Source organism: Macaca thibetana, chromosome 1 (assembly GCF_024542745.1).
Source record: "Macaca thibetana thibetana isolate TM-01 chromosome 1, ASM2454274v1, whole genome shotgun sequence".
NCBI lineage: Eukaryota > Metazoa > Chordata > Mammalia > Primates > Cercopithecidae > Macaca > Macaca thibetana.
In genome coordinates this window covers 208104923-208237438 of record NC_065578.1, presented here as the reverse complement: position 1 = coordinate 208237438, position 132516 = coordinate 208104923, and the positions used below count along the sequence as shown (strand labels likewise).

The following is a 132516-nucleotide window of genomic DNA, read 5'->3' as shown; positions in this document are numbered from 1 at the left end:
TTGCACTTTTAGTAGAGACAGGGTTTTGCCATGTTGGCTAGGCTGGTCTCGAACTCCTGACCTCAGGTGATCTGCCTGCCTCGGCCTACCAAAGTGTTGGGATTACAGGCGTGAGCCACTGCTCCCGGACAACTTCTAAAAGTATGTAAGGTAACTTTTACACCTGGATGGCCAGTTGGTATTAAGGACCCAAATAGAAAGTTCTTATGAAAATTAAAACCATTCATTTGGATGTCGCACAAAAATGAAACAGTGACTGAAACCATTAAAATTAAATAATGTACATATTGCTTCAAATAAATATTTAATCACCCATTATTCATTTATTCTGTTTGTCAACCATCATTCATTTACATTGCAAAGTTAGTTCTGTAGTGTGTTAAATCTTGGATTTTTTTTAAATTAAGAACTCAACTGGGAGCAGTGGCTCACACCTGTAATGCCAGCACTTTGGGAGGCCAAGGTTGGAGGATTGTTTGAGCCCAGGAGTTCAAGATGAGGCTGGACAACATAGGGAGACCTCATTTTTAGAAACAATAAAAATAATTAGCCAGGTGTGGTGGCACGCACCTGTGGTCCTAGCTACTCAGGAGACTGAGGCGAGAGGATCACTTCAGTCTGGGAGGTCGAGGGTGCAGTGAGTCTCGATTGCACCACTGCACTCCAGCCTGGGTGACCCTGCCTCAAAAAAGAACTAACAAACAAACAGAAAAAAACTTAATTTCAAAGAAATTGAAATATGTGGCATTTTTCAGATTATCAAAATGTATAATAATGACAGCAGAGCTTCAGAAAATTCAATAAAACAAGGGTTTGTTGAGTGCCTAAAGTGAATAAGCACTATGTCAGGTGCTTTGGGGATAACAAGGATGTTCGAAATAGGATTCCTTCCCCAAAGAGGCTGCAATATATAGACCAAGAGTGGATATAAATGAGTAACACAGAACAGATCATAATAAATGAAATAGTGGAAATACAAATGAGAAGCTACTGACTAGAGAAAAGGAAGAAATTAATTCAAAATATGAAGTATTGAGAAGGATTCATGGAAGGAGACGGGTTTGAACTCTAATGCAAAAGGGAAAGAAGGAGAAGAGTATCCCTTAGTTGCAGTAATTTTTGAAGAAGGGCACATGCGTGACAGATGCTTTAAGCTCTACTACATATAAAAGGTCTTTCTACTGCTCATATACGTGAACAACTAGTTGGCTGTCTGTGAAATTCTTTTATTTTTAATTTATTTTTTGTAGAGATAGAGTCTGGCCGTGTCGAACTCCCAGCTTCAATCAATCCTACCTGCCTTAGCCTCTCAAAGTGCTGAGATTACAGGCGTGAGCCACCATGCCTGGCCCTTTTACATTCTTGAATGACAATCTTTTGCCTCTCAAAACTGATTGCTGTGTTATGATCACAACTTGTTCCCCTCAAAGCTTTTTTTAAAAACAGCTTTATGAAGATGTAATTAACATACTATGTAAAGTGTACAATGTATTGGGTTTTGTTACATTACATTATTATTTTTATCGTGGTAAATTATATGTAACATAAAATTTACCTTTTAACTATTGTCTAAATTTATTGTTATTTTTTCGAGACAGAGACTCTCAATGATTCCCAGGCTGGACTCAAACTCCTGGGCTCAAGTGATCCTCTTGCCTCAGCACCTTGAACAGCTGGGGCTACTATTTTTAAGTATGCAATTCAGTGACGTTAATTATATTCATTGTGCAACCATCGCTATTTAGTCCCCAAACTTTTTCACCACCCCAGACAGAAACTCTGTAAGAATAAAGCAATAACTCGTTACCCCCAATCCCTGGTAAATTGCTATTCTACTTTCTGTCTTTATGAATTTGCCTGTTCTAGGTACCTCATGTAAGTGGAATCCCACAATATTTGTCCTTTGGTGTCTGGCTTATTTCACTTAGCATAGCATAATGTTTTCAAGGTTCATGCATGTTGTGGGATACATCAGAACTTTATTTCTTTTTATGGACTTACCTTCTGTGAGTCTATTTCTGTACTTACCTTCTGTCTTCTAGTTCTATCAAATTAGTCAAAGTGGAGTATTGAAGTATCCAGCTATTATTGTAGAACTGTCTATTTTTCCCTCAATTCTGTTTATTTTTGCTTTATATATTTTAGGGCTCCTTTGTTAAGTATCTTTATGTTTATAATTGTCATATCTTGTTGCTGTATTGACACTTCTATCAATATATAATGTCCTTCTTTGTCTCTTACAAGCTTTTTAAACATAAAGTACATTTTGTCTGACAATAATAGAGCCATCCCAGCTCTTTTTTGGCTACTACTTGCATGAAACATCTTTTTCCATCCTCTTACTTTGAACCTCTTTGTGTCCTTATATCTAAAGTGAGTCTCTTGTAGATAGTATATACACAGATATACTATGTTTTTTTTACCCTATCCTTACTTACTTTCTTATTCTTTTCTTACCGTATCCTGTTTTCTTACTCAATCTACCAATCTGTCTTTTAATAGGAGAGCTTAATCCATTTATATTTAATACAATTACTGATAAGGAAGGAACAAATATTCCTGCCATTTAGCTATTTGTTTTTTGTGTGTCTTGTGTGTTTTTGTTCTTCAGTTCCTCCATTACTGTTTATTTTTGTATTTGGTTGCTTTTTGTGGTGTACCATTTTTATTCCCTTCTTTTCTTTTCTGTATATTTTTAGTTGCTTTTGTAGTGGTTACCTTGGTGGTTACAATTAACATCTTAAACTTATAACCATTTAGTTTGAACAATATCAACTTAGTTTCAATAGTATACACCCTGCTCCTGTACATCTTTGTCCCTTCTTTTTTATGTTGTTATTTTCAGAGATTACATCTTTATAGGTTGCGTGCCTACTAACATTTATAATTATTATTTGTATATCATTTGCCTTTTCAATCACCTAGGAAAAAGAGAAGCTACAAACCAAACCAAAAGTACAAAAATACAGGCATTTATACTTTATATATAATCTTTGAAGTTACCTGTCCTAGTGTTCTTTGATTTTTTTCTCATATCTTCAAGTTACTGTGTACTGTCCTTTCATTTCAGCCTGAAGGACTCCATTTAGTATTTCTTGTAGGGCATATATACTGATATTTGTTTATCTGGAACAATTTTATTTCCAGATAAACTTTCATTCTTTTTAATTTTTATTTATGTATGTATTTATTTATTTATTTATTTGAGACAGAGTCTCACTCTGTTGCCCAGGCTGGAGTGCAGTGGTGCAATCTCGGCTCACTGCAACCTCTTCCTCTTGGGTTCAAGTGATTCTCCTGCCTTAGCCTCCCAAGTAGCTGGGATTACAGGCATGCACCAGCACATCTGGCTAATTTTTGTATTTTCAATAGAGATGGGATTTCACCATGTTGGCCAGACTGATCTTGAACCAGGTGATCCACCTACCTTGGCCTCCCAAAGTGCTGGGATTATAGGTGTGAGCCACCTTGCCCAGCCTAAACTTGTATTCTTGAAGTATCATTTTGCCACATGTGGAATTCTTGGTTGACAGTTTTTTTCCTTCATGACTTTGTCATCCAACTGCCTCTGGCTCATATGGTTCCTGATGAGAAATCATCTGTTAATCATATTGAAGATTCTTTGTACTTGACTCTTAGTTTCTCTCTTGCTATTTGTGTTCAGGTTTCAACAATTTGACTATAATGTGTCTCACTGTGAATCCCTTAGAGTTTATCTTGCTCAGAATTTGTTGAGCTCCTCAGATGTGTATATTCATGTCTTTCATCAGATTGAGACCAATTTTGGCCATTATTTCATAAAATATTTTTTCTATCCTCTTTTGCCTTCTCCTTTAAAATTCCTATAATGTATATGTTGGCACACTTGATGCTGTCTGATGTGGTTAGGCTTTGTGTCCCCACCCAAACCTCATCTTGAATTGTAATCCCCAGGTGTCGAGGGAGGAACCTAGTGGGAGGTGATTGGATTATGGGGCAGTTTCCCCCATGCTGTTCTCATGATAGTGAGTGAGTTCTCATGAGATCTGATGGTTTTATAAGTGTTTGGCAAGTTCCTCCTTCGCTCACTCTTCTCTCTCCTGTCATCTTATGAAGAAGGTGACTGCTTCCTCTTCCACCATGATTGTAAGCTTCTAGAGGCCTCCCAAGCCATGCAGAACTGTGAGTCAATTAAACCTCTTTTCTTTATGAATTACCCAGTCTTGGGCAATTCTTTATAGCAGTGTGAGAACAAACTAATATGGTGTCCAACGGTCTCTCAGACGTGGTTCTTTTTTTTTTTTTTTTTGTAACTTTGTGCTCCTCCAACAGGGTAATGTCAAATTTCTTAAGTTCCAGTTTGCTGACCCTTTCTTCTGCCTGCTCAAATCTGTTGAGTCCTTGTAGTAACCTTTTAATATCAGTTATTATAACTTTCAGCTCCAGAATTTCTGGTTGGTTCCTTTTTGTAATTTCTATCTCTTTATTGATATTCTCATTTTATTGATATATTCATTGTCCATACATCACTTTTCTGATGTATGGACATTTGCCCATGGTTTCCATTAGCTCATTGAACATATTTAAGACACTTGATTTAACATCTTGGACTAATAATTCCAATGTCTAGATTTCTTCGGGGAAATCTTGACATTGGAATTATTCTGCAGGGGCACTGACCTCGCATGCAGTTGAAAATCTACATGTAACTTTTGACTCCCCCAAAACTTAACTGATAGTCTACTGTTGACCAGAAGCCTTACTGATAACATAAGCATCCAATTAACACATATAATACATATGTATTCTTACAATAAACTAAGCTAGAGAAAAGAAAATGTTATTAAGGAAATCATAAGGAAGATAAAATATATTTCCTATTTATTAAATGAGAGTGGATCATCATAATGGTCTTCATACTTGTCATGTTCACGTTGAATAGGTTGAGGAGGAGAGAAAGAGCAGGGGCTGGTCTTACTGTCTCAGGAGTGGCAAAAGTGGAAGAAAATCCCTGTATAAGTGGATCTACAGTTCAAATTTGTGTTGTTAAAGGGTCAACTGTAGTTGCTTCAGACAGCCTCTGCCAGTTGACTTCTTGCTTCGGTAGAGGGATAGATGCCTGGACTTTCCCATTCCACCATCTCCCCTGACATGTGTGTTGCCTTTTGGCATTTAATATGAAAGAAGAGAAGTATGAACCTAGAATGATTTGTATTCTTTCATGGATTATCTATTTTTCTCTTTCTCACTTTTTCTGCCTGGTTAATTGTAGATTTTTTCCTTCTTTACTTTTACAATTTTTTAAAAGGCAGCATGTATCTAGGTGTTTATTTTAATTCATTTTTTCTAGTTCATTGTGTGTCCGTTTGACTTGCATACTTAAATCTTTTATTCAGTTCAAGCAAGTCTTATTTAATAATATCTTCAATTACTGCTTCTGTTCCAACTATGCTCTTACTTCCTCTAAAATAATTATTTTGGGTTTTTAAAAATTTAGGTTAGCTCTCTGTTTCTTATTTCTATTTTTGCAAAACAATTTTTGTCTTTTAGAAAACCATTTCCAAATGCATATTTCAGTTTTGCTATTGCAACATTAGTTTCCTTTCATACCTATCCTTTTTTTATGTCAGTGCTTTGAAAAAAACCTTTCATCTTAATTATTTTCAACTCTTTATGATTCTTCCAAATGGCTTTCTTCTCCTCTTCCATGTATTTTTGTAGCCTAGGATAACTTTTTCTGTGGTTCCTATATTATTTTATTTCATTGAATTTAAGGCCCTTTGGTTTGTACTTTAAAAAAAAAAAAATACTAACAGGGCACAATTCCAGCACTTTGGGAGGCTGAGGTGGGCGAATCACGAGGTCAGGAGTTCAAGACCAGCCTGGCCAGCATGGTGAAACCCCGTTTCTACTAAAAATACAAAAAAATTTAGAAGTGCATGGTGGCACGCACCTATAGTCCCAGCTACTCGGGAGGCTGAGGCAGGAGAATCGCTTGAACCAGGGAGTCAAAGGTTGCAGTGAGCCAAGATTGTGCAACTGCACTCTAGCTTGGCAACAGAGCGAGACTCCATCTCAAAACAAAACAAAACAAAACAAAACTTACTGAAAGCTATCAACAGAAGATTTCACATAACTACGTGATGACTGACACCTGGCTAACAGCAATTTAAGACAGCATCAATTATAAGATGCATTCAGATTACAGAGATAGTAAAAATGGAAAAACCAAATTAAAATTGGATCATAGAATAGAAACAGTGTGTCTAATTTATTAGTGAGGGACACCATAGCATCAAAAGACCTCCCCTTTTGGAAATGGGCTCATGTGGGTTCAAATGAGAGCTCCGCTTCTTACTGTGTGACTAGACTAGTTTGGGTATAGGCTAGGCTGTTATGAAAAGAAACCCCAAAATATTGGGGTTTAGGTAAATCAGGAATTTTCTTTCTCATATAAGAGTCCAAAGGTGAGCAGTCCACTACTCATGGAGCAAGTCTGCCATCCTCAATGTCATAAGAATGTTTATATTGAGGTCCTTAATCCTGCTGGCCATCTAAGTATAAAAGCTACCTCAAATACTTTTTAAAGTATTTATAGTAAAAATATAAATACTTAACAACAAAATTAAGCATATGTTTTAATAAAAGATACATCGTTATCTATTGGGTAGCACAATCTATTGAGAGTTAGTTGAGATCAGCAGACGGAAAAATACATAACAGCATTACATGATGAGTGTCACCATGTGATTTATTTTGGGGTAAATCTACATACTCAAGAAATGAGTAATGTAATAATCATAGTTTTCTGTAATATAAAGAATCTTCAGCACACTCTGGCTGTCTCTCTAGGTCCCAAAGTACCCTTCAAGACAGGATGACTTTGAGTTCTCATTTACCAGCCATGCTGGCAACTACGTGCAGGATGCTTGAGAGGGAGATTGAGGTTGAGAATCCAGTAGGTGGTGCTCTCAACGGTTGGTACAGATTGACCCCAACAGGATTCCATTTGGGAGTGATACGGCTCAGCCTTCACTGTCCACGTCTCCTAATTCTTGACCCTCAGCAAGTGATAGTAGGCCCCAGTGAAAATGAGAAAGGTGCACTCAGAAATTTTTCATTTCAAGCTTAATATCAAAGTTCAGGGTGTCTTCTTTTTGTTTAATTCTGTTTCTCTATACGACTAAGGTATTCAGGAAAAGGCATGCTGAATGAAAAATACTGTTATTTCACAAATAGAGGTTTCAGCCAGGTTTATCAGAGTTCAGATAGGTATGAGGCACAAAAATTCTAATTGTGAAATGAAAAGCCTAACAAATAGCCTTTTTGTGTGTCAAGTGTGGGTGATAAGAAGAGAATTTAAGCCGGGCGCAGTGGTTCACACCTATAATCCTAGCACTTTAGGAGGCCGAAGCGGGCAGATTGCCTGAGCTCAGGAGTTTGAGACCAGCCTGGGCAACAAGGTGAAACCCTGTCTCTACTAAAATACAAAAAATTAGCCAGGTGAGGCGGCGTGTGCCTGTAGTCCCAGCTACTCAGGAGGCTGAGGTAGGAGCATTTCCTGAACCTGGGAAGCAGAGGTTGCAGTGAGCCGAGATTGCACCACTGCACTCCAGCCTGGGTGACAGAGCGAGACTCCATCTCCATTAAATTAAAAAAGAGAGAGAGAGAGAGAGAATTTTAAGCAGATAAGAGAGAGATCCAGTATTAGTTAATATCAACTTTCAAAAGGAGTCTATGTCAATCCAGTTCACTTTAGTCAAAGAAGATGAGACTAGTCAGGGACACTACATTTCCAATTAGGACTGGAAGAATAAGCCAAGGTCTCTTCTCTGTTCACTGTAGACCAGGCACTTATCTCAGATTTGGAATATTTCAGCAGCCTCCTCACTGACTTGTCAGCAGATCTTTGGATAATTGTTCTCACCATGCATGAAAGAATTCTGTGTTAAAACAGCCTTAGCACTCTGTGGGGGCGGAAGGTGGGTGCTGTTGGTGTTTCTCTGCGTCTCTCCTGGTCATTTCATCTGCCCACTGCTCACTGTCTAACCAGCCTTCCTATAACCCTTCTCATCAGGTACCTCCTTTATTCTCCAGTCAGCCCTCCTCCTTTCTGGCCACAATCTACCTTGAGGAAGTTGGCAGCGAGCTCAGCAGCATATATCGTGTCTGCTCCACCAGTGAGCTGACGTAGAGACAACTCATGCCCAGGAGCCGTGGTCTTTGGGAAGTTACTGGAGGCCTAAGCCCTGGAACAAAAAAAGGGCAAACAAGCTTTGGCTAGTGGTGGGCATTGGCATGAGGCAGGTGGAAGCACTAACTGAGGCCATGTGTCCTTTGCCAAAGAAAACATAAGTAGAGTAAGTTTAGATGTTATCATTCATTCAACAATGATTTATTGAGTACCTGCTGCTGTAAGCGTTGTGATAAGCAGTGAGGATTCATGGATATATAATGCATGATCCCTGTCCTTAAAGAACTTGCCATCTATCAGGGGTAGGGGACAAAGGAAACCTTCGCTTTTGCACACTGAATGTTAGCTGAAAACTGAAAAAAAGATTAATAGGAGAAAAAACCTTTTAAATTTTACTTTAATGTGCACTGCACAGGGGAATCACAGAATTATTACCCAGTAACCCAGTGGTTACTCCAGATGCTTCTTCATAGGGGAGGGAAGGGGAGATAAGGGAAATGTGGCAATTTGGGGGTAGTGATTTTTAGGGGGAAATGAATGGGCCAGGAAAACATAGAATGGCCTGGGACAAAGTCTGTTGGACCCTCAGAGCAGACAGTGGCTGGTAAATTATTCTTTTGGAAATGGGACCAAAATAGAAGGCTATGATTTGTGGCAAAAGTTTGTCCAGGTCTGTTGACAGAGTTCAGTCTTTCTTCCTGCGATGTAAGTTGATGAAAACTCAGGGAAGGAGCTAGATGTCATTGTTTTCTTCTTTGGCAGGTCCAGACATCAGGCAGATAAGGGAACTGCAGAGAACAGCTTCTTTCAGCCATCTGCTGGTCTCTAAGGGCCTTTCATTTAAAATAATCAGCATACCTACCAGGGTTCCATATTTTGGGTATCAGTTTCTGAGGCCAAACACAGGGATAAAATAACTTCCAGGCCAGGTGTGGTGGCTCACGCCTTTAATCTCAGCACTTTGGGAGGCAGAGGTGGGTGGATCACTTGAGGTCAGAAGTTCAAGACCAGCCTGGCCAACATGGCAAAACCCTGTCTCTACCAAAAATACAAAAACTAGCCCGGTGTGGTGGTGTGTGCCTGTAATCCCAGCTACTTGGGAGGCCGAGGTGGGAGAATCTCTTGAACCGGGGAGGTGGAGGTTGTGGGGAGGTGGAGGTTGCAGTGGGCCGAGATTGTGCCACTGTCCTTCAGCCTGCGTGACAGAGTGAGACTCTGTCTCAAAAAACAAAGAACTTCCCATTTAGTAATCTTGTTGGACGCTAGACTTTTAAGGAAAAACTAGTGGGTTGGTGGGTTGCATTATCTGAAAGACTTGGTTCGTCTCTGATGTCCAGGCCGTTAAGTAATCTGTTTCATTGTTAACTCTTATAATAACTCTCATAATAGTATTGAATGTGTACATGTGTCAGGACATAAATAGAATGTAAATTTAATGTTTAAATTTAAATTTAAAGCCAAAGGGCTTTCATACATCTGAAATAAACAGTCTACTTTTTATGTGTTTATTGCTTAAATGAATATTCCAACAGTCTAGAAATTCATTTGGTTTTGAAAATGTTATTTACATAGTATTTCCATTTAATTTTTTTCATGAAGTGGTAATTTTTTCTATCTATTTTTTTTCTATGCCATTAAATATGGAACATTCCATGCATAAAACAGAATTGGGTGATTGAGACACCAGGCCCTGTGGAAAAAAAACGTGGATTTTGGATATGTTGGAGGATGGCTCCCAGTCTACACTTGGGAGGGGAGTGGATGTGGCCTGTGTTTGGTTTCAGAATAAGACTCAGAATCACTTACATTTAAAATTCATCTTGGGATAATGGATAAGAACAGTCTTAGCTGGGCATGGTGGCTCACATATGTAATCTTAGCACTTTGAGCCTCTGAGGTGGGAGGGTCTCTTGAGCCCAGGAGGTCAAGGCTGCAGTGAGCCGTGTTCACACCACTGCACTCCAAGCCTGGGTGACAGAGCAAGAACTTGTCTCAAAAAAATAATTAAAAAAAAAAAAAAAAAGAATAGTCTTAGATGTCAGAGATGCACTTTCTTGTCCTGACTTTGTTGCCAACTAGCTGGGTGACCAGCACTTACCCATGACTGTCTCAGTTTTCTAATGAATAAGGATAATAATATTGAACAACGGGACTGCTGTGAGGAGCAACTGTGATAATGTGTGTCTCTTGTCTTTTCTGAGCCTCAGTTTATCAAATGATGGAATTTGGATGAGAATATCTCTGGGCCATAATTTCCTGAAATCTTGATAACACCTTTAAATAGGTATTTCCCCAAATGCAGTTCACAGGATTTTAGATACGTAGAAGATAATTTAATTATTAGTTATGGCAGACATGTGCTCAGGGTGTGTGTGCAAGGCCTGGAGTTGGATTTGCTCGGCCTCGCACAAACCCCGGCTGCCTGTGTACCGTATCCCACAGCTTTGCAGAACTACCCCAAAGAAGCAGGGCAATGAACAATTTTATGACAACTATTTGGGGGCTGTCAGATTTAGGAAAAGGCAATAAAGGTTGAATTGCATGGCAACTACTTAGAGCCCCCACAGCTCCCCACTGGAATTCAGACATGAGACTCACTCAGCACACGAGCTTCCATGAGAATGCTGAAGTAGACCTCTTAACAGAAGAGAGCTGTGTTCTGGTACCACTGTGTACACCTCCTGCTCCCACTGTGACACCCACTGCAGCAAGGAAGGAAGAGACAGTAGCCTTAACCCTTGTGGTCAGTTTCTCAGGCTCAGGGGCTGTTCCTTGGTAGGTTAAAGCTATGCAGTCTGAGACCAAGAATATTATGCAGCAGCAAAAGCACTGCAGCAAACAACGGGGAAAGGATACCACACAGGTAGGAGACACCTATGTATTTATTTTTATTATAGTTACCTTCTATTTATGGAAAAGTAACTTTGCTTTCCAACTTACAACAATGATACATTTTCTTTTCTTCTTTTTTTGAGACAGAGTCTCACTCTGTTGCCTAGGCTGGAATGCAGCGGCACCATCTTGGCCAGGCTGTTCTCAAACTCCTGGCCTCAAGTGATCCACCTGCCTCGGCCTCCCAATGTGCTGGGATTACAGGTGTGAGTCATTGCACCCAGCCAGATTTTCTGTTTTGATATAAGAAGTTAATTTAAAATAAAAATATTAAGAATACTGGGTAAAAAATTGTGGTAGTTTACCAGAATGATTGGAGTTTGGGAAACACTGACACATTGTCTGATTGGATTGAATATTACTTGGCAAATCTATTGAAGAGGAAAGGATCTTCAGGCAAATTCTGGAGATGGGAGAATGGGCAAAAACAACAAACAGGGCAAGTAGTCTAGTTTATGGAACACAAAGCCAAGGAGGAGGAATGCAGGAGAAAACGAATCTGTGACCACAGAAAGAAGCAGAAAGTGAGAGGTCAAAGGGAAAATCAAAGGCAGCTTTTTCACACTGTGAAGAACCAAGTAACTCAGGAACCTGGGGCAGCAAGCCTTGAGGCTGCCCAGATACTGACATCCAGCAAGAGGAGGGCTGATTGAGCTAGGGGACCTGGGGGGAAGAGAGTCTGGGTGTTATCTGAGAATGACGGAACAGGCAAGAAAACAATGAAACTGTGAAATGTGAAGCCATTTTTGTGTGTGTGTAATTGAAAACAAAAAAAAAATTACTACTGTTAAGCTGAGGAAAATTTATGAAACATGAGAAAATCCCCATTAGAACAGCCCTTAAGCCCCTAACACACTCCATACTCTAAAATGGCATTCTCTCTAATGCTCCCTTTAGTAGAAAGGAATTGACACATGTTCTTGTATCTCCACCAAGCTATGAGAACAGGTCTCAGTCTTTGTAAGCTGCCAGTTTTACTTTTCCAGCCTAAGGTCCAGAGTGCAGGGTGCCTCCAAGGGCATTTTCCATGGAGGATAAGGATAGTTTGATTCACCAGGGCTCTGCAATCGCAATTCCTTAGGCTAACATGCAGGCGAGAGTTACCAGGCTGCAGTACATTTGTCACAACATGCCAGTATAACCAGCATCTCAGACACACTGGGTTCCTGGGAATCAAAAACTAAAATGACAAGATGCGAGGCAGTGTTGGCCAGGACCCTCCCCGTTGATGTTATCTGTAAATCTCATAAGAAAGCATTGCAGGACGGGCATGGTGGCTCATGCCTGTAATCCCAGCACTTTGGGAGGCCAAGGCAGGTGGATTGCCTGAGGTCAGGAGTTCGAGACCAGCCTGGCCAACATGGTGAAACCCCGTCTCTACTAAAAATACAAAAAGTAGTCAGGTGTGGTGGTGCATGCCTGTAATCCAGCTACTCAGGAGGCTGAGGCAGGAGAATCGCCTGAACCTGGGAAACGGAGGTTGCAGTGAGCTGAGATCACACTAGCCTGGGTGACAGAGTGAGACTCCATCTCAAAAAAAAAAAAAAAAAAAAAAAAAAAAGGAAAAAGGAAAAAGAAAGAAAAGAAAGCATTGCAATGGAAGGTACAAGTGGGGGATAAGACATTTGGCATACTTGGTCTTTAAGACCCATACCATGTGTTGTCTCTTTCATTAAACAAAAAAAAGTTCATAAACTATGTTAAAGAGAACAAAAGGGTGTAGGTGGGGAAAGGGAAAGAATCTTGACCCCAGAGACACAGACACTCTTCAACAGCAAAACTGCTCACTTTGCTTTGATGGAAGAGTCAGATGGGTACTGAAGGAAAACTGTCTAGAAGAGAGAGGAATAAAGCATGTGAAGAGAAAACAAAGAGTGTCTTAAAATTGTGTTTAAAATCTGCAGTGCATGTAAAATGAATGAATGAGTTGAATTTAGTACAAAATGTCATTATCTTCCATGATGAAAATGCACATAAATATCCATTGAGAGGGGAAAAAAATGTGAAAATGTTAATAAAATCTAAAATATCATTAATGTAGCTAGACAGGCTATGCTAAGTACACAACCAGGTCAGGAAGCTGTTGAGGTTAATTCTGTATTATTTAGGGTACAGCTGAGCTACTGTGACAGAGACCCTGAGTAGAGTGGCTTAAAGAACGTAAAAGTTGGTTTCTCTTTCCACATGGCAGTGTTGGGGCGAGGCGGCAGGGGCCAGCTACTCCTCGCAGTCCAATAGGAACTTTTGTTTCTTCTGAGCTGTAGTGGTGCCATCTCCTCAGACCTATCAAGTGACCACTAATTACACCTGCTGTTTTTCTCTTAAGGACTCCTTGTTTAATCCAATATAATCAGGAAGAGTTGTGGGAAATTGTTCATTTCAATACATCTTTGCTGATACTTTAAAAAAATAAATAAAATGCTTTATATTATCATGTGGTTTAATTATATTTTCATCAAAACATTGGAGCTGCAGATGTAGATAACTGAAAAAATGGAAAATGTCCCCCATGTAGCCTAATTACCAGTCTGTCTAAACGATTAGCTAGATTAGCCTTACTTTCTGTCAGTAAAAAAAAAAAAAAAAAAAAAAAAAAAAAAAAAAAAAAACTGACTTCATTTTATGGTTGAAATAAGCAGCTAACACATTTTGAGGAATAGTATTAAAACCACTGAAAAATAAATAATGCAACAACTTTTATAAAAGCAGTCAAGTCCAGATTTAGTCATTTTATTTTTGTGCTAATATTATTAAACTTTTCATTATGTAAGTCTTTCTCATTTATTCATGAAATATATGTAGCTAATCCCAGCACTTTGGGAGGCCAAGGCAGGCAGATCATTTGAGGTCAGGAATTCAAGATCAGCCTCACGATGAAACCCCATCTCTACTGAAAATACAAAAATTAGCCACGTTGGGTGGTTCGTGCCTGTAATCCCACCTCCTTGGGAGGCTGAGGCATGAGAATCACTTGAACCCAGGAGACGAAGGTTGCATTGAGACGAGATTGCACCACCGCACTCCAACCTGGCCAACAGAGAGAGATTCCACTTTAACAACAACAACAAAAGGAAATATATGTAGCTACAATTTTAAGTTATTCATGAAGGAAGGAGGACGCTAAAAAGAATGGTATTCTTTTGGAACACAAGCACGCATATGTGTACTGAATGCTGGTGTTTAGGAATAATTAAAAATCTTGTATCAAATTCAGAAATAATTCCATTAGTTTTGTTGGACATACTGATAGAAACTTTTTCCAGTGTATTTGAGTGTAGACTGCTAAAAATTAATTGGCCTGGTATGTGGTAAAAGCTTTATTTTTGGCTAATATGAATTAGAAGATAGTACTTTAAAAGATGAAATAAATTCAAGATTGTAATTGGAATATTTTATGTGCTTTGATAAATATGTTTTGAGAAATTTCTTGTATAAGACATGCCAAATCTAAAATAAATCATGTAAAAAATTACCGCAGGTTTTGTTTGTTTTTTGAGACAGGCTTTCACTCCGTCACCCAGGTAGGTTGGAGTGCAGTGGCGTGGTCACGGCTCACTGCCACCTTGATCTCCCTGGGCTCAAGCAATCCTCCCACCCCAGCCTCCCGAGTAGCTGGGACTACAGGCATATGCTACCATGCCCAGCTAATCTTTTTGCATTTTTTGTACAGATGAAGTTTCACCATGTTGCCCAGGCGGGTCTCGAACTCCTGAACCCAAGCAATCCACCCAACTTGGCCTCCCAAAGTGCTGGGATTACAGGTGTGAGCCACTGTACCTGGCCACTGCAGGTTTTATCTATAAAAACCTGAACACTATGGTGGTCTCAGAGGCACACTAGCCTGTGCTGTTTGGTTGTCCAATGGTGATCTTCTAATCGAATAGCTGAAAAGAACTGCCTATGTTTAAATACATTTTTTAAAAGCCATTTTGATGGTTAATATTTCCTGCTGATGTTCTGGGATTTTCTGTTACTAATCTCCCCCATGAGCAATTCATGCTTGTGACAGTAACTGAGGGATAGAAAAGATGAAGCAAGCAAAACGTGGTATCACGGCCACTCCTAATCCTGTATAATACATATATCTGATTTCAGAACCATAATACCATTTCGTTGTTCATACTAAGTATGCATATAGTCTCCTTTTCCTTCCCTCTACAACTATTTACAGAATCTTTCTCCTCTGGTAGCTTGTCTTGCAAAGACTGTTAAACAAAGGTTAGCCTAAATCTGCCTCCTGACATATTTTAAGTTCAACCTAAAGGTTTCTCCATACACAGTGAACTGTAACCTCACTGGATATGTAAACAGATTGTAACCTACTTTTGTACCGATCACAAATGAAAGGCAGCCAACTGTTCAAACTCTGTTTACATAAGGCAGACACCAAGCTGTAACCAATCCAGCCGTTTCTGTGCCTCACTTTCCTCCCTCAGTCCCCAAGTCCTCTCATGCGGCGGCACCAGAGCTGCTCTGTACCTGTTCTGATTCAGGGGCTGCCCAAGCCACAAACTGTTCTTTGTTCAACTCAACTCTGTTAAATGTGTCTGAAGTTGTTCTTTTAACAAGACCATGGCGATTGGTTTTCCTCTATCTGATATACATCCAAGATGTAAGTATCTTATAAAAGATATATCTTAAAAGACATATGTAAGATATATATAAAATCTTATATATTTTATAAGATATATATCTTATATAAGATATCTCATATTGGTATTTTTATATCTGCCACTGTGGTTTCTTGTAAGTTCCCAGCCATGCAAAAGGATTTGCGAGTACGCCTTGGTGCACTCCCAGGCACTCCATCCATTTTACAACAGGGAGGTCTGCACTGCTAGGGAGCTAACTCCTAAAAGACTTAAATCCCACGGGGGCATTCATGGCCAGGGGTCACTGACAAATCGCAACTCCCAGCACCTTAAAAAGAAAGAATAACAGTCTGTCAGTTGCTTAAGGATTGAGTTATTAATGAAGGAATCTAAAAAGGAAAAACAATGCTGTCTTCTCTGCTGATTCCACCTGAAAGACGAAAATGCCTCAGAGCAGTATAATTATTGTGTAGGCTCCAGGGAATCTGAAAGAGCTCAAGGACACAGCGGGAACACTCTGTCTTCTTGTCAAATAATCCAGGGAAGCTGTGGGTGAATCTCTGCAACTTCTGAAAATACATGTTTCTGACTCCGTATCACTTAGCTTTATTTCCTTTCATATGAAGGCTGGAAAGAGCTCATTTCCAGCTTATCTCCATGAACATAGAAGAATCTGGTGTATAGCAGGAAAGAATACCAAGTCAAATGCTCTAATTTAAAACTCAGTATGGCAAGCGTTTCTTATCAACCAGATGGCACAAGGGTTTGCCTGGCCATTTGTATTGCTCAACTATTAACCCTGCCAGTAAGGTCTTCTCTAACCGTTTTAGACTTTTTTTCTTTTTTTTTTTTTTTTTTGAGATGGAGTCTTGCTCCGTCGCCCAGGCTGGAGTGCAGTGGCGCAATCTCGGCTCACCACAAACCTCCACCTCCTGGGTTCAAGTGATTCTCCTGCCTCAGCCTCCTGAGTAGCTGGGACTACAGGCGCCCGCCACCATGTAGGGCTAATTTTTGTATTTTTAGTAGAGACGGGGTTTCACCATGTTGGCCAGGATGTTCTCGATCTCTTGCCCTCGTGATCCGCCCGCCTTGTCCTCCCAATGTGCTGGGATTACAGGTGTGAGCCACTGCGCCCGGCCGTTTTAGACTTCCTGATTCCTAATGACCTTTCCTTTGCCTCTAATCCACGGGTTCTCAGTGGGGGGTTATTAGAACTTCCATGGAGTTTTAAAAAACTACAGATGTCCAAGTCTTAACCTAGACCTTCACAGCTTGACACTCTAGGATTAGGGCTGAGTATGCATACATTTTAGTAAATATTTACTGAGGATTCTGAAGTGATCTCTTGGTTAAAAATTCCTTCCTGGGGGGTGCGGAGGAAGATGGCCGAATAGGAGCAGCTCCAGTCTCCAACTCCCGGCGCGAGTGACACAGAAGACCGGTGATTTCTGCATTTTCAACTGAGGTACTGGGTTCATCTCACTGGGGAGTGCCGGACGATCGGTGCTGGTCAGCTGCTGCAGCCCGACCAGCGAGAGCTGAAGCAGGGCAAGGCATTGCCTCACCTGGGAAGCGCAAGGGGGAAGGGAGTCCCTTTTCCTAGCCAGGGGAACTGAGACACACAACACCTGGAAAATCGGGTAACTCCCACCCCAATACTGCACTTTAAGCAAACAGGCACACCAGGAGATCATATCCCACACCTGGCCGGGAGGGTCCCACACCCACGGAGCCTCCCTCATTGCTAGCACAGCAGTCTGTGATCTACCGGCAAGGCAGCAGCGAGGCTGGGGGAGAGGCGCCCGCCATTGCTGAGGCTTAAGTAGGTAAACAAAGCTGCTGGGAAGCTCGAACTGGGTGGAGCTCACAGCAGCTCAAGGAAACCTGCCTGTCTCTGTAGACTCCACCTCTGGGGACAGGGCACAGTAAACTAAACAAACGCAGCAGACACCTCTGCAGACGCAAACGACTCTGTCTGACAGCTTTGAAGAGAGCAGTGGATCTCCCAACACGGAGGTTGAGATCTGAGAAGGGACAGACTCCCTGCTCAAGTGGGTCCCTGACCCCTGAGTAGCCTAACTGGGAGACATCCCCCACTAGGGGCAGTCTGACACCCCACACCTCACAGGGAGGAGTACACCCCTGAGAGGAAGCTTCCAAAGCAAGAATCAGACAGGTACACTCGCTGTTCAGAAATATTCTATCTTCTGCAGCCTCTGCTGCTGATACCCAGGCAAACAGGGTCTGGAGTGGACCTCGAGCAATCTCCAACAGACCTACAGCTGAGGGTCCTGACTGTTAGAAGGAAAACTATCAAACAGGAAGGACACCTACACCAAAACCCCATCAGTACATCACCATCATCAAAGACCAGAGGCAGATAAAACCACAAAGATGGGGAAAAAGCAGGGCAGAAAAGCTGGAAATTCAAAAAATAAGAGCGCATCTCCCCCAGCAAAGGAGCGCAGCTCATCGCCAGCAACGGATCAAAGCTGGACGGAGAATGACTTTGACGAAATGAGAGAAGAAGGCTTCAGTCCATCAAATTTCTCAGAGCTAAAGGAGGAATTACGTACCCAGCGCAAAGAAACTAAAAATCTTGAAAAAAAAGTGGAAGAATTGATGGCTAGAGTAATTAATGCAGAGAAGGTCCTAAACGAAATGAAAGAGATGAAAACCATGACACGAGAAATACGTGACAAATGCACAAGCTTCAGTAACCGACTCGATCAACTGGAAGAAAGAGTATCAGCGATTGAGGATCAAATGAATGAAATGAAGCGAGAAGAGAAACCAAAAGAAAAAAGAAGAAAAAGAAATGAACAAAGCCTGCAAGAAGTATGGGATTATGTAAAAAGACCAAATCTACGTCTGATTGGGGTGCCTGAAAGTGAGGGGGAAAATGGAACCAAGTTGGAAAACACTCTTCAGGATATCATCCAGGAGAACTTCCTCAACCTAGTAGGGCAGGCCAACATTCAAATCCAGGAAATACAGAGAACGCCACAAAGATACTCCTCGAGAAAAGCAACTCCAAGACACATAATTGCCAGATTCACCAAAGTTGAAATGAAGGAAAAAATCTTAAGGGCAGCCAGAGAGAAAGGTCGGGTTACCCACAAAGGGAAGCCCATCAGACTAACAGCAGATCTCTCAGCAGAAACTCTACAAGCCAGAAGAGAGTGGGGGCCAATATTCAACGTTCTTAAAGAAAAGAATTTTAAACCCAGAATTTCATATCCAGCCAAACTAAGTGTCATAAGTGAAGGAGAAATAAAATCCTTTACAGATAAGCAAATGCTTAGAGATTTTGTCACCACTAGGCCTGCCTTACAAGAGACCCTGAAGGAAGCACTAAACATGGAAAGGAACAACCGGTACCAGCCATTGCAAAAACATGCCAAAATGTAAAGACCATTGAGGCTAGGAAGAAACTGCATCAACTAATGAGCAAAATAACCAGTTAATATCATAATGGCAGGATCAAGTTCACACATAACAATATTAACCTTAAATGTAAATGGACTAAATGCTCCAATTAAAAGACACAGACTGGCAAACTGGATAAAGAGTCAAGACCCATCAGTCTGCTGTATTCAGGAGACCCATCTCACACGCAGAGACATACATAGGCTCAAAATAAAGGGATGGAGGAAGATTTACCAAGCAAATGGAGAACAAAAAAAAGCAGGGGTTGCAATACTAGTCTCTGATAAAACAGACTTTAAACCATCAAAGATCAAAAGAGACAAAGAAGGCCATTACATAATGGTAAAGGGATCAATTCAACAGGAAGAGCTAACTATCCTAAATATATATGCACCCAATACAGGAGCACCCAGATTCATAAAGCAAGTCCTTAGAGACTTACAAAGAGACTTAGACTCCCATACAATAATAATGGGAGACTTCAACACTCCACTGTCAACATTAGACAGATCAACGAGACAGAAAGTTAACAAGGATATCCAGGAATTGAACTCCTCTGCAGCAAGCAGACCTAATAGACATCTATAGAACTCTCCACCCCAAATCAACAGAATATACATTCTTCTCAGCACCACATCATACTTACTCCAAAATTGACCACGTAATTGGAAGTAAAGCACTCCTCAGCAAATGTACAAGAACAGAAATTATAACAAACTGTCTCTCAGACCACAGTGCAATCAAACTAGAACTCAGGACTAAGAAACTCAATCAAAACCACTCAACTACATGGAAACTGAACAACCTGCTCCTGAATGACTACTGGGTACATAACGAAATGAAGGCAGAAATAAAGATGTTCTTTGAAACCAATGAGAACAAAGATACAACATACCAGAATCTCTGGGACACATTTAAAGCAGTGTGTAGAGGGAAATTTATAGCACTAAATGCCCACAAGAGAAAGCAGGAAAGATCTAAAATTGACACTCTAACATCGCAATTAAAAGAACTAGAGAAGCAAGAGCAAACACATTCGAAAGCTAGCAGAAGGCAAGAAATAACTAAGATCAGAGCAGAACTGAAGGAGATAGAGACACAAAAAAACCCTCCAAAAAATCAATGAATCCAGGAGTTGGTTTTTTGAAAAGATCAACAAAATTGACAGCCCACTAGCAAGACTAATAAAGAAGAAAAGAGAGAAGAATCAAATCGACGCAATTAAAAATGATAAAGGGGATATCACCACCGACCCCACAGAAATACAAACTACCATCAGAGAATACTATAAACACCTCTACGCAAATAAACTGGAAAATCTAGAAGAAATGGATAATTTCCTGGACACTTACACTCTTCCAAGACTAAACCAGGAAGAAGTTGAATCCCTGAATAGACCAATAGCAGGCTCTGAAATTGAGGCAACAATTAATAGCCTACCAACCAAAAAAAGTCCAGGACCAGATGGATTCACAGCTGAATTCTACCAGAGGTACAAGGAGGAGTTGGTACCATTCCTTCTGAAACTATTCTAATCAATAGAAAAAGAGGGAATCCTCCCTAACTCATTTTATGAGGCCAACATCATCCTGATACCAAAGCCTGGCAGAGACACAACAAAAAAAGAGGATTTTAGACCAATATCCCTGATGAACATCGATGCAAAAATCCTCAATAAAATACTGGCAAACCGGATTCAGCAACACATCAAAAAGCTTATCCACCATGATCAAGTGGGCTTCATCCCTGGGATGCAAGGCTGGTTCAACATTCGCAAATCAATAAACATAATCCAGCATATAAACAGAACCAAAGACAAGAACCACATGATTATCTCAATTGATGCAGAAAAGGCTTTTGACAAAATTCAACAGCCCTTCATGCTAAAAACGCTCAAAAAATTCGGTATTGATGGAACATACCTCAAAATAATAAGAGCTATTTATGACAAACCCACAGCCAATATCATACTGAATGGGCAAAAACTGGAAAAATTCCCTTTGAAAACTGGCACAAGACAGGGATGCCCTCTCTCACCACTCCTATTCAACATAGTGTTGGAAGTTCTGGCTAGGGCAATCAGGCAAGAGAAAGAAATCAAGGGTATTCAGTTAGGAAAAGAAGAAGTCAAATTGTCCCTGTTTGCAGATGACATGATTGTATATTTAGAAAACCCCATTGTCTCAGCCCAAAATCTCCTTAAGCTGATAAGCAACTTCAGCAAAGTCTCAGGATACAAAATTAATGTGCAAAAATCACAAGCATTCTTATACACCAGTAACAGACAAACAGAGAGCCAAATCAGGAATGAACTTCCATTCACAATTGCTTCAAAGAGAATCAAATACCTAGGAATCCAACTTACAAGGGATGTAAAGGACCTCTTCAAGGAGAACTACAAACCACTGCTCAGTGAAATCAAAGAGGACACAAACAAATGGAAGAACATACCATGCTCATGGATAGGAAGGATCAATATCGTGAAAATGGCCATACTGCCCAAGGTAATTTATAGATTCAATGCCATCCCCATCAAGCTACCAATGAGTTTCTTCACAGAATTGGAAAAAACTGCTTTAAAGTTCATATGGAACCAAAAAAGAGCCCGCATCTCCAAGACAATCCTAAGTCAAAAGAACAAAGCTGGAGGCATCACGCTACCTGACTTCAAACTATACTACAAGGCTACAGTAACCAAAACAGCATGGTACTGGTACCAAAACAGAGATATAGACCAATGGAACAGAACAGAGTCCTCAGAAATAATACCACACATCTACAGCCATTTGATCTTTGACAAACCTGAGAGAAACAAGAAATGGGGAAAGTATTCCCTATTTAATAAATGGTGCTGGGAAAATTGGCTAGCCATAAGTAGAAAGCTGAAACTGGATCCTTTCCTTACTCCTTATACGAAAATTAATTCAAGATGGATTCGAGACTTAAATGTTAGACCTAATACCATAAAAATCCTAGAGGAAAACCTAGGTAGTACCATTCAGGACATAGGCATGGGCAAAGACTTCATGTCTAAAACACCAAAAGCAACGGCAGCAAAAGCCAAAATTGACAAATGGGATCTCATTAAATTAAAGAGCTTCTGCACAGCAAAAGAAACTACCATCAGAGTGAACAGGCAACCTACAGAATGGGAGAAAATTTTTGCAATCTACTCATCTGACAAAGGGCTAATATCCAGAACCTACAAATAACTCAAACAAATTTATAAGAAAAAAACAAACAACCCCATCAAAAAGTGGGCAAAGGATATGAACAGACATTTCTCAAAAGAAGACATTCATACAGCCAACAGACACATGAAAAAATGCTCATCATCACTGGCCATCAGAGAAATGCAAATCAAAACCACAATGAGATACCATCTCACACCAGTTAGAATGGCAATCATTAAAAAGTCAGGAAACAACAGGTGCTGGAGAGGATGTGGAGAAATAGGAACACTTTTACACTGTTGGTGGGATTGTAAACTAGTTCAACCATTATGGAAAACAGTATGGCGATTCCTCAAGGATCTAGAACTAGATGTACCATATGACCCAGCCATCCCATTACTGGGTATATACCCAAAGGATTATAAATTATGCTGCTATAAAGACACATGCACACGTATGTTTATTGCAGCACTATTCACAATAGCAAAGACTTGGAATCAACCCAAATGTCCATCAGTGACAGATTGGATTAAGAAAATGTGGCACATATACACCATGGAATACTATGCAGCCATAAAAAAGGATGAGTTTGAGTCCTTTGTAGGGACTTGGATGCAGCTGGAATCCATCATTCTTAGCAAACTATCACAAGAACAGAAAACCAAACACCGCATGTTCTCACTCATAGGTGGGAACTGAACAATGAGATCACTCGGACTCAGGAAGGGGAACATCACACACCGGGGCCTATCATGGGGAGGGGGGAGGGGGGAGGGATTGCATTGGGAGTTATACCTGATGTAAATGACGAGTTGATGGGTGCAGCACAGCAACATGGCACAAGTATACATATGTAACAAACCTGCACGTTATGCACATGTACCCTACAACTTAAAGTATAATAATAATAAATTAATTAAAAAAAAAATTCCTTCCTAATCTATTCACCACTGAATTTTTTTTTTTTTTTTTTTTTTGAGATAGAGTTTCATGCTTGTCGCCCAGGCTGATAGTGCAATGGCTCCATCTCAGCTCACTGCAATCTCCACCTCTTGGGTTCAAGTGATTCTCCTGCCTCAGCTGCCAAGTAGCTGGGATTACAGGCACGTGACCAAACCCAGTTAATTTTTGTATTTTTAGTAGAGATGGGTTTTCGCCATGTTGGCCAGGCTGGTCTTGAACTCCTGACCTCAAGTGATCCACCCACGTTGGCCTCCCAAAGTACTGGGATTACAGACGTGTGTCACCATGCCCGGGCCATCCATCATTCACTTCTAAATGGTTCATTGTTAATTCTCCATCTTATGTTCACCCTCCACCCAATAAGCCAGTCTCTAATTCTTTAAGGGAGGCAAATGCTAATCCAATGACTGTTTTTAATTCTCATGGAACCTTTAAGTGAGGAATTTTGTTTGTAGTTAACCAAAGTAATGGTTATTTTTTGAAATAACAAAAATAGGGATTCTTTTTTCTTTTATAAATTAAGTTTAATTTAGAAACTTATAAACTTTTTAATTTTTGAGCATCCAGCTTCAGAAATAAAAATAATAATGCCTAAAATGAGAGTATAAACATGTTTATTGTTTCTCAGAGTTTACTTCCTTTCTTCATTTATTAGCAGATAGAAAGTACTGATCTGCTCTCTTGCTGAAGGTTGTAAAGAAATTAAAAGTTTAGGTAGATGAGTTACCCACACCCATCCTAAAACATCACAGATCCCCCTAATAGCCTCAAAGGAAGCACAACTTTCTGGCTTTTCTATAGAGTTTATGGCTGGGATATAGCACCTGCTTGAAATAAAATAGAGTCAGAGTTCATCTAAACCACCCCAAAAGTGTTTGGCATTAAACTCAAGGATTCAAATATTTCAGGAATCTGGAAACTACCAACTACTTAATAATGAAGCAAATTAAGTGAAATTCATAAAGGTTGAAGGTTCTAAATGGCCCAGTGTAGGAAAAAGAGTCAAGCTGTCAGACAGCTTGGAATGGAAATATCACATTTCCAGCTGCTGGTGGAAATCTATAAAAATCTGAGCAACAGACTGTAGGTAACAGGCATGTTACTGCTTCTCTAGTAATGTTTTAATTGCTGTTTGCAACTGTTTTTGTTTGTTTGTAATCCATTTCCTAATCATTAAGGACTCAGATATAAAAATAATTCCTGCTTTATTCTCTACAAGCTGTCAACAGGATGGAAAAACAGAGGGGGGAATTATAGCCTACAGCAGTATGAGCAAAAAGGAAGAATGAACATTCAGTGGATCAAGATGTGCGAGCGGGAGTGCATGTAGCATCCTGTGTCATGGAGCAGGCCTTTAGACACAGAACCAGACATGGGACTTGTTAGGATACACTCTCGAATCCCAGGGCTGAACACACACTGCACACTAGCTAAAACATCTAGTTATTCCTACTACCCAAAACATACGTAAAGCTTCCGCAGAGAAAGAACTCACCTCCACTGCTGCTGAGAATCAGTCCTTTCCTACGATAACTCTGGCTTCTCCTTACCAGGTCATAAAACGAGAGGCATAATGAAGTCCTGATTGGAGAGCTAGAAGGATACTGGTATCTGACTTGCCTTGTGATGAACCACTACTACAGAAACCTGCTTATTTAAAAACAGAGCACGTTCATATGGTCATCTCTTGAGAACCTGTACTAATAAGCTCCAACAAAAAGCATGGGAACCTGGAATCAATAAATAATCCTAAAAACCTCATTTAACCTAGTGACTGCATCCTTCCCTCTGGCAATTAAACTGACTTCCATGTTTCCTTAGGTCTCTACTCTGGAGGATAAGAGAAGCAGCAAAAATCACTGACTGAGTTGACCATCCAGCCCTAAATAATGAAGAGATGACCATAAACTCTATTTTAAAAATGGTAAGTGCCAAAAAATCTTTTTGATAGTCTTTTTAATCCCTGGCAGTTCCATCTCACAATTAATTAAATTCATTTGAAGACACAATAGTAATCTTTGGATAAGCATGAAAATAAAACATTAGAATCCCAAATATACTCCCCTAGGGGCAATCACATAAGCATATTAGAGATAAATGAAATTTTTTACAAATAGCAAACCTTTATTTACCAATTTGTGGATTCCCCCCCACCCCCGTCTTAAATCTCGGGTATTTTGTATTTTCACATTTTTCACTTTCCTTCTGTCCCTAGATCCTCCTAATTTCCTACTACTCAAGTAATTTGTTCCGTTTAATCAAAGAAATCAACCTGATATTTCATTACATTTAGCTAAAAACTCAGAAATAAACCTATTTATGAAGCGTACTATGTCATATACTGTAGAAACTTCATTTTAGCCGTGTTATATTGCTGGCAATTACTGAACTACAAGAGGCTTTTTTTTCCCCCCTCTCTCTCCCAACTTAATAAAGCCTGTCAAAGTTTCCAGGAAACCAACTGTGACTGCTGCTTTTATTGCGTTCTGATGGGATCAGTGATTACAGAACCTCAGCGTCACAGATCGCTCTCTCCATAGAGCGCGGAGGAGAACGCGGTGTAATCCAGGGCGCCAGGCACACTGCCTGGGCCCGAGTAGGCGGGCATCCTCTTGATGCAGTACTGGGCCTGATCCGGGGGCAGCTCCCGACGCAGCTCCTCCGCCAGGATATATGGCTGGAAAAAAAATACACACGTGTTTGCAGTCAGTTGTAGAAAACACCACAACATAAATAGTCTTAATACTGACATATTTCTTGCATCTGTTTAATTTTTCAAAAGGACTAAAGAATAGGGAGTCTATTGGCATAGTAGTACCAGACAACTACCAGAAAGCCAAGTTGTACTTGTAGGAGTGTATCTAGAAGCTGGCCTGGCCAGCAGGAAGGGTGACATGCTTCATAAAGGCAAATGGAGCATTACTAGTACTTCTCAAACTGAGCCACAATGCAAGGATACATACTATGATCTGCATTTCATACCAGAAAAGATGAAGCTTTGCAAAAAAATGTTCAGTGGGAAATAGGACAATTCCAGCCAAATAGACTGGTTGGTGAAAGTCAAAGTAAATCACAAATATCACATTATAATTTATATAATTATAGTTTGTATATTATATAATTTATAGTAGAAGTTTCTTAGTGGGGTTGGAGGAGCCACGGTTTATTACCTTCTAAGTCAGCTGGGCTCTTTCCCATCCACCCTCACCCCATAGGTAAATGATTCATTTTAAAGAAAACATTATTTTAAAAATAGTTGGTCTTATCTGATTTTTAAGGTAACAAATATGGCTCTGTCAATGTGTTTAACATGCTAACCTCCTTGTGGTAATGTTCATTATCCTCTCAGCCAGAAAACAGGGTAAAATAATCCTGTCCCAAATTGAATTTAGACATAGAGATGTTTTTATTGTTTGGGGGGTAAAATATGAAAATTCTGAACTGGCAATTAAACTCCTCCTGAAGGTCTAGGCTACATGTAATGAAAAGTTTGCCAATTTTTTACTGACTGAACAGCTATATTTAACTTTGCTCCATGATTTTGCTGGGCACAAAGTCAGGGTTATTGATCCTTGGGAGAACGTACCCAGTTTTATAACATCTAAATTGCATGGTTTCTTCTTTCTGAGTCACAGTCACCAAACTAGAATGTAAAATGGGGGTTGAACCAGTAACACACACACACACACACACACACAAACATAAAAGTACAAACACACTACTGTCCCTTCTATAAAAATTCAATGCAAGGCCAAGCACGAATGCCAGCAATGGCGTGTCTGTTCCCTCTGTGCTGAGCGCCCCATTGTTGTGTATCTACCTGCTGCTTTCTGAAATCAGTGCCAATGTTGTATAAAACACACTGGTATAAAAATGGTTTTTATTTATAACACTGTTGCCTTTTCTGTTAGAATGACGTAATGGACTCCTGCTAAAGCAGAAGCAAATCTGTGAATGCAGACCTTATCAGAAGCCAGGATCCGGAAGGAGGCGATGACCTGCTCGGCGGTATCCGTGTCGGCCGTCTCTCTAGTCATGAAGTCGATGAAGGATTGGAAGGTGACAGTACCTTGCCCATTGGGATCTACCAGGGTCATGATGCGGGCAAATTCGGCTTCACCCTGGGGCAAAGTGCAAAGAAACATGTACTCGAACGGTATGCAGCTCTCAACAGAGCCGTTCTCATTCTTTCCCTAGTGACACGCCAATTCTTTTATGTCTGAAAACTGAAGTTTGACCTGTGTTTCCCTTCAGTCTTTGGACGAGACTCCCCTTAAGGGTGACTTAGGTTTACTGCTACCAAATAATTTTAAAAGTTGCTGGAGCTTCAAACCAGAAGCTTGTAAATGTCAGAATTCTTTCCTCTCTGGGCCCCACTGCTAGCCTTCATGGGTCACGGAATGTAATTATGGAAGACTAGGTCAAAGCCAGAGCTGAACCCTTTTCTCAGATTAGAACTAGGAAAGCGATGCTGCCAAATTGAAGGCAGCTCAGAACACGGCTGTCACGACTGTAGGTTACAGTCCCTAAGAGAATCGAGGCAGGCCAGGTTAAAAGTACCCATTAATGGGTAACAGAGAAGCACTGGATATTCTAGGACTATTCCAGCCCAGAGGAAATGTAAGTTTATCTTGGCTGATTTATGACTAAACCTTTTTTACCTTTCAACATATTAGAGGAAAAGGCACTTCAAAAATCATCAGGATGCTACTAAAAGCCACTGAAGTGTACACTTTAAATAGGTAAACCACAGTACGTGAGTTATATCTCAGTAAAGCTGTTTAAAAAAATCAAAAAGCCTATGTTCTCATCTCCTTCACTAGAAAAAATCATCTGACCAATTATTGAATAAAAATAAATGCTTTGGTTCTGTGACTTTTTTTTTTTTTTTTTTTTTTTTTTTTTTTGACAGAGTTTCACTCTTGTCGCCCAGGCCGGAGTGCAGTGGTGCAATCTCAGCTCACTGCAACCTCCGCCTCCCAGGTTCAAGTCATTCTCCTGCCTCAACCTCTTGAGTAGCTGGGATTACAGGCACCCAACACCATGGCTGGCTAATTTTTGTATTTTTAGTAGAGATGAGGTTTCACCATGTTGGTCAGGCTGGTCTCAAATCCCTGACCTCAGGTGATCCACCCGCCTCGGCCTCCCAAAGTGCTGGGATTACAAGCGTGAGCCACTGTGCCAGGCCCCGTGACTTTATTTTTATATAGCAACAGTGAGACCTTCAAAAAATCTTATCCTATATAATGAAAATGAACCAATCCCAAATGCACTACCTTGGTTTGAGCTTATAATCTTCTATAATAGAAATCCAAACTCAATAAAATATCAAATCTTAGTACACAATTTCAACTTCTGTCTTACCAGGTCATAACCCATGGAAATCAGGCAGGCTCTGAAATCCTCATGATCCATCAGGCCATTCTTCCTCTGTTGGCAAAAACAAAGGACAGAGCAGGTGAGCACAGAGCAAGACGGGCAACACTACTTGACCAACTGAACAAAGATCTGGTAAGAGAAGCGCTTCGAGCTCTGCCAAGGTCATAAATGTCACCACTGACTTGCAAGAAGGATGGAGCCAGCACAAGGATGTTACAAACTAGTGTCTTAAAAATCAAAAAGAGGGGAGAGGAGGGTAAAGACCAGACAAAAACGAAAGGAGACCACACACTCAAGAAAATAGCAAAAGGAACCAGTTGAGAGCTCACTACTGCCACCTACTGATGACAGAACATATCGTAAATGTTCTAAGAAATGATGATGCTCTCAATGATCCCAGGTTGTCATCATTTGTAAAATTCCTGCAGAGATGAGCACATTCCTAGAGCTCCAACACCTAAAAAGCAACTACTCTTAGGCCCTTGGGCCAGGACGCAGTGGCCCCTATGTGTGGCAAGGTCAGCTGCTCCCAAAAATCCAATGAGAGTCTACACAGAGTAGTGTGCAAGAAGGGGTCCACAGGGACAAGTTTCCCAGCTGAGAAAGGCCAGGTCAGGACAAACTGCGACCCAACTCCACAGAAACAGGGGTGTCAATGCAAAGCCCTGCATGTGACGTGAAGCGCACAGCTGTGCTGAAGATTCCCTGGAGGGTTTTGAAAGGATGGCTAATGTTTCAGCATCAGTACACACTTAGAGAAGAAAACACTGGTTATTGGCCATATGAATTATTAAATAGAAGGCTATTTTCTGTTGTTTGCGCTTGCCCATGAAACAGCCAGTCCCAAAAGCTAATGTCAGAAGTTCTTTTTTTCTATGAATAAGAGACTTTATGTGTCTGTCCTCACACCCATGTACTCTGCCCTCAGTCACCGCCAGATTCCTCAGCAGCATTCTCTGAAGTGATGCTTCCCACCTTGACCCGATTCTCCTCCACTTTCTCTAATGCTCCTCCTCTGGCTCTTCTGCCTCCCATAAATGTAGTAGTTCCCTAAGATCTGGGCCTTCTCTCTTCTTACTCTCCAGACTCTTGCTGGACAGGGCCATTATACGGTGACTCCTGCAGGCTTCAGCCCAAAACTCTAGACCTGGACTCCTCCTGCTTTTGCAATAGCTGAGTCCCACTTCTCCCATGTCTTCATGGTTTGAACTTTCCATCTCACCCTCTCCCTTAGCCCCCAAATCCTGTTGTTCGCCTCTGTCAGATTTGTCTCAATCTCATATCTACCTCTTTTCTTTTCTTCATTCCCACCGCTCCTATCCCTCAGCCCTGAAGTTCATGTTCCTTCTCTCTCACTTTTCCAAACAGACACGGGTCTGACCCTCTACTAACTTTCTCATCTTTTCTCCTTCCCTTATGTCTATCCTTTATCTTAAATGTGCTGTCTGGCTTTTTTTTTTTTTTTTTTTTTTTTTTTTTTTTTTTTTTGCAGCACAGCTCTGGTCGTGTTATACCTATGCTGTAAAACCTTCTCTAATTCTCTGATGCCCACGAAGAATCCCTCCATTCACAGCCTCTGTGCCCCCTGCCATGCCTATCTTTACCATTTAATGAAAAGACGAAGCCGAGTGGATCCGTATCCCTGACATGACACCCCTTCCCACTACACAGTAAGCAAACTATTTTCCCCAGAAGACAAAGAATCATGTTTAATTTGAACAAACTTCTAAACATGGCAAGTTCTGCACTGTACTCCTTGGACTTTTGTTGCAAAAGACTGTGATCACCTTGGATTCAAATCAATGTGCTTTCTTCCTCTAACGCAGCCCCAGTGAATAAGAGTGTCTTTCAATAAGAGATGGTTGTGTGCCGGGATGAAGAGCCATCATTTCCCTCCTTGGAAGAAAAATGACTTGGGCTTTAATGAATACAGTTAGGTCAAATCAAAGCACATTTCTGCACAATGAAGGTGTGCTGAAACTATAAGAACATCAATATCCATCTCTGTGTATAATTTTTCACTAATGCCTAGCTCTGAACCCTCTAACAGGCCCAAATCTGACTGGTCTATCTAGCCCAGAGGCATTTTAGGAACCACTGAAGGACATTTGCAAATCATAACAGGGCTCCATACAAAGTAATGGTACACTCCTTTTAGTGATCTTTAAGAATTGGAACGTAGCTAGGCGCGGTGGCTCATGCCTGTAATCCCAGCACTTTGGGAGGCTGAGGCAGGTGGATCACCTGAGGTCAGGAATTCGAGACCAGCCTTGCCAACATAGTAAAACCCTGTTTCTACTAAAAATACAAAAAATTAGCTTGGCATGGTGGTGCATGCCTACTTGGGAGACTGAGGCAGGAGAATCGCTTGAACCCAGGAGGTGGAGGCTGCAGTGAGCTGAGATCGCACCATTGCACTGTAGCCTGGGCACCAAAAGCACAACTCCGTCTCAAAAAAAAAAGGCCAGGTGTGGTGGCTCATGCCTGTAATCCTAGCACTTTGGGAGGCCGAGGTGGGTGGATCATGAGGTCAGGAGATCGAGACCACCCTGCCTAACATGGTGAAACCCTGTCCCTACTAAAAAAAATACAAAAATTAGCTGGCGTGGTGGCGGGTACCTGCAGTCCCAGCTACTCAGGAGGCTGAGGCAGGAGAATCACTTGAACCCAGGGGGAGGAGGTTGCAGTGACCCGAGATCGTGCCACTGCACTCCAGCCTGGTGACAGAGCGAGACTCCATCTCATTAAAAAAAAAAAAAAAAAAAATTAGAGTGTAGCCTTAATAGTCACTCACTTTCAGCCACAGGATTAGTAAATAGTATTTTCTCATAAAGAATTGGTTTTACTCAATATTATTCAAATCAAAATACAAGATAATATTTTAAAAGCAGCACTTATCTTTTTATATGCCTTTACTATGAAAATTATCACCATTTTGTTGGTGCATGTCCTTAAAAGAGATCATGTGTCAATTTTGTTAATTAAAAAAGAAAACTGAGTTGTGTATGTTGAAAGAACAGGTTAAATTATGACCAGATGCTTTTCCTAAACAGTTGCTTAGGAAAAGCGTATCAGAGTTTTGTATTTAAGTCTTTACAAAATGACCTAAAGCCAACAGTCAGATTTTGTGAAAAATACACTTTGACTTAGAACAAATGAGCTTTGATGTCAACTAGAAATGCATTCTTATTAAGCGATCTGCATGAAACAGCACACAAACCTGGACTTTGTGTCACCTTGAGCAACATCAGAGCTTAGGACACTTAGTTTTGGTGGCGATTTTCTTTTGTCATAAACGATCCTGTTTCCCTGTAAATGTTGGGGAGCCTTAAGACTTAACCCGAGAGCACGCATATTATTTCAGATGCATTGTTTAATGTCCCCAGTATTGCCCTTCAAGTAAGTAGAGAGTGGTACCCTGTCAAAGTGGTTGAAGGAGGCTCTGAACTCATTCATCTGCTCCTGGGTGATGCCCTTCGCATCTCTCGTCAGGATCTGAGTCTCCACCTCATTGATGGTTCTGGCGATGGTTGTCAGCAGCAGCTCCCATCCAACACGTATGTGCTATTGAGGGAAAAGGGGAAAGATCAGTTCCAGGTCTTTCCAGCATGTCAACGCTGCCTCTTACTTTCATAACGGCACAGCCGACTCAGAGGGCTTACTAAGCAAGGCTCGGGATCGCCTTCCCTGCACTAGAAAAAAAATTCTACTTTGTCATCTGTTGTAAGATTCTGCAGTGAGAAGTACTCACAAGTACTTACAGCTTTCTAGCGGACACTCTGTAGGATATGCTCTATCACCAGGGTTCTAACGGTGGCAGCGGGCACTCTGTAGTATATGCTCTGTCACCAGGGTTCTAACGGTGGCAGCAGGCACTCTGTAGGATATGCTCTACAACCAAGGTTCTAACGGTGGCAGCGGGCACTCTGTAGGATATGCTCTATCACCAGGGTTCTAACGGTGGCAGCGGGCACTCTGTAGGATATACTCTTATCACCAGGGTTCTAACGGTGACAGAAGGCACTCTGTAGGATATACTCTTGTCACTAAAAATATTTTCCCATTTACCAAGTAGCAGGATGAGCCCTGAGTTATACCTCCGGGCTCCCAGAGAGATCAGTTTGGGCCTAACTGGTGGAAATGCAACAGTCCAGCTTCTGGCACTCACCTTGAAGAAGTGTAGCGAATTTATGGTGGTGATAATAATAATGATAACGTCACTGTCAGGAATATCATATAGTTCTCGATAAAGCTCACGAAGCATTTCCACAAATAGTGACTGGAAAGGCTTAAAGATCCCTAACTTTCATACTTGTAGGTCTTAGCAGGAACAAAGAAGGACATGTGCATGAAGAAAGGACCCTGGGGAGGTGGCGGGGTCCCCGTGAGAAGCGAGCGGCGCACGCGTGCCTGGCTGCCATACCTCCATCGTGTAGTTCGTGTGCTTGTTGTCAAAGACAAGGGCCTCCTGGATGAGCTGATGGTCTCCCTCCAGCTTGTCGATGTTGTTCTTGTAGTTGATGATGTTGTGCTCGTACTGCTTCAGCTGATTCATCTGGTCCTCCAGGGCTCCTGTGATCTGGATGGAGCTCCGGGCAATCTCCTGAGGGAGGCGAGTGAGCAAGCAGACAGAAACAAAGTGAAGTGCCCTCTAAGGGAGCTCGGTGCGAGGCGCCGTTCCAGACCCTGCATCGGGTGCTGGGCCAGCGTCAGGCAGTGGCCGGTGTCACGTGGCTCACTTTTCTCAGTGAGCATCATAGAACAAAACAAGGTCTAGTTCTAGTCTGTCTAGAGAATGGGAAAAAAGTCAACCAAGATCCAAAACAGAGAGGCAAGAGGGGTTAGAGCTGAGTCCTGTCGGCTTCTTGCCACGGGAGGGAAATGCCGTTGGGCAGAGCCGCCCTGCTCTGGAGGAGGCTGGGGGTGGGCTGCATGGGTGGAGCTGCCGGACAGATTTAAGACCCACAAGATGCTTCCTCCATCAGAATTTCTTATATTTTTAGATGGTCTCCCCTTAAAGAAAAAAGTCAATATTTTAACACCAAAAGGGTGGTGGGGCAAGAAATACGTGGGTCAATAAATGTCTCCTGGCTGTTCTTGATGATCAAAGGACAACAGTGTTATTTAAAGACCACTGTCCCTCAAATGTTCTGAAAATGCAAAGCATTTGTGGGCCTTCACGTGTCCTCCTTGTAGGGACAGACGGTTTGAAGTCTAGGCCCTGCAAAGGCCAAAAACTGAGAAAAAGCCCTGTCACCGTTTTTAGTGAGAGAATAAACAGAACCTAGCAAGACCCCACTCTCCTTCCTTGAGTGCCCGCTTCCTGCATTCGGTATTGTGCCCCGGTCTGCACACTGTCCCCAACAGCCAGGGGCTGAAAGATAAACCTGGGGTGATAACAGAACGGTGCTCCCACCTGATTGAGTGGGTGGCTGGAAACCACAGCATGTGCGGTGTCACTGCTGCGTGGCTAAGGGACTTATCGCAGGGCTTGTGAACAGCGCCTGGGAGGGCATGGCTTACCTCCATCTTGTTCTGGATCCAGGGCCCAATGGCATTGGCTTGTGCAGCAAACTGGCGCCTCAGACGCTCGTTAGCATGCTGGCGAGCCAGCTCCTCCTGCAGGGACTGATCGCGGATGGGCACGAGTTGCTTCACCTGTCAGGGCCCAAGGACAACAAGGGTTAGAGGCCAGCTGTGGTCTCACAGGAACGACCACAGAATGTGGGAATAGTTCAAGGGGTTGGGGTGGGAATGGAGAAGGAGAAAGGAATGGAGGAGGGTGTGGGGAGAAGGAAGAGGGAGGATAGGGAGAAGGAGTCCCTACTCTAGGGACTAGAGGATGAGCTTGATTTAGCTTTGACTGCCATCTAGTGCCACCAAGTGCCTGCTGAAAGACAGGATGAGGTGGAGGGTATTTAACAGCCTGCAGTAGGAGCAGCGACCATTCCCCTCCAGCCAGAGGCTCTCGGCCTGCTGCCCAACCAAGTCAGGGCCAGGTCCAGAGTACAGAGGATTTGTGAACTTGGATGAAGGGAACACTGACATGTCTATATTCACCATCACAGATTAAAATTTAGCACTCTCTTTGTTTATGAATGATGTGGACAGCAAATCTGCAGCAGTATTTAGCAGTCCCTGTGATCTTATCACAACAGAAATCACAGACATTCTATACTAACGTTACAGTTATGCCTGCCTCTTGCAATAAATATCACGTACACTCTGCACTACTCCAAAATTATTAGACCTGCTGTTAGATCTTGGTTTTAAATGTGTTCATAAAGAAGCACATACATTACAATAACTTTAGAGATATTTGAATAACTACATTTCAATATAATTTGTTTCCTTTGTAATATTAAATATTTTTATAAATTTACAAACATTATTATCAGAGGAATCCACAGGCTTCCCCAGACTGCCAGAGGAGTTCATGACACCAAAATGTGAAGAGCCCGCGCTGGGTTCATGAGTTCGATTCTTATACCATGCTGGCCCACAGAAGAGTATACACCTGGTCTGCTTCCTTTCTGTTCCATTTGTGAGTTACGTTTTAATACTATGCCTCCATTATCTTTCAATAAATGGAAAAGAAAAAAGCTACTTCAAAAATCTTTCTTTGTGTCATCTGCAAAACTGCTACTAAAAGCATTATTATTGTCTTTTTTTTTTAAACAAAAATCCATTTGCTTTATAACTTACTGATGGGAGAAAAGTTTGTCTCACTTTAAAAAATGATGTATTTCTACCCAGGCGTGGTGGCTCACATCCGTAATCCCAGCACTTTGGGAGGCCAAGGCAGGTGGATCACCTGAGGTCAGGAGTTTGAGACCAGCCTGGCCAGCATAGTGAAACCCCATCTCTATGAAAAATATAAAAAATTAGCCAGGCGTGGTGGCGGGTGCCTATAATCCCAGTTACTAGAGAGGCTGAGACAGGAAAATCGCTTGAACCCAGGAGGCAGAACTCAGCGATGAGCTGAGATTGTACCTCTGCATTCTAGCCTGGGCGACAGAGTGAGACTCTGTCTCAAAAAAATGAACATAATAAAAATGAAAACTAAAAAATGATATATTTCCTTTTTTTCCCCCCTACGAAAACTACTTAACTCAGTTTGCTTCCTTTCTGTTTTTGGGTGTTTGTTAGGAAGACCAGAGCTAAATTTAAAGCTCAGATGCGCTAATTAACCACTGTCTCTCAGATGAATACTCTCCTCTTCCTCATACCTGTTTTTGTCTTTTGCACTGTTTCTAACCATCTTGCTGCATGTGTGTTTTTATAGTAAAAGCCACTTCAGACCAATGTGGTGGACTTATTCCTCAAAAACTATGATTGGCATACTGAGATGACTGACTGTGCTATAATTTCAACCATGAAAAGAAATGTCTCAATCTTAAAAATGAGGCAAAAGGGCTCAAATTATCCCATTTGGACCATAATTACATTTGTCGATAGCTGCCCCAAATTTAAAAGGCAGCAAGTTAGTATGAATACTTTCATTGCCAAGATGTAATTTTCTAAGCAATTTTTCTGCATTTAAAATTCACACACATCTGGGACATGTCTATATCATATTCTAAAAATTCTTTTAAAAAGTACTATAAGTACTTGTAAGCAAGTTTTGAACCAAATTTCCAGTTGGGGCTTTAAAAACCATTTCCTTTATGGCATTAGGGTCATAACCTATAGCGGCTGCGTCAACATTTGTAAGATGTTCCTTAAGTAAAATAATCTCTGCTTTCTTTCCCCACAAACTGCAGAAGCTGCTGGAGGGTCCTTAAGAGTTTATCACATTTGGCCTGTGAAATCTGGGATAAAGGAAAATCCTGATTGTGACGCAAAATGAGGCTGTCACCCTAAGTCCCCGAGGCGTTAACTTCCTCCTTCAACTTCAGCTTCGAGAATGCCCCCTGGTCCCACACCAGGCCCTCAGCCACCCACCTTGTCCCACTTGGTCCGGAGCTCATCCATGGTGACAGTGCTGTACGGGTTGCTGGAGCTGATTCTGATACTGTAGCTCTGAATCACCTTCTCCACCTCGTTCTGGATGGCCATGATGGACTGCCGCTCTCCGTCCGCCTCGGGCAGCGTGGCCTTGAACTGCTCATGCGCAGTGATCAAACTCTACACCCGAGACACAAGAGGAGAAAAACAGTGTGGCTTGAGTGTTAATTTCATAGGCTTCCATATTCCTTTCTGCACACAAGTAAATGCCTTGTTAATTGCAAGAACCTCTGGAGAAAAACACATTCTGAATGCTTTAGAAAAAACTCTTTAGGTACACAGAAGTCAAGTTCCTGGAAAATGGAAAAAGGATATCACGATGACTATTAATTTGATTGATGGCTACTCACCCAGAGTCTTTTAAAAATCTTTTTTTTTTTTTAATCAGTTTTCCTTTCACTGTTTTCGATCACCAGCTATTGTTTAGGTCTTTCTTATTTTCTGCTGACGAGCAGAACTTAACTTAGCGGCACTTCCTTTTTTTTTTTTTTCGAGACAGGGTCTCGCTAGGTCACTCAGGCTGGAGTGCCGTGGCGCAATCATGGCTCACTGTAGCCTTGAACACTTGGGCTCAAGTAATCCTCCTGCCTCAGTCTCCTGAGTAGCTGGGACTATAGGGTATACATCACCATGCCTGGCTAATTTTTTTCTTTTTCTTTTTTGTGGAGACAGGGTCTCATTATGTTGCCCAGGTTGGTCTCAAACTCCTGGTCTCAAGTGATCCTCCCCGCCTGGGCCTCCCAAAGTGTTGGGATTACAGGTGTGAGTCACCACGCTCAGCCCTTAGATGCCCTTTCTAATGGCCAGTGTTACCTTTGTAGTCCTACAAAAGCATCTGACATTTGCTACTGTTATCCCTAAAGAAAACCAGAAAGTACATCCCTACTCCTCAAAAAGAAAAGGCCACAGAAACTAACTCTTCCCAGAAACCGCTCTAAAGAGCCATTTATCAAACCTATTCTTTGACCCGAATATGAGCAGCCCTGCAAATTCAGCTGCTCAAAGACCTCACTGCCTCCTGGAGCACCTTTGAGTGTGAAGCTACTGTTCTCTTTAGGTGCAGCAACAGATCAGCTGCCAACAGAGTTCTGACAAAGAGTGTGACTTCCAAGGCGTGCTTAGAGGTCTCCCTTATTCCACAAATAAACGATTTTAGACTGTCGGCCTGCGCTTAAGAGTGCATGCAGGAAACACCATCAGAGCCTCTTTCAAAAGGCAACTCCAATGTTCACGGAAGCACTCTCTTTCCCCTGACATGCACGCGTAAACCCTTCTAGACGGCTCCTGGTAGGAGGTGTGGTTTCAAATGCCAACCTTCAGGATTTCCCTTCTACGTGGATTCTTTCTGATGACATATCTATTTTATAGAAAAAAAAAGTAAAAAAAGTATTTTCTCTTTTTATTCTATTATACATCAAATTCACTGTACAAATTCTCTAAATAAATTATGTCCTGGCTAATTGAGATTAACTTTCCTCCCTAACATCACCACTTAGAAGCTTTGTTTATGGTTCTGAAGTTCCAGAAAAAACTATACGCAGAACATTTTGGATTGGTGGTAGGCAAAAGGTAGGTGCTGATTTGTGGCTTCTTATGGTTTACAATCTGCCACCCACTCTGAAGATCTAAATAAACAGTCATATGCACACATCTGCAAAGTAGTTAACTCAGCAGCTAGTACACTTAGAACTTTTTCATGAGTAACTCCAAGTACACATGTTTATTTTGCTCAATGATTCAGCATTTGTTGTTGTTGTTGTTGTTGAGACAGGGTCTCACTCTGTCACCCAGGCTGGAATCTAGTGGCGCGATCTCGGCTCACTGCAACTTCTGCCTCCCAGGTTCAAGCGATCCTCCCACCTCGGCCTCCCCGGTAGCTGGGACTCCAGGCGTGCGCCACCACACCTGGCTAATTTTTTTGTATTTTTTGTAGAGACGGGGTTTTGCCACATTGGCCAAGCTGGTCTCGAACTCCTGAGCTCAAGCAATCCACCCGCCTTGGCCTCCCCAAGTGCTGGAATTACAAGCATGAGCCACTGTGCCCAGCCTCAGTATTCTTTTTTAAAGAACACAGCTTTTGAGACATATTCACCATTACTTGATTGATGTTAACAGGTTTGCAACACAGAGTAGTAAACACATTTTTCAGCTAAGGTTCAAGGGTAATTTGGGCTTTCTAGCCACATTTGTTAATTTTTTTTTTTTTAAAAGAAAGAAAATGAGAAACCAAATAACAGAACTCTAAGTTTAAATGACAACTCACTTCTAATGCACAGGGCATACACAGCTGGGGTTCCATTACCTGGATCTCCTCAATGCTGTGGACAATGAACATATCTTGCAGATCCTCCATAGCGCCCTCCATCCAATTGTTGAAAGGAGCAGCCCGCTTGGCAAACTCCAGGTGAAGCTGATCAATGGTTTCTAGCAATTTCTCCATTCTCTGAAGAATAAAGAGAAGCAAGCATTATCATAGACTAATGAATAAATTCACTGAAAGTGTAAGTATGCATTCCCTAACAACAGACTATTCTCTGACATTCTGTTAAGCATATTAGCATGTGTCTACACAAGATTACCTGATGCTCAAACGATTAGGCTGAGCCCTGCAGGTCTCTGAGGTGCCTTCTGAATCAAAGAAGGATTTAATAACATCCAGAGCAGCCTCATTTGTAAAGTGTCTAAAGTACTTCACTACATGCTACTTTTCTGAAAACTGAGACTCCACATACGGCCTACTCTAACTTGCTTTCAGCTAAAAAAGGACTTTGTAAGAGGACCTGATTCCCTAACTGTGCCAGATTAGCAGGAAATGCAGGGGCATCTTCCACGTTTTAGAGTCAACACGTGCAGAGAAGTGTGCCTTTCCCAAAGTCACCTGCCTAGTGGAGAGAGAAGGGACCACAGAAGGGAATTTGAGAATTCATGTTCTCAAATCCTCAGTCAGGATTTAACACAGATCAGCTCTTGCCTTTCTGGGCATATGAAGGCACAAGGTCTCAAGCAACAGGATGATCCTGCATTTGTTTCCCACGGCAGACAAGCGGGGGCAGAAGGGGAACGCATCTCCATAGCTTTCAGCCTTCCATAATGAGGTTCATTTTTCCCCTCCTGTTCTAAAACATTTTGCGCTGTCTCTGTTACATGTCTGGTCTTTTCTCTCTCTCGACATCTCTTTCTTTAAGCAGATATGTCACAGCCATTTGGCATTTGGGGAGCTTAATATTGCGTTATCTCAAAAGTGTCATCAGAGTCAAGGAGAAAAGACTCGGGGAACTGATAAACTGCTTATTTCCTTCACGCAGGAGATGTCTTCCATGGTTAAAGACAACAAGGGGCAGTTCGACACCAGCTACCCACTGTGTCTTACACTTAGATGAGGCCAAATTCATCCCAATTCTGTTTCCCATCAATTTACTCACTTCAACATTTGGTTCCATCTTCCCTTTGCACATCTCTGATTTCCTGACTCACTCACAGCTCAATTTACTCAGGCAGAAGGACTTTTGGAAATGTACTGTCACTGCCCAATACCAAGTAGATTTATGCAGTAATCTCATCGCCCCTGGATTTTTTTAAACTGAAAAATATACTTCGCTGCTGTCTGGACAAATTACAGCACAAAGCTCCCAACTTCCCATTTCCCTCTTTCTTCCCTTTTCATGTTTTCTTTAGAGGTTCCTTTCACTAGACAACCTGTTTCATGCCACAGAGAAACGGACGACGAACACCAGTGATTTCATTAAAGAGCTTCTATTAAAAGATTTCGTGTCAACAAGTGGCTTCAAGACTTCACCTCTAGGGCTTCTCTCCTCTTCTGAGTAAGTGTTCCCAGTCGGTCCCACTGGTCACAAATTTTCTGGCACCGATCGTTGACATTGACAGCGTCGTGATAGTCCAGTTCACTATTAAAAGTGAAAATAAATAAAGATTAACTTTTCCAGATGATGAGAGAAAATGAACATGGGCTAAAAAAGAAAAACAACAGGGAAGTTTAAAAACAAACAAAACCATCTGAAATGTATCCACATGGACATAGAGTGCGGGCTGATAGACAGTGGAGGCTCAGAAGGGTGAGGGGCTGGGAGGGTAGGTGGATGATGAAAAATGACTTAGGGTAATTTCATACGATGTATGTTATTTGGGTGATGGCTACCCTAAAAACCCTGACTTGGCCACATGTAGCAAAACTGCACTTCTATCCCCCCAACATTTATACAAATAAAAAAATAATAAAATATAAAAATCTCATAGAGAACTGGGATGGTATTTCAGGGTTCTGTTAACTGTCATCACTGTAAACATCACTCTTCTCAGATAAATTACAAGAAGAATTCATAAAACTTTTGCTGGCCAACAGATTTCTAAACAGAGAGAACCGCTGTCTTCTTAATCCCGCAGGCTCCATTTATTTTCCCTTCCTTTTCTTGGAGAGGCCCCCAGACAGCATTATTTCTAAGTGGCAACATCCCTGTGGGTGAAGGTTAGATATCACTGTCTGACCTGGAAGACAGTCCTGTAGGCCAGGATGCAGCCACAGTGACTTGTGAGGGAGGAGTCAGCCTGAGCCACATTGTGTCCTTGGCTTCGCTAAAAGGGCACTTGGTCTCACCACTGGGTAGAGTATCAGGTCCAGAATTGCACCATGACTTTCTCTAACATAGAGGGATTTCTGAAATGGGGCCGAACTGAGCTCTTCCATTTAGAGACAGAGAGGTTCTGACTTATCTAATGCCACTAGTGTGACAAGCAAGAGCAAAATGATTTCTCACTAAATCCTTACTTTTCCTTGCCAGATCCATCTATGCATTCTACCTGGGATCTTTCTGTGCACACACTATTGAAGCAATTTTTTTTTTTTTTTTTTTTTTTAAGAGACAGCGTCTTGCTTTGTCACCCAAGCTGGAGTGCAGCGGGATGATCATATATTACTACAGCCTCAGACTCTTAGGCTCAAGTGATCCTCCTGTCTTAGCCTCCCAAGTAGCTGGGACTACAGGCATGTGCCAGTACACCCGGCTCTTTTAAAAAAAATTTTAGAGATGGAGTCTTGCTGTGTTTCCAGGCTGGTCTCGAACTCCTGGCCTCAAACTCCTGGCCTCAAACTCCTGGCCTCAAGCAGTCCTCCCTCCTCAGCCTCCCAAAGTACAGGGATTATGGGTATGAGCTACTGCATTCAACCTAAAGCAAATTCTTAACTAGAAGCTTAACCCAGTACCTCCAGAGATAACAAGTTTGAATCCTGTACAAAACTTAATCATCTTTTTCATTCAGATATAAATCAAGAACTATGGAAGTTTAAAGACATCTTTGGGAGGCTTCTTCAAAAACAGTCCAGGATTAGACAACTTTTGAAAAGTCCCCTTCTACCCTACCAAATCCATTTCCTTAAAGCTTAAGTTCGTTTACTTCTTTTTTAACCTTAAATTAAGGCAGTGGTTGTTCGCTGCTTTTCATCCTTTGAATAACACTAATTTGTGCTTACTGAATGTTCTTGTTTCTGTTACTGAATAAAGGGGATGCACATGGTTACTATCTGAGTATTTTTCCAGTGGATAAGAAGCTCCCTATCACCTGATTAAAGCTTGTCCAGTTCTCAAGAGCAAACAGCAGCTTTCTACATACAAATACTCCTCACTAGACCAAGGTCGACTAAGATTCTTGTCTTACTTGTTATAAACAAAAAAACAAAACCAACCAAAACACACCAGCAGTTTGCACAACCCTGAATATAAAATGAGAAGGCTATGGATTTTCAGACATTAAAGAGAAGAAAGACTTCTCCAGAAACAAAAACGTAGGAATCCTTCTCTTGTTTCATGACGGAGACAACAATGCTCACCCATCCAGGGATACTTTTAGGGCAGAGTCTCTCTCTCTTCCTCTAATTCGTAAGCAATGGTTCTATACATACATGCTTTCAAGGAGTTAGGGTTTGCATAACTATGCATAACTATTGTTTGTGTACTTTGAGAACAGCACAAAAAGTTTGATTTATTATTGAAGGACAGGTCAAAATGGAAAAGGATGTTAATAACAATAAGATGAGCACATACTTGAGTTCTATGTGTGGTTAATCTCTAACCTGTGTGAAGACAAAGGCACTGGGGATGGCAGGAATAATAATAATATACAATTATTACTTAAATTTTATGGGCAACACTTAAAGCCATTCCAAATTGCTCATGGAAGCTATTATGGAGCACTAAAGAGCTTGAGTTCCTTTTCATCCCTTTATTTCACTTGTACCTGTTACTGAGCAATGAAAAAGCCAATGTTCAAGAAGCATGGGAAATAAGACCATCTACAGGCTATGAATATAGTGCACGAAGTGGATATAAAGATCACAAAAAAGAGTTTATATGGGCAAGACTGAAACACAGGATCTCTTTTATTTTTTTTTTTTTTTGAGACGGAGTCTCGCTCTGTCGCCCAGGCTGGAGTGCAGTGGCCGGATCTCAGCTCACTGCAAGCTCCGCCTCCTGGGTTCACGCCATTCTCCTGCCTCAGCCTCCCAAGTAGCTGGGACTACAGGCGCCCGCCACCTCACCCGGCTAATTTTTTGTATTTTTAGTAGAGATGGGGTTTCACCGTGTTAGCCAGCATGGTCTCGATCTCCTGACCTCGTGATCCGCCCATCTCGGCCTCCCAAAGTGCTGGGATTACAGGCTTGAGCCACCGCGCCCAGCCAGGATCTCTTTTAAAAGGCCCCATCTGCTAATTTTCTCCAGTCAAAAGTGAGGAACATTGCAGTTTTAAAACGTAATATACTGAAATAAATTTTTATTATTTAATTTTTGAAGTTACCATTATGTGACTGGCTCTAAACACTCTACAGATGTATCAGTGATCATAATGGTGGGGAAAGTAGTAGGGAATAAAATGTCGTCTTTATTACAAGGGAAAAGGACCTGAAGAAAGCTCAGAAACATGGCATGGAGGCTCCTCTCCCTGAGGGCAGCGGCGCCCCAAGGCTCACACTACACAAAGTGGGAACTGAGAACACTCACTCCGTGCTAAATCCAGCCTAGGCTCAATTGTCGTGTTAGTTCTTCTCATAAAACCAAACGCATGAAAGTGAAACAGCACTTATGGGATGATAAAGCAAAGTGGGGCCCTGACGTCTCTTCTGCACATGTGCGGCAGTGCCCTCGGTTTTGTTTTTTGTTTTTTTTTTTTTTTTTTTTGAGACGGAGTCTCGCTCTGTCACCCAGGCTGGAGTGCAGTGGCACGATCTCGGCTCACTGCAAGCTCCGCCTCCCGGGTTCCCGCCATTCTCCTGCCTCAGCCTCCCGAGTAGCTGGGACTATAGGCGCCCACCACCGCGCCCAGCTAATTTTTTTGTATTTTTAGTAGAGATGGGGTTTCACCGTGTTAGCCAGGATGGTTTGATCTCCTGACCTCGTGACCTGCCCGCCTCGGCCTCCCAAAATGCTGGGATTACAGGCGTGAGCCACCGCGCCCGGCCAGTGCCCTCTGTTTTGTGTTCGTTTTATGTTGATTTCAGGACAGGCTGTATTCCGCCTCTTGCACCTGGCCTGGGTGAGGCCGCCTTCCCATAGCTTTCCGGGCCCCACGTTCCAGACTTATTTCTCATCTTCCTGGAAGCGGAGCTGCTTGTGCTGGGGGCAGGGGTGCCGCTGGATGGGAGGACATAGGATTCTACCACAAGCTAAGAACCAAAATCTGTTTCTACATTTAAAGAAGGAGAATCCCTGCACAGAGTGCCTCCAGCCGGGTTCCCTCTGCGTTTAGTCAGGAAAGGCAAGGCATGCCTTCCTCTCCCCTCTCTGTGGAATCCCCGGGGCTCCCGGGAGGACCGACGGCATCTGCACGTACTTGAGCTCCTGCGCGATGGCTGCGATCTGCTCCACGCGGTCCTGGTGCGCTGCCAGGTCGCTCTCGAACGCCTCGTGCTTCCGCAGCAGAGCCCGCACCTCTGTCAGCGATGCCGACTCGTAATCCTTCTGCAGCAAGATCTGCTCTTTGCCTGCAAAGGTGGTAGCAAGAAAGTATGAATATGCTGAGGGCACAGCGGCTTCCTCGGGCCAGCCACGTTCTCAGGGAGCGTCGAGATTCCAAAGAACCAAGAGAAGGGGACAGAGAGGGGGCAGGACTGAAGACGCAGGCCAGGGTTGTGATGGAATTCAGGCTGCTACCTGCTAAGGATGCCCCAGTCCCTCTCAGTTTTGAAAGCTAGTGTCTCCAAATATAGGGGGAAGGAGAGCGTGCTGAGTGCATTTTAAGAAAAAAAGCAAATTTGTAGTCATCATTCTAAGTCACAAGTATCTGATTTTCCTGCATGATCCTCAGTTAAGTTAGTCATTATTCACTCCCAAGAGCTACTGGGGATGCTTAGATAAAACCCCTGTGCTCAACTTGTCTACCCATGAGTTCCACCCCACCCTAGTTCCTTTCATTTGAAAGCTATACTGTGTGTGCTTAAATGGAGTCTGTGCTTTCTTTTCCTGATAATAAATATTAGAAATTTTCCTCCCTGACCCTCCACTAATATTTTCCCATATAAATATTTCTCAAATCCAGCAACTGCTGTGATCACGACTGGATCCACATTTATCCCCTGGCTAACAACCTTTAAGAACTCTATGAAATCGGAAGTGGAAAGCAAATGTTCATATATTTAATGATGATGATGTACTGCTTACTGTGTACTAGACGCTACTCTAAATGCTTTCTAAATACGAACTCATTAAATCTTCATAGAAACCCTATGAGGGAGGTATTACAGTGATTCCCATTTTGAAGAGGACATTGAGGCCCTGCGAGATTAAGAAGTCATCCGGGGCACAGAGCTGCTATGCATCAGAGCCATGCCTCCAACCCACCTTGCTCCAGCTTCCTTGCTTGTAACTACCTGTCTATGAAATATTAAAAATCAAGCAACAATAAAAGCAAAAACCATATAATGACGAAAAATCTCCCAAATCTCAAAACAGATTATTATGTGATGGGGAAAATGCTTTATTCTTCTGCCTTGGCAAGGACTATTTAGTCCAGGAGACAGTTTAAAAAAAAAAAAATGTTAGGGCCATATTCTTATGGCTATGGAGACCGGCATGTGTGTAAGGCCTGAAAAAAGTAGATGAATGCAAGTGAAATAAGCAAGTTAGACTATAGACGATATCTTGCATCCTTCCTCCCAGATTTTCTACATAAGATATTATGTTGCTCTATGGCATTTAATATACATTCTACTGGCAGAAGCTAGTGGTTGGCCCAGGGCTATCTGACCACCAGTTAGGGAATGAATGGATACTTGTGGAATCAAATAGAAAACACAGAAGGAGGCCAGGCCTTATGCAGGTAGGTTTGTAAAGAACACATTTTAGGTGCCATTTTGGAAAGAAATAGATTATCTGCTTGATTAGAAACTAAATTTTCATGCCTACCTCTTAAATTTGGCACTGAGACAGGAGCAGAGAAAGGTGATGACACCTACCTTTAGTGTCACAGACATTAGGCATAGTTAGTAAGGGCACATCATGGCTCTGATGTGTTGAGCATGGCTCAACTCTGGTTTTTCAAAATCCAATCTGACTCCTGTCTACTTACCATAAGCCCAAGTCTCGTGGGTTGAGGCCTTTTGCCTGAACTTCTCAGCCAGGTGTTCCAAGCGCTCCAGTCTCCGAATCTCATTGAGCAACCACTCCTCGTAACCCTTCTCAGCCTGCTCCAGCCTCTGCCAGGCACCAGCAATATCCTGGGATGGTTGGAAGCCAAGGGAAGTGAATGTGTAACAAGCACCTTCGTTACATTCTGAACTCTAAGGCTTCTTCTATAAATCTCCTCCACTACATGACTGATGGTGTTTTCCTTCTGTTTTCTTTTCCTTCCTTACCCCTCACCCCAATAACCATTCAATTATTTGGCTTCCAAATGTCTTAATTATAATTCACTGGGATCTTTTAAGATGAACATAGTTGTTATCAGTTATCTTGACACTTCTCCAGATGGGGACAAAGACGCAGAGGGCTGACAATTTCTGGCTACAAGAAGATAAAGCCTCAGAATGGCTCAATTCAAAACTCTTTTATTATGATTATTTTTATTTTTTAAGAGGTGGAGTCTCGCTATGTTGCTGTTCTTTAAGTCTTAGGCTCTGGCAATCCTTCCACCTCGGCCTCCCCCACAGCCAGGATTACAGGCATGTGCCACTACACCCGGCTTCCAAAACAACTCTTATTCAGTGACTAGGGTGAACTGTCCAGCCACCCAGCCATCAACCACTAATTTCTGGGCATCTAGCATGTAGCAGGCACTAGTGAGAAACTCTGTAAGGGTAAACACCACCTCTAAAGTTCCCCATTCCCATGCAGCTTCCATGGTGGGGTGGGGAGAGGGACAATCATTAAGTACTTAAGCAATTTCATTTCGGAAAGTGATAAACGAAATGCTGTAAGGGAAAAAAAAGCACGGTCAAGGGATACTGCCAGCCCTGCTTGTCAGGGTGGTCCCTGTGGCAGGTTACTTAGAGAAGACCCCTCTGAGCAGGGGGCATCTGAACTGAGTCCTCAATGACAGAAAAAGCCAGTGATGTGACGAAGTAGGAAACGAGGGCTCCTGGGCAAGGGAAAAACTCGAATGCCCAAGAGGGCATGTGCTCTGCGTGCGGGAAGGATGGCAGGCAGGGTGGTGTGGCAGCGGTGGAGTGAGTCAGGGCAGAGTGAGAGATGCGTTTGGCAATCATGCAGACTCTTATAGGCCAGGATAATGAACCTGGATTTTACTCTAAATACTTTGGGGAGTCACTGGAGGGTTTTGAGAAGAAAGGAGATGAGATCTGATTCATATTGTTAAAAGATGACAGAGGCTGACGTATGGGGGATGAATTTTAAGAGGCAAAAGAAAAAGAACCAGTCAGGAGTTACTTGCAGGGTCCAAGGAGAGAGAATGGTGGCTTAGCATACACCAGTGGCTGTGGAGGTAAAGAGAAGGGGATTAAGAGCGTTTACTTAAGATGTAGTCTGGAAGAAGAGCCAATGGGACTGGCTGAAGAACTGGATGTAAGAAAGTGACAGAAAGGGAAGAATCAAGGATGAACCCTGGGTTTGGGGGTTAGCAACTTAGAGGACAGTGATAGAATTTACTAGGATCGAGGAAACTGGGAGGAACTCTTTTGGATATGTTTGATTTAATATGCTATAATATATCCAGGTGGATATATTGGCCAGGAACTTGGGGAAAAGTCAGAGCTGGAAATGTAAAATTTGAGAGTATTGGCATTTAGGTGGCAATGAAAACCATGGGCCTGCCCAGGCATGCTTGCTCATGCCTATAATCCCAGCACTTTGGGAGGCTGAGGTGGGAGGATCGCTTGAGCCCAGGAGTTTGAGGCCAGCCCTGGCAGCACAGCGAGACCCCATCTCTGCCATGAAATAATTAGCCAGGCCTGGTGGTATGCGCGTGTAGTCCCAGCTACTCAGGATGTTAGGGTGGGAGGATCGCTTGAGCCCAAGAGAATAAGGTTGCAGTGAGCTGTGATTGTACCACTGCACTCCAATCTGGGTGACGGAGCATAACCATGTTTTTTTTTAAAAAAAAAAAAAAAAGGAAAAAGAAAAAACAAGCCATGGGCCTGGATGAGATCACCTGGAGGGTATAAAGATGAAGATGGCTCAGCACCAAGCCTGAGAATCACTAGCATCTACAGGCAGAGGGAGGAGGCAAGGCCTTGAGCAGAGATGGAGAAGGCCTCGCTGGTGAAGGAGGAAGAAACAGGAGGACCAAAGTGGAAAGAACTTCAAGAAAGGGGAAATGGGCAGCTGGGTCAAAGAAACTGAGAATATAAAAATACAAATGATCCCAGCACTTTGGGAGGCCGAGGTGGGCAGATCACAAGGTCAGGAGTTCGAGACCAGCCTGGCCCATATGGTGAAACCCCATCTCTACTAAAAATACAAAAATTAGCCAGCCGTGGTGGTGGGCGCCAGTTATCCCAGCTACTTGGGAGACTGAGGCAGGAGAATTGCTTGAACTTGGGAGGCAGAGGTTGCAGTAAGCTGAGATCGCGCCACTGCACTCCAGCCTGGGCAACAAAGTGAGACTCTGTCTCAAAAATATAAAAATAAAAACAACTTGCTTTGACAACACGAATGCCATTGACTTTGACAAGAACCTTCTTGGTGGAAGCAGGGACAGAAGCCAGCTGAGTGCATGTCAAAGGGTAAAAGAAGTGAGTGAGTGAGGGCGGGGCGCAGTGGCTCACGCCTGTCACCCCAGCACTTTGGGAGGCTCGCTACTCACCGACACCATCTTGCCCTCGGAGGGCATGAAAGCAGGCCGGTTGCTGATCCGCAGCTTGGTCTGCAATGTGTTGAAATTGATCTCCAGCTGGCATTTCTCCTGCACCTTGGGCGGTTTGTGCTTCCGGCGGTAATCCCGGAAGTCCTCCAGCTTCTTCTGCATGGCCTGCATCGTCTTCTCAGGAGTCCGGTTCTCCAGCCAGGGGATCGTGCGACGAATCCATTCCAAAAGCTGCTCCCCAAACACAAAAATACTGCTGAAGACACCAGCAAACCCCCTTCCCCAGTTAAAAAAAAAAAATGAGGCATCCAATAATTGTAATGGATGAATCTAATGTTCCTAAAATCACTGAAATGTGGTACCTCTATGCACAGAGGCATGAATGAAAAATGTTCAGTGTCCACCCACGGCCACTACTGATCACCCCAACGATATCAAACACAGGTCGAAAACTTAAAGTGAGCACGTCAAGTCGTGTCTTACAAGAATGTGACGTTTACAAGAAACTCAGGGACCAGACATTAGCAGACAAATGCTGGATGGAGCTTTCAAATTAAAAAAAAAAAAACAAAACCAAACAACCCCAAAATACTTGACATGGCAGAATTGTAGTGTAATAAATTCAGCAAAGAACTGGATTTCACTTAAAATGTGTTTTTAAAAAGTCAGCTGAAATCTAATTAGATTACTTACTACACAATGGTATTGTAAGGCTGTGTCTAACTCAATGCCAAAGCGTATTTTAACGTCTAGCTTTTAAGTAAATCTGCAAGATAGAAGTGAACGTGGTAGTGAATTCCTAAGGACAAAATATGCACGTACCTCCTGAATTACTACCTAGGCCTTAGAAATGACTTGCTGAAAACTCCATTATTTACACCTATGCCCACTGAGCACTTGGAAAATGACAGCAGATTAGAATGAAACATAGTTTAAATGGTGATATACCTAGAGTCGAAGGGTTTTAGGAGGATAAATGAAGGACCCAGTAAGAAAAGGGAGGACTGAATTCCTAAGGATCCTCTGGCCTTCAGTACTGGCCATGCATCATGTCTGGCAACCCTGTCACTGCCATTCAACAATGCCATCAAGTTGAATTTTTCTACAGCAGCAGTATGAAAATATGAACTCAGTATCATTAAGTTACACTACTATTTATTGGAAGATTTATTCTAAGTGTCCTGATGCTTTTACCAATAAAGACCAAATATCAGCTAAATTAAAAAGCAGGCCGGGTACAGTGGCTCATGCCTATAATCCCAGCACTTTGGGAGGCCAAGGCGGGCAGATCACCTGAGGTCAGGAGTTCGAGACCAGCCTGGCTAACATGATGAAACCCCGTCTCTACTAAAAATACAAAATTAGCTGGGGGTGGTGGTGCACGCCTGTAATCCCAGCTACTTGGGAGGCTGAGGCAGGACAATTGCTTGAACCCGGGAAGGTGGAGTTTGCAGTGAGCCAGGATTGCCCCACTGCACTCCAGCCTGGGCCAGAAAGCAAGACTCTGTCTCAGAAAAAAACAAAAAACAAAAAACAAGGCAGGGCAAAAATTGTTTGGTCTCAAGTATGTGTCACTGTACTTGAGTCCAATTTAGAGAGGAGACGGCTGGGGGCCTCACGCAGCCCATGCTTGTATTTGGGGAAACAGTGCAGATGCAGAGAGGCCACTGTGTAGTTGCTACGTATGCTATAACAAGAACACAAAGAAAAACAACCTGGAAAGTGCTGTCCTAACCAAGAGTCTGGCTGAAGAGCTCTGGAAAGGCACCACAGAAACTCATGCTCAAATATCCTGCAGGGAGAATTGTGTCTTCCCCAGATTTCCTCTGGATAATTTACACAGACACACAAGCCCGAGCCAGCTCCGCACACCAGGCTGGCACAGTTCCTTTGACACTGGGTCCGTGTATGGAGTGAGGCTTTTGCAGATGGAGTGCATCCTACGTGACGTTGGTAGCCAGTGAACAGGAAAAAAAAAAACAGAACGAGTAACGCAAGGTCGTCTAGGGGTGTCCAACCCCGGGGGTGCAGAGCTGAGCAGAGAATGGCATTCTCCTATCTTCAGACATGCAAACTACACCTTTCTGCTTTGGGATCGTTGGAAAGACCATTGGGGATTATGTTTTTGCCAAAAGTTAGGTTACGACAATAGGAACAACCTCGGACATCAGGTGTATTTTCCAGCTATCGCCCTATCTGAGATGAAAAATGCAAAAAAAAAAAAAAAAAAATATATATATATATATATATACCCCCACGGAGTATTTTTTCACCCTCTGTTTTCACCCTCTGTGCCTCAGCCCCTGCGTGAGGATGGACAGAACTGCAGGTCACCAGTTTCCTTTACCTCACTCGCTAGCCTCTCATATTCTTCCATCAGCCTCTCATTCTCTTGATTCACAGCAAGAACCTTACATATCCTGTTAGCCGCTGTCTCAGCCTGTAAAACACAATAGGTAAACAGGACGGCTCTGTCGACGGGAATGTGCACACACAGCATGGAACGAGGGGGGTGATGAGAGGGGACAAGGCGGGTGGCGTGCTGTAGATGGTGCAGAATCTAGGTTAGGGTGCGGTCAGACTGAAGGCATGGCTTTTGTGTACTATGAATCATTTCACACCTTTGTTACAGTTTTCACACAGACTTACACGGCAGGCTGATTAGACTGTAGGGAATAACAGGGAGAGAGCATTAGTCTAAAACACAAACTCGGTAAACATCCAGCAAGTTAGTCACAGAAATATTTGGGTCCAGGAAACCAAGATCTTGGGAACCTGAATGTCCACCTGAACTCTCCACTGATCTCATGACGATGGGATGGAGACTCCCTGAATAACATTAGCCTTTGGAAATCAAGGCAAAAAAATAACTGGGTCAGGAAAATCCAGATATACCATTGCACTTGAACGCACTGAAGACCTCCTCGTCTCCTGATATGAATATGCAGAACTTTCTGGAGGGGATCCTTCCACAGAGCTGAGTGTGCTTTAAGACTTTGTCTAACCTAGATGAGAAGTCATTGAGGTAATACACAATTCTCTATCATCTTTCCTGGAAAGGAACTTGGGGCAGGAGTGGCAAAGTGCCTTGAACCATAATTGTCTGATGGAACAAGAGAAACTTGCCTATCTGGCTTCTGGGTCCACAGTCTGTCCCCAGGCCTTTCCCCTAAAGCCCTCATCAGCCTGTTAGCATCCTTTCCCAGTGATGGGTTTCACAAGCCGTCACTGAAATAATGCATACTCCGCCCACTGCAGTCTATCAAGATCCTCCAAGGAGAGGAACAGAAACAGAAACAGGTGAATATGCAGAAAGCTGAGGGCCATTCTTCCTCAAGGTCCCTTGGGCTATTTGTCTTGAGAAATGTAAAACTTTTTGAGGTTCCAACTCTGTTATCCCTTCCACTACTTCACTTAAAATAAGATTAGTCTTGAAGGATGTTAGACCAAATCATGGAACTGTGAAGGCAATTTCTAAGCAGAGAACAAGGCTGGGTTGGAATGGCATTCATTTCTCCTTGTCACATTTCCCTTTTACCAACCAATGCATGTGGCTCAATTTTCATGGCTTTTTTCTTTTCTAAAGCACAAATACTTTCCACAACTTACTAATGAAATAAAGGAAATATATTAAAAGTAAAACACATAAAAACATTTCAGGAACTGTCTAAAGTTAAAGCTGTTAAAAAAAAAGTTTTCACAGTTTAGAACTTGCCATATGAGGTTATTAGAAAACACTCAGAAAGATTCCAAGGTAAGATGTGAAGCGCACAAACACACACTCAAGTATGCACACACAACTAAAACCAACAGAGAGTAACACAATAGCCCGGACGGACAAGTGTTGAGTACCTGCTCCGCGCCCGCAAAAGCGTGGTAGAAGCAAGAGACGTACGTCATGATGGCTCTTTCATCGGGTTTAGGGGTGTTCACGATGTCTGAAGGGGGAGAAAATAACACAGGACGCGCGCACACACACACACACACACACACACAGACGAAGGAGAGAAACCAGGGAGAACAGAGGGAAGAACAAATTGGTTTACACTGACCAATTTTCTGTGTTTTACGGCCCGTGGTCCTGAACCTCAGGAAGGCCGTATTGTATCGAAATGATTTGTGAACAGGATGGTTTGAGCCAGCATGTTTTTTAAGGATCAAACTGAGGGCTTGTTTTCTCCCCCACCCCTTGATGGGCTTTTAAAGGTGGATTCAATGGTTTCACGTGGAAACCTGGTCTGTTGCAGATCAGAACTTGTTACCCCTTTCTTGTGACTCTGGGCCTCCGACCACATCAGGGCACCTGGCCCGTCTGCTCTGGGGAACGCAAGTCACTTTGCAAGATGTGGGGAATATTCACAGCGCTGCACTGGGCTGTCTTCCCACTTCCCCTTCCCCACCCAAACAACTGTGGGGGATTTCTACTCTGTAAAGTGCCTTGCGTGAGGATGAAATTCACTAGAGAGGGCAGCTCTTTTAATAACTTCTATACATACTTACCATACCGCTTATAGAAATCACCAAGAATAACAAAATATCTAAAGAGAAGGGTCTCCATGGCTTGTCCTTATTATGACTCACTACTATTTCTACTAGTTGCTGAAACAGCCAAAAGGAAGACAGAAAACAGAACCATGAAAACCTACATCCTTTCTTCCTCCATCTTGGCAACACCATTTTTTGGTAAGCTGCTTTTTAAACTTGTTCATGAACTTGGGTCAGTCAATGGGTCAGAGTGAAGTTAAAAAGATGCCTGATAATTCCCTATGGTGAAACCTAGTCATTGGGTTCGCAGAGACTATGAACAGAAAGGATGTGGGGTTGTGTAACTATGGAATCTTCCGGAAAACAAACATGAACGGCATACCACTGCATGAACAGAAAGTAAGTTTCAAAGAAAGCTAGACTAAAAAAGACAAACAACTGCCTCCTCAGAACCAGACAGTCTCCTTACTCTGAGGAGAGGGCGGGGGAAAAAAAGGAAAACAATTGAAAAAAAATTAAGACACAGAAGGTGAAGGGTGAGCAGTGACTCATGGTTTACATCCTCACCTTCTGTGCACCAGCAAAAGCATGATAGTAACAGGAAACATAAGTCATTATGGCTCTTTCATCAGGTCTGGCAGTGTATACTAAATCTGTGTGGAGAAAAGAAGGTTAACTGCGTGGATGTTCTAATACCAGCAGGCTTCTGTTAAGCGCTTCCTCAGAGGTGCTGGAATCAGGAATCTCCCTCCTCGCCCCCATACACTTATGTTGTTAAAATTTTGGCTGAAATCAAAGAAGTCACACCTGCAAAGTGATTACTCTCTGTGTACTTTTGAGAATAGTCAAGGGAAATAAAGGAATTGCCAAACAGAACGGCAAGGCTAACCCAGAAGAGCCCTAACCTAGCAAGAAAGGCACATCCATGGACAGAATTAGGCCCTTGGAACTGAACAGAGCGCACACACCAGCACACTCACCAGGACTTCCTATTACTACACACGGAGGGCCCAGGGGTCCACAAGATCCCTTCTGCAGGTTCTCACGGAACAAATGTACCCACAGATCTAAACCTAGTCTGCACCTCACACAAAGATTTGTGGAGGGAAATCAACAATTTTTACAACCTTTTAAAAGCACAGTAGATACGTTTAGGAAGAGTTTCACCAGTTTTTGCTACAAGTAACAGTTCATGGGTGAGTGGGCCAATGAGCCACTTTAAAATCCCCACTTGGGTTCAGAGACCAACACGAATGACAGGAATTAAGGTCCATGGCAGCAGGCGGGAAGGCAAGGATTTACCAAAAGGCACTCATGATCTGAGGGGACCTGGACCTGACATTCCCATCAAAGAGCAGCAGAAATTTTAAACTGCTGATAGAATGCTGTGGTGATGGGAAGTCCAAATGCAGGCTGCAAACGTACAACAGGGAATGCGTGGCTAAATCTGTTAGGCAGTGATGCCAACGCACGCTCTACACGCAAGGTGACCAAGTTCAGAACTGTTTGCCGGAAGATTCTTTTGAGCAATTATTCTGCAAAGATAATAAAACAGTGTGTGAGCATTCTTCTGAACCATTTAAAGGGAAAGATGAAGAAACGTATGGAAGATTAGGAGGAGGAAATGAACACAGTGCTCACACACCCCATCTGCCTGGAAGGATGAGCAGAATGGACATCTGCCCAGACCAGGACTCAGAGACTAAGGAAAAACCAAAGAACTGAGAAAAGAATATTAGCAGTGCCAGAGTAACATCGATGATGATCCTGCCAATAATTCTCCAAAGAACTGAGAAGAGAATATTAGCAGCGCCAGAGTAACATCGATGATGATCCTGCCAATAATTCTACAAGAGTGTTTGAACAGGAAACTCACCTCCAGCTTAGGATATTAGGGAGGCACGAATACACTGGAAAATTTACTAAGCGTTGTGTGTTTTCTCCTGTCTTTAGTACCCTGGCTATTAACCCAAGTGGGAAAACTCAAGATAGTTATTTATCGTATGAAAAGGTCAAAAGAAAGACGATACAAATACGAACTTAGCTTAGGACAGATGGAAAAAGAGGAAAGGAAATTTCCTATGTTTCTACTTCAGTGTTTTATAGACTTTGTCCCTCTAAAGACTTTTAGAGAAACTATACCCGATAATACAGATGTTTGATTAAAATAATTAATTAATGAGCAAAATCAGAGTTCTAATTGAAAGATTGCTGTTTTGGGTTGAACTGCATTTCCCAAAAAGATACACTGAAGTCTTAACTTCCAGCACCCCTGTGAAGGTAAGCTTATTTGGAAGTTAGATCTTTGCAGATATAATCAAGTGAGGATGTGGTCATGCTGGAGTAGGATGGGCCCTTAATGCAATATGACTGATATCCTTGTAAGAAAATATTCACAGGTCAGGCATGGTGGTTCACGCCTGTAATCCGTGCACTTTGGAAGGCCGAAGCAGGTGGATCACCTGAGGTCAGGAGTTTGAGACCAGCCTGGCCAACACGGTGAAACCCTGTCTCTACTAAAAAAAACAAAAATTAGCTGGGCATGGTGGCGCATGCCTGTAATCCCAGCTACTTAGGAGGCTGAGGCAGGAGAATCTCCTGAACCTGGGAGACAGAGGCTGCAGTGAGCCGAGATCCCACTACTGCACTCCAGCCCGGGTGAGAGTGAGACTCTGTCTCAAAAAAAAAAAAAAAGAAAAGAAAAGAAAAGAAAACATTCACAGAGGGGAAAAGGCCGTGTGAAGACAGAGGCAGGGATTGGACTGATGCTGCCACACTCCAAAGAATGTCTGGGGCTTCTAGAAGCTGGAAGAGGCAAGGAAGAATCCTCCCCTAGAGGCTTAGGGTGCTGCCTACTCCCTGATTTCAGACACAGCCTCCAGAGCTGTGAGAGAAATTTCTGCTGTTTAGGCTGCCCACTTTGCAGTAATTTGTTACAAAGGCCATAATACAATTACCAAAAGCAAGGAGGAATGGAAGATTGACAACTGACTGTAATCAATTTCCTTAGTTTTCCCCAACATCGCTAATTAGTGGAAGTAACAGACCATTAGGGAATAATAATATTTATAATAACAAAGTAATATATGAATATAAGTTTCTTGAGGGCAGGGTATATATCTTATACATCTCATCAGCTCCTGCAGTACCCAGCCGAGGGTCCTGTTCATGGTAAGTGCTCAGTAAATGTCTGTTGAGTAGTAAATGAATCATGAATAAATAAAATGAATGAATGGTGTCCACAGATCTGTGCTTTCAATGGTCTGCTGTCGGTACAGCTCACACAAATTCACCATATAAAAGGGGCAAAAAAGTATTTGAAGCAAGTCCCCGGAATGAGTGATACTGAAGTGCAAAATACGTTGAAATTATTTCAGCTCTAAATAAATTAAATTTAGATGAATTAAAAACAATATGTGAAGGTTTGGATGGCACACTGATGGCTGAATGCTCCATATTCTACATTTCAATTCTCTAACTTCTGGCTGGAAGGAATTTTTTTCTCTTAAGTATGTCACAAAGGGATTTATTTGCTACACTTGTCTCTACGTGGTTAGGGAGAAAACATTATGATGTTGAAAAAAAAATACAGGAAATGTTTTAATTATAAATAAAAGCATCTTGTTTCTTAGCCAAAGCTGAACTTTTTACCAAATCCTTTTGCTGTAATGTTGCTGGCTTGTTGGAGGATACAATTAAAAAAAAAAAAAATTTATGAACAGGCTACACATGAAAATCTCTACTACTCATGTGGCCAGTGACAGAAACTTGTTAGGAATCCAAAGCACTTAGGATGTAACTTAGCTACGAAATTTTGTAAGGTCCCAATGTGTAGCCATTACATTTGTAGCCTTCAAATTTTCTCTAACTCAGCAAACACAGTTTTCATCTCACCTTCAGCATCCAGCATTTTAGGAATATCCAGGTGCTTCTCAGCAATTTCCATGGCCAGGTTAATATTTCCTATGGGGTCATCCTGCAGGAAAACCAAGACAATGAGATTTTTAAAATGTATTTTGAAACAGGACTTATGAAGAATGTTTTTACATACCTCACTTTAGGACGGACACCTTCCCACCCGCACACAATCGCAATAGTATAACTTGCTTTTTCATCTTTTCCCAATTACTTCAAACATTTAGAGAAACATCGAAAATGACAGAAACCGCAAAATCCATGCATGCTTCAATCATAAAGTGTAAATAAAGGGTTTAAGAGAACAAATGCCTTGACAAGAAAGGACACACTGAATCTATCAGCACTGATCTTCATGCCTAGAAATAACATTTAAATCATTCTAAATCATGAAACATGCATTTTCCAGACTTGGAAAGGGATCTCGGAGAACCAACACCATGATTTTAAATATTGGAAACCTGAGGCGTAAAGAGATGAAAGAAAAACATTGCTAGCTAAAACTTTTAGCTGGCTCAAGAGTGTTACTAGTGTTACAAAGGGCAAAACTCATGTTAAAGCAAGAAGAAATGACAAAACTTTAAAATCATTAAGTGAATTCATGAAAAAAATTTTGTTCTTAAGATTACATTTACCTTCCACCGTAAAAACTAGTTAAATATATGTAACATAGCAAAATAAACTGAACCAGAGTATATAACTAAAATAGTGAAAACAAAGAGGATGCAACATTTCTTATTTTGATCCACTAGAGAAATTAACCATTAAGAATTTCAAAAGAGATGGAGGTAAGATAGAAAAATCAAAATGAAATGTAGTGCTAGTCTGCGGATGACTTTAATGAATTTTAATAACATAGTCATTTCAATATTTTAGAAACCACAATGTTTTCCAACGAGCACCATTATTTTTATACAGCGAAACACTGAAAAAGTGCAGGTTTCAAACATATTCACAGTGCTCAATGAAGAAACCAAAGACAGCTTTCTGGCCTCACAGAGTATACAGCGAATTCAGTTAAAAAAAAAAAAGTTTTTAACTAAAGGTTGTTTTAACAAAGCTTATCACCTGAGACTTTGTGAAAGCTATCTCATTTAGAGTGTAAATTTAAATGATAAAATGTGCCAATTAAGTATTTATTTCCTACCTCAGCTATTGGCCATGTGACCTCTGGTAGATTACTGACTTCCCACTTTCTTCATCTGTAAAACTAGGATAATAGTAGTACCTACTTTATAGGGTTACTGTGCGTTGTGAAGATTAAATGTGTATGTGGGATTTCATATATATGCATATATGCATGTGTGAATATACATATATGTTTATTTGTTTATAACAGTGCCTGCTCTGGTGCTATAGAAGTATTAGTTGCTATTGTATTATGTAAGTATTTTTCTACTTTCTTAGATGACCAATAACTACAGATCTACTGACATTTTGTAATACAAACTGACCATAATAAACTGCTAATGAAACTGGGTCTATGCAGTACAATCCCCTCATTTTGCAAATGAGATTAAGATTAATTGAAAAGAAATGTACACTGTCTATATGCTTGGATCATTTCAAAGTAATTCAGGGGTAAGAAAATACATCCATTGAAAAGCTGGGAAAAAGTTCCATTTTCAAGGGCTACCTTAAAATATTTCATTCTCAACCTTTAGGATGCCAGTAAACTCTTCACATGCTACCCTGTATGCCATGGAGGCAGGCTGGGGGCAGGAGGCAAGCAGTGGATAACTAAAAAGGTGGTGGAAGCCAGGACACTCTTCTTACGACCATCCATGCCACACGAGTGAGGTCAGCATGCAACAGGGCTGGAGTCCACGCCCAAACACAGCAACAGCACGTGAACGGCGAGCTCGGCACACCAGCACCCAGCAGGAAATGTGTAGAGGCTACTGCAGAAATGTGTAGTAAGGGTGGGCCTTGCTTTTACCCTTAAGTCTTTACACACCATTCTTCTTTTCTTTTTTGTTTTTGAGACTGAGTCTCACTCTGTCACCCAGCCTGGAGTGCAGTGGTGCCATCTCAGCTCACGGCAACCTCCGTCTCCCGGGTTCAAGCCATTCTCCTGCCTCAGCCTCCTGAGTAGCTGGGATTACAGGTGCCTGCCACCATGCCCAGCTAATTTTTGTATTTTTAGAAGAGACAGGGTTTCACCACCCTGTGCTGCCTTAGTGAATCTTGTGGCTTCTCTGTGCTGCCTTACGCACCATTATCTCTAAGGCAGCACAGGGCATCCACAAGATTCAGAAGGGACCTTGATTTCTTTCTCCATCATGGGTTACATTTTAAAACTAAGTTTTTGTTTGGGAGTTGGTGTGTCACTCTGTGGTCCAGGCTGGAGGGCAGTGGTGTGATCACAGTCCACTGCAGCCTCAAACTCCTGGGCTCAAGTGAGCCTCCTGCCTCGACTTCCCAAAGTGCTGGAACTACAGGTGTGAGCCACCACACCCGGCCTTAAAACTACTTTTAAAGAAAGAATTTGAATACCAATCTGAGACTTAAACACACTAAACCTTTACCTTAAAGGGAAAATTGCAGTTTTCTAAGTTAAATTTTCTGAAAAAAAAGCAAAACTCAAAAAAAAAAAAAAAAAAAAAAAAAAAAAAAAAAGCCTGCCCCAAAAACTTCTTTTGCAAGGCTACAAATGATGATATTTTCTATCAATAACAAGATAGTTATGAAGTAGACCTTGTGTGACAGATGAGTTAATCAATTCTGAATAAATATGTCTACAACTAAATCCTCCAGAGAAAGTCAAGGGAATTTGACTTTAAAAAGGCTTAGACGGGCTGGGCACAGTGGCTCACACCTGTAATCCCAGCACCTTTGGGAGGTTGAGGTGGGCGGATCACGAGGTCAGGAGATAGAGACCATCCTGGTCAACATGGTAAAACCCTGTCTCTACTAAAAATAAAAATTAAAAAAATTAGCCAGGCATGGTGGCAGGCGCCTGTAAACCCAGCTACTCGGGAGGCTGAGGCAGGAGAATGGCATGAACCTGGGAGGCGGAGATTGCAGTGAGCTCAGATCACACCACTGCACTCCAGCCTGGGCAACAAAGCGAGACTCCACTTCAAAAAAAAAAAGAGGCTTGGACTATTTGAGCCTTTCTTCTCCGCAAAAATATAGGCTTCACTTCTCATATTTAGAATCCAGGAATGTAAAATCTCTAAAGAACATATAGAAAGCCTTCATAGTAAATCAAGCCAAATCAACAAACATATCTTGATATGGGCAAAAAGGGACTTAGCTTTGGGTCTTGTTTTCCCTGATTTTAAGAGGTAAGTGTTTTCCTGGCTACCCTTCATATTTGGATCATGGGAAAGGCTAGCTGGGAGAATGTACTTTTTCCTGGTAGCCATTTCTGCAGGTGGCCCTGGGGTTTGTGCTAGGCCAGTGCTGATGTGCTCATTTGCAGGACATGCTGAGATGCGTGGCTGGGGACACTGCATGCTGTATAAACAAGAATAACCTTGTTAAGCTTTGAGTAGTCAATGAGGTCAGGCCGGTGTCGGTGGATGAGGGCACAGAGTCCAAGGCCATCTTTCCAGCTTCACAACCGTCGAGAAGAACAGGAACACGTGTTAGTGGAGAGAAAGCAGCAGCCAGCGTCTGCACTCAGTCAGATGTTGGCCTTCCTTCTGTCTGACTTAATGCATCGAAAACCCCAGGTAGCTTCCTCTTTATCCCACCCAGTGAGCTTGAACACTCAACTTCTTCCCAGGGTCCGCTGTACTCCTCTCCTTTCGACTTCCTCTCCTGAGACTTGCTGTGTCTCCTGCCCCGGTCTGGTCCGTGCTGGCACAGGCAGTGACAGGAAGGGAGATGCCTCTACTGCTGTCCCTGCCCAGCCAGTCCCAGGTTTCCTCTCTCTTCTCCAAGTATCCATTCTGGCCCTTACCCCTGAGTCTACTCAATAAATATACACAAGGACGTCTACCCCGCAAATGTCCAGAACACGCTTCCTCTAAAAGTTCTTAGGATGCTTCAAAAGCCTCCGTTAGCTCCCAGATACTCCTTTGTCTTTCTTTATAAAGTTCTTTTCTTTTTGTTTTAAGGCAAAGTCATGTAGGTGAGGGAGGACATGCAACAAGCAGGGCAGATGTTTATTTCTGGTCCTTTTCCCCCATAGACACCAGCTCTAAATGCCCCATAGACAAGGGCAGGCCAGAGCTTGCCGGTGACGGCGGGTTCAGTGAGAGCAGAGTGTGGGAGTTCTGTTCCTCAAAGGGTCTGGGGTAGGAGACCTCCGTGAGAGTTATCAGTGCTACAATGCTGAAGTATTGGGGCCAACTGGGAGTCAGAAAAAGAAAAGCAAGATGAGTGGACGCAGGTCTGGGCACTCCAACTTTTGACACCTGCAGAAAGTCCCAGCCCTTGATAGCTTCTCTCATCTGCCAAATAGCACATTGTAGGGACTAAGAAGGATTCTCTTCCCCTTTATCCTCCCAAGGCCTGGCTCAGTGCCTGACACTTGGCAGACATTCTGAGAATAGTTGTTTAACTAGAAGAACCTCCCCAGTTTTTCACCGCAGTTCATCCTTATCTTTCTGATGATCAGTGGCCAGTGGTAGGCCTTTCTGCATTCATGGGTAACCTAGCATCCAAAGGCGAAAATATAACCAACTCTTTCACTTCAACGTAATAATGATCAATCTACATGAGAAAGACTGAAGCAAGTGACAGAATCATGCTCTCTCCCCTTATGTCAAGATTTCATTCATCTCATTTCCTACAATTTTTCAAACATAATTTTTCTACCTCTTTTGAATTTCAGCAGAGCAAAACTGATGGATGAAGGATCGTTCTATTTCCTACAGGGCTGAGGGCTGAAGAGTCGCTAGTTGCTAGTAGGGGGTACGCAGACTCTGCCAGGGTCCCCCTCATCCCTGAGAAACAACAGCCATTCCTGCTGCCTTTTCCCAATACCAAGGTGAAGACTAAAGTAAGATGCATGCTTATACCCCCAAACTCAGTAGAATCCTTCTGGCACTGCAACACCATTCACTTACAAACACAGTGCTGTTTTACCAGCATGCTAAGGCTTACTCCAACGTTTTCCTTTGGGAGACTTTAAGCATCAAGAATTCTACAGCCTGAGTTCTCCTCCGTACATAAAAGGTTTCTCAGGCAGGAGAAAACACAGGTGCACACAAACACTGTTCCCCATGCTACCCCCAGATTCCACTGACAATACAAGGACCAGGGGCCCTCGGTGCTCACCTAGTATGGAAGTTCTGAATGTTTACATTTCTATAAGGAGCGGTTTTCCTCTGACACCAAAGCAGCAGACCTTCTTTGGCAGATGTTTCTGTAATGACAGCCAAGAAAAAGTGGCCCCAGGGAAATGCCGCTTAGTTCACTTAACTCCTAGTCACTTTCGAAACAGACCTCCCAGGGGGTCGATCACCAAATGCCTCATCTCTTCTTACAGCCTCTGCAAGGCATAGGAGCCAGAATGCTGATCTTGGTGAGTAACTTCTGATGACACTTAGGGACTTCAAAAGGACAATGCAGGAGCAATCGCAAGCTCCAACATAAAAAGATACTAAAACCAGACTTCAGGGTGGTTGGTGACTTACCCCTTTTTAAATGAAAATAATTTTTTTTTTTTTTTTAAGGCACAGTCTCACTCTGTCACCCAGGCTGGCATGCAGTGGTGGGATCTTGGCTCACTGCAACCTCCGCCTCCCGGGTTCAAGAGATTCTCCTGCCTCAGCCTCCCGAGTAGCTGGGACTACAGGTGCCACCACCATGCCCGGCTAATTTTTGTATTTTTAGTGGAGACAGGATTTCACCACGTTGGCCAGGCTGGTCTCAAACTCCTGACCTCAGGCGATCCACCCACCTTGGCCTCTCAAAGTGCTGGGATTACAGGCGTGAGCCACTGTGCCCGGCTGAAAATAAATGTTTAAAAACTGTGTGTACCTCATTGTGTGAGGTGACACTGGGGGCACCTATTATTCAGGATCAGAGACTAAGTGTCCAATTTGAAAAGGAGGCTGTGGATGCTGACAGACCTTTCCCTGCCTCTTGATTGACTGTATCCTTAAAGGACTAGCAAAGCTTAATGCTGAGCACAATCTGTAATTGAAGTGAGTGTTACAGGACAATCGGATCCTTTGTGTTCACTTAGTGCTTACTGTACACAATCCTGAAAAACATGCAAACATAAATAGTCTACAATGCAACTCAAATGAAAAAATAAAATGTGTGTAGTTGATGACAACTAATCTGTCATTCGTCTGGTTTATAATTCGTACTCCTAGGTAAATGGAATTCACAGATGCTACCACATCTCAAATGTACTCCTTTACCCACTGATTTTGTAACACTTAAAGGGTTTCATTGGTAAATTTCAAGTTTGGCCAATTGACTTCTGACCAAAAGAAAAACCCAGTACCATCTGTGATGACCATAAAAATGTGCTGCTCAGACATCCCACGGCTGCAGCTGGGAGCACAGGGCAGGCAACTGACGTGCCAGCTGCAGCCCCCTGAATGCACCACACCCCCTGCATTCCCACTGAGGCCACATTCCCCAGGGCTGCTCCAGACAAAGACTGGGGGGGTGAGCAGCAGAGCTGAGACATCCCTATGCGATGTGAGACTCCTCTCAGGGCAGTGTAGGATTAAAGACTCCATCAGCCTTGCGAAATTAACCTCAGAACTGCACTGCAGTCCGAGACCTTCTTCCCCAAGCCTCCTCCCTTCCTCTTCTCAGCCCAGGTGTCAGCCAGGAGCTCTGGTCTGAAGGCTCCTCAGGAATCTCCTGCTCCCTCCCCTTCATCCTGCATAGGCATTTTCCCCAAAAAATCTCTTGCATTTCTGGGATGGCCTGAATGTTGGTGTCTTCCCGCCCATCACCAGATTCATATGTTGAAGCCCTAGACCCTAATGTACCTATATTTGGAGATGGGGCCTTTGGGAGGTGCTTAGGGTTAGATGAGGTCATGAGGGTGGGGCCCTCATGATCGGATTAGTGCCCTCATAAGAGACACCAGGAAGCCTGCTCACTGGCAGGTTCTACCCCACCCCACCCACCATGTGTGGCACTGAGGCACGGCACGGCAGCAGCCAACTGCTAGCCAAGAAGAGGGTCCTCACAGAATCAGACCATGATGATACTCTGATTTTGGACTTCCGGCCTCAAGAACTGCGAGAAAACAAAGGTCTGCTATTTAAGCCACCCATGCTATGGTATGTTTTCACAAAGGCCTGGAAAGACTACAACAATTTCTAGTTAGTCTTGGCACTTGCTTCCTGGAGGAGCCAAACCAACACACATCTAAACAGCTCCTCAAAGCCACTTAAATAACTTAGGATTATGCCCATATTTAAATGCTAACGGTTTAGAAATTCCCTAAAGCATGTGGACTCATAACTAACATGGGGCCTCTTCTATCTTAGGAAGGGATTGAAGTTGATTTTTTCAAATCAAAATAATTCTGTAATTATTTACCTAAATTGTCCATTTTAGGCTGGGCACGGTGGCTCACACCTGTAATCCCAGCACTTTGGGAGGCTGAGGCCAGCAGATCACCTGAGGTCAGGAGTTCAAGACCAGCCTGGCCAAGACGGTGAATCCCGTCTCTACTAAAAATACAGAAAGTAGCCAGGCACGGTGGTGGGCGCTTGTAATCCCAGCTACTTGGGAGGCTGAGGCAGGAGAATTGCTTGAGCCCAGGAGACGGAGGTTACAGTGAGCCAAGATTGTGCCACTACACTCCAGCCTGGGCGACAGAGTGAGACTCTGTCTCAAAAAAACAACAAACAAACAAACAAAAAACTGTCTGTTTTAGTTCACATTTTCTTGGACCCATAACCCAGATAAAGTACACACACCCCTCAAGTTCCATGTGCTATAACTTGAATGACTCCTGTTCATGTCTCTTAACTAGCAAGTGCTAGTTAAGAGAAAATAAACTGAAACTGTTAAGACTTAATTAAAATGTGAATTGATATGGATGTTGAAATTCGGAACTCCACAGCCAATTATTCTGCCTGTCATTGCAGTCCTGACCAACATAATTAATAAGAAAAGGTACATCAGGAAGAAATAATGGGATGTATTTAACAGAGTTTAAATAAAACTTAACAGGTTAGAAAAGCAAACAAAGGTACATGTATCTACAACATCTTAATATTGTTACTGAAGTTTAGATTTACAAGTCACAGAGTTTCACTTAATTTCTGTCTGAATATGTGTGAACACTCTCGGGCCATGAAGGTCAAACAAGGCTTTTTCCTTATTTAATTGGTTACTACAATCAAAGCTGACCCTCCTCCAACCCCAAATCCATTTTCAGGCTTTCAGCAAAAGGTTAACAAGCTTGTGTGAATTATGTACATTACTGGAAAGCCTACTCCCGAAAGGTATATGGGAAAGTGAAAATGCGGCCATTTGGCACAAACAGGTCCACACACAAAACCCTCATCATGGGTGTAAAAAGCATGTTATGGATTGGCAGTGCTATCTGTCATTGCATCACGAAACACTGAATGACACCCCGAGGAGCTCCATCATTCACTTACATCTGGACTGCTTTCATCAACACATGTATTAATCTCTCATTTTCTTTTCTTTTCTTTTCTTTTTTTTTTTTTGAGACAGAGTCTTGCTCTGTCACCCAGGCTGGAGTACAGTGGCGTGATCTCGGCTCACTGCAAGCTCCGCCTCCCAGGTTCAAGCAATTTTCCAGCCTCAGCCTCCTGAGGAGCTGAGATTACAGGTGCCCGCCACCATGCCCAGCTAATTTTTGTATTTTTAGTAGAGATGGGGTTTCACCATATGTTGACCAGGCTGGTCTCGAACTGCTGACCTCATGATCCACCTGCCTTGGCCTCCCAAAGTGCTGGGATTACAGGCGTGAGCCACCGCGCCCGGCCTAATCTCTCATTTTCCTTCTTGGAAGAGGCCCATCGTTTTGTTGAAAGAAACTCACTCCTCAAAGAATTTGTTTCTAATAATAATGACTTTTTCAACATACTATGTATCATTAAAACAAATAAAGATGATTTTTCTGTAGACTTACAGAAATTAAATGAGGTTATTAAGCAAATAAAAATATAAATTAGCAAACTAATTATCTACTGTGTTGGACACTACAGAACCATCTGCTTGAAGAGATTTAGGTACTTTGCTAATAAAATTATAATTTTTTAATGCTTAGTTTCTTAGTCTTGTGAAGAGCAGATTAGTATAGCTTTTTATTGCAAAATTTTACAAAATATTGTGATTTAGCTATCTTGCTTTGGGCATGTTAATAACAACTTTGGGGAAAACTCTAATGGATAATACCATTCATACCTACACTTGAAATATAATTAAGTTTTAAATTCCTATTATAACTAATGTAAAATTTGTAACCAATCAGAAACAATTTCTAGTCAACTTCACCTCTGCAATATTTGTGGAAAAAGGATTTGCTAGACCAGCAACAGTGTGAACAAGATTTCTAAAAGTAGTATTTATTTAAAGTGGGTTCAACAGTTTAAATATTTAAATTTAGAAGTATATAAAAACTGATAATTATAACTTACAATTTTTAAATAAAGCAGGAATTTTAGGAAGCCTCTTGTTTCTTACATTAGCATAAAGGAAGGTACTGTAATAGAACTATATTGTGCAAAAGTTTTCAAAGTCAGACTATGTATTAATTCAAGCTGGCTGTCATTCCTGAGCCTGAATTGTTGAGGTGTTAATGCCATTAGATTTTAGTTTGATTTTTAGATGACATAAGTGGGTCTCCGGTGCCAGAAGGGAATAATTGAAGTGAATTTGAAGGTCCGTAAGGGCAAGTACTGCAGGCTTCATGTCAGCTGGTACGAGTAGGCAAAGTGTTCTTTCTTAATGTTTGCTGGTTGATGAGTACCTAAAATCACTTAAAAAGACCAGAGTCTCACGCCTGTAATCCCAGCACCTTGGGAGGCTGAAGTGGGCAGATCACGAGGCCTGGAGATCGAGACCATCCTGGCTAACACGGTGAAACTCTGTCTCTACTAAAAATATAAAAAATTAGCCCGCGTGGTGGTGGGTGCCTGTAGTCCCAACTACTCAGGAGGCTGAGGCAGGAGAATGGCGTGAACCCGGGAGGCGGAGCTTGCAGTGAGCCAAGATCACGCCACTGTACTCCACCCTGGGCGACAGAGCAAATCTCCGTCTCAAAAAACAAACAAACAAACAAACAAAAAAATCAGAGTCAGAAGTTACTCTGGCCTGGGCAGAATTATAAATAACGTCTCCACCCCTTACCACTCAGGTACTTGGTTACCTACTAGATTACAGAGTCGGGGGAGCTAAATCGTTGGACAATGCAGACAGCCCTGAAACACATTCTGCAGTTATACACTTTGTGATTTGAGGGCCAAACAGGCAAAGTTCTAATTTTAAGAATGCCAATTTGACACTTTTCAACAGTGCTGAATTCATCAAAATATTTGGGAGTATAGTTAGTGTAAAAGACTAAAGATTTTTATCTTCAGTGGCAGTGCCAAGGATTGAGATTCTATGATAATGATGGAACAGTAGTTAGGCCAAAAGATACAGTGACCATAAAGGTCTTGTTTAAAAAGGAAAAGAAGAAAAAAGAAAAAGGGAGAGAGGTAAGGAGGAAGAACGTAAAGGAAATAACAAATGAACGTGGATTGCAACAGATTCTGTTTTTATACCTGGGGTATAAAGAGTGTTTCAGTTGTAAGACTACAGAACTCTGCCATAGCTCTAAATTTACTAGCATAATAAGCAATCAAGAAGCTCAATAAATGCTCATTTGAAAAAGCGACTTCTGTTCTGAACATGTGCTCATCTTGTGCAAACCGATTCCAGCCTCCATGAATGAAACAGTGCTGCTGGGGTCTTTTCTTACACACATACCAAATGTAGAAGAACCCACTTACATGTCTCTCATTCAATCATGTAAGTGACTGTTGGACTTTCAAATATCTTGTTCAAATTTTAATTCATAAGCTCAACTTACAGATTATACAATTACACTTTTAACCATGTCTTTTACCTTCAACTGAAATATCCTGAATAGCAAAGCGAAGGATGATGGTCCAGATCATGCCCAGGGTCATTTTCACGTTACCATCAACAATTTCTGCAGGTAAGAAAACAACCAATTAATGTAAAGATAACATAGTCAGTACATAACTTTTTTCCTATATATAAATTTTGACTTCAGAGCTATTGGAAAATGTGCATATGGAAAGACCGGTTTATGTTTTTAAAAGTATCGCAGTATGTCTGGTTATAAATACGGTATTCATAACCAAATGTCTCTAGTTTAAATAAATTCTGAGTTAATAATAAGCACAAATCTTGCATTATGTATTATCACTGAAAACCACCCAGGAATCTCCAAAGTTTTAACATGCAATGAGCTAAGGTGGTTTTTTTTGTTTTTTTTTTTTTTTTTGAGATGAGTCTCACTCTGTCACCCAGGCTGGAGTGCAGTGACACAACCTTGGCTCACTGCAACCTCCGCCTCCGGGGATCAAGCAATTCTCCCGCCTCAGCCTCCTGAGTAGCTGGGACTACAAAGACTACAGGCATGCGCCACCACGCCCAGCTAATTTTCTGTAAATTTAGTAGAGACGGGGATTTCACCACGTTGGCCAGGCTGGTCTTGAACTCCTGACCTCAGGTGATCTACCCGCCTCGGCCTCCCAAAGTGCTGGGATGAGCATGAGCCACTGTGCCCAGCCATGAACTAAGGTTTTAAATAATCAAATAAAGAGAACGCAGTCTCATCTTTACCCTGACCCTTCTTCCGGCATTCCGCAGCTGACAAGTAGCAGGACTCAGTTGTACATATGGTGGTCATCTCAACTCCTGCTGACCTCGCCAAATTCCCAGTCTCCCATAGAGAACAAAGAGACCACTTCCTTCCTATTAGTTCTTATTAAGAGTCAGTGGGATGTGTAAGTTCTTTCTCAGTCCTGTAAGTGTTCTGAAGATGACAGCATTATATTTAATTCTATGCTTTACAAAGAACCTAGAGCTTGGTCTCCCACTCAGGGTACCATTTGTTCTTATCTCTGTGCACTCAGCGCCCTAGGGGAGAGCCTGATACAAGGCAGGTACAGTAAATGGTGAAAGGGAGGGAAGAAGAGAATTCAAGTAGCAGCCCACACCTGTGCTATAAGGTCAGTGTGGCAGAGAGGGCCACCCCACCACACCTCTCACCTTCAGCCCCGATGGACACCAGTTTCACCCCTTTGCTGGCTATGTAATCCAAAGCTTTGTTGACGTTAGCAATTTTGTGGAACCGCATTTTTCCTCGGTCAGGTTTGGGCAGCCTTTCCCCTGTTAGATGAAAAGAGAATCATGCAGACATGGAGACAGTGACCTCTTGATGCGGAATCAAGATGCCAAACCTCAGAATCCATTTTTTCCTTAAAAACAAATGGTTACATGACTATTTCTGATGTGTGCCTGGTCTCTCTAAATCACAGCAATGAGGGAACGGTAACCAAAAGGTTTTCAGGATCAAGTGGACCAGCAGGCAGCCATACTATGAAGGACATATGCTTTTCAGATCTGCAGGGAGAGTCTGGTTTGGCCCATGATCCAACTTACAAATGAGTAAAAAGAGAAGCTGGTTAGAGTCCCTGGAGTATTCAGAGTTGCTGGCTAACTGTTAGAGGAAGTCAGGATGGCCTAGTTAAAATCACAGAGGTGGCTGCCAGGGTTCGTTCGACACCTGATTATGAAGATATATGGATTAGGGCAGATCTGCCATAATCCTTCCCAGTCACACTTCTCCAAAGGTGATCCATTCTCTAGTCCAAAGTCTAAATCGCCCAACTGAAATTCAGGACAAATCAAAGCCCCCCTGGGATTTTAGCTTATATGTTCAGAGTTCTGCCAACATCTACAACATGGAGATTTTTGGATACAAGATGATTTCTGGAATATGCTCTAGCTGGACGAAGAGTAGAGAGGGCAGCATGGAGGGAGTCATGTGAAGTCATTTTTTCTTCTCTTATTTTGTTTCAAGCTTGGTGGTATAAACATTATTTTAATAAGTCATTTTTAAAGAGAATTCACTCCTTTTTTAGAACACAAAAATAACTGCAGGCAGATTGTTCTTTGGAAAGGTTTTCTTTGGCAATAATACCATGTTCTTGCCCAGCCAAGTTCAAAGTGAACTTCTGATGTAATCATCTCTAAATAGTTGCTTACCTACTGATAACACATGAAAGCATAGGATTGGGATATATAACACCAACCTGAGATGACTTCCAAAAGCAGCATGAGCTTAAGGCCATTCCTGAAGTCTTCTTCAATGTTCTCAATTTGGGTGCCGGCTTTCCTTAAGTGGGAGTTACACCAGGCAGTGAAGGTCTGCAAAGAAAACCAAACACGATTTAGCACAAGCCCATCGGATTTCAGATCCCTTCCTCACAGACAACACTTCACACCTTACGCGTTCTTGGGAATCTACAAGGCTGGGGCTGCTTGGGCTTCTAGAGGATGGAGAATTTGATGGAAAGAACTGGAAACCCAAAAGAACGATTTTAGTAAATTTTCCACTTTAGAGACAAAAAGTCTCTTAATGGATATTCCAACCTGAAGAATTTTTGCCTTCCATTTAAAAAGACACCACATTTACACCTGTATCTTCACCTTTTGAAAACCTTTTACTTTGTAGAAAAGATAGATTAAATTAAGATGTGCTTATTTTTTGCTCACAAATGCAAAATACGCTTGCTTGCAGCAGAATAGATGAATAACAGTGTTTTGTTTTGGAGACAGGGTCATCCAGCTCTGTCACCCAGTTTGGAGTATAATGGTATGATCACGGCTCACTGCAGCCTCGACCTGCCAGGCTCAATTGATCCTCCTGCCTCAGTCCCCTAAGTAGCTGGGACTATAGGCATGCACCACTACACCCAGCTAATTTTTTTTTTTAGAGATGAGGTCTTGCTATGTTGCCCAGGCTGGTCTCAAACTCCTAGACTCAAGCAATCCTCTTGCCTCAGCCTCCCAAAGTGCTGGGATTACAGGCATGAGCCACCGTGCCCAGTCTAAATAATGTTTAAAGAAAGTTCAAAGGCCAGGCGTGGTGACTCACACCTGTAATCCCAGCACTTTGGGAGGCTGAGGCAGGCAGATCAGTTGAGGTCAGGAGTTTGAGACCAACCTGGCCAACATGGTAAAACCCCGTCTCTACTAAAAATACAAAAATTAGCTGGGTGTGGTAGCATGTGCCTATAGTCCCAGCTACTCAGGAGGCTGAGGCTGCAGTGAGCCAAGATCATACCACTGCACTCCAGCCTGGGTGACAGAGTGAAACTCTGTCTCAAAAAAAAAAAAAAAAAAAATGTTCAAAATGTCTTGCTTTAGAGGAGACGGTGGGTGATATTGTATAGCAGAAAGAAGAGAGAAGGAACCCATAACCAATAATAGCCTACAACTAGTTTATCTTGGGTGAACAACAGTTTTAAGCTACTAATTAAACCAATTAAACAAATTTGCAGTATAGTCAATCATTGAAAAAATAATAACAATAACCTCCTACAAGCATGTTCCAAGCACTGGACTAGATCCTGGATCTCAAAGGTGACTATATTCAACCCTGCCTTTGGAAGGGATCACAGTCCAGTCATATTAGCAAATTACTGGGGCAAATCTTCAGCTGAAAATGGACCACATATGAAGTGACATCCAAAGTCATTCTGTTTATTTTTCCAGCTTCTTTTAACTTGGCTTCCACTTGTGCCCTATTTCCTGCCAAAACCAGATTAGAAATGTTTCTGGCAGCTGCTGGCTAAGCATGCAAACTGTCCCCTCGTCCCACAACAGCTGCTGGGCTTGAGAACAAAGTGCCTGGCACATCAAACTGGGGAGTAGGGGACACACAAACAGGGTTTGTGTTCAAGATGAAAAAGTCAACCTATCAAAAACAGACTGCTTCCAAGCCAGATACAGAAAGACCAAGTGTCCATAAAAATGATTTTCCTGGGTAATAAAGAGGATTTTCAAATCTGACTAATAGTCCCTCCTTTCAAGAAGGAGGTGACAGCATTTAATTCAAGGACAAAAAAAAAAAAAAAGGGGGATTTTTTGGATTTACAGTAATAAATTTTACCCTGAGAGCCTAAACTAACAATTCTTTCTAAGTTTTAGTCAGGTCTAAACAGAAAAGATACTCTAAGCCATACACTCTATTTTTATTTATTTATTTATTGAGATGGAGTCTTGCTTATCTCCCAGGCTGGAGTACAGTGGCGTGATCTTGGCTCACTGCAACCTCTGCCTCCCAGGTTCAAGTGATTCTCCTGCCTCAACCACCCTAGTAGCTAGGAATACAGGTGTCTGCCACCACACCTAGCTAATTTTTGTATTTTTAGTAGAGATGGGGTTTTGCCATGTTGGCCAGACTGGTCTTGAACTCCTGACTTCAGGTGATCCGCCTGCCTTGGCCTCTCAAAGTGCTGGGATTACAGGCGTGAGCCACCACGCCCGGTCTTAAGTCATGTACATTAGATCTATACCCAATCAATGTGGTAGCTCCTAGCCACAGGTAGCCACTTAAACTTAGACTAATGAAAATCAAATTTAAAAATTAGCTCCTCAGTTGCACAAGTCATCTTTTAAGTGATCAGAAGCCACATGTGGCTAGTAGTATTGGATGGTGCAAATATACAACATTCCTATCATCACAGAAAATTCTATTGGACAACACTATAGATAATTAAGTTTTGTTTTTTGAAGGTAAGATTATGATAAAAATTCATTACTTATTTTTTAACATATTAATTTTATGTATTTACTTTTTGAGTGAGTAATACATTTCCTTGGTTCAAAAGTCAAGTGGTACAAATGGTTTTCAAAAAAAAATCCATTCTCTCACCTTCGTTCCCTGGCTACCCAATGCCCTACCCCATAAAGAATGGAGCTATCAGTCTCTCGTATATTCCTTCAGTGGTATCTGTGTTTACATAAACACACAGACATACATGTCTTGTTTTTCCTTTGGTCCCTTTAACACACACCATAGGATATACATTGTTCTATACTTTGCTTGGCACAATGGCTCACGCCTGTAATCCCAGCACTTTGGGAGGCCAAAGTGGGTGGATCACTTGAGATCAGGACTGTGAGACCGGCCTGACCAACATGGTGAAACCCTGCCTCTCCTAAAAATACAAAATTAGCTGGACATGGTATCGCACACCTGTAATCTCAGCTACTTGGGAGGTTGAGGCAGAAGAACTGCTTGAACCCAGGAGGTGGAGGTTGCAGTGAGCCGAGATCACACCATTGCACTCCAGCCAGGGAAACAAGAGTGAAGCTCCATCTCAAAGGAAAAAAAAAAACAAAAACAAGCAAACAAACAATATATATAACCCAGAGATCATTCCATATCAGTATAAGTTATTTGTTTTTATGGCTGTATAGTATTCCACTGTAGTGTATAAACCATATTTTATGTAACTAGCTCCCTATGAATGAACATTTGGGTTGTTTCCAGACAATTAAGTTATTACAGTAAAATACACCCCAGGCCCTATCTTCAGCAAGTACAATTACTTTAAAACAATTTTTAAAACTGATAATATTAAGACTACTCATATACCAGAGTTTTTGGGAAAGGCACAAAAGAATAGTAGGTTGTTAAAAAAAAAAAAAAGCAACTGATGGAGAGAACATATAATGATATAAACATTTATAAAGTTTTAAAAATTTAAATTCTACTTAAAAGTGGGCAAATATTGCTGGTGCACGTCATCATACCTTGTCTGTTATTTAAGTGTCTTCATAATACAGGTATCAGAAGCACTTCTGGATATATCCCTAAAAGCTGCTCACAAAATCCCAAGCTTCCTGACCCCACACCGCAGGAAGTCCTTTGAAACTACCTGCTTTGTTTGTTTGATTGTTTGTTTGTTTGTTTCTGTAAAGAGATAAGAAGGTCTCGCTCTGTCACCCAGGCTGGAGTGCAGTGGTGCAATCACAGATCACTGCAGCTTTGAACTCCTGGGCTCAGCGATCCCCCACCTCAGCCTCCCGAGGTGATACTACCTTTTTATAGCTATACATACAATGAAGGTAATTTGCCATAGGTAATTATCCACTTGTACAAATCCAGAGAAGGTCCATTTATTTAGTTGAGTTAAGCCTAATGAAGTTTCCCTATCTTCTCATAAGAGCCAAGAAAGGTGGTGAGTAACTTAAATGCAGAAAAAAGACTCCAGCTGTTCTGTGGTAATAGCTTAAAAAGAGGCCAGTGCCTCGGAAAAGGAATTTTAAGCTTTATTAGAATGTTGAATTTGTATTCTATTTCCTGTTTTAATTACCAATGCCTAGGGAGACTGTTCCTATGAACCGCCTATCACCCCTGTTTCTGTGAAAAGTCTGTTAATCATGGAGAAGATAAAAACAACAGCAGCAACAAAACCCCACACATTTGACCCGAAGACTTCTGTGTGAACTTTCTTGTTGTTTGTATTGCAACATGCATCTTTAGGGTTCTTGAAAACTAAACTTTGGAGAACTCAAGTGGGAATGAAAGTGGCTCCACACCATTCTGGAGGCAGGCTCCTCGGTTTAAAAAAGATTACCAAGCCGTATGTCCTTTCTTAAGGGAAATGGTGCTTTATTCAATCAGACACAGACCATGGAGGAAAGAAGCCAGTGTCTCCCCAACTTGTAGCTCAATCCAGAAGCTGCCCTGGCACATGCAGAATCCTCCAACCTCCTCTCCTGTTTTCAACTCAAACCCTCCTCTACCTCCCTCCTGAACCAACAGCTTATTCCCTGTTTCTCTGCACCTAGCCATAAATATAAACACTTCCAGCATCCCAAAAGTAGGCACATAAAAAGTTTTAGAGCCACAAAAAAGAAGACCGAGATGGGAAACCATAAAACCATCTATCCCCAGAAAGACAAGACAGATGTTTCTAGTCCTGGCCGGGTACAGAGGCTCACACCTGTAATTCCAGCATTTTGGGAGGCCGAGGCAGGGTGGATCACTTGAGGTCAGTTGTTCAAGACCAGCCTGACCAACATGGTGAAACCTCATCTCTACTAAAAATATAAAAACTTAGCCTGGCATAGTGGTGCATGCCTGTAATCTCAGCTACTCAGGAGACTGAGGCAAGAATCTCTTGAACCCGGGAGGCAGAGGTTGCAGTGAGCCAAGATGGTGCCACTGCACTCCAGCTTAGGCAACAGAGCGAGCCTCTGTCTCAAAAAAATAAAAAGACATGTTTCTAGTCCTTACCACCCACCACAGAAGTTAAGACAAAGCTAAGGGAAACAATGTTCAACAGTGTTCTATAGATGGAAATGCGGTGGAAGACAGTCTCACTATGTATATTCCTTAGACAGCTGGAACAAATATTAGGATCTCTTTCCTAAACACAAAGAATTGTAACCAGTGAGTCCCTGGCCAGGGTGGGCAGTCTGTGGGTGCAGATGCTCTCCACTGGCTATACAGGCCCTCCCTGGATGCACATGGAAACTCTCCTGTACACCGTGTTCCTGTGCCTTGGAGTCGTACGGATGCTTTCATGTGTAAGGACTGAAGGATTCTCAAATGATCAGCAGTCTCTGCCTCCATTATATTCCTGAACATGATCTAGAACAGCGGTCCCCAACCTTTTTTGGCACCAGGGACCAGTTTCGTGGAAGACAATTTTTCCACGGATGTTGGGGTAGGGAAGGGGGATGGTTTCAGGCTGAAACTGTTCCACCTCCGATCATCAGGCATTCCATTCTCATAAGGAGTGCACAACCTAGATTTCTGGCACGCACAGTTCACAGTAGGGTTTGCACTCCTATGAGAATCTGATGCCGCTGCTGATCTGACAGGAGGCAGAGCTCAGGTGGTAATGTGGGCCATGGGGAACAGCTGTAAATACCGATGAAGCTTCTGCTCACTTGCTCATCCGTTGCTCAACTCCTGCTGTGCAGCCCGGTTCCTAACAGGTCACGAACCAGTGCCAGTCCACAGTCCGGAGGTTGGGAGCCCCTGATCTGGAGACCCAGAGGATGTTCCTCAACCTCCAAAACATGGTGGTTGAGTAAATATCAGTTGAAGGGGTTTTCCGGGAGCATTTGCTAGCTACAATTGTCACTCCCATTCACTGGCGGAAGACGCTATTGCATCTTTCTTGGAGGACTTGCTAGCAAAGTCCCTAATCCATGGGAACTACAAGAGTACTGCCTTTCTCAAAGCTAAATTATATAACAGGGCAATCAGCACAATGTGCTTAACGGCAAAAAGAAAATGTGCATGTCCTTACTGAATTGTTGAGACAAACCAGTGTTATTCAATCGCTATGCATTTGTATTTGATTTCTTTTTAAGTTGACGAAGCCTACAGTCACATCAACCTACATTCTCTAGGGTAAAGGCAGGAAAAGTCTTTTAATCAAAATGAGTGAAAAATGTGACTGTTTATATCATCCTCTTTGACTATACATGTGCACAATTTTACCTAGAAGAGATTATTACCTAGGTACACAGACGGGGACCTGAAAAATCAATCATGAGTCTGACATGGTTCCCTGAATATCAGTTCATTTCACTTTTCAGTGAATTATTAATTCTTTTAGCAATACGGTTCTAAGCCTGGGCTGGCTTCTGTAAAACTACGTGTTCAATCTTCATCATTCCATTTTCTCCAAACAAAAGTTTTGGCAACATATCTATCCATTTCCTTTATACTTCTTTAACCACCTTTTTCTTTAATAATAATTACACAAAATAATCATTTCAGATCCCATTTCCTAAAATGGAAACTCATCCCAGATGTAGAGTTTTCTGAATGAAATGAACGAGAATCTGCTGAGGACTGGGATATCCAGGCACAGCAGAAAACTCAGGAGTCAGCAAGTCTAAAGAACATGTAGCTTTTAAACCTACCAATCATAAGACAGCATTGTCTGTCAGGTGAAAAACGGTCTGGGGTGCTGCTGAGTGTTCTATGTTGAAGTTGCATATCATTTACTCTCCTCAGGGAGCTGAGACATCAAGAGGTCTACTCGGTCAATTCCAAGCCTCCCCCAACACTCATCACGACCTGCATCCTGTGGGGTAGGACAATCAAGCCCCAGCCACAGTGGCAGTGGTCCCCGAGACGGGGCACAGAGGACAGGCCGAGTCCGTTCCAGCCTGCAGTCATGGCTCAGAACTCGAATTGTATTTCTGACTCTGAAACCATGCAATTATTTGTCCTTCACATCCTGATGCTTTCTCAGCTATACATATATACATGGACAGTCACTGTCATGATCAGCTTTATGAAATAGTTCAAAAGATAACTGCAAGGAGAAGAAAGAGGCCGGCCAACACGACCTGTGTCACGATGGTTCGGAACACCCTCTCCTGTGAAACTACTGGAAACCACTGGAAGCCACAGCTCTATTAAACTGCTGTTCTAAAAAACGGTCCATTCATTTTTCTATTTACAGCAATCACTTTAATAGTGCTCTTTTCTACTTCACAAATTCCCAATTTGCCAAGATTACCTCTAATCGGTTTCCCGGTTCTTTTTAAATATTAGAAAAGTAAGGAGGCTCTAGAAAGCTGCATATGTTGTAAAAATCACCGACTGAAGTGGAAGAGGAAGGTCAAAATCGTCTCTCCGAAGTAAATGCAATTTCAGCTTTACCCTTAAGAAAGGAGGCTCTGCCCTCATAAAGAGTAGGTGGCCTAACCGTCTGTGACGGCAAAAAGTCCTGCAATCTGCGCAGAGCAGAACAAACCGCTTCACTACAGGGCGTCTCAATCCGCCGGCCAGCCAGGCCCAAAAGGTCCACACATCACACAAACCGCACCGGATGCAGTAACATCTCAACCAACGAGCTGTCCCAGAATCACCAGCAGCAACCTCACATTTAAATGTTCAGTCACTCAACCGTCCTGAAAAACATTTAGAGAGTGTTGGCATCTACACTAAAATCAAGAAAGTCTGCGCTAACACCAAGGAAGCTCTCTAGATCCAGAAGCCACTCACAGTGGTGACCAGCCATTCCGCATAACCAAAACTGAATAATCATGACTTTGAAAATATTCCTCCAAATCTTCAACGTTGCCAAGTACTCAGATACATCTTTCAACCATCTACACGAAATTTTAAAAATTTAATCAAAGTAAGGATTATGTAAATGAATGTGTTAATCCCAAGGATTTTGCTTGTGCTACAATCAATTATCAGGATGTCCTAGAAGTCCATTTGGGGCCTTAATGTTCTCATAACTTATATAACTAGGCATCTAACTACGCAGCAGCCCATTTATTCTCTGCCCACGAATCTCTGCTTGGTCTCCAAGGTCCTGTTAGATAACATGGTATGCAACAGCTCAGTTCAGCAATCCCTAAAAAACACAGCCCTTAAATCTGAACCCTGGCTTCGTGACCAGCTTACTGTCTAGTGTGGGCAAGTCGGCTCGTCTCTCTGCGGCTAGTTCCCTCCTCCAAGAAATGCACTATGATGGCTGGGCGCGGTGGCTCACGCCTGTAATCCCAGTACTTTGGGAGGCCGAGGCAGGCGGATCACGAGGTCTAGGAGTTTGAGACCAGCCTGGCTAACATGGTGACACCCCGTCTCTACTAAAAATACAAAAATTAGCCGGGTGTGGTGGTTCCCACCTGTAGTCCCAGCTACTCGGGAGGCTGAGGCAGAAGAACTGCTTGAACCCAGGAAGCTGAGGTTGCAGTGAGCCGAGATGGCGCCACTGCACTCCAGCCTGGGTGACAGAGTGAGACTCCGTCTCAAAAAGAAAAGAAAAGAAATGCACTATGAATCTAACTCAACTAGTTTGCTGTGAGGTATGATGGATTATAAGAGACTAGGAAATATAAAAGAGACTAGAAATACAAAAGAAGAGCAATCAGTGACAGCAATTCCAAGAAACTTGGGCGGTGCTGAGGGGTTTAAACTGAAAGAGAATTAAATCATTCTAAAATCTTACTCAGGTAGGGTGAGATTGCTCAGAAAAATAAAGACAGCCTATAGTCACGATTTATTCCTACTTGAACACAGGAGATATTCCGCCTCCAACAGCTAAGGAGAATCATGCTGTTGCTTAGCACAATTCATAGCATGTTGTTACAGACAGAAAAGGGGTGCAAGAAGGTCTGTGATCTAAGAATCCAGAACCCTGCCAATTCTTCATCTTTTCCAGATTCATCACAAGTATTCATACTCCTGCTGGAGAACAAAGAGCATCATTAACATATCTTCATTTCCTCTGGTTAGAAAGTGTTCAGAACATCCGTTTTTACCTATAGGGGGCAAAAATATTGCCCATGTAATTGAAATAAACTTATTATTAAGGGACAATTAAAATATTGGGTGACATTTGAATCACGATTTGGTTCATAATACACCAGGTCCAAAGAGCCTTAACATTAACTCTTGTAAAAAGGCAAAATCCGTTTCTTTCCACTGCAAAAGGAAGACCCACAGCTGGTTTCCCAAGCTGTTACATGTCTGTATGCATACATATTACTAATCAAAAAACTCAACACAAGGTAGTCCCTAATCCTGCCTTATTCACCTCTGCCATCACTCAGAAAACCCAGCACCCAGCAGGTGCACCTGCATTCGCGCACACAGAGCTTGTACCTGTTAAAGTTTCAATACTTCCAAGTTTAAACTGTGAAGATCTCAGTTATAAATAAAGTGGAACTTCAACAGTATGAAAAGGCTGCTTTTATTAGGTTGGTGCAAAAGTAATTGCAGTTTTTACCGTCAAAAGTAGTGAGTAAAATAATAGCTTGAGTTCTAGGTACACTGATATAGACACTGACATACACCCAAAGACAAGGTAAGAGAAAGACAGAGGGGCAGCCTTTTGTTCTGTTGATTCTCCCCGACAAACTCTGCCTGTATGCATGATTCAGAGTCTCTTTCTACCCAATGCCATTGTATATCTAATGATCTCAAATTAAAGGGTAGGAAAGCTCACAAACAACTCCAGCATTTTCCAAGGTACCGTGACCACCACCATTTGAACATTCTAAGAAATGCTGGTGAAAGTGACACACAGAGAAGCAGGAATCTTTGTTTTGTGCTCTGGACAGTGCCTAGAACACAGTGGCATTCAATAACTATTGGTTGAATAAGATCTCATTTGTCAGACTTTCTGGAATCAATCAAAGAGGATAAAAGTCAATTTTTCTTTTTTAATAAAAAGAAACCTGAGAAGCTAAAAATGTGTATCTGCTCAAGTTCCAGGTTTTTAACATTTGTTATTATCATGTCAAACTTAACTACAGAATCCTTAAATGTTAAGAAAGATTCTATAATCTTGCCAAGAAAAAAAAAGAAAAAGAAAATACCTTGCAAAAATAACAGGCAACCTCACAGCTGAGGGTATCTAAAAATAGAACCAGGCTAATGGATGACACTTTAAGTGGAGAGGTTAAAGATGGTTCTCCCAGCACTTGAAAAGACTGTCTTATCCAGCTCTGGTTTTAATCAAATTCTGCACCGCAAATTTCAGGCTTCCACCGCCAGGCTCACAAGACTGATTTCCATTTAGTCCATGGGCTGTTCAAAACACAGAAAGAAAGGCACTAAGCTCTGAGACTGTGTAACAGGTAACACTCTTTTCAGGGTTTTCGACAAAGCCAAACTAGCCCCGACTAATACTGGTTTGAGGAATGACCTCTCCGATGTATGGAATCACCCCTGTAACTTCCAGAAAGGATGGAAACTACGGAATTTGGAAAGGTGAAATGCCTGACAAGGCTGCTTTATACAGGGAAAAATCTATGCTCCAATGGGAAACTTGTGCATTGTCCATAAGCAGCCCTTCTAGGCTTTTCTACAAATCTATAGGTCACAGATAACTGACAGCAATGCAAAATAATTCTGTCTACAGACATTCAAATAAATCAGAGGAGCACTCCTCCTCCTCCCACAGAAAATAGAGCCCCTCCATGTACACTTTCATTTCATTCCCGCTCCACAAATGTGTCTTATTCTTTGGATGCTCTTTTGGACTGGCTGTAATGGCTTACCAGTTTTCTCACTAATGAGTTAAAGAACATCTTTACATATTCATCTTTATATCTGTATGAGAGTCATGACTCTACTTTTATTTGAGAATTGTATTTTAATACCTTTTGGGTCTTTCTTCTAAGAAGAGTCCAACATTCCAATAAGCTAAAATATTCATTTTTCTGATATAAATTTTATTGGCTTCTGTGATATATATATATTTATACAAACGGGTGTATATATATGGTGTGTGTGTATATATATGGTGTATATTATATATACATATACCATAAAAAATATATATATATGTTTTATCTATTGTTCCTGGCTCATAACTCTCATAGTTACAGTCTTTGCTGTCATGCTAGGGTGGCTCCGGCCTCAGGAGCAGGCTTTCCCTGGAGGGACTCCAATTTTCCCTTGCCTTTCTGGCTTGGAGCCCGTAAAGAAATGATCTGACCTACCTTATCTAACTGTAGGTCATAAGACCCTCATTTCAGAAGGAGTCCTGCCACAAACCTGAGAGAAAGGAAGGCTGCACAGAGAGGCTAAGAAGAGTCTAAACAGACAGGCTTTGCTGGGTTTTCCCACTCAGCCTATTAGTATTAGATCACAGCCTTTTTGTCCAGTCACATTCCTCCATGGTTGTCCAAGCTTCAATTATGCCTATCCAATGAGGTCTCCTTCAAAAGCCCAAGAGGATGGAGTTTGGAGAGCTTCCAGGTAACTGAACAGGTAGAGGTTCCTGGAGGGTGACCTGCTGGGGAGGGCATAAAAGCTCTGCACCCCTTCCCCCATACCTCACCCTATGCTTCTCCTCATCAGTATCCTTTTAAATCTCCTTTATCATAAGCCAGTAAATATAAGTACCTGTTTCCTTGAGTTCTGTGAGCTGCTCTAGCAAACTGATCAAACCCAAAGAGGCATGACAACCCCAATTTTAAGTTGATTGGTCATTATTCTAGAGGCTTGGACTTGAGATGGTGTCTGAAGGGGGGCAGCCTTGTGGGACTGAGCCCTCAACCTGTGGGATCTGATGCTATCACCAAACCGACAGCGTCAGAATCAAATACACTGGAGGACACCCAGCTGGTGAACGGATTGCCTGCTTGGTGCACAGGGTCGTGGAAAGCGGGAGAAGACCACAGACATTTGGTCACAGAATTCTTCTGGGTTGACTGTTGTGGTGTGAGAAGAGAAAAAACAGTTGAGTTTTTTCCACACTCAACTTCCATGAAGACAAAGAGTGATTAATACACAAGAATGATGCACAGAACTGAAGTCCCTCATATGCTGATCTCAAATTACAGTATGCTTCCCTTGGCCTGTGAAACTAACGTCTGTCTTAAGTTGAAGCTTATACGTTCCCTTTCCACATCAAATTCTACATTTAAAACTCCGTATGTGTCCTCATGTTCCCTCTTATCCTGATCACCATAAATAATACTAAATTTGGGTTGAATTATTTAGCATTTTTTCTATTTCATAAAGATCTTACATTTATCAAGAAGCTAAAGTATTTCCATCTGTTAATTTCCTTCCTGCTTAAGAAAATTTCCTACATTTGATTACCATTTGCAGGAGTCCTTAATACTCAGTCTCCTAATTCTGATTTTTCAGCTGCATTTACTTATCTCTACTTCTCTTTAATCCTCAAATCAGACTGAAGCAACCTAACAAGGTCACCAAACATTTGGAGCTGTGGATTCCCGAAGCTAGTCTGCAATTCAATCTAGCTCTACGTTAATTCCAAGGGGTCTTTTAAAATTCTTGAAACAAGATTTTAATTATTAAAAAAAAAAAAAAGAGCATCCTCTCCCCTAAATGAGGGTTAGCAAATGATCCTGATGAAACCCTCCCCCCATCTTTTAACTGTTAAATTCAAGAGTTAAGACTAGAAATATGAAGATTCTTCCCAAACTATTTTAGGGCTGGAAGCATATGTTAAACCAACCAAATCAAATTATCTTTAGAATCAAAGTCTAAGTTATGTTTGCTCTAAAAGGCAGAAAAAAAAAAAAAAAAAACAACTAGTAGGCCCAAAGGACCACATGAAAGCTATTGGTGCCTGGTCATCTGAGCTTCAAGATTTTCTAAGCCAGGAGCCTGACTTAGCCACTAGCTCAGTGTTGTGTGGGGTCACACCTGCCTCCCCCAGGCTGGCACAAACTACGTGGAGAATTCCTTTGAGGACTTTCTGGTAAGTAACCATATTAAGGCTCCCAACAAACAGCCTTACATCTGATTGATCCTGAGCTATGCTTCTCAAAATAACTTATTCCCTTGGAGCCTGGGTAATTATGTGCAAGATGTGGCTCTGTGACAGGGCAGACCCAACTGTTGCTCAGTTTTAGGCAGCAGCAGCAGCATTTATTGTACTTTTCTCATTCTCTTCTTAAGGAAGAATTCAAGCCAAAAGAAAAGCACACTGATGATTCTGCCCTCAACCCATCCGGCAACTGGGGAAGCAGCTTGTACTACACAGACAGCAAAATAAATATTCTTTAATTTAAGTTCACCATACTGCTACTATTTTCAGGGACCCAAATAAATGGCTGCCTACACACAGAGATGCAAGCATTCATTTAGAATGAAACAGCTCTCTGTAATACACCCTATTCTCTGCATCGCTGTCCCAGACCAGAGAACAATTCTAAGTAAGGAACAGCCCACAGTCAGGTACATCTATAGCTTTCCCCTACATATGGGGAAAACTCTGATTAACATAAGCAACAAAAACAGAGAAGCTGGGCATTTCCAACGTTCCTGCCAACTCCACACCGGAGGGAACCAAGCTGGGATTTCCTCCACCAAGAGTTCCTCCCCAGGGCTCCTGCTGACTGGCATTCAGGAAAATGGGTAATAAAGACTGGACATCCGGAACCATTTCAGACCATAGCACATTAAAGTATAAAATACATAAACAGATGCTTCTAGACTACAGCATAAAGTGAGCTAGTAGGCACTTGGCAAAATGCACACACTTGTTTTCTCCAGGTTGTAACTTTTTTAATATTTAAAAATTTCTAATTTAAAAATGTAGTATTTCCTAAATATGCTACAATAAACAGGTATTTCTTATGCAATTATTAAATACATATCTTTAAACAATAGTTTAGGAGAGCATAAACATTCATTAGCCTAGATTTGTAAGTTATTTTCTTTGCCTTTCCCTAGTTGTCTGTAATGATGCTGGCTAGCTTTACTTCACTAATCCTCCACATTCCTAACGGAGGGGGACGAAAACTACGTAACTGGATCCAATCCAGCAATCCAAGAGTTCTGATGTTAATTGCTCAATGAAGTGCTACTTCAAGACTTTTTTACAGCTTCACATTCAAATCCCTATTTTGACATCACATTTTAAAATCCTACTGGAAAGGGTACACACTGCCCAATCCTAGGACTGCAGAATAGAAATCCTTTAAGGTCCTTAATATCCAGTTACCCCGATAGCAGTTACAGCAATAGAACTCACCGTCACACATCAGGCATTTCTGACACGATTTTTCCTGCTTCCCTACCAAGTCCTTAAAGGCCTCTCAGGGTGACAGCCCTACCTGTGTCTCATTATAGAAATGAGGGAACAAGTTCTATTCAACATGATTTGTCACACAGTAAATACATTTGTCACCATTTCATGGCTAGATTTTCAAGTGCGTAAACACGGAAATAAATTCTTATAATTTTCAGAAAAGACATACGGTCAGAAGAACAAATCTACAGACAGGACTTTAGTAACTGGTTCAGATCTTTAAATAAGGTTTAGCTCTTGGTTTTGCAGATGTATAAAATGAAAGTCATTAATGCCTGGCCCATATTAATATCAAATTGTCTAAAGTGTAAGTATATATGATATTTATAAAACCATATACATAGCATATGTATATACAAAATACAAAACCAAAAGTGTAACAGCAACCCCCGTTTCAGAGGGCAACCTGGCCCACAGAAGGACTCAGCCGGGCTGGTGGCCCCACAGCCCTCCAGTCACAGGGCTCACTCTCACGGTGTTCTACAAAGCTTGGTCTTCTATAAGATTTATGAATTAAAAGATTCAGAATTACTAGATTATGTATGAGATATATATACATATATCTCAAAGTATTAAAAATCTCACTTCACCAATGTTTACATTTCTAAAGTTCCAGAAATAGGCCAGCACTTTCAGAAAAGGCATTACTACCCGATGTATAAATTACTTGGGGAAAAAAACATCACTCGGGTGTCAACGTGATTTTAACCTTCCATGAGGCTGCCTGTGTATATCCTCAGAACAGGGTGACCCAAGTTTGTAGTCTAAACTGGGCCACTTCTGAGAGGCAAAGGAGGTGCTATTTATAATTCCTCTGGGACAAAAGCCACAAATTGGGATTGTCCTGGACAAACCTGGAGGTAGGGTCACCCTACCTCTGAAATTACTCCAACCACCGTGGTCTGTTCATTTCATAAGGAACAAAGGTCCTGAGAGATGAAGTGACTCGCCCAAGGTCACCGGCTATCGTGCTGCTCCTCAGACCATCTCTCATCTTTCAGGGTTAAAATGAAATCCCTCCAGCACTTTTCTGGGGCTACCCAGAACATTCCCAGGTATGTGGGAATTCACATCTCTAACAGGGCAGGGGCCTGCTGTGTCTAAATAAATTCCCCGGAAGCAATCTTGGCAAGACGGCCCCTAAAAATAACCTTTGCCAAAGAACCTTTGCAATGTCTGTTGTGCTCCTTCCTCTGGCTGTACTCCGGGGGAGGTGGAGGAAATGCAGATGCAGAAGTATCAAATTCAGCATCCTCAGACATTGTTCCCACCTCCTGTCTCAAAGTCAGGCTTATCACTCGAAGCAGTAACAGCAATGGTCAGTGGAGCGAAGACAGGACTCGTCTCAATAAACCTGATGGGGATGAGGGTCAGTTTATAAGATCAGGTGCAGTACGAGGAGAGGGGCATGCCTCACACACAGTAAATACCCTACCAGTACTGACTTCACACCTGGGCACTGTGGAGAGCCACCCACATATACAGGCCTCCCCATCTTCCGCTGAGCCTGAAATTCACTGGAATTAGACAACAGGGTTATTGTCTCAGAAAAGTCGCCTTTAAAAATATCAGTGACAATGAGCCGGGTGTGGTGGTGCACGCCTGTAATCCCAGTGACTCGGGAGGCTGAGGCAGGAGAATGGCTTGAATCCGGGAGGCGGAAGTTGCAGTGAGCCAAGATAGTGCCACTGCACTTCAGTCTGGGCTATAGAGAGAGACTCCGTCTCAAAAATAAAATAAATAAAATAATAAAATAAAAATATCAGTGATCCCTAGAAAGGCAGGTCTTGGGAATCTTTCATTTTTAGGCATAGACAATGATGACAGTTAAGTGCATGAAAAACCACAAGGAGAATGTGGGGTCTGCGGGTGGTGTGCAGGTGGAGCAGGCCTAGGTGGCCAGAGGCAGCGGCAGGAAGTAGGGGGCCTCGGGAAAGAGGATTTTGAAACATGGTAAAGCAACAAGCAGGTACTCATCAGCCTACTTCACAGTTTTACTTCATGCCAGTTTCTTTCATAGTAAAGTACTTATTAACCATTCAAACTTATTTTCCTTTTAGTCATCACCTATTCATGAAGCTTGGTTTTTCCTTGGCCTATTGGATACAGAGAGATTCATTATATTCTCTCTGCTTTGGGGTGTGTTTAAAATTTCCCATAATAAAACATTAAATAAATAAACAGGATTTTTAAAAATGTAAAGTGAGTTCTCAGTACTGCCATTTCAAAACGTGCTAGGCTCAGTCCCTGTGGAGCTCTGATCTGAGAGGGCATTCCTATAGATAAAGACACGGCACCCACAGGAGGATAACTCTAATCTATGCTCCTACCTCTGAAAGTCTCATTTTCTAGTTCCAAAAGGGAGTTGACTCAGTATCTCAGTCATCCTGAACTCTGGCTTCTTTTGGAAGTGCGTCAGACATACCAGCATTCACTCTGATAATGTGCCCTTCACGGCATGGCCCCTAAAACTCTTGAGAGGTTTAGCTGATTCTCCTGTGGCCCCTTCTCTCCTATTTTGGTATTTCTGTTGGACAATGCAACTCCTAAAGATTGACTTGGGGAAAATCTTGGAATGACAATATGGACCATGCCTCAAAATTCCGTTTTCTCACAGTTATCAGACAGTCCCAGTTGTACCAGTTTAGAAATTTAAAAAATCACACACACACATGCCCGTCCACAAAGACAGGAGGTTTGTAAGTGGAAAATCAGAAATACTGAATCCCAGGCTTCTGCTCTGGGTTGGTTACGAATCCGAGCAGAAAGCAACAAAAACAGATAAAGTTTAGTGATAAAAATCAAGACCCTTACAGTTAAGCAGCCTGGATCTGAAATCCAGCTCTACCACTTGCAGACCAAAAATATGCAATAAAATAATGAGTATCTCCATATTTATAAAATTTCAATTATAAGAGAGAACTATTTCTACATAAATTAGACAAAATTCTGTGTACATTTTCCAGCTACCACTTCCCCACCCTCAGCCACTGCTGGGCAACTCACTTAACTTGCTTAGCTAAAATAATGAAGATAATATTCACCTTTCAAGATCGTTGTGAAGATCCAGTAAAATCACATATAAGGTTAAAACAGTGCCTAGAATTTCTCAATAATAGCTGTTTCTCTGTCTTATTCAGCAAATCATTTGGGATACTAGGAATAATATGTGAAAATCTCTCATTTTTTAATTCACTGGTAAAAATCCGTATATTATCACTTTTACTGTCTGATTGCAGTATTTTTTGGTTTTAGTGTTAGACTGAAAAAAATTACAACATCCTCTGCTCCAAATTCTAACATGAAAGACCAAAGTATGCAATGAAATAATCAGCCACTTCATATTACATAAAATTACAATAACAGAATAGAAATATTACAGTCTATAAAACACGAAACACATGGTTTGTATTTTTCTAATCTGATCACCTGAATACCTGCCTCCCCTCAAAAATGTGTTTGTTTCAAAACAGAAAAATATCACCGTCTATGCATAATCTCTAAGTGGATTACAGTTTTCTATACATCTTTTACTATTTTCATGACTGTTCTTCTCTGATACCCAAAACATCTATAATATGTTTTAAAACCTTAAAACAAAACATCTAAATGAGAACAATAATTCATTTTCTTAATTCTATAAATGATACAACTGAAAAAGGAAGTCCTATCTTGGAGTTAAATTCTACATTATGTTATTTTTTTTTTCAGGCATCTTACAAATGTTCAATAAAGTCTTCTTTAGCAAAGCCTATCACTGACCATTCTGAGTGCAGAAGAATTTTATGTCACAGACTTGAGCACACCACCATAAGTACGTTCATACAGTTTTTTGCTTCCTTTGAAAATATAACTTGTCTGGGCCGGGTGTGGCAGCTCACGCCTGTAATCCCAGCACTTTGGAAGGCCACGGTGGGTGGATCACCTGAGGTCAGAAGCTCAAGACCAGCCTGACCAACATGGTGAAACCCCGTCTCTACTAAAAAAAAAAAAAAATCAGCCGGGCATGGTGTCCCAGCTACTCGGAAAGCTGAGGCAGGAGAATCGCTTGAACCTGGGAGGTGAAGGTTGCATTGAGCCAAGATCGCGCCATTGCACTCCAGCCTCGGTGACAGAGCAAGACTCTGTCTCAAAAAAAAAAAAAAAAGAATGAACTCGTTTCACGAGCTAAAAGATACTGCATTCCGCAGCAACAAAGTGCTGGTTTCTGTTCCAGTAACTAAACAAACTTAAATGCCAGATTCAGGGCTGACTGGCAAAGTTCCAATAGAATACCAAGGTGAGATTTCTCCAGAAAGAAAATCAAAGACATCTTGATAGCTGAAGTGGTTCCAAGTTGTCTAATACACGATGTTTTCATCCAGAAAAGCAAGACTTCCACGTTCAGTTCCCATCACCACTTCCTCTAGGAGTCCTCTATTCTTAGCTCACCTTAGTGCCATTTGGGTAGATCCCCTTCCACTTACCCCCTAGAGTTACACCCATTGCTGTATGTAGATAACTTCCACACCTAAATCTCCAGCCTTTTCTCCTTTTATTCATTGGATATCAAGCCCTCAATCCAAATTCCCCATTTCTTTTTTCTCAAGACAGGGGTCTTGCTCTGTTGCCCAGGCTGGAGTACAATGATGTAATCCATGGCTCACTGCAGCCTCAACCCCCCTGGCTCAAGCCATCCTCCTGCCTCAGCCTCCTGAGTAGCTGGGCATACAGGCACACACCAACACACCTGGCTGATTTTGTATTTTTGTAGAGACAGGGTTTCACCAGGTTGCTGTACCTGGCTTCAAATCCCACATTTTTAACTTCTACACAACTCAAGAGCCCCTTTACTTTTACAAATGAACATCAAAGACATTGGAGATAAGGCTAGAAATGATTAGAATTCAGTTTTACAGCCTGGCTATTTTGTGGTATTGGTCAAGGGCCTCAAATATAGTGGGACAACAATGGCCAGGCACGGTGGCTCATGCCTGTAATCCCAGCACTTTGGGAGGCCGAGGCAGGCAGATCACAAGGTCAAGATCGAGACCATCCTGGCCAACACAGTGAAACCCCGTCTCTACTAAAAATACAAAAATCAGCTGGGCATGGTGGTGCACACCTGTAGTCCCAGCTACTTGGGAGGCTGAGGCAGGAGAATCGCTTGAATCCAGGAGGCGGAGGTCACAATGAGCTGAGATCGTACCACTGCACTCCAGCCTGGCGACAGAGCAAGACTCCATCTCAAAAAAAAAAAAAAAAAAAAAAATAGTGGGACAATAGCAGTCAAGTTGTTAGAGTTGAAACAAAGAGACTGCAATTTTTGGAGGTAAAATGGTCAGCATCAAGTATTTCATATGGTTCTATCTCACATATAAATTATCTTAAAATCCTCAAAAACAGCAATGAGATTACCTACCTTCTAAAAGTAATTGTCATCTTCACATCTTGTTTGACTATAACAAAATAAAGACTCTACATGACTTTAGAAGATAGGATTTCTTGATTTGTCTTTGCAATCTCAATTATAACTACCTGTGCAAAACGCAATCATAGCTTCATATTAAATACTGCTCCCATTCCCCCAAAACAACTTTTTTTTTTTTTTTTTTTTTGAGACAGTCTTGCTCTGTCACTCAAGCTGGAGTGCGGTGGCATGATCTCATTGCACTCCAGCTGTTAGCGCAGCTCACTCACTCCAGTTCCAGTGAGTCTCCTGTCTCAGCCTCCCGAGTAGCTGGGATTACAGGCACACACCACCACACCCTGCTAATTTTTGTATTTTCAGTAGAGATGAGGTTTTACACGTTGATCAGGCTGGTCTCGAATTCCTGACCTCAGGTGATCCGCCTGCCTCGGCCTCCCAAAGCGCTGGGATTACAGGCTTAAGCCACTGCGCCCGGCCCCAAAACAATCTCATATTCACCTATTTGTACATTTGGTTCTCATAATCACTAATAAAATATAGGTCTTTTCTAAGATAGCATGCCTTTTTATGAGAAGGTTGTAATAGATACTAATAAGAATCTATTTTCCGTGTATAGTAATTTCTAAAGACTATGACCAACCCATTTACCCCCTAGCAAAAACAAATAAGACAGATCAAAGTTATGCCAACTTCTTGGACTAGAACTTGGCATGTATGAAGACTGCATATGCCAGTTCTTTCCCAGGACCACAGAATCACTTGCAATCTTGTCTCCATTTTCCAATTCCACCACTGTGAAACACACTGCACCTTCAAAAAAATTTTCCCCCATGTTTTCTATACAAAAACAAATTTAAATTTATACTTCTCTGAATCATAAATGAACTTGGAATTTTCTTTATTAAGTGGGTAAAGGTTTTCAATCTGGGGGGAAAAAAAACTCATTTCAAGTCAAATTCAGATTACCAGAACTTTTTCTCATAAGTATGGTGACAAATTTTATTATGATATACATATATCTGTATAATTATTTTTTCAATTCCAAAAGCTCTAAATTCCAATTATTTACGTTTTTTCTTTTCTTTTCTTTTCTTTTTTTTTTTTTTTTTTTTTAGACATAGCCCATCTCTTAACTTTTTATTTTTTTTTTTTGAGACAGTCTCACTCTGTCTCCCAGGCTGGGGTACAGTGGCATGATATTGGCTCACTGCAGCCTCCGCCTCCCGGATTCAAGCGATTCTCATGCCTCAGCCACCCAAGTACCTGAGATTACGGGTGAGCATCACCACACCCAGCCAATTTTTTTTTTTTTTTTTTTTTTGTATTTTTAGTATAGACTGGGTTTTGCCGTGTTGGCCAGGCTGGTCTCAAACTCCTGGCCTCATGTGATCCACCTGCCTCATCCTCCCAAAGGGCCAGGATTACAGGCATGAGACACTGTGCCCAGCCTGAATATTTTTTAATGAAAAGCTTATTCCTCACTCTGTCACCCAGAGCTGAGTGCAGTGGTGCCATGATAGCTCACTGCAGCCTCCAACTTCTGAGCTCAAGCGATCCTCTCACTTCAGCCTCCCAAGCAGCTACAACTACAAGCACACACCACCACACTCACTAATTTTTAAATTTTTTATAGAGACAAGGTCTTTCTATGTTGCCCAGGCCAGTCTTTAACTCCTAGCCTCAAGAGACAGCCTTGCCTCAGCTTCCCAAAGTGCTGGGAATACAGACATGAGCCACCACGCCGGGCCTCGACAGCTCAGACTTACAACAAAAATCAAGTCAGGGAACTCTTTTTGGAGACTTGAGAAAATACTTCAAGAGAACATTTTTTAAAAGCATTAAATGAGTATGAGTTGGGAGTTAACATATTTAGAGCTCAAAAAATCATAAAGACTGTCAAAAAGCTTTTAATTGTTAAAATGAAAGACTTTAAATTAAAAAAGTAATTGTACTAAACGTTTTTTAGAAATGATTCGTAATTTCTTCATTCAATAAATGTCAGTGTGGGCCGGGCATAGTGGCTCACACCTGTAATCCCAGCACTTTGTGAGGTCAAGGCGGGCGGATCACTTGAGGTCTGGAGTTCGAGACCAGCCTGGCCAACATGGTGAAACCCCGTCTCTAATGAAAGTACAAAAAATTAGCCAGGCACGGTGGCATATGCTTGTAACCCCAGCTACTCGGAAGGCTGAGAAAGGAGAATCGCTTGAACCCAGAAGGCAGAGGTTGCAGTGAGCCAAGATCATGCCATTTCACGCCAGCCTAAGAAACAGAGCAAGACTTTGCCTCAAAAAAAAAAAAAAAAAAAGGCCAGGCACAGTGGCTCACACCTGTAATCCCAGGACTCTGGGAGGCCAAGACAGGTGGATGACCAGAGGTCACGAGTTCAAGACCAGCCTGACCAACATGGAGACACCCCATCTCTACTAAAAATATAAAAAATTAGCCGGGCGTGGTGGCACATGCCTGTAATCCCAGCTACTCAGGAGGCTGAGGCAAGAGAATCACTTGAAACCAGTAGGCGGAGATTGCGGTGAGCCGAGATTGTGCCATTGCACTCCAGCCTGGGCAACAAGACTGAAATCCCGTCTCAAAAAAAAAGAAGAAAAAAAGAAAAAAAAAAATCAAAGTGCAGACTCTGTGTGAGCCCATTGAGGCACAGGGACCTACAGAGAAGAGCTACTGCTCACAGCCCTTGTTGGGGAGACAAAGAGAACATCACGTGACCCCTGCTCTAGCACGCAGGCCTTCTAGCGAAGCAGCTGCAGAAGGAGGTACTACCAAGATAGGTGGAGGAGGGAGGGTCTCTGGAAGAGACAAGGACTCAAGTCAGACACTGTGACAAGCAATCAGGGATATGAGATCTTGAAAAACCCGCAGCAGGGATGCTGGGGTGGTAAACGAACAGACGACAGGGCTAGTTCAGGTCTGGCCTCACAAACCACCGTAAGAGGCTTGAACTCTCTCCTGAAGGCAACGAAGAACCATAGAGACACCTGAATCTGGAAAATATCACAACCAGGCTTGTGTCTCATTGAGATCATTCTTGGCAGCGTCTTGGAGAAAAGCCAGCAGACGAGCATGACCCTTGGAAGGGTGACAAAAAGGGAGGCCACCACCCTCATCTCCACAGGGAAGGCAGAAAGCCTGAAGGCCTTGGAGCACACAGGGAAAGGAAGAGGCAGGGTCCAGAGGACTCCATGGGAGGTGGTGACCCCACGTCTGTGGTGTGGGAGAGAAGGAGGCGGCAAGCGTAACACCCAGGTTTCTGTTTTGGGCACCTGGGAGAAAGACATTTCCATTCACCACGAAGGAGAACCAAGCAGGAGGGTTTTGAAACACCTTTGGCTTTGAAAACACCTTCCTTACACCAGCCTGGCTGAAGCGGATGCCCTCCTCTGTGCTTCTCACAGACCACTCCTGTCTCTTGAACCAGGCTGTAAGCTCCTTAAGGGCCATGGTGGTGTCATCAACTCTCTCTGCTGGTCCCTAGAAGGACCACAACAATGTTTGCCAAATGAATGAAAGAATGAACAATCATGCTTGCGTTCCATTCATATTTTGCTCCTCACTAGGGTTGCAGGTAAAAACACCTTCTAGTTTTCAAACTAGAAAGCTGTGGAGATGGGAAGTGGTGTGTGTGCGTGTGTGTGTGTGCCTGTGTTCAGATATGTTTGTACCAAAAATTGTCCTCAGTCTTCTTCAGAAAGGCCACATTCTTGCACTTAAGATTTTCCTTCCTTTGAAATGTGTCTAGCATAGTAGTTTGCAAGCTTCTCCCCCAATCTTTGCTTTCTGTTCTTTCTGGAAGACTTAGTGCCGTTCCCAGGGAAACGGCGGTAGGATTCTGACTGTCCTCCAACGCGTTCCGTGTGAACTCCTCTGCTCAGCATGGTAGCGCCCTCACCCACTTCAGAACTGCGCCTTTTCTGTAGGTGTCTCCCAGCTGCAGTAACCCACTGCGGTGCTTTCTGACAGTTTTCCGAGGCTGCGTTGATTAAGTTTCCCCGCTAAGAGTTATATTCCCCCTCCCACACTCCTGGAAAATCTTATGGGCTTAAGTTTCTTACCTGGTGAATGTGGCTGAAGGCCTAGGGCAACCCCAGGACACATCACGGTGTCCCAAATAGGATGTAAAGGCAAAGAGTGTTTTTTGTGCCTCAGAACTCCTGCACCTGTGATTCTCCGTAACAAACCACATGTATATTTATTACAGTCCCTCTGGGTATAGAGGTTTCTTAGAGCACACACAAGACTCTGCCTTTAACCTCTTCCTTGACACTTCTGCCCATTAAGAACTTCCTCTGGCTCTCAAAGACTATCTACAACTCCACCTCTCCCTCCCAGCAATGGCCACATGTACACCGGACTTGCCACCTCAGCACGGTGGCTCCTTTCCCTGCATGGAATAATGACACATCCTGTAAATACTTAACTTCTTATCCAGACGCAATCTCCCAGTGGATAAACAGACTCTCCTCATTAGTTTGGCTGTTACTTGTCAATACCACTGTCTTGACATTAAAATCCAGGCGCTCTAATGGTGAGGATCATATCTACTTAATTGGATTTATACCACAGCCTACTGTGGAACAACATGTGGTTATTTAATACTTCGTATAATCCCTCCTGATCACTCTCAAATTGATGCCTTCCTCACCATTGCTTCTAACAGCCCCCTTGTTCTAATCCCCACCACTTTATCTGTATGGTCCCATAACAGGCTTTTGCCTGGGTCCTCCAGCCTCAGGTCCTTGTCCACTCAGATTTATCCTGCCAACAACACTAGTTCTGTAAGCATGGGTCTCCCCAGCTCAAAAGACCTCTGGAGCTCTGCATGGTTTGGAGAACAAAGTCTGCACTCACCTTAGCATCCCAGGCCCTCTATAACCTGGCCCTTTTCCATGGATCCAACTTTCTAAGTTTGAATATGCATCTTTAGCGTCAGGTATTATCTCCTTATCACACGTACACAAACACAGACATATCCAATACAGAGCTAAGCCACAGACATATCCAATATACAGACACATCCAATACAGAACTAGGCTTTGGGAGACCTGAGTCCTGGTCTGGCCACCTTGGTTACTTTCTCCTTCTATACTCTTACCTTTGAACTTCTCCCATCTCTTGATGAGAGGGTGAGAGCGGGGATGCCAGGGTGCTTTGATAGTGCCAAAGGTAAACACTTATTGTATTACATTTATTATTTTCTATTTTTTGAGATGGGGACTTGCTCTGTTGCCCAGGCTGGAGTGCAGTGGCACCATCACAGCTCACTGCAACCTCAAACTCCTGGGCTCAAATGATCCTCGGGCCTCACCCTCCCAAGTAGGTAGGATTACAGCTGTGCACCACCACACCTGGCTAAATTTTTTATCTTTTTGCAGAGACGGGGTCTTGCTGTGTTGCCCAGGCTGGTCTCAAACTCCTGGGCTCAAGCAATCTTCCTATCTTGGCCTCTCAAAGTGCTGGGATTACAGACATGAGCCACTGCACCCGGCTAACTTTTATTCTTGCACTTATTATTAAACAATTTCTTGTTTAATATGCACTTATTATTAAATAATTTCTTAGGTTCCAAGTGTTCCAGGGTATAAATCTTATCTTTAAAAGTACACCAGGCTGGGTGCAGTGGCTCACGCCTGTAATCCCAGCACTTTGGGAGGCCGAGGCGGGCAGATCACAAGGTCAGGAGATTGAGACCATCCTGGCTAACACAGTGAAACCCCATCTCTACTAAAAATAAAAAAAATTAGCCAGGCATGGTGGTATACACCTGTAATCCCAGCTTCCCAGCGCCTGCAATCCCAGCTACTATAAGGCTGAGGCAGGAGAACTGCTTGAACCCAGGAGGAGGAGATTGCAGTGAGCTGAGATCGCACCACTGCACTCCCGCCTGAGCAACACAGAGCAAGACTCTGTCTCAAAACAAAACAAAACAAAACAAAAAAAGTACACCAGAGGAGGGGGGAATGGGAAGCTAGTTTTTAATGGGTACAGAGTTTGAGCGTGGGATGATGGAAAAGTTCTGGAGGCATACAGTGGTGATGGTTGCACAATAATGTGAATAGACGTAAAGCCACTGAATTGTACACTTACGATTAAAATAGTAAATTTTCTGTTATGTGTACTTCCCCACAATTTTCAAAGTATATCAAGGTCACCAAGGGCCAAATCTCATGCTCCATTATCCCTCACAAGTCTAAGCACAGTGCTGATTAACAAATATTCGGTGCACAAGGATAATAATACCTGAACATTTACAGATCGCTTTACAATGTATAAAGCCCCTTCACCATAAAATAGTTTAACCGTTTGATCCAGACAAAAAACCCTGTGAATTAAGAAAGACAGGTATTTATCTTCATTTTCTAGGTGAAGAAATTGAGACTTGAAACATGTAGTGATTCAACTGTAGTCGGGTACCAGGCAGAGTTTCGACTCATCTGGGTCTCATGAATCTGAGAAATGTCACAAGCTTTTTGTTGATCGTTGGAACAAGCAATTAGTGTCTTTTCTCCTAGGAAAAATTCATGCAAGAGTATGTGTCATTAGGCAGGAAGAGCCTTCACCTTGTGCTCTAAATCAGCAGCTGCTGCCCACAGAACAAGGGCAGGGGCAACTCGAAGGCTCCCAGGCTCCCTATTTAATCCGGACCCCGTGGGCGGCTGCCTCTGCACACGCATCCTGCCAGGCTGCCTGACCCAACATGGCAACACGTTCGCCTAAATGCCAGACTGACAGGAGGTGCTCCAAGGTGAATCTAGCCATCTCAACTGTGAAGAGTGCAGAAGAATCTGAATTTCTTTAGGGACTATTAAAAACAATCAGAACACTTAGAAAAGTTTATCGATTATCAAGCTGTGTACCGATTACGGACATAAGGATCCTTTACGTATCGAAACATATTTCGTTTCCTTAAAAGGTCTGCTCTAGCCTCCCAGTACAGTTAAGGACAGCGCCCTGAGCTTGTGAAGATAGCAAACATATTCAGCATTGCTGTTCTGACAAGTCACCTCCCAAATAGGCTTCAGTTGAGGTACAAGCTCAATGTGTTCCTTGGTTCCAGGAGACGTTTACTTCTAGACGCCAACACTCTGAAAGTTTCAACAGTCCACTGAAGAGGTCCCAATTTACTTAGAAATTGATATCCCTAAACTGTGTTCTATATGGTAAAACATTCTCACTCCAAGAGTGTGCCTCAGCATTTCAGTGTCTTAAAATATTGTATCTGGGGCTGAGCACGGTGGCTCATATCCTTAGTATCAGCGCTTTAGGAGGCCAATGTGGGAGAATGGCCAGGAGTTCAAGACCTGCCTGGGCAACACAGTGAGACCCTGTCTCTACAAAAAAGTTTTTAAAATTAAAAAATTAGCCATGTGTGGTGGTGCATGCCTCAACATCATGGAGGTCACTTGACCCCAGGAGGTCGAGGCTGCAGTGAGCTATTATTATGCCACTGCACTCCAGCCTGGGCAACAGAGCAAAATCCCAACTCTAAACATTATATATTATATATACAATATACATATGTGTGTGTGTGTATATATATATCATATCTGTAAGACTGCAGGCAATTTTCTTCTACCCATGAGTTGTATGAAGCAAAATACTTCTTTATAGAAATAAATACTCCTAACCCTATTTACATACTCTTGTGTGTAACACACTCTTCCTAACACACTCTTGAAAGAGAAGGTAGACAGGTTGAAACACCTATTCGCACTCATGCTAAACCCACTATCTTCTGGATTCCCTTCTCTTATAAAACACATCACACTTTATAAAGTCCTTCTACAGCAAGGCTTTCATTCCACACCACAGAGCAAGGATTACCATAGCCCATGAGACTCTCTGAATTGTAGATATAATTAGGCATCACATCCATTATGACACCACAGACGTCATCATGTGCTACCAGCATCTGTTGACAGATCTCATACCCAGCATATCACCGAAATGGCAAGTGTGGAGAAGGTAGCCCACAATAGAAACAATGGCATTTTAGCCTCGTCCGGTTCCAGCAGTTTGTCTCATAGGACATAAATAGAGGCCACTGCTCTGGCTGCACTGAGCTCACAGTTCCATATTATTTTACTGACTTGAGCAGGGTCTATACCAAAAGTAGAAATACAGAATCGAGAGTAGAAATAGAGAATCTTCTAGATCTGTCCTAACGTAGTTTTTACTCCCCCCATGCATGTGCAACATTCAAACTATCTTAAGAAAAAAAAAATTATCATGTTAAACTTTTTAACATTATTTTGGACTGGGATCTGGAAGTATGTCATTTTTACTTCAACTTTACTTGAGTAAATTTACTTGAAGTAAATCAACTTTACTTCAAGTGCTATGCAATTATAATAATACAGTCAACATGGGAATCCCAAACCTAAAATAATTAAAAGCCATATATCAAAAAAATACTGCAAATATATTAAAAGATTAAATATGGTCGAAGGGATGTCAATGTGGCCTCCAGAAACTGTCATTACTTCTATCCTGCTATTGTACTGTACTTAAAAAAAAAAAAAAAGGCAACAGAAAGCATTGTGATTAGACGATCACTTTCAAAAATGATGGGCAGACTACCTGTCCAATTCCTTAGCTATTTTACAGTTCCTCATAAGAAAGCAATTTTTTAAAACAAAGACCGGGAGTTAGGGAGTTACGCTTTTTTAATCCACGAAAAGTGCAGTAATCAAAATTTGGGGAAATTCTTTTAAAAAAACACTCACTGCCCAAAAATTAAGGTCACTTTTTAACTTCGTGCTGATGGATGATGCATCAGCTGGTCCAGATGGCACATTAGGAATCCTCAAGCTATGTGCTTCCTTCACAATCAGTACTTTAAACAACGGTAGACAGCTTGAAGTTTTGTTGTTTCTATTTATTACTCCCATTTTCTAAAAAAGGTAGGGATGGTAAAAGCCTTAAGAAACTCGGGGAGAGACTGAAATGTAGCTAAATTAGAGCTTTAAAATAATAATAGTAAATGGTATTTTAGGAGAGAGGGTAGACAAAAGACATCCTGATATAAAAATAGTGCTTGGTTATTTGATAATTATCTCTCCTTCCAGCTAACGCTGTTTGCTGCGAGAGGAGTTTGGGATGTGTGTTCACCATCACACTCCTATTCACCAAATACTATTGCACAATCAACTACAGAGCCAATTATACAGAGATTCCCATACACGCTATGGTCACCACAGGCTATCCACTTAAAGCAGGCCCTTAGAAGGGAAATCTATCTTGCCCCACGCCCAGAAAAATAGGGGGAAAAAAGCTCAGAGCGTTTGGCTTTTACCATAACCCTCTTATCTTAAGGTTGGGTTAGCAGGTCTCTGTTGTCATGCCTGACCCAAGGAGGCTCCCTGCCTAGTCAAGTAAGAGGCGGGATTAAGCCTCCTGGTGAGCATTCCCTATTTATTCTAGCCAAGAGGATCAAGAGGAAACCTTGAAATAGTGGAATGTTCCACTGGGCCCCCAGAGAGCGCCAATCAAAACGGGGAGGGAGCTTTCAGAAGCTGGCTGACTCCTTCGTCCCTGTGTGCTTACCTCAATGAACTATAAATAGAGTGTGAAATAATTGTGACTATCGGTAAATGTCTAGTGTTCATACAACATCCCTCTCCAAGGAACCCAAAAGATTGAATAAATGACTTTCCATGACTCTAGAGGCTGCCCGGTGGAAACTGCAATGAAGCTGATGTTCTTTTGCTTCTTTCAATGGGGAAGAGAGAGGCTACGGTAAAAGGACATAAACGGGCCAGGAGAGTAACTCGGTCACAGACTCAAGGGGTCAGGAGCAGACCAGAGACCCCTTCAGATCCTGGTCGAACGCGGGCTGGTGTGAGGAACAGAACCATATCTGTGGCTCCGATGCTGCTAACACACGCGCGCGCACACACACGACGCCCAGTGTCCTGCCTGTCCCCAGACGTGTCCTCTTTCCTAAGGGGCCCCCGGGGCTGCGAGGGCACAGGACAGCACAGCACCTCCACAAAGCGCCCTCTCGCCAGTCGCCAGGCCACGCGGCCACGCGCACGGGAGCCCCGCGGGGGACCCGGACCCACCACGCGCGCGCGGCCCGCGGGCCCCTGCTGACCTTCCTCTGCTGCTTCTCCCAGGCAGGGTCCAGGAGCAGGTCGCGGTCCCACTCCTCCTCCTGGATCATGTACTCATCCTCGTCGTACACGTAGTTGTACTGCACGCCGGGCTCTATCTGGTTCATGGCGCTCGGTTGGCCTGGGCTGCGGCGGGGCGCGAGGAGCTCGGACGCACGGGCTGACGGGCAGATGGACCCACGGAGGTGGCGGGTGGCGGGCGGTGGGCGGCGGGCGCGGGGTGACCTTCGCGCGACTCCTCTCGGGGCTGCACGCCTGGGCGCTGGGTCTCGGGCGAAGCACCAGCTCCGGCTGCGAGCAGCTGCCGCGCGGCTTAATAGCCGCGCCGCCCGTCACGTGGCCGCCCGGCCGCGCCCCCGCCGCCACCGCCCCCAGCCCCACCCATAGAGGCGCAGCCAGCCCCGCCCCGAGCACGTGCGGGCTGACGGGGCGCCGGGCCCCTACACGGTTTCCCCTGCAGCCGCCGCCCTGACGCCGCCTGCACGCCTTCCGCCGAGGCCTCCGGGAACGCGCGGGGTACGGCCGGGCCCGAGCAGAACCACGCCTGCCACCCACGCTCTGAGAGCGGCTGGTTCGCCGCGCGGGGTCCGTCGGTGTCCCGGGTGGGTGATCGCGGGCCAGGGGAGGGCCACCCGAGAGGCTGGGTCCCTGACCACCCCAGCACAGCCAGATTTTCCAAATATTCGGAATTCGCGTTTTCCATATATTCCCACATATTCATTGGAGATCTCTCTTCTCTCTCTCATCTCTCTCTCGTGCCTCTCTCTCCGCTCATCTGTCCCTCTCTCCCGTGTCTCTCTCTCATCTCTCTCTCCCGTGTCTCTCTCTCATCTCTGTCCCTCTTTCTCCCGTGTCTCTCTCATATATCTCTCTCATCTCTGTCTCTTTCCCGTGTCTCTCCCTCTCACGTGTCTCCCTCTCACGTGTCTCTCTCTCACGTGTCTCTCTCTCCTCTCATCTCTGTCTCTTGTGTCTCACTGTCTCTCGTCTGTCTCTCTCCTCTCCTCTGTCTCTCTCTCTCTCATCTGTCTCTCTCTCTCTCATCTGTCTCTCTCTCGTGTCTCTCTTGCTCTCGCTCATCTGTATCTGTCTCCTGTGTCTCTCATACCTCTCTCATCTCTGTCTCTCTCCCCCCCACCCGCCGCCCCGTTTCTCTTCCTCTGGCTCTCTCACACATATACATACATACAGCCCCCCATGGAGTAAAGTTTAAAAGCTACAGAATCCCCTCTTCCTTCTCTCCTCCCCACCCTCACCTGGGGAAATCAAGGCACAGGATTTGGATCCATCTATTAAAATGTCAGGAACCAAACCAAAGGCAGAAAGTGTCAGCTCTCACCGGCCGGGCATAAATTTAAGAGAGCTGACAATGAAGGGCAAGCGGCCAGCTTCGTGTTGTATTTCCATGTCGCCCTGTGGGTTGCACTTAACGCCTTTTCATCCCATTAGTGCTGGCTAGCTGTTCCCTATCAGTTATGCCGCCAGAGGAAGCAAAATGAGGACCCTTGGGATCAGTAGGCTGAAATTTTTTAATCAAAAATGTATTGAGCAACTACTGTAAACCAGAGGTTGCCTTAGGCACCAAATGAGCTGATAGGATGCCTACCTCTAATTCAGTTTATATCTCAACTGAATAAACGTTGCCCACAGATGCTACAGAATTTTTTGTGATTCAGGGCTACTAATTTGTGGGCATGTTTCAAGTTTAGTTTGTCTGGATTTATCATTGTTCCTTAGAATTTTGACATCACTCTCCGTTACTGTTTGGGGCTTTATGCAGAAAGACTAACAATTAGCAAATAGATTGCATTCACTTTTTTTTTTTTTTTCCGGTGACGGAGCTTTGCTCTTATTGCCCAGGCTGGAGTGCAAGGGCACGGTCTCAGCTCACTGCAACCTCCACCTCTCGGGTTCAAGCTATTCTCCTGCCTCAGCCTCCCGAGTAGCTGGGACTACAGGCATGTGCCACCATGCCCGGCTAATTTTGTATTTTTAGTAGAAACGGGGTTTCTCCATGTTGGTGAGGCTGGTCTTGAACTCCCGACCTCAGGTGATCTGCCCGCCTCGGCCTTCAAAAGTGGGGATTACAGGTGTGAGCCACCGCGCCCGGCCGCATTAACATTTTCAAAAACCTTCTCACTGGGATGTAAATTCCTCAAACACAGGGATTTTGTCTGGTCCACAGTAGTAGACCCCAGTAACTACAGGCGTGTCCACTGCATAGTGGTGCTCAAACATTTGTTGAAAGAAGTAATATCCCTGGAAATAGTGACTGAGCTAATTTACTTGGATTTAAATATAAAATTTAGAGTTTATATATTGGATTAAAATCATACTCTTGAAACAAGTTGATCAATAAACTTTAACTATTAGAAACTGGGGCTGGGCGCGGTGGCTCATGCCTGTTATCCCAGCACTTTGGGAGGCCGAGGTGGGTGGATCACCTGAGGTCAGGAGTTCAAGACCAGCCTGGCCAATATGATGAAACTTAAAAAAAAAAAAAAAAAAGTTGGCTGTGGTGGCATGCATCTGTAATCCCAGCTACTTGGGAGGCTGAGGCAGGAGAATCGCTTGAACCCGGGAGGCAGAGGTTGCAGTGAGCAGAAATCGCACCACTGCACTCCAGCCTGGGCGACAAGAGCAAAATTCCATCTCAAAAAAAAAAAAGAAAAGAAAAGAAAAAAAGAAAGAAAAAAGAAAGAAAGAAAAGAAAAGAAACTGGATCTACAATTACAAAAAGTGCTACGTTGTTCAACTTAGTTTTCAAAAATTAACTGTGGGGACTTAAAGTTCTAGATAAGATGGAAAAAACAGCACCAGATTTACCATCCTGCCTGAAACAACTAAAGCCTGGGGGGAAAAACACATAAAACAACTGTTTTCAAGACATTAGTCATCAGGCAAAGAGGGACAATGAACTCTCAGAGGCAGAAAATAAATGTGAGTACTGCAATTGCCCCAGCTTACGGCCTAGAGAAAAATTTCCAGATGCAATGCAATAGAGGGGTACCCAGGCACAGCTTACTGGTCTCCGTAAACTGAGAGTTCAGAGAGACCAAACATCAGAATTTGCAAGGCCAATTACAGGAGAAAATAGAGCTGCAAAGAGAGAAAATGCTGGAGATTTGCTATCCCCTGGAATCTGATCAGTGAATACATGAGAGGAAACTGAGGCCAAGGAAAGAAGGTACCGAAAGGAATAGAAGGAATGATTCTTGAATTCATAAAGGGCCAGGAATAGTTCCTGTTTCCATCAGCCAGGGTGGAAAACCTTATAATCCACAAAGCATCAGAGTACTCCGACCTGGAGGGAAATTAGCTCTTGATTAAATGTTGTACTGGTCCCGCCTGCAAAACCTGAGAAACATGACCTGAAAATAATAGTTTCCAAGTAACTTAACCATGTCCCAGATCAAAGCTCAAAAATTTTATCTATAAGAATATGAAAACATTCAACAATCAAATTTTACCCAAACGTAAAATTTGCAATTTCTGCCACCTGTGAAATGTTACCAAATTTTTCACAGGTGTGCAAAGCAACTGACACGTATCATCCATAATGAGAACAATCCATCAATCAAAACTGACCTAGAATTGACACAGATTATAGAATTAGTAGAAAGGAACGTTAGAAGAGTGATTATTGCTATATTCCATATATTTAAGAAGCTAGAGGAGAGATTGAACATGACAAGAAGAGACAGAGGAAATATAAAAAATTTAATATCTGGAGATGAAAACTACATCTGAAATTTTAAAATACACTAAGCGCGTTTGCCTATAGACACTACATTAAAAAAGATGAGTGAACTTGAAGGCATAGCAATAGAAAAAATCCAATATGAAACGCACAGAAAGAATACAGGCTTAAGAAATGAGCACGGCCAGGCGCAGTGGCTCACACCTGTAATCCCAGCACTTTGAGAGGCCAAGGTGGGCAGATCACCTGAAGGCAGGAGTTCAAGACCAGCCTGGCCAACAAGGTGAAACCCTGTCTCTACTAAAAATACAAAAATAGCCGGGCATGGTGGTGGCACCTGTAATCCCAGCTCCTCGGGAGACTGAGGCAGAAGAATCGCTTGAACTGGGAGGTGAAGTTGCAGTGAGCCAAGATCGCACCACTGCCCTCCAATCTGGGCGACAAAGTGAGACTCTGCCTCAAAAAAAAGGAAGGAAGGAAGGGAGGGAGGGAGGAAGGATCCCTGAGTTGTGAGAAGTCTTCAAGCAGTTTAGTATCCAAGTAACTGGAGTATCTGAAGTGGGAGAACAGGAAAAAACAAAAGGACTTGAAGAAGTAACAAAGTCAAGAAATTAGTAAGGGGACTTCCACTTCTGGCCAAGGTGGAGTATGGTGAACTGAGATAATTCTTCCTAAAACAAACACTGCCTCCCACCACGAGACTGGAAAAAACGGATCACTCACAGAGCACTGAGTAGAATACTTAGGAAGGTCTTGTCTCAGCAGGGCAGAATGATTACTCCTAAACAGAGCATTGTTCTAAGCTGGTTAACCAAATCATAAAAACAAGACCCAAAAGATTAAAACCATTTCCAAGTTTCTGCATCACAAAACATAGCTCAAGAATATTTATAGCATACAAAAATATCCAGCACCCAACAAGATAAAACATCATAATACCTGACATTCAATACAAGATTACCAGGTATGGCGGGGCGTGGTAACTCACACCTGTAATCCCAGCACTGTAGGGGGCCGAGGTGGGTGGATCACCTGAGGTCAGGAGTTTGAGACCAGCCTGACCAACATGGTGAAACCCTGTCTCTACTAAAAACACAAAAATTAGCTGGGCATGGTGGTGGGTGCCTGTAATCCCAGCTACTTGGGAGGATGAGGCAGGAGAATCACTTGAACCCAGGAAGCGGAGGCTGCAGTGAGCCAAGAGCGCGCCACTGCACTCCAGCCTGGTGATATAGTAAGACTCCGTCTCAAAAAATAAAAAAAATTAAAATTAAAAGATTACCAGACATACCAAGAGACAGGAAAACACACCCATAATAATGAGACTATAAATCAATTGAAATTGACTTAGGACTGACAGATGTTAAAGTTAGCAGATAAGGACATTAAAACAGTTTCTATGACTATATTCCATATGTTCAAAAACTTAAATACAGATATGAAAGATACATTTTAAAAGACTCAAATAAAACTTCCAGAGATGAAAACTAAAATGTCTAAGAAGAAGAATACACTGAATGGTATTCAGGGAAGATTAGACACTGGAGAAGAGATCAGTGAACTTCGAAAGCGTAGCAATAGAAACAACCCAAAATGAAACACAGAAAGAAAAAATAATCCAAAAGAATGAAAAGAGCTTCAGTGAGTTTGCTGAAAGAACAATTCACCATCTGTCCTGAATATGCCTGCACATTCTTCCTGGTCTGCCAGAAATGATAGGACCCTGACAGCTCTTTACCCCGCCCATTTCTCAGGGTTGTGTTTGCAATGTACAGCCTTGACAAAGGCAGTGATACCTACTCCCAAGCAAAAAAGTCTTGCTTTTGGTTGCTATAAAAGTCCTGCGGCGCAAGCTCAGTGTTCCTCTTCTATAATGAGACTCACTGTGTGTGCAGGCTTTCATTATGAGCCCTTTGGGGTCACCTCAATGGGACTTGGAGGTTATGGGGAACCCGCATGAAAATCAAGACAGGTCATTTTCAGGGCTGTAAAACAACTCTCAGTAAATGTAAAAGAATTCAATCTTAAAGTGAGTGTTCTCAGATAACAATGGAATTAAGTTAGTAATCAGTAACAGAAAGATCTCTGAAAATTCCTTGGATACTTCAAATTCAATAATACATTTTTAGTTAACCCATGGATCGAAGAAAAAAATTTAAAAGAATTTTAGAAAGTGATTTTTAACTGCATGAAAAGTAAAGAATTTGCAGGATACCACTAAAGCAGGACTTAGGAGGAAATTTATAGCACTAAATGCTCATATTAGAAAAGAAGGATTTTATATCAGTGACCTCAGCTGCCACCTTAATTAACTAGAAAAAAGGGGCAAAGTAAAGTATGCAAAAGAAAAGGCATAATAAAGATGAAAGTAGAAATCATTGAAATTCATAAACTCAAGAGAGAAAACCAATAAGCTCAAAGCTAGTTCTTTGAGGAAACCAATAAAATTGATATGCTTCAAACTACACTGAAAAAAGAAAGAAGACACCAATTATACATATCAGAAATGAACGAGGTGATATTACTGCAGTTTTTATAGATATTAAAAGAATATGTGAATATTACTATTAAGAACATTCTTAATATGTGAATATTTTAATATTCACTTATTCTTTTATATCTGTATTATACTTTCATATCTATACTGTATGACAATAAATTCAACAACTTAGATGAAATAGACAGCTCTCTTTCACAACACAAACTATAGATCAATATCCTTCATGAAAATAGTTGCAAAAATTCTTAACAAAATTTTAGTAAATTGGTTTCATGATGATCAAATGGTTTATTCCAGAAATGCAGGATTGGTTTAATATCCAAAAATCAATTAATTTAATTTATCATATTAGTGGACTAAAAGAGAAATACCATATGATCATCTCAATAGATACGAAAAAGCATTTAACAAAATCTAACATCCATTACAGATAAAATTCTCAGCGAACTAGAATAGAAGGGAGCCTGATAAAGGGTATCTATGAAAAAACCTTCAACCAACACCGTTCTTAATGTTGAAAATCTGAATGCTTTTCCCCTACAATCAGGAACAAAACCATATGTCTGCTCTCACAACTTATATTCAATGTTGTACTGGTATTGAAAAAGAAATGGAAAGAAACAGGCAAGGCAAAGAAATAGCCAGATTGAAAAAGAAGAAGTAAAAATGTGTTTATTTATAGACATAATCATCTATGTAGAAAATATGATGGAAACTTCAAAAAAGCTACTAGAACTAGTAAGTTGGCTTATCAAAGCTGTAGGTTGAATATAAGATAGATGTACAAAAATCAGTTTTACTAAGAAATCTCCCGGTTCAGATGGCTTTAGTGGCAAAATCTACCAAATATTGAAAGAAATAACTCTAGTCCTGCACAATCTCTTCCAGAAAACAGAAATAGAAGGAACACTTCCCAGCTCATTTCAAGAGGCCAGCATTACATTGGCACCAAAACCAGACAAAGATAATGCAAAAAAAAAAAAGAAAAAAAGAAAACTACAGACCAATTTTCCTCATTAACACAGATGCAAAAACCCACAACAAAATATTAGCAAATTGAACACACTAATGTGTAAAAATAATAAAAATATTTTCAAATCACATATCCAACAATGGACTTACATCCAAAATACATAAAGAACTCTCTAAATGCAACAATAAGAAAATAATTAATCTGAATAAAAGGTTGGCAAAAGACTTTAAAAGATAGATCAGAGCACACACTAATGGAAAATAAGCATATGAAAAGATGGTCAACATTATCAGTCGTTAGAAAAATGCAAATTAAAACCACGATGAGCTACAACTACCCACCAATAAAAATATCTAAACTCTAAAAGTCTGAACATATCAAGTGTTGGGAAGGTTATGGAGAAACTGGAATTCCCATACATTGTCGGTGGGAATGTAAAATGGTAGAACTACTTAGGAAAACAGTTTGACAGTTTCTTAAACAGTTAGACATATGCTATATGATTTAGCCGTTCCACTCAAGGTGTTTATCCAGGAGAAAAGTGTGTGTCCATACCAGCATTTGGACATCAGTGTTCATAACAGCTTTATTTGCAATAACCAAAAACTGGAAACAGCCTGAATCTTCATCAATGGAAAAATGGAAGAACAATTGTAAATTCATGAATAGAGTACTATTCAACAGTAAAAAGGAATGAACTATCTCAACATCATTATGTGGAGTGTAATAAGGCACACATAAAAAAGTTCATATCGTATGATTACACTTACATAAAATTCCAGAAAATGCAAGCAAATTTACACTGACAGCACAGATTGGTCGTTGCCTGGAAATTGGGAAGGCCTGGGTGTGGGTGGGAAGGAAGGATTTCAAAGTGGCATAAGAAAACTTTTGGGTGATATGTTCATTATCTTGATTGCAGTTATGGTTTTGCAGGGATATATGTACATATCAAATTGTACATTTTAAATATGCACAGTTCATTTTATGCCAACTATATCTCAACAAAGCTGTTTAAAAATGAACTGTGTGTTTCTCTGTTGCCCTAACAATTTGGACTGGATCGTGATTCTTTCAGTATATCTCACAAATTTCAATTTTTTAAAATTCTGCCTGTCTTTAGAGGCCCATCTGAAATGCCTTCTCTAAAACACCTCCTGATAATTTTAGCCCGAAGTGACTCACCTCTGTATTTCAAAAACCTTTCGAATGCCAGTTATGTTTAACTAACAAATACTGCCTTGAATCATAAATAATTACATGTTATTTCCCTTAGAAGATTACACACTCCTGGAAAGCAAGGACCTTCCTTTGTACAGTTTGAATTTTCATTACACCTGATAGCAAAAAAAAAAAAAAAAAAAAACAGTGTATATAGATGTCCATACTTTAAAAAAAAAAAACTAACAAATACAGCTAACACTTATTGGACACTTTCTGTAAAGAACTCTGGGAATGCTTTGAATGCTAGCTAATTAAATCTCACAGCAAGTTTATGTCTGAAGCAAGTATAATCACCCCCCATTACACATGCGGAAACTGTGGTTTACAGAGATTAAATAACTTGCCCAAACTCAGATAACTCATAGATGGTAAAACCTAGAACTTGACCCCAGGGCTGTTGCTAACCACTGCTAAGGGATTATGGGACTTAGTTGAGATCTACTAGTTAGTGACAGAGCCACAGTTAGGGGTCACAATTCTATTTCCACAGGCTCCTCTTCAGGCCTTTGTTTCAGGTCAACTCTCACCCAGCCATTTCTTCACCTCAAGGTTATAAAAAATTCCAGGAGACCCAAGAATCAGAATCAGAATCTCTGAAATGTTCTTGACTTGCTTAAGAATCCCACTCCCTGCCAGGGATACTCACACCTTGTTTGTCTGCTTCTCCGCTGCCTTCTTCCTTCCACGGTATTAATCTTCAAACCCCCCTCTCACCTTGCCCGAGACCCTATCAGTCTTCTTTCCAGTTCTCCACTGTACCACATCATCGTGCAGTCCTTGTTCCTAAAAGAAACTTTAATTTTAGGTACTATTAATCATTTAAGGAAGAATGACTCGTGTAAATTACCTGTTCTTTCTTCTCCTTCATGATACATAGATTTAGGGTATTTTGATGTATACCAACAACTTTCAGATTCACGAGACAGAGACATTTAAGAGCTGGTAAATGTTATCTAGTCTGAACTCCCACCCAGTATAGAAGTCAACTAAAGAACACTATTAAAGACAAAAAACAAAAAACACACAAAAAAATAAATACCTTGCTTACTTGCATTATTTCTAGACCTCTGGCATAGCTGCTGTGACCCAGAATATAATTTTTCAGTCCTAGGAAGTTCAGTGTCTCACAGTGACTCATCTGAAGGTGGATTTACTGAAGCTTAAACTTTAGAGACTCTCCCTTGCATGGCCCCTTCATGACTCAGTGTCAAGTTTAGGAGTCATAATTTGGTATCCTTTGTTCTTAAAGTTCACCAGATTGAACAATCTATGGTCCCCCGAATTCATCTTAGTTTTGGAAGAAGTGATGTAACTTCTACCCATTAGTAGCTCCACCTTTCTTCTGGAGCTCCAGAGAAGATGTCTAAGCACCTGTGGTCCTACTGACTCAGGGGCCGAGGTGGGAGGGTTCTTCACCATAATAGCATCTATTAAGAATTATTTATTATTACAAAACCTACACATTCAACAGCTACGTCATATTGCCTTCTTAATTTTTTTCTGGACAAACTTCTGCATGTTTCTGAAACATGCAGATGTATGCAGTATGTTATTTAATCTCTGTAAACCACAGTTTCCTCATGTGTAATGGGGGGTGATTATACTTGCTTCAGACATAAACATGCAGTATGAAGTATGAAACTTCATACTGTTTCCAAAAGGTGATTTTGATGCAACCTATTTGGAAAGGATTTGTTACTACTTATCAAAAATTGTAATTGTACCCTTTGACTCAGAAATTCTGCTTTTTGAATCTACTGTACAGTTCCAGACAAATGTCCATGTGTAGGGGACTGATTAATGATTATCGAACACCTCTCAATTTTGATGTTTGTGATTTAGAAATGAAAAGCAAATTGCAAGAATGATAGCAAGATGTAAGAAAATTATATGTCTATGAAATGTTTGCATCTGGAAGAAAACATCCCAAACTGTTCCTATCAGAGAACTGTGGGGAATAGGAGGGGTGGAAAGATGGGGGAACTAAGTTGTGTTTATTTCATACAATTTTGTACTATTTGTTTTTCTTTGTACAATGAGTACATGTTACATTTATAATAAATGATAGCCTTTATTACTAGCTGCGTTCTCGCCAGCTCAAAGAATACTACATTATCAACAACTGAACGTCACATCTATTAATGCAATTTAACTTTGCATTTGATTTTCTTTCCGCCTACAGAAGCTTCTATTGAACTTGCCATCAGTTAAGACACCTAGGTCTTTTCCACAGAGCCCGAAGGCAGTGTAGGTAAAATAACAAAAGGTAAAATTCAATCCAATAATTGTTACTTATTGTTAAGAACAGACTTAACACAACAAGACATCCTTGGCATTTTCAGCACTGATTCCTGCACCAACCCACATTCTCTTTCCTGTTGATGATGTTTACCATTCTCTTGCGTTGCCATGAAGTGCAGAGCCCCTTTAAAAAGTGAAGAAAGTGCAGGTGGGTGGTGTGCAAATGCAGCTGTTCAGTAGTGCTTGATCTAATGCAAATGCTGCCGTTCAATAGTGCTTAATCATTTGGGGTTTTTTTTGTTTTTTTTTTTTTTTTGAGATGGAGTCTCGCTCTGTCACCCAGGCTGGAGTGCAGTGGCCAGATCTCGGCTCACTGCAAGCTCCGCCTCCCGGGTTCACGCCATTCTCCTGCCTCAGCCTCCCGAGTAGCTGGGACTACAGGCGCCCACCACCTCGCCCGGCTAGTTTTTTGTATTTTTTAGTAGAGACGGGGTTTTACCGTGTTAGCCAGGATGTTCTCAATCTCCTGACCTCGTGATCCACCCGTCTCGGCCTCCCAAAGTGCTGGGATTACAGGCTTGAGCCACCGCGCCCGGCCAGTCACTTGTTTTTTATAAGTGTGCATTTATAAATGTAATGCTTTTTCCTAGCCATACAACCAATGTGAACAGATTCTTGTGATCGTTTCAGAATTTTTCTATGCATATTCACTCATAACTATTATTTTTTAAAAACTTAAATAGGATTAAACTATACGACTATGGTACAACTTCCTTTTTTAATGTAACGCTGCATCTTGGATATCTTTCTATATCACTGCATGGAGATCCTCATTCCTAAATGCGGTGTTGTCTCAGTAATGTTGATTGACCTTTTTTTTTTTTTTTTTTTTTTTTTGAGACAGTCTCGCTCTGTTGCCCAGGCTGGAGTGCAGTGGCACAATCTTGGCTCACTGCAACCTCCCCCTCCCAGGTTCAAGCAATTCTTTTGCCTCAGCCTACCAAGTAGCTGGGATTACAGGTGCACACCACCATGCTCAGCTAATTTTTTTGTATTTTTAGTAGAGACGGGGTTTCACCCTGTTGGCCAGGCTGGTCTTGAACTCCTGACCTCAAGTGATCCACCCACCTCTGCCTCCGAAAGTGCTGAGATTACAGATGTGAGCCACTGTGCCCGGCCTGAACTTTTTTTACCATCCACCTTTGCATGTATTTTAGAGAGATTGGGGTGAAGGGGCAGCAAGGAGGGAAAGAGAGGGGGAAGGAGATAGGTCCTTTTGAAATTTCAGATGGCAAGGAGTATCAGAAGTTTATCAGCTCAAAAACTGTGTTCCAAACATTCCACTAGCTGGAGAGCTGTTTAGATGGCTAAGTTCTTCATTGAGAGTGTAGATGATTCTACAGGCTACCTGTGTATCACAGTCCGGTAAACACTTAGACAGCAGCAACCCTGAACGTCTGGGAACCCCAGGCTTTCCCAGAAGTCTCCTCCCATTTGCTCAGTCCACCCAGGGTCCAGTCCCATTTCCCTGGTTCCTGCATTCCTTGGTTTTTTACTCTATCTCCTAATGTCACCCTCAGTTATTCTCTCGTTTTCTAGCAATGTCTCCCACCTGACTTTCTTCCGTTCCATTTTGATAAATTTGAATCTCTAGGGACGCAGCCAGACATGCCCTTCAGGATCCATTCAAGCTAAGATAGCCCCAGGAGCACACTCTCACATTCCAGTGGGGATTGGGAGGCTGGAGGGCATGCAGGGTTAAGTTCACCCATTCATGAATATTCATTTGTGCCAATTGTTTGATTCGGGCAATGTCTGAGATAGACTTGATGAATCTGAGTTTGGGTTCTGAGTAGGGAGATGAAATTCAGACTTTTGAAAAATGGAAAGGCTTGAGTGGTTAGGATGTAGGATATTAGACGATGAAGACCAGGACACAGTGCTAGAAGAGAATGAGGAAGTGAGAGAGGTGGGCAAAGACTTTAATTTTGACTGGGACTCGGGTGGTAGCTCGAATAATTCCTTAAGAACATCTTTAATGCCACTGGTATATTTATGGTTTCTTGGAGCATCACTGTTTGAATTTTGGATGTCTGTACTGGTATGGATTTAGTAATAATAATATCTACCACATGTTAAGAGCATGATATTTGCCAAGTGTGTGCTAAATGCTTCACTAATGTTAGCTTTCTCTGTCCCCAGAATCTGGAACTATGCCTGGCACATAGTAGGCCATTAAAAAAAAAATCACTGTGGCATCAATAAGCAAATCAGCCTACAACTGGTAAATGTTGCAATCAGGATTCAAACATAGATCCATCTGATTTCAGACTTCTGAGTCACTATAATACTGTTTCTTAAAGCAGTATTCTCAGTCTATCTCATTTTAGCTAGTTGATTCTGATCCAAGGTATTCAAATCTCCTCTGATGCAACTCTTGTATTTAGTCTAATGATTCTCTCCAAGAGACCATAAGGAAACATAAAGCAAAATAATTTTCCAAACACGTGCTTGGGGAAAAGTAGTTTCAACTTTTGTTTTCAAATGACCCACCTCCTTGGGCCACTCCAATTTAGGAATATTCCCATGTAACAAAGGTGGAATTTTTAGAATTTTCTCCTAATCAGTTCTGGCTCAGCCAAGCAATTTGGATAAGGCAGGTCAAAAAGCAGTGATGAGTGATATACATCAATATTATTCATTCATGTCTCTATTCAGCAAATATTTTTGTGCCTATTCTAAGTACCAAGCACCATGGTAGGTGCTGGTGATACCAAGAAGAAAGTAAAGTGTTCTCACCTTCAAGGAGCTTATGAGCTAATGAGGAGAGAATCACACACATGAAGAGCTCTAGTGCAATAATTGAAGAGCATTAATGGGAGTGTGTGCAAATGTGAGGTTGTATAGGAAGACTGGAATCAGGTCTGACTCAATGGGACAAGACAGGCTTTGCAGAGGAAGTGGGATTTAAGCTGAGATGTGAAAGACAAGCAGGAGTTTCCCGTGTTGGTAAACCGGGCTTGGTATTTAGAAAGAAAGAACAACACGTGCAAAGGCATGGAGCCCTTTTACAACCCTGAGCCTGAATGGTGGCACAATGGGGCATGGCAGGAAATAAAACGACACATGGGCACGTGGGCTGGTGCAAACCATGAGAAGGGGCCTTATATGCCACACTGTACTGTAAACATTGGTTCTATATGTCAGGGGGAACTACTGGAGAATTCGCTCAGGTACACACGGTTGGATTACTGTGTTAGAAAGATCATTCCAGTGGCAGAGGATAAGAGGGAGCTGGAACAATGGCAAGGAGGATGGAGTCAAGGAAATGGGCATGAGAGACATCTGGAAGGTGAAAGAAGGGGATATTTTATTGTATTATTATTATTATTATTATTATGGAGTCTCACCCTGTCACCAGGCTGGAGTGCAGTGGTATGATCATAGCTTACTGCAGGCTCGAACTCCTGGGCTGAAGCTGTCCTCCCGCCTCAGTCTCCCAAGTAGCTGGGACCACAGGTGTGCACCACCACACTTGGTTAATTTTTTTATTTTTTTGTAAAGACAGGGTTTCATCATGTTGTCCAGGCTGGTCCCCAACTCCCGGACTCAAGTGATCCTTCTGCCTTGGCTTCCCAAAGTACTGGAATTACAAAAGTGAGCCACTATCCCCAGCCAGAAGAGAATATTTTAATTGATTTGATGGAGGTAGAAGAAGGTAGAGAAAGGAATCTAGGTTTCCTCTTAGGTTCCTGACTTGGCCAGTGGGTGGATGTACCACTCCTTGAGACAATAGAGAGAAAGGAACAGGTATAGGCGTATGCAGAAGTCATAGGGAAGATGGTGAATTCAGTTTGGGGACAGGTTCAATAGTCAGACTCAACTTGTGAATCTAGGGCAGGGAGAGTGATCTGATTGGAGGAGAGATTTGGAGAGCATCAGCCCTGGCATAGATGAGATTGCCTTTTGAGAATCTGCTACTCAGGTATATTTTATATATATATGTGGTTATATAGGTATAAAGATATGTTATATAGATAACGTTCTATGCTTGGGGCAAAGCCTATTGGTAGAACAAACCTTCATCAAGATTTAAATGGAGATTTAAAATGGTTATTATTGCTGGGTTTGAGTCCAGCCTGGTCAACTTAGCAAGATCCCACTTCTAGAAAGAAGAAATAGTCCTTGTTTATTCAAATTGTAATCGGGATGTACGGATCTACCGAATGTACCAAAAGGCTAGTTTTGTTTTATTTTGGCAGAAAGCCTGAAATTTTGCCTTTCTATTTTAATCTTCTTTTTCTTAATTTTGTCCATTCTATTGAGTCATGTGCTTTCATTATCTTTGTCTGAACATTCATACAAATATACTTGCTCTCTGAAAAATCATAAAATTGTTAGAAACTTTCATTTTCTTTATCCAAGAGAAATCTCCAAGCACATCTTTCAAAGGTCAATTACACTATGAGCATCTCTTTTCTAGTGCTTCTTAATGGACCCTGAAGATCTAAACAGAAAACAGTCAGATGGTGGAGGAAGTGTAGAAAGTCCACCACTGAAGAGTTACTAAAGGTTCCTTCGGCAAGACTTGGCAATGATAAAGGGATTTGATGATGAGTTTTGTTGTGTCTCAGTCACAGAAAGTAAGCCAAGTTCCAAGTCTTCCCTGGTAATTTAGTCCTTAAGGCAACTTACCTGAAAATAATACAAGTGTTATGAGGCAAAAGGCAATACAATTTTCTCACTTGATGAGAGTCTGAGAACCAGAGGACTCTCTTCTAACTATGGACAGGGTACATTTTGCACTTGACATTTTATTTTAAACACTGCTTTGTGCTTGGGCTAATTGTCTTTGGTCTAAAGTTCTACAGCAGCAGAGAGACTCATTTTTGTCTCCCTCTACTCTTCTCCCATGTGAGAAATAAAGAAGATTAACTACTAGTGAGTATTAGCGATAGGGGAATCTTAGTGTTCATATCCAGGCCTCTCATTTTAAAGATAAGGATATTGAAGCTAAGAGATTAAGGAGTCTGCCCCGGCTCTAATTATCACGACTGTCTGGAGAGGCGGTGTGCTTCGTGAAAAAGAACTGATGTTAGAGCCAGCTTGACCCAGGTTCTAGTTCCCTAGTTATGTGACCCCAGGCAACTTTCCTTATCACTCTGAGCTTGATTTCCTCTTTTTTTTTTTGAGATGGAATTTCACTCATGTTGCCCAGGCTGGAGTGCAGTGGCACGATCTTGGCTTACTACAACCTCCGCCTCCCAGGTTCAAGCGATTCTCCTGTCTCAGCCTCCCGAGTAGCTAGGATTACAGGTGCCCGCCACCATGCCCAGCTAAGTTTTTGTATTTTTAGCGGAGACAGGGATTTCGCTATGTTAGCCAGGCTGGTCTCGAACTGAAATCAGGTGATCCACCCACCTCAGCCTCCCAAAGTGCTGGGATTACTGGCGTGAGCCACCACGTCCGACCAAGCTTGATTTCTATACATGCAGAAAATGAAAAACTTGGGTTAGAAAACTGCTAACGTCACTCCAAGTTCTAGCATCTGCAAGTGTTTTCTTAAGATTAGAGCCAACATAACCTGATCCCTAGTCCAGGACATTTTAAATCACACTTTACTCCCCCTCACATTATAAGTCATTGTTTGTTTGGCAAAAATCTGCTAAGTCCTTGCAATTTCAAATGCTTCTGTCTGCAGACCTGCAGCCTCACCTGGGAGCTTTACACAGCAGAGCCTTGAGACCTCACAAATCAGAACCTGCATTTTAACAAGATCATCACTGGCTTGTATGTACATTAAAGTTTGAGAAGTACTGTGTTCAAACAGTCTGTGCTATAGTATTGATCATAACACTTTTAACTAGATTAAACAGCTAATGTGTTTAAGCTTAAAAATATACATTGGAGGCATATATAAGCAAACTATTTACTGTAAGGATCAAACTCACGTCTCACATTGGCAGGCCTTCAGAATTTATATTCAAAATTCGGCATTATCACTTATTACCAGTGTGATGCTGGACAAATTATTCTTCAAGCTTCAGTTTCCCCAGCTGTAAAATGTGAATAATTCTTGCTTTGCACACTTCACCAGAGGTGTTATGAAGAATGAATAAACTAATGATGCAAAATAACATTGTAAATGCTTAATACCATGAAGAAGCAACTTTTTTTTTTTTTTTTTTTGAGACGGAGTCTCGCTCTGTCGCCCAGGCTGGAGTGCAGTGGCGTGATCTCAGCTCACTGCAAGCTCTGCCTCCCGGGTTCACACCATTCTCCTGCCTCAGCCTCTGGAGTAGCTGGGACTACAGGCGCCCGCCACCACGCCCGGCTAAATTTTTTTGTTTTGTTTTTAGTAGAGATGGGGTTTCACCGTGTTAGCCAGGATGGTCTCGATCTCTTGACCTTGTGATCCGCCCGCCTCGGCCACCCAAAGTGCTGGGATTACAGGCGTGAGCCACCACGCCCGGCTGAGAAGCAACTTTTAAGAAAGAGAATAGTCCTGACTCTACTGATAATAGAACAAAATGCCTTTGAGAAGTTGATAGGATGGATTTTGTTTATAGAGAGAGGTAATTGCCTGCATAGTGAGGTCTATGAAATAATGGGAAGGTATCTTCCATCCTCCTTCATTCATTCTATCACCTGAGTAATGTTAAAACTTTTCTAGTGGGAGCTAAGATTTTTAAAAGTTCAATAAAATAAATAAATAAAAAGACTCAGCCAGGTGCGGTGGCTCACACCTGTAATCCCAGCACTTTGGGAGACCGAGGCGGGAGGATCACCTGAGGTTAGGAGTTTGAGACCAGCCTGGCCAATATGGTGAAACCCTGTCTCTACTAAAAATACAAAAATGTGTCAGGCATGGTGGCGTGTTCCTGTAATCCCAGCTACTCAGGAGGCTGAGGCAGGAGAATCACTTGAACCCGGGAGGCGGAGATTGCAGTGAGCTGAGATCGCACCACTGCACTCCAGCCTGGGTGACGGAGCAAGGCTCTGTCTCAGAAATAAAGGAAAGAAAGAAAGAAAGAAAGAAAGAAAGAAAGAAAGAAAGAAAGAAAGAAAGAAAGAAAGAAAGAAAGAAAGAAAGAAAGAAAGAAAGAGGCACCATCTTAAATCATGATACTGAGTGGAAGGCAAAAAAATCCTCCTCTAAGAGTTTGTAAATGTAAGCTGGCCCTCACATTTGTTTGGACTTACAGTCTAAAATCATACTTCCAAAAATCTCAAGCCAACAGTTTAACTTTATTTTTTATTTTATTTATTTATTTATTTATTTTATTTATTTTTTTTTTTTTTGAGACAGAGTCTCGCTGTGTCGCCCAGGCTGGAGTGCAGTGGCGCGATCTCGGCTCACTGCAAGCTCCGCCGCCCGGGTTCACGCCATTCTCCTGCCTCAGCCTCCTGAGTAGCTGGGACTACAGGCACCCGCCACCTCACCCGGCTAGTTTTTTTTTTTGTATTTCTTAGTACAGACGGGGTTTCACTGTGTTAGCCAGAATGGTCTCGATCTCCCGACCTTGTGATCCACCCGTCTCAGCCTCCCAAAGTGCTGGGATTACAGGCTTGAGCCACTGTGCACGGCCCAACAGTTTAGCTTTAAATAGTCATCAGAAAGATTAGTGAATTTGAATACTTAGCAAGAGAAATTATTACAAATTTTTAAAAGAGAGAAAAGAGAATTAAAAAACAAAAACAGAACATTGGTGAATGGTGGAATGGTAAGCAGCCTAATAACCCAAGTAACTGGAATCTCTGAGAAAAAAGAGTTAGAGGAAAGCACAGAAAAAAATTTGAAGAAATAGTGGCCAAAATTTCCCCAAATTTTTTGAAGACCCATAGAGTGAATATATTCTGTGAAGATGAAGCAGAAGAAACAAGAAGAAAACAACATCAAATTGCTCAAAATTTGGGACAAAGAAAAAAAAACCTTAAAAATAGCCAAGGTGTGCCGGGCATGGTGGCTCACACCTGTAACACCAGCACTTTGGGAGGCCGAGGCAGGTAGATCACTTGAGGTCAGGAGTTCAAGGCCAGCCTGGCCAACATGGTGAAACCCCGTCTCTACTAAAAACACAAAAATCAGCTGGGGGGTGGGGCGCGGTGACTCACATCTGTAATCCCAGCTACTTGGGAGGTTGAGGCAGGAGAATCACTTGAGCTTGCAAGGCAGAGATTGCAGTGAGCTGAGATCGTGCCATTGCACTCCAGCCTGGGTGGCAAAGTGAGACAGGGTCTCAAGGCTACTCAAGGTAGCCAGGGGAAAAAATATGTGTCATACACAGAGAAGAAAGGCAGGTTATGAACAGATAAGAATTATAACAGAGTTCTCATCAGAAACAGTACAAGCCAAAAGGCAGTGAAATAACATCTTAAAGTACTAAAAGAACATTGCAAACTGGGAATCATATACTGAGTGAAAGTGTCTTTCAAAATAAGGTAAATACTTTTTCAGACATACAAAAGCTGAAAGAACTCATCACTAGAAATGTTAACGTCCTTCAAGTTGAAGGAAGATGATATGCCATCGAAATAGGGATCTCTCCAAAAGAAAGAAGAGTGTTAGAAATAGTAATAACATGGGTGAACATAATTTTTTTTATTGTTGATATCTCTTAAAATGTATTGTTGATATCTCTTAAAATGGATGAACAGTTTAGAAAATTAATAACAATGTAGTATGAGATTTATAACGTATAAAAGTAACATGAATGGCAGCACTAGCATAGAATTCAGAAAAAGAGAAATTAAAGTATATTATTGTAAGGCTTGTATATGGCATGTGAAGTAATAAAAGACAATTTCAACATAGACCTCTGATAAGTTAAAGATATATATTACTAGCCCTAAAACAATTATTAAGATAACAAATCAAGGAGTTAGAGCTAAAACACCAACAAAGGAGGTAAAATCATTAAAAATATTCAAATGATCCAAAAGAAGGCAGAAAAAAATGGGAAAAAGAATAGATGAAACAAAGAGGGAACATTTGGAAGATGATTGACTTAAACCTAACCGTGTTAATAATCACATTAGATATAAATGGTCTAAACTCCCCATTTACAAAACAGATTATCAGACTGGACAAAGAAGTAAGACCCAACTGTATGCTGCCTATGCAAATACACTTTATATATAAAGTTAAAAAAAAGTTCAAAGTAAAGTATATCAAGAACTAAAGTACGTAAGATTTTTACCCCACTTGCAAGTTAATAATCTACACCGCTCCAGTTTCATGGATGCTGGTAAAAGACATGAGACTCCTGGGTCAGAGGCAAAGGATTTTATTACTCACACCAATAGCAGTAGCCTGAGTATCAACATTTTTGCACTGCTTTCCTGAGTTTCAAATGCGAGATTCTATGAGTATTAGAATTATAATCAAGGAATATGTTTAAAAAACTGTATGTCAAAAATTTTGAACGACTTAGATAAAATGGGCAAATTCCTTGAAAGACATAAATTACTGAATTTTACTCAAGAACAGACACTCTAAATAGCCTGATTGAGGAAATTGAAAGTGCAGTTTAAAACCTTACCACAAAGAAAACTCTAGACTCAGATGGCTTAACTGATTAATTATACCAGAGACATCATTTTCTTTTTCTTTTTCTTTTTTTTTTTTGAGACAGCGTTTCGCTCTTGTTGCCTAGGCTGGAGTGCAATGGCGTGATCTCAGCTCACTGCAACCTCTGTTTCCCGGGTTCAAGCGATTTTCCTGCCTCAGCCTCCCAAGTAGCTGGGATTACAGGCATGTGCCACTACATCCAGATAATTTTATATTTTTAGTAGAGATAGGGTTTCTCCATGTTGGTCAGGCTGCTCGAACTCCCAACCTCAGGTTATCCACTGCCTTGGCCTCCCAAAGTTTTGGGATTACGGGCGTGAGCCACCATGCCCGTCTGACATCATTTCTACATAATCTTCCAGAAGTTGTAGAAGAAAGAGTGCTTCTTAATTCATCTAGTAGGGCCAGCATAACTCATACCAACATCAGACAAAGTCATTACAAGAACAAAAACTATAAGAAATTATCTTTTATGAACTTAGATGCAAAATATTCTAAAATAAATTGTGTAAATCAAATACAGTAATATATAAAAAGAAGAATACATCATGACCAAGTGGGGTTTATTCAAGTATACAAGGCTGACTTGATGTTCTAAAACAATCACATAATTCACCATATCAAAAAGCTAATAAAGAACAACCATAGGCCAGGCGTGGTGGCTCACGCCTGTAATCCCAACACTTTGGGAGGCCGAGGCGGGCAGATCACTTAAGGTCGGGAGTTCGAGACCAGCCTGGCCAATATGGTGAAACCTTCTCTCTACTAAAAATACAAAAATTAGCCAAGCGCCGTCGCGGGTGCCTATAATCCCAGTTGCTCAGGAGGCTAAGGCAAGAGAATCGCTTGAATCCAGGAGGCAGAGGTTGCAGTGAACCAAGATCGTGCCACCACACTCCAGCCTAGGTGACAACAGTAAGACTCCATCTCAAAAAAAAAAAAAAAAAAAGAAGAAGAGAACAATATATTTATCTCGATAGTTGTAAAAAAGACAATCCAAAATCCATTCCTTATTTTTTAAAAAAAAGTCTTTGTGAGCTAGGAATATAGAGGAACTTCTTCAACCTGCTAGAGAATAAAACAGAAAACATCATACTCAATGGTGACACATTGAATCCTTCTGTTAACTAAGATCAGGGAAAAGACAAGGATTTCATGGTTATCGGTTCTATTCAGCATTGTACTGGAGGATGTATCCAGCGTAAAAAGGTAAGAAAAATAAGTAAAAAGTCATCCACATTGGAAAGGAAGAGGTAAAAGTGTCTTTGTATAAAAATGACTTGATTGTGTAGAGAATCTGATGGAACCAACAAAAAAGCAGCTAAAACTAATAAATGACTTTTATAAAGTTTCAAGATGCAAGATTGATGTACAGAAATCTAGGCCAGGTATGGCGGCTCATACCTGCAGTCCTGAAACTGGGAGACCAAGAAGGGAGGACTGCTTGAGGCCAGGAGTTCAAGACTAGCCTGTGTAACATAGTGAGGCCCCATCTGTACAAAAATTTTTAAAAATCAGCCAGGTTTGGTGGCGTGTACCTGTAGTCCTAGGTACTTAGGAGGCTGAGCGAAGAGGATCACTTGAGCCTAGAAGTTCAAAGCTGCAATGGGCTATGATCATGCCACTGCATTCCAACCTGGGCGGCAGAGTAAGACTGTGTCTCAAAAAAAAAAAAAAAAAAAAAAGTACCATCAATGAACAATCTGAAAATCCATGACAATAATAGCATAAGTCAGGAACAGGTGCTCAGTGTTGCAGTGGCCTTAAGGTCCTTGTATTGTCCTGGAGGAGGATAAAGATGTCTATGACTTTAGAAGTTGATACCTTACATGTCATGTTAAAATTCCCACGTTAACTACCAAAAGAATAGAAATAGAATGTATAGCTTTCAAAGTAGAAGTGGGGAAAAAATTGGATTGAGGAAAAAAACACTTCCTTCATCTATAAAAAGACAAGAAAGAAATGAGGAAAACAGAAAATTGGAGCATATTAGAGCAAATGTGAATGTTGAGGGAAAGAATCCAGAAAAGAGGGAGGAAGTAATGATCCGAGGGAGAAATGGGAGATACGTATCAAGGTCTCTGTGAAAGGAAGAAAGGAATGGGATTAGAGAGCACGAGAAAGGGACAGACAGGGACTCACTGAGGGAGGAAGGAAGATGGAGATGTGTGCAAGGAGGCTTGGGAGTTTGGTCTCAGGTAGATGAGACGCTCATGTTTGATGGCTTTTAGAGCCACCAGGGAGGAAAGGGCATCTGCTGAGGGTACCAGAGAAAGAGGGTGGGGAGGTATGAGGAGCTGAGAAGTTCTGCCTGCTCAGGAAGCATGGAAAATACCACAAATGGCAAGAGAGGCAAACTCACCCCTTCGCAATTGTGCCTGGTTTCCTAGAAGCCTCTTCCCAGATGGTAGGACCGTGCAGAAATATAGCTGAGACTGATTTGAAACGACAGAATGGAAACTGAAACCTTTCCTTTCATTTTTTGCTCCATGAGCCATCCAACCTCTCCATTTTGCAAATATCCCTGTGAAATCAAGTCACAGAATTATGGAAGCTTAATATCTTCGAGCTTGGAGATCATTTTTACAGATGGGAAAGTCCCAGAAATATTAATCCAGTTTTTCTTCTCCAGAGCCCTGCTTTATTACTTTTATTTGAAAAGAACACTGTGGTAGCACTAGATGATTAGCAGTTAGCATTTCTGCAGGATTTCATTCATTTCACTTATTTATTCTTTGAGACAGGGTCTTGCTCTGTTGCCCAGGCTGGAGTGCAGTGGCATGATCAGCCTCAACCTCCCAGGCTCAAGCAATCCTCCCACCTCAGCCTCCCAAGTAGCTGCAACTACAGGCGTGCGCCACCATGCCCAGCTAATGTTTGTACTTTTTGTAGATACAGGGTTTCACCATGTTGCTCAAACTAATCTGGAACTTTTGGGCTCAAACTATCCTCCTGCCTTAGCCTCCCAAAGTGCTAGGATTGCAGGCATGAGCCACTGTGCCGGGCCCTTTTTTAAAAAAATTGCTGTGGCAAAATACACTTAACATAAAGTTGATCATTTTAACCATTTTTAGGTGTGCACAGTTCTGTGGCATTAAGTACGTTTATATTGTTGTATAACCATTGTCACTATCCGTCTCTGGAAGTTTTCATTTTCCCAAACTGAAAGTCTGCACCCATTAAACAGGATTTCATTCTTAACCTAACATTGACTGGCTCAGTAGGCCTCGTGTGCATAATAGCAGGGTCTTGGGCCCCTTCAAAGTATCCTACGGTTATTTTTGGATAACTTAGAGAAATGCACACACATAAATATATTGTATGTAAAAATTTTGATAGTACAATTTTAGACCGTGGTAGTGACTCATGCCTATAATCCTAGCATTTTGGGAAGTCGAGGCAGGTGGATCACCTGAGATCAGGAGTTTGAGACCAACCTGGCCAACATGGTGAAATCCCGTCTCTACTAAAAACACACACACACACACACAAAAAAATTAGCAGAGTGTGGTGGCGTGTGCCTGTTAATTCCAGCTACTCAGGAGGCTGAGGCAAGAGAATCGCTTGAAACTCGGAGGCGGAGGTTGCAGTGAGCCGACATTGTGCCACTGCACTCCAGCCTGAGTGACAGAACAAGACTCTGTCTCAAAAAAGAAGTATAGTTTTACATAATTCTAAATTTCATGCTTATTTTTGAGCAATTTTAGATTTACAGAAAAATTGAACAGAAAGTACAGAGAGCTCCTATACACACTCTCACCTATGTCCTCCCCAACAGTTTCCTCTATTATCAACATCCCTTACCCAAGAAGGACATTTATTACAATTGATGAGCCATTCTTGACATATTATTGCTAACTGAAGTCCATAATTTACATTAGAGTTCACTCTTCATGTTGTATGGTTTCTTTTTTTTTTTTTTTTTTGGAGACAGAGTCTCACTCTGTCCCCCAGGCTGGAGTGCAACGGCACAGTCTCAGCTCACTGCAACCTCCACCTCCCAGATTCAAGCAATTCTCCTGCCTCAGCCTCTGGAGCAGTTGGGATTACAGGTACATGCTACCACGCTGGGCTAATTTTTATATTTTTAGTAGAGACGATGTTTCACCATATTGGCCAGGCTGGTCTCCAACTCCTGACCTCAAGCGATCCACACGCCTCGGCCTCCCAAAGTGCTAGGATTACAAGCGTGAGCCCCTGCGCCCAGCTGGTTTTGGAAAATGCATAGTGACATGTATTCACCATTACAGTATCATACTGAATAGTTTCAATGTTCTAAAATTCCCTGTGCACTCCCTATCGTTTCTCCCTTCCCACAACCCCCTGGCAACCATGGATCTTTTTACTGTCTCCATGGTTTTACCTTTTCTAGAAACTTGTATAATCAGGATTACATAGTATGCAGCCTTTTCAGATTAGCTTCTTTCGCTTAGTAATATACATTCCGGTTTCCGACATGTCTTTTCATGGCTTGATAACTCGTTCCTTCCTTTTTTGTGATAAATAATAATGTATTTCATTTTCCAGATGTACCACAATTTGTTTATTCATTCACTTACTTCAGTAAGTGACATCTTAATTGACCCCAAGTTTTGGCAACGATGAATAAAGTTGTTATAAACATTCATGGACCGGTTTTTGTAAGTACATAAGTTTTAAGCTCATTTGGGTAAATACCAAGGATCACTATTGCTGAATCATGTGGAAGATGATGTGTAGTTTTTTAAAAACTGCCAAACTGTCTTCCAAAGTGGCTGGACCATTTTGCATTCCCACCAGCAATAAACAAAAGTTCCTGTTGCTCCTCATCCTCACCAGCATTCGGTGCTGTCAGTGTCTTAGATTTTAGCCACTCTAGTAACTGGGTAGTGTAGTGATATCTCGTTTTTTAAGTGTTCAATCTTGAATTACATATAATGAGCCTCTTTTCATATGCATATTTACTACCAATTATCTTCTTTCTTGAGGTGTCTGTTCAGCTCTTTTGCTCATTTTTTAATTGAGTTGTTTTCTCACTGTTGAAGAATTCTTTGTATATTTTGGATGCCAATCCTTTATGAGATATACATTTTGCAAATATTCTCTTCGAGTCTATGGGTTCATCTTTTCATTCTCTTAACAGTGTCTTTCGAAGAACAAACGTTTTAAATTTTAATGAGGTCCAAAATTATTTTTTTCTTTCATGGATTGTACTTTTGGTGTTGTATTTAGGAAGTGAACACCAATCCCAAGGTCACCTAGCTTTTTTTCCATGTTATCATCTACGAGTTATATAGTTTTGGGTTTTACATTAGGCCTATGATACATTTCCTTTTCTTTTTTGGCTAATACTCTCCATAATTCCCCAATTTAACTATCGAATTAAAAGATCACAGCATTGTGATATTTCCTATTTTGCACTATAAATTGCACTCTGAAAATTAGGCTATCCTCTTCTTTTCTTTTCTTTCTTTCTTTTTTTTTTTTTTTTTTTTTTTTTTGAGATGGAGTCTCGCTCTGCTGCCCAAGCTGGAGTGCAGTGGCGCAATCTTGGTTCACTGTGACCTCTGCCTCCCAGGTTCAAGGGATTCTCCTGCCTCAGCCTCCCAAGTAGCTGGGATTACAGGCACGCACCACCATGCCTAGTTAAATTTTGTATTTTTAGTAAAAATGGAGTTTCACCATGTTGGCCAGGCTGGTCTTGAACTCCTGACCTCAGGTGATCCACCTGCCTCGGCCTCCCAAAGTGCTGGGATTAGAGCGTGAGCCACTGCACCCAGCCAATCATCTTGTTTTCTATCCCACTATGTTTTCCTGTTTCTTTTCCATAGGCATTTCTTCTATAGCAGTTCATTTATAACATCTGTATTGCTTGGACACATGCAGAAACTTCTTTAATCATGAGCATGTTATGAAATTAGTAAGTTATTAAAAATTCCTTCTTTACGAATGGCAATAACTCAGGCCTGAAAAGGAACTCATTCACTGAATAGCTAACTCAATATGTATTACCCAACCCAAGTGAAATCTCACAGCTAAAAAGCTGTGAAGACTCATAAAGGGACTCGAAAATGGAACATTCAAAGAAAGCACAGTGTTCTAAATAAGCTTGAGCTTGTATTATGCTATTAATGAAACTGCACTCGGCCTTTGCAGCCTAACACATAGGGTGACAGGTGGAGAAACTACAAATAGCCTTGGCCTAAGAATGGAAAAAATGATAAGCCGGGGCCAAGGCTTTCAAAGTGACTTAATGGCAGGAATGCAAGGGGCAGACCTGAGAATACAGAATAGTGAATTACAGGCCTCCCAAAGAACCTGCGAGTGCAGAGGGTTGGGCTACATGCCACCCTCATGCTGGCCCTGCTTAGACTTAGAATAGTAAACTCCATGACGTCAGTCTGTGGGGGTGCTGAGATCCACGTGTCCATACAGTGTGTCTGATGAATACTAACTTCTCAAAAGCAACAGAACACCCCTGAAGTCCTTGTCATTGTACCACATGGTGGAGGCACTTTGAACTGCACTTTTCCTGGGTTGATCGGGCTGTGCTGGTTCCTCTTGGGTTCTGATGCTATTGCAGAGTGGAAAGTGGCTTAGCCCACCTGCTGGCTGTATCATATTACCTGCAGGCTGGGGAGAGGGCCACAGACAGGGGATTTAGGAGCTCTGGGTTTTAACCTCAGCTCCACTCGTCGAGTCATTGAACACTTATGGCATTTTGATTTCCTCATCTTTAAAATTGGGATATGAGCTGTCTTCACCGGAAAGCTGACTATGAGTAATTAACTAGTGAAATAGATCATTTGACGCTATCTATTCAGTGGAGGAATAGGGAACCAAACATAAATTGTAGACCTCACTCTGCCTCACCCTGCCCTAATTTCCTCATAATAAGGAAATCCTCATGTGGGTAGCCCACATGATCGCAAAGATCGCTTCTATTCCAAAATCTATCATTCTAGTCATCGCCTGTGTTAGTGGCTCTCAAACTTGGGCATGAGACAGAATCACCTGGAGGTGATCTCGTTAAAACACAGATTGGGGCTCAAGGTTTGGCATTTCTAACAAGTTCTCAGACCATCTCAGTGCTGATGGTCCTCTCCAGGGGACCACAGCCTAAGAACCACTAATTTATGGCAGGTAAGAAAACTCTTGCCATGGCCAGATGTGTTGGCTCACGCCTATAATCCCAGCACTTGGGAGGCCAAGGTGGAGCTCAGGAGTTCGAGAGAGCCTAGGCAACCTGGTGAAACCCAGTCTCTACAAAAACAGAAAAAAATTAGCCTGGTGTGGTGGTGCACAGGTGTAGTCCTAGCTACTTGGGAGGCTGAGGTGGGAGGATGGCTTGAGCCCAGGAGGTGGAGGTTGAGGTGAGCTGAGATCATACCACTGCACTCCAGTCTGGGCAACATATCAAGACCCTGACTCAGAAAAAAAAAAAAAAAGAAAAGAAAAGAAAAGAAAAACTCTGGCCAAAAGAGAGAGTGAACAAACCCTATTCACGGCTGTTACATGGGTGCATAGCCTGTGTAGTCCTACAGTCTCAGACCTCACCCTCAAGGGTCCTGTGCTTGATTTAGTGCTCGGCTGTTACCAACAAGCTGAAATTCTTAATGTTTGAACAGGATGCCCCACATTTTCATTTTGCACTGGGCCCTCTAAATTATGTAGCGGATTCCATTCATGGTTTTGGTTTTTCAAATGCACAAAGGTCATTTTAGAAAGGCACCTGAAAAACTCCTAAAAACCTTCAAGCTACTTCTACATCCAAAGAAACAGATTTACGTAGAAATCGTTGTTTTGGTTACCGGCGTCTTGCCAGCCTGCTGATCTACCCAGAAGAGGCTGGTGTGCCCATGTGGCCAAACCCTAGGCCAACACAGGGCAGAGTGAGGTCTGGTCTCATCTGTCCTCTCTGAGAACCTCTCCTCCATCTTTTGCCTTCTTTCAAAGTTCCAAAGCCACTTTCACATTTCTAGGAATTCTTACAGGAGCACCCCCCTTCTTGATAGCAAATACTGTCTTAGTCAGCTTTAACAAATCACCATAGTCTGGATGGCTTAAACAACAGAAATGTATTTCTCTCAGTTGTGGAGACTGGGAAGTCCAAGATGCCGGCTGATTTTGTGTCTGACATTGCCCAGGCTGGAGTGTGAGTGGTGCAATCAGAGCTCACTATAACCTTGAACTCCTGGGCTCAACCAATCCTCCCGCCTCAGCCTCTCTAGTAGGCAGGGCTGTAAAGTGTGCACCACCATGCCTGGCTAATTTTTAAATTTTTTTTGTTGAGACAGGATCTTGCTACATTTCCCAGCCTGGTCTTGAACTCCTACCCTCAAGCGATCCTCCCATCCTGGCTTCCCAAAGTGCTGGGATCACAGGCATGAGCCTCTCCAGGATGGCTAGCAGGAACATCTGCTTTTCAAAAGAAGAATATCTCTAGGGAGAACGCAATCTTGTTGTATAAATATACATGATTTTTTGAGGATGGAGGACTTCACCGTTTGAATCATAGTGTGCACAGAATTGTCTGCCTGGCCTGTCTCTCAGACTGGGCTGCTACGTAATCTTACCCTTAAGAGGAGAGGCTGGGCACGGTGGCTTACGCCTGTAATCCCAGTACTTTTGGAGGCTGAGATGGGCAGGATCACTGAAGGTCATGAGTTTGAGACCAGCCTGGTCAACATGGTGAAACCCTGTCTCTACTGAAAATACAAAAATCACCTGGGTGTGGTGGCAGGCACCTGTAATCCCAGCTACTTGGGAGGCTAAGGCAGGAGAATTGCTTGAACCCGAAAGGCAGAGGTTGCAGTGTGCCAAGATCGTACCACTGCACTCCAGCCTGGGCAACCAAGGAAGGCTCCATCAAAAAAAAAAAAAAAAAATTAGGAGAGATCTTTTAGGTGCCTAACCTGAAAGCACACCCAAGCAAGGTTCCAACTACACGGCCAAGCTGACTGCACATAGTCAAGGCTAAGGCTACTCACCAGCAAAATGAAGACATCCATATCTTTTTTTAGGATGGGAATTCCTACCCTGGCACACCTCTTGGACTTGTTTTCCTTTTGGTCAGAGCTGATAATAGCACTTGGGTTTTATATAGCCCTGTAGTTGTCAGTGTCAACAGCATGGGGAATTACAAAGCTAAAATCCATTTCTTTTGCTTCCCTGGGGTAGACAAGCTTTGCCAAGAGGACATGAGGAATGAGAGATTGAAAGAGCCATTGCCAAAATTAAGATTTTATCGTATTGATGAAGAAAGATTCTCTTGGTCTGGAAATGGTAGCTAGGGCTCACAAGGACGTACTTAATAAGGATGGCATGATTCCACTAGTGTTTAGGATGCCAGTCTTGTAAGGATTGTGTGGAATGATGCAACGTTAGCAGACTGGAGATGGAGGAAAATAGTTAGCTAATACCACCCTAAAAACACCAAGAAATGTAACCCTCTTTCCTCTCAAGGGTCATATCCCCCCAGCCTCACTGTTTGCATAAAAGGAGACTTTGTGCAAATTACAAAGGAGATCCCCTTCCTCAGGACACTTTGAAGCCATAAACCAGAAAATTGTCATCATCTCCATATAAATTTCTTTTTGTTCTTGGCTTTTTTTTTTTTTTTTTTAAATAGAGAAGAAGTCTCACTATGTCACCCTGGCTGGTCTCAAGCTCCTGGGCTCAAGAGATCCTCCTGCCTCGGCCTCCCAAAGTGCTGGGATTACTAGCATGAGCCACCATCCCCAGCCTCCATATACATTTCTGATGCCCCTGAAGTGAGTGGTGTTCCCTGGAGTCGTGCCAGCACAACTTACCCTGCCCGTTGGATCCAAGGTGAGAGAGATGTTAGGCACATCTGTCTATTGGCTACTACCTCCTTGGGGAGTAGCAGCTACAAATCAGTGTCAAGAACTAATACTGACTGCCTGTTTACCGTGGTGTGGCTGTGGAGTAAGGACTCAAAAGAGTGAAGAATTGCTGCTAATCACTGCATCTCTGGATGGTTGTGGGATCCTACCTGCTTCCGGTGGGGATCGAATTCATCCCGTACAGACTGTACTTTCCCAAGGAGCAGCTCCAGCCACATCATTTGCATTCAATTCCCTCATGAAAACCAAGACAGTTTGACTAAAAGGATAACTGTATTTAACAGATGCTATACAAAATGACAACTATAAATAGAAACCAAAAAAGCAAACAGAAAACCTGTCAAAGCATGAGTTTCTTGGGTTTTGTTTTTTGTGTTTTGGACGGAGTTTCACTCTTGTTGCCCAGGGTGGAGTGCAATGGCACGACCTCAGCTCTCTGCAACCTCCACCTCCCAGGTTCAAGTGATTCTCCTGCCTCAGCCTCCCAAGTAGCTGGGATTACTGGCATCCACCACCACTACCTGGCTCATTTTTGTATTTTTAGTAGAGACAGGGTTTCACTATGTTGGCCAGGCTGGTCTTGAACTCCTGATCTCAGGTGATTCAACGCCTGGGCCTCCCAAAGTACTGGGATTACAGGCATGAGCCACCGTTCCCGGCCGAGTTTCTTGTTTTTATTATTTACTCATTTTGAAGAGATGGGTCTCACTATGTTGGCCAGGGTGGTCTTGAACTCCTGGCCCCAAGTAATCATCCTGCCTCAGCCTCCCAAAGTGATGAGATTACAGGCATGAGCCACCACGCCTGGCCTCTTGTTTTTATTGATTTGCTAAACTTTTACTCATTTTGTCTAAGGCCAACTCAAGTTTGCAAATGCATAAAGAAAATGATGGAAAAAATAGTTAAAATTTGATTTGAGTAAACCCCACCCATTAAATGATTATTTCCTGACTATTAAGAAACAATCTTTTTTCTTTGAATTTATGAGCAGAACACCTATAGTTAACCACGCGGAGCTACAGAGTTTATGTAAAAGCATAGCATAGAAACCACTTCAGAATGTGGATCCTGCCTGATATTTGTGGTGCATATGAGACACTTTCCAGAAGAAGGTGACCAAAAATAGAAAGCAGAATCAAGATTCAGTCAAATCACAAGAGGATTAAAATATAGGATATGTTAAAATATATATTTTAAATATGCTGATATGTATGCCTGCACTTGGGGTGATATTTAGCATCCAAACCAACAAGGTATTACTTAGGTTCCACCAGGATGTTGACATTTATCCTACAGCACAGGGATAATTGAACACTCCACTCATCTCTGGAACTTTTTGCCTTCCGCAACGTCCCTAAGCATACTGAACCCTAACGCAGCATCGCTTGTACCAAAGTTGTCTGTCCTCTAGGTGGGGAAATCCAGCCATAAGCATCACTTTTGAACATTCCTGTCCTGTATGTTTTGTCTCCTCCAACTTAGAATTTACTGCGTGTCTCACACTAAGGGCGCTGGGATATTGTGATTTATAACAAGAAATGTAAGACCAGCTGGGCAACATGGCAAAACGCCATCTCTATAAAAAATAGAAAAAATAGCCAAGCATGGTGGCATGCAGCTGTAGTCCCAGCTACTTGTGAGGCTGGGGTGGAAGGATCACTTGAGCCCAGGAGTTCTAGGCTGCAGTGAGCTATGATCACATCTCTGCACTCCAGCCCGGACAACACAGCAAGACCCTGTCTCAAGCAGCAAAAAGAAGAAAGAAAAGGAAGGCAAGAAGGCAGGAAAGAAGGAAGGCAAGAAGGCAGGAAGGCAGGGAGGGAGGGAGAAAAGGAGGGAGGGAGGAAGGGAGGGAGGGAGGAAGGGAGGGAGCGAGGGAGGATGGGAGGGAGGGAGAGAGGATGGGAGGGAGGGAGGGAGGATGGGAGGGAGGGAAGGATATATATTTTAATATTTTTTCCCTGGTTCCTGTCACACAGCTGCAAAAACCCTTCTAATTTCCTGAGCAATAGGGGTGCTAGGAGAATCTTTTGTTTTAATATTTGATCTTTGACTCTGTTTCATGACACAGAGCTCCTAATCCCTTGGAATGTTCCAGGTAACACAAGCATCTTTTGCTTTAATTAAGTGACTCTTGG

At 42.2% G+C, this 132516-nt stretch overlaps 1 protein-coding gene across 3 annotated transcripts; it reads right to left on the bottom strand.

Annotated features, from left to right (window-relative positions):
- Positions 1-24363: 24363 nt before the first annotated feature.
- Positions 24364-100653, bottom strand: ACTN2 (actinin alpha 2). Of its 3 annotated transcripts, none has more exons than XM_050770724.1 (21): positions 100306-100653; positions 70517-70631; positions 69471-69590; positions 68296-68382; positions 62505-62592; positions 60754-60832; positions 57252-57333; positions 53925-54010; positions 51220-51312; positions 48873-49103; positions 46182-46329; positions 44448-44598; positions 40405-40513; positions 38911-39051; positions 36546-36728; positions 34125-34259; positions 33025-33204; positions 32019-32165; positions 28587-28652; positions 27185-27343; positions 24364-25899 (listed from the first exon to the last, which is right to left on the bottom strand). In XM_050770724.1, exons 1-21 carry the CDS (start codon positions 100429-100431, stop codon positions 25741-25743), a joined length of 2685 nt encoding a protein of 894 aa, XP_050626681.1. In that variant the 5' UTR covers positions 100432-100653; the 3' UTR covers positions 24364-25740. The 3 variants fall into 3 exon arrangements, with proteins under 3 accessions (XP_050626681.1, XP_050626673.1, XP_050626687.1); XM_050770716.1 differs by lacking the exon at positions 53925-54010 and adding an exon at positions 52725-52810; XM_050770730.1 differs by lacking the exons at positions 53925-54010; positions 57252-57333; positions 60754-60832; ... (3 more) ...; positions 70517-70631; positions 100306-100653 and adding an exon at positions 51768-51786.
- Between the last annotated feature and the right edge of the window lie 31863 nt (positions 100654-132516).

Coding starts and splice junctions, on each gene's coding strand:
- ACTN2 (XM_050770724.1), bottom strand. CDS start 100,431: ATGAACCAGATAGAGCCCGGCGTGCAGTACAACTACGTGTACGACGAG. Junction 69,591..70,516: donor GCTTTTGGAAGTCATCTCAG/GTTGGTGTTATA, acceptor TTCATCTAACAG/GGGAAAGGCTGCCCAAACCT. Junction 54,011..57,251: donor TAAAATGCTGGATGCTGAAG/GTGAGATGAAAA, acceptor TTCTCCACACAG/ATTTAGTATACACTGCCAGA.